Genomic DNA, 124,729 nt, shown 5'->3' with positions numbered 1-124,729 from the left:
AGTCGTGGTGCGACCTTCCGAACATTTGAAATTGAAATGTATAATACACGGTTTCGGGATTCGGGGTCCCGGAACAAAATTCTCCAGGAAATCACATAGAAAGTTCCTCGGGTCGGATAAAGCGGCCACGCAAAGTTTGAGCACCAACGGAAGACATTTGGGGTGCCGATGTGTCACAAACCAAAGATTCGTCGAAACTCGAATTATAGTGAAAAGCGTGTTAAAGCTCGTTATTTGAGGCCGAAATCGAACAGGTTGATTTCGAAATCGAACAGGTTGATTCCTGAAATGAGCTCGGACGCATGATTGAAAAACAGGAAGAAAAAGAAACAGGTTCCGGTACGACCTTCCGAACAGATGAAATTGAAGTGTATAAATAAATCTAAAAAAAAGGTTAAATAATACACAGTTTTCGGGATTCCGGGGTCCCTGGAACAAAATTCTCAGGAAATCACATAGAAAGTTCCTCGGGTCGAGATAAAGCGGCTAGGCAAAGTTTGAGCACCAACGGAAGACATTTGGGGGTGCTTAGGGGTGCCACAAACCAAGATTCGCCGAAACTCGGATTATCGTGAAAAATGTGTTAAAGCTCGTTATTTGAGGCTGAAATCGAACAGGTTGATTCTGAAATGAGCTCGGACACGTGATTGAAAAATAGGGAGAAAAATAAACAGGGTCCGTTACGACCTTCCGAAAGGTCGAAATTGAAGTGTATAATACACGATTTTTTGAATTTCGGGGTCTCGAACAAAATTCTCCGGAAATCACATAGAAAGGTCCTCGAGTCGGATAAAGCGGCCACGCAAAGTTTGAGCACCAACGGAAGACATTTGGGGGTGCCGATGTGTCACAAACCAGCATTCGTCGAAACTCGAATTATAGTGAAAAGCGTGTTAAAGCTCGTTATTTGAGGTCGAAATCGAACAGTTGATTCTGAAATCGAACAGGTTGATACCTTAAATAAGCTCGGACGCGTGATTGAAAAAAAGGGAGAAAAAGAAAAGGGTCAGTACAACCTTCCGAACTACTGAAATGAAGTGTATAATACACGGTTTTTCGGGATTCCAGGGCCCCGGAACAAAATTCTCTTTATATCACATAGAAAGTTCCTCGGGTCAGGTAAAGCGGTCACGCAAAGTTTGAGCACCAACGGAAGACATTTGGGGTGCCGGCGTGCCACAAACCAAAGATTCGTAGAAACTCGGATTATCGTGAAAAATGTGTTAAAACTCGTTATTTGAGGCTGAAATCGAACAGGTTGATTCCTGAAATTGAAGAGGTTGATTCTTGAAATGAGCTCGGACGCGTGATTGAAAAACGAGGAGAAAAAGAAATAGGGGTGATACGACTTTCCTAACTATTTGAAATTGAAGTGTATAATACACGGTTTTTCGGGATTCCGGTCCCGGAACAAAATTCTCCGGAAATCACATAGAAAGTTTCTCGGATCAGATAAAGCGGCCACGCAAAGTTTGAGCATCAACGGAAGACATTTGGGGTGCCGGTGTGCCACAAACCAAAGATTCGCCGAAACTCATATTATCGTGAAAAATGTGTTAAAACTCGTTATTTGAGGCTGAAATCGAACGGGTTGATTCCTGAAATGAGCTCGGACACGTGATTGAAAAACAGGGAGAAAAATAAACGTGGTCCGATACGACCTTCCGAACATTTGAAATTGAAGTGTATAATACACGATTTTTCGGGATTCCTGGGTCTCGGAACAAAATTCTCCGGAAATCACATAGAAAGTTTCTCGGGTCAGATAAAGCGGCCACGCAAAGTTTGAGCACCAACGGAAGACATTTGGGGGTGCCGATGTGTCACAAACCAAAGATTCGTCGAAACTCGAATTATAGTGAAAAGCGTGTTAAAGCTCGTTATTTGAGGTGAAATCGAACGGGTTGATTCCGAAATCGAACAGTTGATACCTTAAATAAGCTCGGACGCGTGATTGAAAAACAGGGAGAAAAAGAAACAGGTCCCTGACAACCTTCCGAACTATTTGAAATTGAAGTGTATAATACACGGTTTTTCGGGATTCAGGGGTCCGGGAACAAAATTCTCCGGAAATCACATAGAAAGTTCCTCGGGTCGGAGTAAAGCGGTCACGCAAAGTTTGAGCACCAACGGAAGACATTTGGGGTGCCGGCGTTCCACAAACCAAAGATTCGCCGAAACTCGGATTATCGTGAAAAATGTGTTAAAGCTCGTTATTTGAGGTGAAATCGAACAGGTTGATTCCTGAAATCGAACAGGTTGATTCCTGAAATGAGCTCGGACGCGTGATTGAAAAACAGGAGAAAAAGAAACAGGTCCAGTCACGACTTTCCGAACAATTTGAAATTGAAGTGTATAATACACGCTTTTCGGGGTCCCGTACAAAATTCTCAGGAAATCACATAAAAAGTTCCTCGGGACAGAGAAAGCGGCCACGCAAAGTTTGAGCACCAACGGAAGACATTTGGGGGTCTTGGGTGTGCCACAAACCAACATTCGCCGAAACTCGGATTATCGTGAAAAATGTGTTAAAGCTCGTTATTTGAGGTTGAAATCGAACAAGTTGATTCCTGAAATCGAACGGGTTGATTCGTGAAATGAGCTCGGACGCGTGATTGAAAAACAGGAAGAAAAAGAAACAGTGGTCCGGTACAACCTTCCGAACTACGAAATTGAAGTGTATAATACACGCTTTTTCGGGATTCCGGGGTCCCCGTACAAAATTCTCCAGGAAATCACATAAAAATTTCCTCGGGACAGAGAAAGCGGCCACGCAAAGTTTGAGCACCAACGGAAGACATTTGGGGGTGCCGTTGTGCCACAAACCAAAGATTCGCCGACACTCGGATTATCGTGAAAAATGTGTTAAAGCTCGTTATTTGAGGTGAAATCGAAACGAGGTTGATTCTGAAATGAGCTCGGACGCGTGATTGAAAAACAGGGAGAAAAAGAAACAGGGTCCGGTACGACCTTTCGAACGGCTGAAATTGAAATGTATAATACACGGTTTTTCGGGATTCCGGGGTCCCGGAACAAAATTCTCCGGAAATCACATAGAAAGTTCCTCAGTCGATAAAGCGGCCACGCAAAGTTTGAACACCAACGGAAGACATTCGGGGTGCGGTGTGCCACAAACCAAAGATTCGCCGAAACTCGGATTATAGTGAAAAGCGTGTTAAAGCTCGTTATTTGAGGCTGAAATCGAACAGGTTGATTCCTGAAATGAGCTCGGATGAGTGATTGAAAAAAAGGGAGAAAAAGAAATAGGGTCTGGTACGACCTTCCGAACGGCTGAAATTGAAGTGTATAAATAAATCTAAAAATAAAACTTTAAATAATACACGGTTTTTCGGGATTCCGGGGTCCCGGAACAAAATTCTCCGGAAATCACATAGAAAGTTCCTTGGTTCAGATAAAGCGGCCACGCAAAGTTTGAGCACCAACGGAAAACATTTGGGGGTGCCGGTGTGTCACAAACCAGCATTCGCCGAAACTCGGATTATCGTGAAAAATGTGTTAAAGTTCGTTATTTGAGGTTGAAATCGAACAGGTTGATTCTCGAAATCGAACAGGTTGATTCCTGAAATGAGCTCGGACACGTGATTGAAAAACAGGGGGAAAAAGAAACAGTGGTCCGACGACTTTCCGAATGGTGAAATTGAAGTGTATAATACACGGTTTTTCGGGATTTGGGGTCCCAGACAAAATTCTCCGGAAATCACATAGAACGTTCCTCGGGACAGATAAAGCGGCCACGCAAAGTTTGAGCACCAACGGAAGACATTTGGGGTGCCGGTGTGCCACAAACCGGCATTCGCCGAAACTCGGATTATCGTGAAAAATGTGTTAAAGCTCGTTATTTGAGGTGAAATCGAACAGGTTGATTCCTGAAATGAGCTCGGACACGTGATTGAAAAACAGGGAGAAAAATAAACAGGGTCCGGTATGTTCTTCCGAACGGCTGAAATTCAAGTGTATAATACACGATTTTTCGGGATTCCGGGGTCTCGGAACAAAATTCTCCGGAAATCACATAGAAAGTTCCTCGGGTCAGATAAAGCGGCCACGCAAAGTTTGAGCACCAACGGAAGACATTTGGGGGTGCCGGTGTGCCACAAACCAGCATTCGCCGAAACTCGGATTATCGTGAAAAATGTGTTAAAGCTCGTTATTTGAGGCTGAAATCGAACAGGTTGATTCCTGAAATGAGCTCGGACGCGTGATTGAAAAACAGGGAGAAAAAGAAACAGGGTCCGGTACGACCTTCCGAACGGCTGAAATTGAAATGTATAATACACGGTTTTTCGGGATTCCGGGGTCCCGGAACAAAATTCTCCGGAAATCACATAGAAAGTTCCTCGGGTCAGATAAAGCGGCCACGCAAAGTTTGAGCACCAACGGAAGACATTTGGGGGTGCCGATGTGTCACAAACCAGCATTCGTCGAAACTCGAATTATAGTGAAAACTGTGTTAAAGCTCGTTATTTGAGGCTGAAATCGAACAGGTTGATTTCGTAAATCGAACAGGTTGATTCCGAAATGAGCTCGGATGCGTAATTGAAAAAAGAGAGAAAAAGAAACAGGTCCTCATTACGACCTTCCGAACGATCGAAATTGAAGTGTATAAATAAATCAAAAAAAAAGGTTAAATAATACACAGTTTTTGAATTCGGGGTCCGGAACAAAATTCTCGGAAATCACATAGAAAGTTCCTCGGGTCAGATAAAGCGGCTAGGCAAAGTTTGAGCACCAACGGAAGACATTTGGGGGTGCCGGGTGCCACAAACCAAAGATTCGCCGAAACTCGGATTATCGTGAAAAATGTGTTAAAGCTCGTTATTTGAGGTGAAATCGAACAGGTTGATTCTGAAATCGAACAGGTTGATTCTTGAAATGAGCTCGGACGCGTGATTGAAAAACAGGAAGAAAAAGAAACAGGTCAGACGACCTTCCGAACTAAGTGAAATTGAAGTGTATAATACACGTTTTTCGGGATTTCGGGGTCCCGTACAAAATTCTCCGGAAATCACATAGAAAGTTACTCGGGCCAGATAAAGCGACCACGCAAAGTTTGAGCACCAACGGAAGACATTTGGGTGTGTTTGGTGTGCCACAAACCAAAGATTCGTTGAAACTCGGATTATCGTGAAAAATGTGTTAAAGCTCGTTATTTGAGGTGAAATCGAACAAAGTTGATTCCGAAATCGAATGTGTTGATTCTGAAATGAGTTGGGATGCGTGATTGAAAAACAGGAAGAAAAGAAACAGTGGTCCAGACGACCTTCCGAACTCTGAAATTGAAGTGTATAATACACGGTTTTTCGGGATTCGGGGTCCCGGAACAAAATTCTCCGGAAATCACATAGAAAGTTCCTCGGGTCGATAAAGCGGCCACGCAAAGTTTGAGCACCAGTGGAAGACATTTGGGGGTGCCGGCGTGCCACAAACCAAAGATTCGCGAAACTCGGATTATCGTGAAAAATGTGTTAAAGCTCGTTATTTGAGGTGAAATCGAACAGGTTGATTCCTGAAATCGAACAGGTTGATTCCTGAAATGAGCTCGGACGCGTGATTGAGAAACAGGGAGAAAAAAAACAGGGTCCGGTACGACTTTCCGAACAATTTTGAAATTGAAGTGTATAATACACGATTTTTCGGGATTCAGGGGTCTCGGAACAAAATTCTCCGGAAATCACATAGAAAGTTCTTGGTCGATAAAGCGGCCACACAAAGTTTGAGCACCAACGGAACACATTTGGGGGTGCCGGTGTGCCACAAACCAAAGATTCGCCGAAACTCGAATTATCGTGAAAAATGTGTTAAAGCTCGTTATTTGAGGTGAAATCGAACAGGTTGATTCTCGAAATCGAACAGGTTGATTCCTGAAATGAGCTTGGATGAGTGATTGAATAAAAGGGAGAAAAAGAAATAGGGTCCGATACGACCTTCCGAACTAGTGAAATTGAAGTGTATAAATAAATCTAAAAAAAGGTTAAATAATACACGCTTTTTTTCGGCATTCGGCGTCCGGAACAAAATTCTCCGGAAATTACATAGAAAGTTCTCGGGTCGATTAAGCGGCTACGCAAATTTTGAGCACCAACGGAAGACATTTGGGGGTGCCGGGGTGCCACAAACCAGTATTCGCCGAAACTCGGATTATCGTGAAAAATGTGTTAAAGCTCGTTATTTGAGGTGAAATCGAACAGGTTGATTCCTGAAATCGAACAGGTTGATTCCTGAAATGAGCTCGGACGCATGATTGAAAAACAGGAAGAAAAAGAAACAGTGGTCCGAGACGACCTTCCAAACTGAAATTGAAGTGTATAATACACGGTTTTTCGGGATTTCGTGGTCCCGGAACAAAATTCTCCGAAAATCACATAGAAAGTTACTCGGGTCAGATAAAGCGACCACGCAAAGTTTGAGCACCAACGGAAGACATTTGGGTGTCTTTGGTGTACCCCACAAACCAAAGATTCGCCGAAACTCGAATTATCGGGAAAAATGTGTTAAAGCTCGTTATTTGAGGCTGAAATAGAACAAGGTTGATTCTGAAATGAGCTTGGAAGCGTGATTGAAAAACAGGAGAAAAAGAAATAGGGTCCGGTACGACCTTCCGAACGGCTGAAATTGAAGTATTATAATACACGGTTTTTCGGGATTAGGGGTCCGGAACAAGATTCTACGGAAATCGCATAGAAAGTTCTCGGGTCGATAAAGTGGCCACGCAAAGTTTGAGCACCAACGGAAGACATTTGGGGGTGCTTGGGTGTGTGCCTACAAACCAAACATTCGCCGAAACTCGGATTATCGTGAAAAATGTGTTAAAGCCGTTATTTGAGGCTGAAATCGAACAGTTGATTCTGAAACCGAACAGGTTGATTCTGAAATGAGCTCGGACGTGTGATTGAAAAACGGGGAGAAAAAGAAACAGTGGTCCGCACGACTTTCCGAACTATTTGAAATTGAAGTGTATAATACACGGTTTTTCGGGATTAGGAGTCCCAGACAAAATTTTCCGTAAATCACATAGAAGGTTCCTCGGGTCGATAAAGCGGCCACACAAAGTTTGAGCACCAACGGAAGACATTTGGGGGTGCCTGTGTGCCACAAACCAACATTCGCCGAAACTCGGATTATCGTGAAAAATGTGTTAAAGCTCGATATTTGAGGTGAAATCGAGTGGTTGATTCTGAAATCGAACAACAGGTTGATTCTGAAATGAGCTCGGACGCGTGATTGAAAAACAGGGAGAAAAAGAAACAGTGGTCCCGGTACGACTTTCCGAACGGTTGAAATTGAAGTGTATAATACACGGTTTTTCGGGATTCTGGGGACTCGGAACAAAATTCTCCGGAAATCACATAAAAAGTTCCTCGGGTCAGATAAAGCGGCCACACAAAGTTTAAGCACCAACGGAAGACATTTTGGAGTGCCGGTGTGCCACAAACCAAGATTCGCCGAAACTTCGGATTATCGTGAAAATGTGTTAAAGCCGTTATTTGAGGTTGAAATCGAACAGTTGATTCTCGAAACCGAACAGGTTGATTCCGAAATGAGCTCGGACGTGTGATTGAAAAACATGGAGAAAAAGAAACAGGTCCCACGACTTTCCGAACAATTTGAAATTGAAGTGTATAATACACGGTTTTTCGGGATTAGGAGTCCCAGACAAAATTTTCAGAAATCACATAGAAGGTTCTCGGGTCGATAAAGCGGCCACAGAAAGTTTGAGCACCAACGGAAGACATTTGGGGGTGCCGGTGTGCCACAAACCAAACATTCTCGAAACTCGGATTATCGTGAAAAATGTGTTAAAGCTCGATATTTGAGCCGAAATCGAGTGGTTGATTCTGAAATCGAACAGGTTGATTCTGAAATGAGCTCGGACGCGTGATTGAAAAACAGGGAGAAAAAGAAACAGGGTCGGTCGATTTACCTTCCGAACGGTGAAATTGAAGTGTATAATACACGGTTTTTCGGGATTAGGAGTCCCGCAACAAAATTCTCCGTAAATCACATAGAAAGTTCCTCGGGTCAAATAAAGCGGCTACGCAAAGTTTGAGCACCAACGGAAGACATTTGGGGGTGTCGGGGTGCCACAAACCAGCATTCGCCGAAACTCGGATTATCGTGAAAAATGTGTTAAAGCTCGTTATTTGAGGTGAAATCGAACAAAGTTGATTCTGAAATGAGCTTGGAAGCGTGATTGAAAAACAGGAGAAAAAGAAATAGGTCATTTACGACCTTCCGAACTAGTGAAATTGAAGTGTTATAATACACGGTTTCGGATTCGGGGTCCTGGAACATAATTCTACGGAAATCGCATAGAAAGTTCCTCGGGTCAGATAAAGTGGCCACGCAAAGTTTGAGCACCAACGGAAGACATTTGGGGGTGCCGGTGTGCCACAAACTAGCATTCGCCGACACTCGGATTATCGTGAAAAATGTGTTAAAGCTCGTTATTTGAGGCTGAAATCGAACAGGTTGATTCGAAATCGAACAGGTTGATTCTGAAATGAGTTGGGACGCGTGATTGAAAAACAGGAAGAAAAGAAAGAGGGTCCGCATTTACGACCTTCCGAACTTTGAAATTGAAGTGTATAATACACGGTTTTTCGGGATTCGGGGTCCCGGAACAAAATTCTCCGGAAATCACATAGAAAGTTCCTCGGGTCGATAAAGCGGCCACGCAAAGTTTGAGCACCAACGGAAGACATTTGGGGTGCCTTGGCGTGCCAAACCAAAGATTCATTTGAAACTCGGATTATCGTGAAAAATGTGTTAAAGCTCGTTATTTGAGGTTGAAATCGAACAGGTTGATTCGTGAAATCGAACAGGTTGATTCCTGAAATGAGCTCAGACGCGTGATTGAAAAACAGGAGAAAAAAAACAGTGGTCCGTACGACTTTCCGAACATTTGAAATTGAAGTGTATAATACACGATTTTTCGGGATTCCGGGGACTCGGAACAAAATTCTCCGGAAATCACATAAAAAGATCCTCGGGTCAGATAAAGCGGCCACACAAAGTTTGAGCACCAACGGAAGACATTTGGGGGTGCCGGTGTGCCCACAAACCAAAGATTCGCCAAAACTCGGATTATCTTGAAAAATGTGTTAAAGCTCGTTATTTGAGGTCGAAATCGAACGTTTTGATTCCGAAACCGAACAGGTTGATTCTGAAATGAGCTCGGACGCGTGATTGAAAAACAGGGAGAAAAAGAAACAGGTCCAGTACGACCTTCCGAACGGCTGAAATTGAATGTATAATACACGGTTTTTCGGGATTAGGAGTCCGGTACAAAATTTTCGTAAATCACATAGAAGTTTCCTCGGGTCGAGATAAAGCGGCCACACAAAGTTTGAGCACCAACGGAAGACATTTGGGGGTGCCGGTGTGCCACAAATCAACATTCGCCGAAACTCGGATTATCGTGAAAAATGTGTTAAAGCTCGATATTTGAGGGAAATCGAGTAGGTTGATTCCGAAATCGAACAGGTTGATTCTGAAATGAGCTCGGACGCGTGATTGAAAAACAGGGAGAAAAAGAAACAGGTCCGGTACGACCTTCCGAACGGTTGAAATTTAAGTGTATAATACACGGTTTTTCGGGATTCCAGGGTTCCGGAACAAAATTTTTCGAAAATCACATAGAAAGTTCCTCGGGTCGATAAAGCGGCCACGCAAAGTTTGAGCACCAACGGAAGACATTTGGGGTGCGGTGTGCCACAAACCAAGATTCGCCGAAACTCGGATTATCGTGAAAAATGTGTTAAAGCTCGTTATTTTAGGTGAAATGGAACAGGTTGATTCTGAAATGAGCTCGGACGCGTGATTGAAAAATAGGGAGAAAAAGAAACAAGGTCCGGTACAACCTTCGAATCGCTAAAATTGAAGTGTATAATACACGGTTTTTCGGGATTAGGGGTCCGGAACAAAATTCTCCGGAAATCACATAGAAAGTTCTCGGGTCAGATAAAGCGGCCACGCAAAGTTTGAGCACCAACGGAAGACATTTGGGAGTGCCGGTGTGACACAAACGAGCATTCGCCGAAACTCGAATTATCTTGAAAAATGTGTTAAAACTCGTTATTTGAGGCTGAAATCGAACAGGTTGATTTCTGAAATCGAACAGTTGATTCTGAAATGAGCTCGGGCGCGTGATTGAAAACAGGAGAAAAAGAAACAAGGTCCGAGACGACCTTCCGAACGCCTGAAATTGATGTGAATAATTCCCTGCTTTTCGGGATTCCGGGTCCCGGAACAAAATTCTCCGGAAATCACATAGAAAGTTCCTCAGGTAAGATAAAGCGGCCACACAAATTTTGAGCACCAACGGAAGACATTTGGGGGTGGCGGAGTGCCACAAACCAGCATTCGCCGAAACTCGGATTATCTTGAAAAATGTGTTAAAACTCGTTATTTGAGGTTGAAATCGAACAGGTTGATTTTCAAATCGAACAGGTTGATTCGAAATGAGCTCGGACGCGTGATTGAAAGACAGGGAAAAAGAAACAGGTCCGTGACGACGTTCGAACAGGTGAAATTGAAGTGTATAATACCCGGTTTTTCGGGATTCGAGGTCCCGGAACAAAATTCTCGGAAATCACATAGAAAGTTCAGCGGGTTAGATAAAGCGGCCACGCAAAGTTTAAGCACCAACGGAAGACATTTGGATGTGCCGGTGTGCCACAAACAAGCATTCGCCGAAACTCGGATTATCGTGAAAAATGCGTTAAAGCTCGTTATTTGAGAAATTTGAAATCGAAAAGGTTGATTCCGAAATCGAACAGGTTAATTCTGAAATGAGCTCGGACGCGTGATTGAAAAACAGGGAGAAAAAGAAACAGTCCAGTACGACGTTCGACCATTTGAAATTAAAGTGTATATAATACACGGTTTTCGGGATTCCGGGTTTAGGAACAAAATTCTTCGGAAATCACATAGAAAGTTTCTCGGGTGAGATAAAGCGGCCACGCAAAGTTTGAGCACCAACGGAAGATATTTGGGGGTGCCGGTGTGCCACAAACCAAAATTCGCCGAAACTCGGATTATCGTGAAAAATGTGTTAAAGCTCGTTATTTTAGGTGAAATCGAACAAGGTTGATTCTGAAATCGAACTGGTTGATTCTGAAATGAGCTCGGACGCGTGATTGAAAAATAGGGAGAAAAAGAAACAGGGTTGTACGACCACGACCTTCCGAACAGTGAAATTGATGGGTATAATACACGGTTTTGAGGTGAAATCGAATTGGTTGATTCTGAAATCGAACAGGTTGATTCATGAAATGAGCTCGGACTCGTGATAACGGGAGAAAAAAAACAGGTCCGATACGACCTTCCGAACGGCTGAAATTGAAGTGTATATAACACACGGTTTTTCGGGATTCAGGGGTCCCTGAACAAAATTCTCCGGAAATCACATAGAAAGTTCCTCGGGTCAGATAAAGCGGCCACGCAAAGTTTGAGCACCAACGGAAGACATTTGGGGTATCGGTGTGCCACAAACCAAAGATTCGCCGAAACTCGGATTATCGTGAAAAATGAGTTAAAGCTCGTTATTTGAGGTTGAAATCGAATAGGTTGATTCCTGAAATCGAACATGTTGATTCGAAAAACCGTGTATTATACACTTCAATTTGAGCCGTTCGGGATATCGTACCGGACCCTGTTTCTTTTTCTCTCGGTTTCTCAATCACGCGTCCCAGGTCATTTCAGGAGTTGTCCTATTCGATTCAGCCTTAAATAACGAGCATTTAACGAGCATTAATCCATTTTTCAGGATTATCCGAGGTTCGACGAATGCTAGTTTATGGCATACCGGCACCCCCAAATGTCTTCCGCTGCTACTCAGATTTTGCGTGGCCGCTTTATCTGACGTGAGGAACTTTCAATGTGAATTCCGGAGAATTTTGTTCCGGGACCCTGGAATCCTGAAAAACCGTGTATTATACACTTCAATTTGAGCCGTTCGGGAGGTCGTACCGGACCCTGTTTCTTTTTCTCACGGTTTTTCAATCTTTCGTCCCAGGTCATTTCAGGAATTAGCCTATTCGATTCCGCCTTAAATAACGAGCATCAATCCATTTTTCACGATTATCCGAGGTTCGACGAATACAAGTTTATGGGATACCGGCACATCCAAATGTATTCCGTTGCTACTCAAATTTTGCGTGGCCGCTTTATCTGACCCGAGGAACTTTTCATGTGATTTCCGGGGAATTTTGTTCCGGGACCTTGGAGTCCCGAAAATCCGTGTATTATACACTTCAATTTGAGCGGTTCCGGAGGTCGTACCGGACCCTGTTTCTTTTTCTCCCGATTTTTCAATCACGCATCCCAGGTCATTTCAGGAGTTGGCCTATTCGATTCAGCCTTAAATAACGAGCATTAATCAATTTTTTCACGATTATCCGAGGTTCGAAGAATGCTGGTTTATGGCATACCGGCACTCCCAAATGCCATCCGTTGCTACTCAAATTTTGCGTAGCCGCTTATCTGACCCAAGGAACTATTTATGTGATTTCCGGAGAATTTTGTTCCGGGACCCTGGAATCCCGAAAAATCGTGTATTGTACACTTCAATTTGAGCCGTTCGGAAGGTCGTACCGGACCCTGTTTCTTTTTCTCCCGGTTTCTCAATCACGCGTCCGAGGTCATTTCAGGAGTTGGCCTATTCGATTCAGCCTCAAATAACGAGAATTAAACGGGCATTATTCTATTTTTCACGATTATCCGAGGTTCGACGAATGCTGGTTTATGGCATACTGGCACCCAAAAATGTTTTCCGATGCGACTTTTATTTTGCGTGGCCGCTTTATCTGACCCGAGGAACTTCTTATGTGATTTCGGGAGAATTTTGTTCTGGGACCCTGGAATCCCGAAAAACTGTGTATTATACACTTCTATTTGAGCCGTTCGGGAGGTCGTACCAGACCCTGTTTCTTTTTCTCCCGGTTTCTCAATCACGCGTCCGAGGTCATTTCAGGAGTTAACCTATTCGAGTCAGCCTTAAATAACGAGCTTTAAACGAGCATTAGTCCATTTTTCACGATTATCCGAGGTTCGACAAATGCTGGTTAATGGCTTATCGGCACCCCTAAATGTCTTCCGTTGCTACTCAAATTTTGCGTGGCCGCTTTATCTGACCTGAGGAACTTTCTATGTGATTTCCGGAGAATTTTGTTCCAAGGCCCTGGAATTCTGAAAAACCGTGTATTATACACTTCAATTTGAGCCGTTCGGGAGGTCGTAGCGGACCGTGTTTCTTTTTTCTCCCGGTTTTTCAATCACGCGTCCGAGATCAATTTAGAAGTTAACCTATTCGATTCAGCCTCATTTAACGAGCATTAAACGAGCATTAATCCATTTTTTACGATTATCCGAGGTTCGACGAATGCTGGTTTATGGCATACCGGCACCCCCAAATGTCTTCCGTTGCTAATAAAATTTTGCGTGGCCGCTTTATCTGACCCGAGAAAATTTATATGTGATTTCCGGATAATTTTGTTCCGGGATCCTGGAATCCCGAAAAACCGTGTATTACACTTCAATTTGAGCCGTTTGGGAGGTCGTACCGGAACCTATTTCTTTTTCTCCCGGTTTTTCAATCACGCGTCCGAGGTCATTTAAGGAGTTCACCTATTCGATTCAGCCTAAATAACGAGTATTAAACGAGCATTAATCCATCTTTTACGACTATACGAGGTTCGACGGATGCTGGTTTATAGCATATCGGCACCCCCAAATGTCTTCCGTTGCTACTCAAATTTTGCGTGGCCGCTTTATCTTACCCGAGGACCTTTTTATGTGATTTCCGGAGAATTTTGTTCCGGACCCCGGAATCCCGAAAAACCGTGTATTATACACTTCAATTTCAGCCGTTCGGGAGGTCGCATGGCCCGATTTCTTTTCTCCGGGTTTTCAATCACACATCCGAGGTCATTTCGTGAGTTAACCTATTTGATCCAGTCTCAAATAACGGGCACTAAACGAGCATTAATCCATCTTTCACGATTATCCAAGGTTCGACGAATGCTGGTTTATGGCATATCGGCACCCCCAAATGTCTTTCGTTGCTACTCAAATTTTGCGTGGCCACTTTATCTTACCCGAGGAACTTTCTATGTGAATTCCGGAAAAAACATTTCCGGGACCCTGGAATCCCGAAAAACCGTGTATAATACACTTCAATTTGAGCCGTTCGGGAGGTCGTAACGGACCCTATTTTTTTTTCTCCCGGTTTTTCAATCACGCGTCGGAGGTCATTTCATGAGTTAACCTATTCGATTGACCTCAAATAACGAGCATTAATCCATTTCTCACGATTATCCGAGGTTCGACGAATCTTTGGTTTATGGCATACCGGCACACCCTAAATGTCTTCCGTTGGTACTCAAATTTTGCGTGGCCGCTTTATATCGACCCGAGGAATTTTCTATGTTATTTTAGGAGAAATTTGTTCCGGGACCCGGAATCCCGAAAAACCGTGTATTATACACTTCAATTTGAGCCGTTCGGGAGGTCGTTAGGACCCTATTTCTTTTTCTCCGGTTTTTCAATCAAAGGCCCGAGGTCATTTCAGGAGTTAACCTATTCGATTGACCTCAAATAACGAGCATTAATCCATTTTTCACGATTATCCGAGGTTCGACGAATCTTTGGTTTTGTGACACATCGGCACCCCAAATGTCTTCCGTTGCACTCAAATTTTGCGTGGCCGCTTTATCTGACCCGATGAACTTTTTATGTTATTTTCGGAGATTTTTGTTCGGGACCATAGAATCCCGGAAAACCGTGTATTATACACTTCAATTTGAGCCGTTCGGGTGGTCTTACTGGACCCTGTTTCTTTTTCTCCCGATTTCTCAATCACGCGTCCGAGGTCATTTCAGGAGTTGGCCTATTCGATTCAGCCTTAAATAACGAGCATTAATCCATTTTTCACGATTATCCGAGGTTCGACGAATGCTAGTTTATCGCATACCGACACCTTCAAATGTCATCCGATTCTCCCTAAACTTTGTGTGGCCGCTTTATCTGACCCGAGTAATTTTATGTGTGATTTACGGAGATTTTCGTTCCGAGGTCATTTCAGGATTTAACTTATTCGATTTCAGCCTCAAATAACGAGTATTAGTCCATTTTTCACGATTATCCGAAGTTTGACGAATTCTGGTTTATCGCATACCGGCACCCGCAAATGTCCTCCGTTTCTCCTCAAATTTTGTCTAACCGCTTTATCTGACCCGAAAACTTTCTAAGAGATTTCCGGAGATTGTCGTTCCGAAACCCTGGAATCCCGAAAAACAGTGTATTATACACTTTAAATTGAGCTATTCGGGAAGTCGTACCAAATCTTATTTCTTTTTCTCTCGATTTTCTATCAGGTGTCCGAGTTCATTTCAGGATTTAACTATTCGATTCCAGCCTCAAAGAACGAGTATTAATCCATTTTTCCCGATTATCCGATGTATGACGAATGTTGGTTTATCGCATAGTGGCAGCCGCAAATGTCCTATGTTTCTCCTCAAATTTTGTGTGGCCGCTTTATCTTACCCGAGGAACTTTCTGTGTGATTTTTTTCCGAGACCCTGGAATCCCGAAAAACCGTCTATTATACACTTCAAATTGAGCCGTTCGGGAGGTCGTAGCGGACCCTGTTTCTTTGAGGCTGAAATCGAATAAATTAAATCCTGAAATGATCTCGGACACCTGGTAGAAAACCAGGAGAAAACGAAACATAGTCCGGTTGTACCTCCTGGACGGCTGAATTTGAAGTATTTTTCGGTATTCTATTCCAGGGCCTCAAAACGAAGTTCTTAACGAAAATCCGATTTTGTCGCGAGGCTGATTTACCGCATACTGACACCCTCAAATGTCCTTAGTGACCCCTCCAAATTTGTGTGGCCGTTTCATCTGATCCGAAGAACCGACCTTCTAATTTACGGAGATTTTGTTCCGGGACCCCGAAATCCCGAAAACCGTGTAATATACACTTCAATTTGAGCCTTTCCGGGGTCATACTGGGTCACGTTTGTTTTTATACCGGTTTTTTTTCCACGCGTCCGGGGTCAATTTAGGAGTTACCCTATTCGATTTTAGCCCCAAATAACAAGTATTAATCCATTTTCTACGAATATCCGATTTTGTCCGGAGGCTGATTTACCGCTTTCCGGCACCCTCATGTCCTTAGTTGTCCTACCAAATTTGTGTGGCGGATTTATCTGATCTGATGAACCGTCCCTGTGATTTACGAACATTTTTTTACCCTGGAATCTCGAAAACTCAAAAACTGTGTAATATATACTTCAATTTAAACCGTTCCGGGCTCATACTAGTCAGGTTTCTTTTTCTACTGGTTTTTTTTTGCCATGCGTCCGGGGTCGACTTCAGAGTTACCTTATTCGATTTTAACACCAAATAAAAAGGATTAATCAATTTTTAACGAAAATCCGATTTTGCCTCAAGGCTGATTTACCGCATACCGGCACCCTCAAATGTCCTTAGTGACCCCTCCAAATTTGTGTGGCCGCTTCATCTTATCCGAAGAACCGACCTTCTAATTTACGGACATTTTTGTTAGGGACCCAGAATCCAAAACCGTGTAATATACACTTCAATTTGAGCCTTTAGGGGTCATACCGGGTCACGTTTGTTTTTATACCGGTTTTTTTTTTGCCACGCGTCCGGGGTCAATTTAGGAGTTACCCTATTCGATTTTAGCCTCAACTAACAAGTATTAATCCATTTTCTACGAATATTCGATTTTGTCCGGAGGCTGATTTACCGCATACCGGCACCCTCATATGTCCTTAGTTGTCCTACCAAATTTGTGTGACAACTTTATCTGATCTGATGAACCGTCCCTGTGATTTACGAACATTTTTTCACCCTGGAATCTCGAAAACTCAAAAACCGTGTAATATATACTTCAATTTAAACCGTTCCGGGTTCATACTAGTCAGGTTTCTTTTTCTGGTTTTTTTTTTGCCACGCGTCCGGGGTCGACTTCAGAGTTACCTTATTCGATTTTAACACCAAATAAAAAGTATTAATCAAATTTTAACGAAAATCCGATTTTGTCTCAAGGCTGATTTACCGCATACCGGCACCCTCAAATGTCCTTAGTTGCTCCCCTAAATTTTTGTGACAGCTTTATTTGATCCAAAGAACCGTCTGTGTGATTTACGAACTTTTTCGTTATGGGATACTGGAATCCTGAAAAACGTGTATTATATACACTTCAAATTTCAGACTTTCAGGGGTAATATTGGGTTACATTTGTTTTATTAACGCGTGCGTGGTCGAACTTACCCTATTCGATTTCACTCCTTAATAACAAGTATTAATACATTTTCAACGAATGTTCGATTTGGGCTTAAGGCTGGTTTATCGCATAAAGTGATACATACACCCTTAAATGTCCTTTATCGCCTCTCAAAATTTGTGTAATCACTTTATTCCAACCACAATGACTCATAAACCCTCCGGATTGCATCTCTTTATTTAAAAAAAATATTGTTTGCATCTCTTAATTTGTGTGCCTAACAATTTTTCATTAATCCAACAACAACAACATCAGAGCCTTAATCCCAAAATGATTTGGAGTCGGCTGACACGAATCATTCTTTAGAACCATCCATAGGTGAACGTACACCTCAAAAAGCGAATAGGAAAGGAAAATGAAAAATAAAAGGGGGAGCGAAAATGTAATGGAAAGTCAAGGTAAACTTACAGGTTTTAAAATCGAATTTCAGATTTCTTTTATAAAAACTTAAAATTTAAATCGAGAGAAAAGATTAAAACGATTTTGAAAACCGAAATAGAGTTAAGGATTCGGAATGCCTTAAAGGTAAACCAAGTAAAATATATAAGAAAGTGATCGATAAAAATGTAATAAATGAAAGAAGAACAAATAATTTATTTTTTTAAATAAACAATTTTTCATTAACCCATTTAAAAAAAAATATACTATGTGCATCTCTTTAGTTTAAAATCACACAATTCCAAATTCCATTCTTTTTAGAGCATCCGTAAAGGAGAGAAAAAACCTCCCCTTTTACCTTCTCTTTTCTCGAATGAGCATCCCATTGTTACAGCAATCTCCCCATTATTTGGTGCTCCGTTGTTTTTAGGGCAGGTCCAAAAAAAGTAAGACAATAGTGTTACTTTTGATAAGGTTCCCAAATATTTGTGTGTGAATTAGGGAACCCCGTTGTTGCATAAATGTAGTTATGAAATGGAGAGGATAAATGGAAAAGTTAGTGGAAAATGAGGTGGACGAACAAGAGAAGGAAAGAGAAAATATAGGAAGCCTCACCTTTACTGATGCTCTTATGCCCACTAAGGAATGATAGAAAGCGAAAGCACTATTCCGTATCAGAGTGAGATATATCACCTGACATCAATGCAGCTCCATCCAGGTAGCTTTACAGAATTTAGCCCAGTAACTGTTGTCCTCAATTGTTGGACATCAGTCCATTGCTCTGCACTAGCTTGCATATTACTCAATACAATATGATATCCTACATTTTCAGGTTCCAACTCCAATAGTCGCTTTGCAGCAAACTCCCCTATTTTTCGGTCCATATACACTCTGCAAGCTGAAAGGAGAGCGCCCCATATTCTACTATCAGGGTAGGGCACCATTTTCACTATCACAGCAAGAGCATCCTTGAGCTTTCCTGAACGCCCCAAAAGATCGACAATGCAAGTATAATGGTTTAACTCTGGCTCCAATCCAAATTCCCATTTCATCGCGTACAAGAGATTGCATCCTTCATTTGTTAGGCCGCTATGGCTACAAGCAGATAGAATGCTCAAGAATGTGATGGGATTTGGGTCAATGCCCTCTTTCATCATCTGGTCAAAATGAGCCAATGCTTCATGACCAAGCCCGTAAGTTCCCAATCCCTCAATCATTGATGTCCATGATACAACATCTTTGGCAGCCATTATAGCAAAAGTGTGTCTAGCAGACGAAATGCTTCCACATTTAATATACATATTGAGGATAGAGGTCTCCAAGACTGAAATGTTTTCCGAAGCGTTAAACAACAAATTTCTGACGCAGTAACCGTGAACTTCTTTTCCCATGTGTAAAGCTCCGGTATCAGTGGAAACATCAAGAAGAGAAGTTATGATCTCAGCTGTCATTTCAACTCCAGAAGATCGTAGTTGCTTGAACAACTCAAGGGCTTTGTCATACTGTCCATTTTCGGAGAAAGCGGACATCAAAGTGACCCAAGTTATTGTGTTTCTGTTTCTAAAAGGAACTTCATTGAACAATCTAAAACAAGCATCCAAATCACTGCATTTGGAGTATAAATCCATTAAACATGTCAAAAAGATGTGGTCAAACAAACTAGTCTTTAAGGCAAAACAATGCAACTGTTGACCCTGAGACAAGTTTGGACACTTTGACAATGCAGATACTGTCAACGTTAAACTTTCCACACTTGGTCTCACTTCTGTAAGCATAGCATTGAAACTTTTGACCACCTGATTCATATTTCCGGCTGAAATGTAGAATGAAAGCAAAGTATTCCATGTTACAACATCAGTGCTGAACTCTGAGAAAAGAGTTTCAACGTCGAAATAACTACCCTTACAAGTATACATCCTCAAGAGTGAATTTCTTACAGACTTGTCTATCAGCAACCCTTTCTGCAGTACATACCCATGAAGTTGCCTCCCTAGAACCACATCTCCACAACTAGAACAGGCTTGTAAAATCGTGATCACGGTCACAAAATTGGGTTCTACTTCCCTTCTCATTTCATAAAATAAATCAAACGCTCGCATTGAGTCCCCTCCACCAACATATCCCGCAATCATCGAAGTCCAAGACACATGATCTCTAAGCGACATTTCATCAAACAGCTTCCGCGCTAAGCTAATATATCCACATTTCACATAAAATTCAATCATGGTGTTGCAAAAGAACACATCTAACCTAAAACCCATTTGAATTCCAACACAATGCATCATCTTCCCACATCTTAAATCACACCCAAACCTCAAATACAATTGGTTGATTATAGGAAGAGTATAACTATCATGTTGAACACCAAATTGTCTCATTTTCCTATAAATTAAAATACCCATATCAGAATTACCCAAATCAAGAGATGATTTCATCATCAAGTTCCAAAATTTAGCATTAGGTTCCTGCAAATAATTTAAAACAGACAGAAAACTGGAAAAATCGCCAAATTTAAGATACAAATTAACAAGTTGTGCAACAAATGAAGAGCATTGAAAGTGATATGAAACGATGAGTTGGGCATGTATTATTTTAAGGGATTGAATGTTTTTGCAAGAATTGAAGAGGGAAGAAGAAAGAGTGCAAACGGATGAAGAAATTAAGTGATTGGATTGAAGAAATGGTGATCTAAAGATGGATGGAAGATGAATAAACCGAGAGAAGGCATGAAGAGATGAGATAATGTTGGAAGTTACGGAGTAGTAAGGAATTGAAATTGGCGAGAGACTGCAATTGGTGTAATGGATGATAATGTTCGTAAGATGATCTGTTTGAGAGTGTTCCAAAAACAAGCCAGGTTTCAAAGAAGACAAATTTATAGGAATCAAACTACATTAATTGAATTTATTACTTAAGTGACGTAAAGTTGCATAGTTGAACTAATTGAGCTGAGTTGAACTTAATTATACGTAATTGGAAAGAATATGGTCAATGTAGACATGACAAGTGGTTGTGTACGAGTCAATTAAGCTCGAGTTGAGTTACGTCAAGTTTTAAAAAAATTGGTTCGGATTGGTTACAATTGGGTCATTCTATACTCGAGTTATATCCGTGTGTGTTATTATCATGTTATTTAGATATAATTGGCTAATATGCAGCATAAACATTAGAGTCGAGTTGGATAGGCACGAGTTAGTTCGGGTTCTAGGTTGAGTTGTTTTTGGGTATTCAAATTGGGTTGATTTTCCAGATTTAGCTATTGTAAAAGTTACAAGACCCATGAGATGGAGCCACATAATTGAAGGCTACAAAATTAGGTTACACAAACAAAAAGTTATATATACAAACCAACCCCCGTAAATGATAAACATATGGCCCCTACCTCCTTACTGATGGCTGTTAGAGGCAATGAACAAAAAAGGAAGAGGAAGAGACAGAGGACGAACATAAGCAGGGTAGACAGGCTGAGTTCTCTGCCCGACGACATTCTTATCGAAATTATCTCCCGCCTTCCTTTTCCATTAGCCATGGCCACCGGGTATTTATCAAAGCGATGGTGTGGTCTCTGGACTAACGTGACTTCTATCCATATAGACAGCAATAAATTCGACTGCTTTCGTGGCTTAGACACCACCACTTTTAACAATATCATAACCCGAATAGCCTCACCCTTAATCCACAGTTTGACTGTAAATTTTGGAGACCGGCAACACATGGGGAACGTACAATATCCAATGCCTAGTCTCGACTATTCTTGGCTTCGTCAAATTTGTGACCGGAATGTCCGTGAACTGAAGCTAACAAATACTAGCTATTACAGAAAGGTGACGCAGTATGATAGACGACAGCATGTTTCTTGGGTTCAATCTAGGTATGAAGTGCCCATTTTTACATTGCCAAGTTTTATTTGCGTAACACAGTCGTTGGTGTCGATGGAGCTAGACGCAAAGTTTAAGTTGCAGCTCCCTGATAATGAAGTCCCAATCAATCTTCCTAATCTAAAGAAGTTACACCTTTGTTCTCCCACTATGAGTTTTAAGTCTGTAGAAACAGTAATCAAGGCTTGTCCATCTCTCGAAGAATTGTCTTTCGAGTACAGCAGTTATTGCTCTAGTCCTTCTTTTAGACGTAGAAACATTATTAGAGATCCAAACATTATTAGACGTACAACGATGCGACCTCGTTACATTAAGTTGTCGCAGCAGCCTGATTATTACATTAAGCTTTCACATGAAAATTTACGACGCTTGTTTATTAAAAACATACCTTGCACCTACGGATTTGTGCTTTATGTCCCAAAGTTGGAATATTTGGGTATTCGTGTTCCAAAATTACTGACAGTTTGCTTTGAAGAGGAACCGATGGTGTCCTGTCAAGCAGAAATCAGCATTACTGATGCGGCTGCTCGTTATAGCTATGGCTATACAAAGGATGAAATGAGGTTAATGTCCAAATTTTATGGGGTATTTTGTAATGTTACTATCCATACACCCTATGCGTTTGTACTAGAGAAACCGTCAAGTATGTTTGGTAATGCCACTCGGCTGACACTATTAATGAATACATCCCACGACATCAATACTTTGTTGGAGATACTCAAGTTGTGTCCTGTATTAGACGTTCTCACCCTAAAAATCCGGGATCCATACGTTGGGGAGTGGGCCCCCAAAACGCGCAGCAAAGATAGCAGCAGCATCTTGCAACCAGTACTCAAGACGATAAAGATAGAAACCAAGTGGGACAATTATTGCAAAACCACCAAATATTTCATAGACTTGGTACAGTACTTGTTAAGCAATACCGTAGACTTGGAGCACTTCCATATTAAAACAGATTGGAGATATCATAAAATGGGGTGTATAAAACTTGCACAAAACCGAGAAAGGGAGCTATGCAAGCTACTCTACCAGTGTCCAGTGATTTCAGCAGGTTGTGAGGTCCAATTTGTAGGGCGATTATTCAACATGTCTTGGAAGGCCGGTCAAAATATTTGGAGTTCTCCGTCTTAAAATAGTGCCTTTTGCAGTTCTCCGTCAATTCATTGTTTCCAGTCAGTCAATAACTTTCACTTTCCTTCATAGAGAGACGCAGACGCTTTTTAATGCAAAACGCGTATGACTTTACAAATCATTTATCTACAAACAAAAATGACAGTGATCATATCTCAGTAAGCGACTATCACGGTGTCAAAAAATAAATGTATCTGAAGCCAATTCCATTGATGAAACTATTTACAATTTTACAAGACCACCATCAATGCACAAATGAAAAGAGATAACCCTCACCCAAGCAATCCACAGTTCCAAACAAAGGAGGAAAATAACTTCACTGTTGAAGAATATATATATATATATATACAAATCTAAATTTAAATACAAAGTTAATGAGTTCCATCACACATAAATTTGTGTTAAAGCTCTTTGGCATTAAATTTTATCAAGTCTTGATTGAACCCTCAGAAGTAATGCTGTCATTTCCATTGTCGATAGTACAAAGTTTACTAACAGTTGTTTGAGAAATAGCTTCTACTTCTCCAATGTGCTTTTCATCATCATCACATTCGGATTCTGAGCTGACATCCATGTCTTGTTCAAGGCATTCCAGTTGCACGGTCTCGGGACCTGGGGTGGGCATGCCACTGTAACTCCCTGGGTCGGTATTCTGACCTGAAACTGTAAACTCCTCCATCTTGACAATATTAAGCACTATGCCATTCCCAATTCTCTCTGTCTGCAACAAATCTCCTTCACTCACAGTAATGCTAGACCGGCTTCCTGTATCCCTCTGTTCACACAAATTCTTCTTCAAGTTCACTGAGTCCAGTTTCTGAACGAACTTTACAAATTCGTCAGCAGAAATGCTCCTCATGAGAGGCCCACCTGATCTCGTCCAACTGTGCAAATCCGAATTGTCAGACTCACTGTCACTGAAATCCTGCGTGTAATTTTTGCCAGTCCTACGATGCTGGCTAGAAGTTCCAGCTCTCGTGCTTGTACCACTATCTTGTTGGAAGGCAGATACGTCAGCGAGAACCTCATCTTCGAGAGATCCTGTTGAGTTCTCCCGAGCAATAGAAATCCATGAGGGAATCCTTCTAGAAGCATTGAATTTTCTTATAGTGGAGGACGGGTTTTGAGCTTTCTGAGCACTGCGTTTCAGTCGGCGCATGTGATTGAGATTTGTGACGCACTCATCTAAAGCAAGCTCAATGCCACAATTGGACTTTATGGCTGAAAGCTTCTCCCAAGTGCATCTTCTCCCCTGATTTGCCGCCTTTTGGAGCTCCGCATATGATGGATTCTGGATCATTTTTGAATACTGCCTCACCAATCAAACATGTATATCAGTTGCCAATTTTGTACCAAATCACAATCTCTATTAATTCTTATTTATATACTGAATAGTTAATTAGTTGACATGCTTCAGGCACTGAAATTATCCACTCAGATAAAAAACTAATACAAGATCTATGCTTCACGGTATGCACATGTCAACTGGCTTAGTTGTTAATGTCACTGAGCAAAGGTTTTCCGTATAAGAAAATCCATGAATCCAAATTTCATGCGAGACACCAAATAAAAGATGATGTACACAAAATTAGCAGAGAAATTCGGGAACCAAGCACAGTCACACTGAGCATGTTAAGAGGATTAAGATGAAAACATACCTGAGCAAGAGTGGCAGGCATGACAACAGTGACATCACCTTCCCAAGCCTGAGCAAATAATTTAGCAATTTCACCCAATGGAAAACCCAGTTCCAGTATCTGGTTGCATCTGTGTTTCACTTCCATCTCCGCCAGTTGAGCAAGCTACATGCATTCAGGTACGCGAGACCAGTCCGTTAAACATTATAAAGTACACGAGAAAAGGGAATTATATGAGCTGATCAAATGCAGATATAAAATTTGGGTTGTAGATTCAAAATATATTACCTTGGCAGCAAAGTTGCCTCCGTAAGATCTCACAAACTGCTTCAATCTCAGAAGCGGAGCAATATGTGGATTTGCTTGACTAACAATGAAATGGTTAACATTGAACAACTCCTTTAATTGTGCCATGGGCAGATCACTCTCCAAGCTACCATCTCTCCATCTACGGGCCGGGATTGTACCCTCTTCTGGTCCAAGATGAAAAGGTGGATGGTAAGGCACAAGTTCACCAAACCTGTTTTTAGCCATCAGCTCCTGGGCCTCAAACAGGCCCGGAAATGCACAAGACGCGGTCACTGCACTCCATATAACAACATGGGGGGAGGTGAGATAGTTAAGGCAACGGGGTGGTTCATGTTTTCGTGGAGAACACACGGTTATACCAAGAATCCTTCCGGTCATATCATAAGCCTCCTGAAAAGTCATATTACAAGTAAGGTCCCGAAGCATTACTTGCAACTGCCTAATCTCATGAACAGCACCATGTGTGGTAACTCTCTTGATTATTGCAAGCATTCCACCCATTTGATCGAAAAATTTCAAAGAATGCCATGTATGTTCAAAGAAGCTTTGAAGCTCAGGCCATGACCTGGTTGCGACAATGGCACACATGATGGATCCTACACTGGATCCAGCAATGATTCGAGGCAGAAGCCTATGTTCAACCAATGTCTTAATAACACCAACATGAAAAGTGCCAAGAGAAGCACCCCCACTCAAAAGCAAAGCCGTCCTACCAAAAGCATGCCTAATCTCATGCATAAAAGCGAGTTTCTCTTCTACAGTCAATTCTTGTGAATCCGAGTCACAAACCAATTTTAATTGAGTCGTAACTTCATGAATGTACTCCCTTATAAGTTTAGGCACTTGAAGCCTTCCTTTATGAAGCTCAGGGTTACACATATTACCGAGATTTCTTATAAGATCAGCTCTCATACAAAACATAATGTCTCTTAGCGAGCCTTCTTGGCGACGTTGCCATAGCTCTTGGAGCTTGTTCTTGACAAGCTCCTCATCATAGAACATGGATTCATTCATAATCGGACTTTCCTTCTCCAATTTGTTCGCGGCATAAGCCCATTTCTCGTAATTTGGTGATACTTTCATCATGTTTCGCCAAAGCTTCCTCCTATAAGCTACCTCAGCTCTCCTTTTGACATCGGTGTATCGATTCAATAGGAAACCAATTATAGTGACCATTGCCAATATCCCCTGAGGATGTCGAGGATCGAACCATGATAAAACCGGTCCAACATAGCCTTTAAACCACCTCATATACCCGATTAAAACACGAACCAATTGGTCCCTAAAATGTGCCATAGACTTGCAGAACAGTATTTTGAAAGCAATTGTTCGACCGATAATTGAAGTAGGTCCAATGAAGAATGACTCAATATTTGCATCATAATTAATATCATCCATGTCTAATTCAATTTGTATTATACACTAGAAAGATGATACGATAAAAAAAAAGTGAAGAAAGTGAGAAGGCAACCTGAAAGTAGACGAATAACCGAAGCTAAGAAAGAAATAAAAACATGGAACCAGAATTGATTAGAATGAAATTAGCTGAACTTTTTTTTTTTTTTTTTTGCAGGAAAACAATACAGTCTATACAGAGATTAATAAATTAAATGAAAGTTTGATAATATAATAATAAAATGTTGGAAGGATTTAGTAGGAAGATGGGGGCGTAGTCAAAGATAGTATGCGTGCATGAACAGGAAAGGTGAATGATTATGCAGAAAGAAGATAACGGACATGTTTATAGAAGCTGACGTTGAATACAGTCAGACTAATCAAAGATTTTTAGTTTGAGTGAATCAAAAGATCACAAATTCTCATTATAGACGGGCATCATCCGCCTATACGTATAGACGGATAACATTTTTCCTCACAAAATACCCATTTATCATAAAGTGGGAAGCATATGGGGGTGCCCCACCTTGTCCCCCCTACCCATTTTATTAGAGATCTTTATCCGTCTGTTCGCCCCACCCATCTATACCAAGACCTATTGAGGATCACAAATGGATAAGGAAGAATAATTAGAAATTAAAATGTAGATTTGTGTGTGTAATGATTAATTAACCAGAGTATTTATTTAGTTAACTTTGTTTGTTTCTCCTCCATAGATAAAAGTCAATGGGAGAGAGTGAAGAAATGGAGTACAGTACACTAGTTGATTATAGAGTAGTAATTTCCAAGATTGTTGGTTTTGTTTCATCTGGAAAATGCAGTAACAGTTGTTCCGTTATAAGAGCACATCCAGATAGATGGCGGAATAAACTAGTAAGTTGTTAGATTGGGCCCAAAGTATAATGACAAGTTATGTTAGGCCGGATAGTGTATAAACTACTATAAAGCAACTATTATTGTTGCCATGTTCCTTAAGGTTCCCGGATCCAATTCAAATAGCCATCACACTTTGGTTTGGATTAGATTCCACTAACTTTATTATGATCAAGATTGTCTTATACTATAAAAATCAGTTCATAATCCAAAAACCAAAACAATTACGGAATAACTTATAACTCCTTTTTGGTAATAACCAAAAGCCCAAAAAATTACGTAGTTAATAGACTTGTAAAAAAATAAAAATTTATTTTGGTAACCCAAAATTTTATGTTAATAACTTGTCTATTTAAATATGTTAATTTTTATCATAAAATGTCGTGTTGTTAAAATAAAATCCCTCTACTAAAAAAATAAGAAGACTTCAAAATTTTCCCGCCAAGGTGCAATATTCTATGATTGGTCCTAATATTATATTATATCATATTAATTCTATACCATAAATAGAAATACTACTACTAATTCCAATACGTAAAAACACGTATTTAGATTTTGTTACGCATGTGTAATTGCATTAATAATACACTATGATAGGAGAGAATATTTTGCACAATCTTTTTCATAATTTATTTTTGTCTTTTGAAATAAAAGTACTACAAGTTGATTATATCCTTTTCATAATTACTAGTCATCTCAATTGGTTGCCTCCATAAAATTGGGTGAATTGGAAAATCCCATGATTTGGAAATGGACTAAAACGGTGAGGCCCTCCATACGTGGTCCGAAAAGGGGCCAAAAATGGCTGCAAAACAATAATGAAAACAGCCACAATTGCAACCTTGCTCGAGACTGTTACAAATGACACAAAAATAAGATAAAAAAGAAGCCTAAAACTAGGTTAAGGATAGGATGGTCCCGAAAACCGTTTAGCTTGTCCTTGCCCTCGCGTTAGCATGATCAAACGAGAAAGAGAGGAAGAGGCACGACCAAGAACAAACCCGAGACAAAAGGACCCTGGAATAACAACGAAAATCAGGCAAATGAGGTGAATAAACAGTCAGACGGACTGTTTAAACACGGCTGAAACAGGCTATTTTTTTCGTATCTGAATTGCTCTCGGTTTGGACTATTTTATTGAGGTTTGTTTTGTATTTTATTGAATGCATAAAAGTGAAAGATAGAAGGATATGACTTAAACAAGATCCTGAAGCAAGTTTAAGCCTAGGAGTAGTTTCGTCCAAGATTACGAAGCAAGGACTCAACTCCGCTCCAAAGCACTAAGCAAATAGAGGTTTTCTTGCACTAAGCAAAGACGGAATAACTCAAGCACTAAGCAAAGAGCTATCAAGGGTTTATAAAACCTCACATATTCATTCTCCAAATCTGATTGTTACATTGATGGCTGCTTGGTTTATATAGAGACCAAGGCTTAATCTTCACCATTCATTCTAATCTAAGGGCCACAAGAAGGCCTTACAAAAGTACATAAAAAAAACAGCTCAAAGCCTTACAAGTCTGGAAACAAAGCTGAAATGATAAGGCATAAAGTAGATGACCTAATAAGACAATCATCCTTGTTTGCTTGCTCTTGCTTATTACAGAGTGGACTTTTTGGGGCTGTAAGGGGACCGTGTGGACTGAAAATAAGACCCAAATTATTGTCCAAAGAATCCATAGAGCTTTCCTGATCGAAAGGGGAAGAGTGAAAGCGACGTTGTACTTGCTCTTTAAAATCGCATCAATTGTGATAGCTTGGAAGTGTCCTTAAGCTATCTTTTGATATAATCAGTTTTGGGACACAGCTTCCTAGACAAAAGTGTTCAAGACTCTCCTAAATTATCATATTGACTGGTGGTTGCATGACTTAGGCTGTTTTGGTGGTGTTGGACCTCACATTTTGAGCTGGTCCAAAACCGGGTGGTGTTGTGCTTGTTGTTGTTGCATTTTTGTTCCAAAAACGGACAACCATGGTCGGATTTGTCCAAGAAAAATGGGAGATGTTTGGTTACCCCCAATCATGGGATTTTCTTATTCCCATAAATTGTCAGCTCCTCCATAATGGAGGAGTTTGATTACCTAGCCCGCCCCTAGGTAATTGGAAACTCTTTTGTCAATTCAACTTCCAGATGTCAACCAAACGAGTTTCGGGCAATTCACATGAATTGGTCAATTCACGCGTTTTGTAAAATCATGGAAAATTAATTCTCTTATGGCAATCAAAAGAGGTCAATAGTATGATAATATTATTTTTAATAATTAAGTAAGTTATATAATTAGGTTCAGGTTACACGTCAATCTAATATGATGTGAAACTATCAAATTTTTTCTTTTTTATACGGTTATACTTGATGGGGCATATTTCGCACCCTTGACCGAGTCAACATATTGAGCAAGGTCAAAGATATCCACTGCAAGTCAACGTATTAGACATCTTAGCCGAGCCGCGCACTGTCGGCTGTCACTGGGTCTCGGCCAAGCAATTAGCCACCGGGAGACATTACCGCGTACTCATATCCAAGACCCCTCGGCATAGAGTCAACTCGGCCAGCCGGCCTGCCATGAGTCCCTCGGCCGAGGGTAGAACAGTCTTTCCACCTGCTCTGCCACTTGGCCACTTGGCCACTTGGCCACTACGTGACAAAAGGTGAAAGTCTATAAATACTCCTCAACCCTCATTAAGGAAAGGATTCAAAAAATAAGCTAATAATCCACAATTAAACGGTATAAACTCCCTTGTCTCTCTACAATATACTTTGCCAAGTAACACACAACTTAATCCCTTTAAGTTTTCTGACTTGAGCGTCGGAGTGAGTTCGCTCGGTACCAAGCCGAGCCCTCAGTTTGTTCATTCTTTCAGGAGAGGCCGAAAGGAAGAGTCAAGCAAAGTCATCGTTCTACAAGCTTACGTGGTAACAAATCCTGCTCCGGAATTACACCCGGAACAATTTAATAATCCACAATTAATCTGGTATAAACTCCCTTGTCTCTCTACAATATACTTTGCCAAGTAACACACAACTTAATCCCTTTAAGTTTACTGACTTGAGCGTCGGAGTGAGTTCGCTCGGTACCAAGCCGAACCCTTAGTTTGTTCATTCTTTCAGGAGAGGACGAAAGGAAGAGTCAAGCAAAGTCATCGTTCTACAAGCTTACGTGGTAACAAATCCTGCTCCGGAATTACACCCGGAACAATACTGCTTAAGCATGTTATTAAGCTATAATATTTAAAGTCTTTATACATTATTGTCCAAAAACCGTGCATTTGCACGAGATTAACACTAGTTAAAATATAAATTAAGTGTTATCTTTGGGCTTCACTCCTTTTGGGCCAATCATATGCTATAAGACGATCATATAGTAGAGTTGTTGCCCTCACTTTAATTTTGTTTTCTCAAACAACAAAACCTGGTTTCTTGCTTCTCGAAGTGCTAGCCCACAATCTCCGGTTTGCTTCCAAATTAAAATCGAATATCACAATGTTCTTAAATGTTGTAGTTGAGACGACTTGCTCAATCTATTATTCGAGCTTATTTTTCATATTAAACGGCTTCTCTAGTCTATTGTGAATTTGTGATAGTATTTCTGTTGTTTACTTACCTAACAATCTTCTTTAACAGCAGTGAACTAAGCATATTTTTTTCACAAGAAAGTCCAAGTTGGCACCGTTCGTAAACTTCATCTCCCCGCTAAGTATCCATTATGCCAACATCTTTTGTTTACCCATTTTTCAGTACAACTTTAACGTCTGGCCTCCTCCCACCCAAATAACGGGGGTGTATTAGTATTGTTCCGGGTGTAATTTCCGGAGCGGTTATTAGTTACCACCCGTGGCTTGTAGAATAATGTCTTGAGTTGAACCCTTCTTGCTTCTATCGTCTCTCTCGGCCTCTCCTACAACAATGAACGGCGAGGGCTTGTTTGTGTGCCAAGCGTACTCACTCCGACGCTCAAGTCGGTAAACTTAGAGGATTAAGTTTGTGTTACTTGGCTAGATACGTATTGTAGAGAGATAAGGGAGATATTACGGATGAATAGTGTATTTAGGTTTTAGTTGTTGGATCCTTTCCTCAATGAAGGTTGAGGAGTATTTATAGGCTTTCACCTTTTGTCACGTAGTGGCCAAGTGGCCAAGTGGCTAGCAGGTGGAAAGACCGATCTACCCCTCGGCCGAGATACCTATGGCAGGCCGGCGGACCATCTTGACTCGACCGCCGAGGGGTCTTGGATATGAGTACGCGGGTATGTGTCCCTTTGGCGGTCGTCATGCCGAGACCGGTTGATGAGCCGATGGGATGCATCGGCTAGTCTGTCTAAGTCGTTGACTTTTTGTGGATATCTTTGACCTTGCTCAATGTGTTGACTTGGTCGGCGGTGCAGAATATGCCCCATCAATTTGCCCCAGCGTAGTCTATGCCGTGGTATGGGCTCCGATGTACGTTGAGCATATATTTTGCACAAGTATTTTTAGAAAATTTTTTCAGATCGGCTTCTTCTTCGCATCGGCGTGGCTCTTGTTAGGCCGCACCGTATCCCATATCCCCCTCCACATGGATGCGTAAAGGGCATCCGATGTGGAAAAGAACATGAGGCTGGCCGAGATCAATCCGAGAGTGCCGGTTGATTTTGATTGCCCCGGCCGGTGCTTCCTGGCTTGGTTGATCGGGTGGCGGCGGTGACCGATACCTAGGAATTTGTTTGAGGAAGATGAATAGTCGAAGAGATGTGAATGGGCGTGTTTGAAGACGCTTGGTCACTGTTGCATTGATTGACGTTTAACTGTTGCGACGATTGACATTCCGTGGTTGCATGCTCGACACGTGTCTCTTTCTCGATTGATTGGTTGTCGCTCCATGGGTGTGCTCGATTGGTCCTTCTTTATGGGCTTTTTCCTATAAATAGGGCAGTTTTTCCGTGATTTTGGTCACTAATTTCATTTTCTCAAATTTTCCTAAAATCTTCATCTTTCTTAAACTTTCAAGGGCTTCCTTTTCTTCCAATCTTCAGAGTTTTTGATCCGGCGGGCACTTTTTCCTTTTAAGGTAAACAAACGAATTTTTCTTTTTTCTTGCTAGTAATTTGTTTGTGAACATGTCTTCTGCGATCTTTGGACCTAGTGGGCCCTGTGTGTCGGAGGGTCATAGGTCTCCTTCTCTGAAGTTGATCCTCAAATTCGGAGGAATGGGAGGATGAAGATTCTTGTGGTGATTTTGGTGATGATTTCGGTGAGGAGGAGGAAATATCTCGTCCTAGTGAGGGGAGACGAGACGTCATGGATCACGGCTATGTCGTAAGATCGGTCTTTACCGTGTTTGGTCCCATAAGTTTGCCAGTTGTTCCGGCGAGAAACTTTTCGAGGGCCATTTTTTCTTTGGTAGGGGATATGAAATTGTTGTCCCCGGGAGGGTCGATCCGTCTGTTGCCCTCCACCGGGCCACACCGGCGTGTACATGCGGCATTTGGAGTACGGGCTCCGGTTTCCGTTGAACGAGTATGTTATGGCCATAATTAGGGCTATGAACGTTGCCGTTGCCCAACTGCACCCGTTGGCCATGAGAACCATAATCGGTTTAAATCGGCTTTGTCTCTTTAAGGGAGAGGCTCCGACGGTGAATTTATTCCGCCGACTTCATCATCTTAAACCATCGATCTCGGCCGCGTCGGATGGTATAGTGTGCAAACGGAGCGGGGTTATGTCTCGTCGAGAAACTCTCTTCTTGCAAGGACTGGCGGGGGTCGGTGGGTGTACGTTAAGGTCTTGGGACGACTATCCTCCGCGCCTGCTCCTTCCGCACCAGGTTAATTTGCGGTGTGAGACTAGGGCGGAGCATGACAGATGGGTCACCCGGAAACATCTGAAAATGGATGCCCGCAGGTCCATCCGAAGGAGGACGAGAGGTGGCGATGAGGCTCTTCGAGGTGGACAAGAGTGGGATGTCGAAAAGATGGATCCCCCTGACGCAGATCATTCTTCAGGATGAGCCGCTTTGCTATGTTGGCCTCATACCGGCCCTGGCGCGCAGGTGAGTGGGGTCGTGTGAGGCCCATCACCGCTCTCAATGTTCCTGTTTTCTCGGACCTCGATTTATTTCCTCTACTTGACTCTTGCTTCGTTTCTTTTGCAGACCACTTTGGACCGGACCCGAGGACCTTCTTCGGAGAATGGGGCTGCACAAAGATAAAACCGTTGCTAACTTGCATCCCAAGGCTCTAGCCCATGATCGCAGGACGTCGCCGAATGACCTTATGGAGCATGGTGAAGGCCTTGAGCAAGGAGGAGGCGCAGCAAGGGTTGTTAGCGGCGTAGTGCGTCGGACGCGGAAAACGGCGTCGACGGCGGTTCCCGCTCCCATCCCCTCCCCTAAGAAGGTGGAGATTGTTGACATTCCCGATGAGGGGGATTCTGACGCGGAGGGATCTCCCCTTATCCGTAAGAGGAGAGGGACAGTTTCTACCGCTGGCAAGGAAGTGCCTCCTCCGGCCAAGAAGGCCAAACACGGTACCTATCTAGCTTGTGGCTTAAATTTAGCCGTGCCATTAGGTGTTTTTGGTAAGTCAATGTTGACACTGATGTTTTAATTGAATTTGCGAGAGACCACCGCATGATGGTACATTTGCTCACGTCGGGCGGTGGCGGTGGGGTCCTCTGCGCGAGGTTGGTGACCAAGGCGCCGCCGTCAACCCTCTATCCCAGAAGGCTTTCGTCTCCCGGCCCGCGGGCTAGTGGTGGTGTGACCACCGCCCCTTCATCCCGAAGGCTTCCGTCTCCGAGCTTATAGAGGAGGGCACGAAGGCGATTAGGGAGGCGGCGAGGTGGAACGTGGCTACCGGTGCTCGTCTCATGGAGCAAGAGAAGGCCGTGGCTCGGGCTGTTCATGAGCGTAACGCCACTAAGCGGGTGGCCGCGTCGGCGAAGCTTGAGCTCCTCAATGAGCGAGAGGCTTAGGGAGAAGCGAGAAGGCGCTCTGGCCGAGAGAAAACTTAGGGAGGACGCTGAAAAGGAGGTCCACGAGAGGGCTAGGGCGAGTCTGCGGCGGCCGATGTTGCAAAGTCTGCCGAGGAAATGTGACCTTGTTCGGGCGTGTCGACCTCTATCTCCAGCAGAGGGATGAGCTCAGGGGCCTTTTTAAGGCTCAGGCGGAGGTGGTTCGGGGCAAAGAGGCCATCATTAAGCAAAAAGAGGTGGACATCGAGATGCTCCAAACCGTCATGCTCCCCAAACCGTGCGCCCGATTCGGGATTTGGCCGAAGATCTTTGCTAGGGAAGTTATCGGGAGCTCTTCCCTCGGATGGTTCCTTCCCGTGGGGGCGGGTTGAATCGCTTGATGACAAGCTCGAGGCTAAAGAGAATGCCGCGGTGGAGAAGGCCAAGGAAGCGGTGAAGGCGAAGATGGAGAGGGAGGCGGCCGCGGAGAAGGCGGCTCTGGCCGAGAGGGCTAGGGTGGCTAAGGAAGAAGCCGCAAGGATGAGGGCGGTGAGGATGCCGAGGCAAAGGCGGAGGTCGCTAAAACAATTTCTTTGGGTTGCTCTTTGAAGAAGATGCGGCTACCGATATCGATGGCGGCGGCGAAAGCTTAGGAGAGCAAGCCTACAAAGAGTCTGTTTGCTCCTCGCATACTTGCCATGTCTTTGCTTGATGAGAACAAGTTTACAAACGAGATCTGCTTCATTTGTTTGGGAGCCAATTACTCAGCCCTTCCTCCCCGCTATCTCTTTTTTTTTTTTTTTTTTGTACAACTTTTGTAGGCTACGTTTCGGCTTATCCCTGTGGGGACGGCCGTCGTCAGTATTCTTTTTACTTGTAACCTTGTGACATCTAATAATAATTCATTTCTTTCGCCTTCGGCCAGGCCGAGGTCTTTATCTCATCTTTGTCGAGTTGTCTTCTGTATTCCCAATTGAGCGCCCCTTTTATTTCCGCCTCGACTTAGCCGGGGCCGTTTTAGAGTGCGTATCTCAGTTGTGTTTCAACGCTTCCAAACACTTCGCTTGTTTTTGCGAGTGTAGTGTGCGATGGCCGTTACTGTCGCGGTATCCGCCTTACGAGGGAGATTGCCGCTTTTGTCGGAATGACCGTGGGAGTGACTGCGACGGAGTCTACCTCTTGGGGTGGCTGCCGTGGCGTCTACTACTTGGGGTGACTGCGACGGCGCTAATGTCTTGATGGAGACTGCCGTTCTTGTCGGTATGACGGTGTGAGCGGCGTCGGTATCTCGATAGCGTGTTACGTGGCGTCTACCACTTGGAGTGACTGCGACGGAGTCTACCTCTTGGGGTGACTGCCGTGGCGTCTACTACTTGGGGTGACTGCGACGGCGCTAATGTCTTCGCAACGACTGCCGCTCTTGTCGGTATGACAGTGTGAGCCGGCGTCGGTATCTTGATAGCGTGTTACGTGGCGTCTACCACTTGGGTAGCTGCGACGGAGTCTACCTCTTGGGGTGGCTGCCGTGGCGTCTACTACTTGGGGTGACTGCGACGGCGCTAATGTCTTCGCAACGACTGCCGCTCTTGTCGGTATGACAGTGTGAGCTGGCGTCGGTATCTTGATAGCGTGTTACGTGGCGTCTACCACTTGGAGTGACTGCGACGGAGTCTACCTCTTGGGGTCTGCTGCCGTGGCGTCTACTACTTGGGGTGCTGCGACGGGCGCTAATGTCTTCGCAACGATCGCCGCTCTTGTCGGTATGACAGTGTGAGCGGCGTCGGTATCTTGATAGATAAGCGATGTGAAAACTTTGCTTTGATGGAAGGCTTGGCTGGTTTTTCATTAGGTAAAAACATGCGTTGGGGTGTCCACAGCTATTTTGGGCACCTCAGCCTACATAAATTCCTACGAGATTGCCAATGCCCTAATGGCTCATCACAGTACCCCTCCCCGATCGGCCACTAGTTGCATCCATGAGGTCGCCTTCCTGCTTTGTAAGGACGGGCTTTTTCCTTTTCGGACTTCCTTGCCTCTTTGAGGGATTGCATGTTGCATCCTCGGGCAGCTATCTGGATGTTGATCACCTCGTCCTTCTCGTCTTTGGAGACGAGCTTCTGCGCTTCCCCCCGGTCCGAGACGTACAGCAGTGTTAGGGCCCGGATGGACATCACTGCGTCGGCCTCGCTCAGGGTGACTCGGCCTATGAGAACGTTGTAGGCGGACGAGCCGTCAATGACCACGAACTCAGCTAGGACGTTTTTAGCCGCGTTCTTTTCGCCGAACGTCACCGGAGCCCGATTGATCCCAGCGGCACCAGGCCGGCTCCAGAGAAGCTGTATAGGGGGTTGGTGCAGGGGCTCAAGTCCTTGATCTTCAGGCCGAGGCCGAGAAAGCACTCTCTAAACATGATGTTCGTGTATGCGCCTGTGTCAATCGGGCACCTCTTGACCAGGTGGTTGGATATGTCCAAATTGACTACAAGCGGGTCATTTTGTGAGGGGCGATGACCCCTTCGTAGTCCTTTCTTCCGATAGTCATGTCGGGGATGTTTGCGGGGGATCCCGAGTCGGGCACAAAGTTGATGGCCTGGTATAGCTCGTTTAGGTGTCGTTTGTGCCCATGAGTGGACCCTCCGTTCTCGTTGCCACCGATGACAACGTGAATCACTCCTATCCGCTCGAAGACGGACTTCTTGTCGAACCGTCGGCGTTAGTCTTTTGACCTTTTGCAACGTACTTGCCGAGGCTTCCCTTTCGGATCAGCTCCTCTATGGCATTCTTCGGATGGCGGCGATCGTTGGTTAAATGGCCGGTGTGGCCGTGGTACTCACGATCGGCTCGTGTCACCGTCACTTTTTGGCTTGGGGGTCTCTCCCACTTCTGGCCCTCGTTTTTGCTCAGGGCGAAGACCTCGGCGGGTGATACGACGAGAGGGGTCTTCTCACTATACCGCCTCCGATGGTACGTTCTCGAGTTCCATCCGCGCCCGCCGAGTCTGTTTCCGGTCGGACTGTCCGACCGTGATCTATTATTCTCACGGCGTCTTCCATCGGACCGCGAACCGTTGTCGTCGCGGCGTCCTTCGTCCCGATTGTCCCGCTGTGACTCTTCTTTTCGAGTGTTCGGCTTCACCGGGATCTACCCAGGTCTTGTGATAGTCTTCTACCTTGATGGCTTGGTCGGCCAACTTCCTGGCGGCGTTCAAGCCCTGGCCCCGCTCTTGATGAGCTCGTTTTTAAGGCTCCCCTTGGGAGGCCTTTCATCGCGAAGGCCGCCGGCTCGGGATTAATTTCTCGAATCTGCTGGACCTTTCCATCAAACCTCTTCACATAGCTCCGGAGAGACTCGCCCCCCCGTCCGATAGTCGGGAGGTCGGATGTCTCTACGGCTCTTCTCTTGTTACAAGAGTATTGGGCTAGGAAGGCATCCTTTAGATCGGCGTAATAGTACACCGAGCCGTCGGGAAGCCCTTTGTACCAACTCTGAGCCATCCCATGCAAAGTTGTTGGGAAAATTCGGCACTGGACCTCATCGGGCTGCTCCCATACCGACATGTAAGACTCGAAAGCCTCGGCGTGGTGGCCTACCGGATCACTATCTCCCTTGTATGACAGAGGTGGCAACTTGAGCTTATGCGGCATCGGGACTTCCAAGACGTAGGCGTTGAGGGGTCGCCTAACCACGTGTCGAACGACACGCGGCGACCGCTCCTTGCATCCCTAACCGGCTCCTCCCCTCGTAGCGGGAGGGGCTCCTTCTTCGACTTGGACTTCTTCTCCAACTCGCCGAGTCGGACTCCTCGGCTCCTTCGGGGTGAGCCTCGTTCGTGTGGCGGGGACGCGGTCCTCCCACGAGTGCGGGAAGGACTTAGGTCTACCGCGCCCACTTTGGGCTCCCGGCGTCTTGGGGGGCGGCTTCTCCTAGTGCTCCGTTCAAATTTCTTGGAGTCACGTTTAGGGTCCTAGTCTCCGGACGAGTTTCCGCCGCTCTTGTCGGCGTGACAAAGTGTGAGCGGGCGACATGCGATTAGGTCCGGGAGCATCTTCGACTTTGCTACGTCAACCACCTGTCCCATGATGGTGACTGGTTTGCGGGCACCGGTGTGTCGGGTATTATTGGCATCCGAATTCTGGTTGAATTACTCCGCCGGTGGAGGGTTGCTCGACTCCAGATTTGTGGACGACATCATCGTGGTAAAATTCGGTTTCGTCCGTCACGAATACCTCTTGTTGTTTCGACATTTTCTTAGCTTTTTGGGTGGGTTTTTGTTGATTTGTTGTTTTTTGTTTGGGAATGAATGTGACCGACTTCTAGTGTCTATTCCCCACGAGACGGCGCCAATTGTTCGGGTGTAATTTCCGGAGCGGTTATTAGTTACCACCCGTGGCTTGTAGAATAATGTCTTGAGTTGAACCCTTCTTGCTTCTATCGTCTCTCTCGGCCTCTCCTGCAACAATGAACGAAGGCGAGGGCTTGGGTGTGTGCCAAGCGTACTCACTCCGACGCTCAAGTCGGTAAACTTAGAGGATTAAGTTTGTGTTACTTGGCTAGATACGTATTGTAGAGAGATAAGGGAGATATTACGGATGAATAGTGTATTTAGGTTTTAGTTGTTGGATCCTTTCCTCAATGAAGGTTGAGGAGTATTTATAGGCTTTCACCTTTTGTCACGTAGTGGCCAAGTGGCTAGCAGGTGGAAAGACCGATCTACCCCTCGGCCGAGATACCTATGGCAGGCCGGCGGGCCGTGTTGACTCGCCGCCGAGGGGTCCCGGATATGAGTACGCGGGTATGTGTCCCTACCGGGCGGTCGTCATGCCGAGACCAGGTTAACAGCCGATGGGATGCATCGGCTAGTCATCTAAGTCGTTGACTTCTTTGTGGATATCTTTGACCTTGCTCAATGTGTTGACTTGGTCGCGGTGCGAATATGCCCCATCAAGTATAAAACTAGTCTTAAACTTGCAAGACTGTTTTTAAAATTGTAAAATTAAATTAGTTATTAGTAACTAGTGTAGATCCCCGTGCTACAACACGGTATTTTTTAGTTTTGTTTTATAAAGAAAAATTCTCATTAAATTAATTGCATAAATTAACTGTACCTTTAATGTTATAATGTACTAATATAATCTTAGTAAGAAGTAGAAACTAAAAGTTTATTACAATGAAAAGACACTTTAAGTTAAGTTATTTTTGTCTTAAACCATTTTTACTTTACTATAAAAATTAACTCTATAATGCTATATCATTGCATGAAACTAATTTATGACATTAAATTACAATTTAGTGATGTAAAAACATAAAATTTAATTAAAACGCGTATAAACCTTATAACAAAAACAAATAAAAACAGTATACCACGCACTTAAAAAGACGATTTACGAATAATTAGACTAATATTTTTTTTTAATTAAAAAAATACATAAAAATTGTTACGTCCTTTAAAATATACACCATATTGATGAAGGATAATATAAGAAACAGAGTTATGTAATTTTAGGGTGTAAGTGATGACAATAATCATAAGAAGAAGTTTGCGTAATTTTAGAGTGTAACTGATGAAAAATAATATCTATAAAAATGGAAATGATTGCATAATAAATTATGGATTTTAATGAATTAGTCATAAATATGAATTTTAATTTAAAGATTAGAGTTTAATTATAAGAATATATTAATTGAAAAGATAATAATGTAATGAAAAAAAATTAATTTGTTAACTTAATTAGCTAGATGCCTTTTGGAGGGAAAACTAAGAGAATTTTTATTCTCTTAGTAATAGGGGGATTGTGACGGAATAGAGGGGTATTTGACTCGGCCTGACCATCCCATTTTATCAAGGTCAAACACTCACACCCGTAAAGCATAATAATATTGATCAATCCGATATTCGGATACAAATATTGCATAAGAAAAGTACATGTACTTTGAGGGGAAACGGTAGGAGGATGGTAACTCCGTAAGTAGGAATAAGTCTGAAGAATGAGGATAAATGAAGTAAAGCGGTAATTGCATGCCAATTGGTCTTCCTCTTGATTTTGCTGACTATTTCCATTTGTGACGGATATTTTGTGAGATAAAATGGTAACAAAATGGGTTAGTGGAGAAAGGGGACCACATGAATAGTGTTGCGAAGAGAGAAAAAGTGGAGTATCGTTGTGAGGTAAAATGGTATCCGTCTTGACCATGACGGATATATCATATCTTCAATGAGAATAATAGTTGATGGTGATGATAGAGAGCACGCGAGAAAGTAGAGTCTATACAATAGTATTATCAAGGGAGGCCGGGGTCAACATTCAACAAAATTAGGCCATAATATAGTACGGATTAGATAATAGTGGGAGACTGGGAGTATAAAAATAGATAGGACCGACTTTATTGTATTGGCTTTTGATTTTCAAAGGAGGACACGACACCATGTCCATTCATTTTTCAGCAAGTAAAAGGTCTTCTCACTATACGTATGGGGCGCCACAGTTCTAACCACAACAACTAACTATGGAATATGGATATTCCCCTCATTCATTCTCCTTATTTTTATACTCGACCACTTTCAACATGCTATAATAGATTATACGGACTACTACGTAACCTTGTTGCTTAAATAACATTGATTTTATAAACTACCAATTCATTGAAAATATTATAGTAATGATAACCGGAATATAAGTTGTCATGTTTAATTTAACAAACCAGCAATATTTTTATTGTTATTTGTAAAAGTTATAATTAGAGAATACTACGATCGCATATTTGTTGTATTTGATCATAAAAACTGAATGTGAATATATATCAAACTATACGGAGTATATTGGAATAAAGATGATAATTCATTTAATTATCATTTTTCTTCATAGGGGAATATTTTTGTTCCAATTTTTAAAGATTGAGGTAGAAGATGGATGTTCCATAGTTTATGCCTCATCGTAGAATAACATATATATTATATTCATAAACCTGCTGGACTACTTGCGAAGTATCTTACCCCAAAGTATCGAAAGGATCTTCCTATTCCCGGGCTGAAGTCCAAAGTTACACAACCTTCCTATGTTTGGAAAGGTGTTTGTCGAGCTGTTGCTTCCTACGCGCCTGCTTTGGTGTGGAAAGTTGGTAACGACGCTTCTTTGACCTTTTCTCTAGTCCTTGGGTGCAGGGTCAACCACCGGTTTGGAGGCGGCCTCACCCTCCTTTAGTTCCAACTATTTCAGAGTTGGTACTTGATAATGGTTCCTGGAATCCGCGGATAATTTTTACTCTTTTTGCGCAATCTACCGCCAAAGATATTCTTGCTATGGAACCACCTGTTCTTGCTTCGGATGATTTCCTTTACTGGAAATATACTGAAGATGGAAGTTATAATGTCCGGTCTGGGTATGCGTATCTCTTATCTCAAGCTTCGCTTCCCGTACCTTTGCTCTGGTCTTTCCCTTGGAGGATTGTATGGCGGTTTCCATTTTCCAATAAATTTGCCCTCTTTATCTGGCGGCTTGCACATAATATCTTCCAACTATGACGAACCTTGCTCACCGTGGCTTTCAGCTTGATACTACCTGTGTATTTTGTCGGTATTACCCTGAAACTCCTGACCATTTATTCCGCTCTTGCGATGTTATTCAGCATGTCTGGCGCAGTTCTGTGCTTGGTATACAATCCATTGCCAACCCAGATGTCTCTTTCCTCCGCTGGCTGGCTGACCATATATCCTACCTTCATCAAATTTCTTCATCTGGGTCTAACTCCCTTCTTTATTTCTTCTGTGTCCCGCGCTCGATCTGGCTCACTCGTAACTCGATTGTGTTTGAGCAAACCAATGTTGATCCTGCACGGATTCTTCAGTTCGCCGACTCTATGCAAGGGTTCCATTTAAGCTTACCTACTTTACGAAACGATATTCCTCAACCACAGCAACGCCTCCAATGGCAGGTAACCATTGCCCGCTATCCTGCTCTTCTCTTTCTTACTACCTCTTCATCTGCAGAAACTCTTTCAAGAGCTGTTACACAGCTTCTTTCTCAGATTCCATCTCGGGACTCACTGAGCGTTTCTCTGTCCGTGCAACATCTGCTTTCACCGCTTATTCTCAAGCTCTACTCCAGCTTATGTTGCGGCCACGCTCGGACCCCTGTGCATCAATCACCTTCTGGGTGACCTCAAGAAAACTATCTTTAGTTCTGGCTTCTCAAGCGCCAGTCCCAATTGTTGCGCGAAATTCCTTACGTGAAATTCGCCTTTTACTTCGTTTACATCGTAATTGGTCAGTCAATCTCGCTACTGGCTAACCTTCTATGTTTTAAGTTGTACCGGTAACGCTACCTTCTTATTTATTACACCGGTTTACTATTGTCAGAAAAAAAAAAATTGTTATATATTCTAGATTTGTAGCATGTGTACGTGTGTGTGTTACAATTGTCCCCTCCCATCATTCTCCACGCTTATCATCCCAGCCTACTCCATTTCCTTCTCAAATTCTTGTTTACAATCGTTATTAATTAACCATTGGTCAACACGAAGTCGATGCCTACAATATCAACAATCAGTTCAGAGCATATATCCACCTATAGTAACCCAAAACCGTCTTTTTTCTTAAGTATTTATGTTAGAATTTACAATCGAAAATTTTAAAATTACAAGATTATTTAATTATGTACCGAAAAGTCAAAGACATGCTCCTACTAGTCTTTTACAAGATACCCTTTGAAATTATTTTGATCCACTCACATAGTTAATTGGACTCAAAACATGTTTCCAATTTGTACCCAAAATATACCTTTTTCCCTCCTATAAATACGTCTTAAGTAACGGTACATTAGTTAGGAAAGCCAAAGAGTTCATTTGATCATTTCCATTCCCATTATTATATCTCTATCAAAACATTTCTCCTTCAACAAATTAAGATCACAATAATTTGAATGGCAGGGCTACAATACAAATTCTTTCCAACTGATTTCTTCGTGCCAACTATTGATACAATTGTTGTTGATTCCTCCGTGAAATCTATGGCCTTGATTAAAATCAATCATCAAATCAACGACTCAGATCACTTGTCAAACAACAACAACAACAAACATATCATCAATCCTAACAAGCAACAACTTGTTAAACTGTCTCTGTCTTCTTCTATGGATTTAACGCCTCTTATTACGCCTATTTCAAAGAAATTGTAATCGATGCTCTTAAATCACAAGTCAGCGGATTTCAAATCATTTTGATATTAAGATTTTGTTTTGTTATCGAGATTGAAAGGAATTGAGAGCATGAAGATTTATGAAATTATGTATTTGTAACACATACAGTCGGCCTTTTTTTTGTTGGTCATGACTCATGGTGCATTATATATATTATAAACAACAAATAACACCATTATAGGGGTGATTATTATTCTATATAAAGCTACTTTCTTGACTATGATAATGATTATGTATAAGATCAGAGATTGTTTGGTAAGTTATTAATCTACTTGTAAGTGTTGCGATACATATGAAAGTTTTATTTGACGTTGGTTTTCCTTTATGATTGAGGACATACAAATACTTGTCTACAACTTGCTGTGCTTTAAATACTACGGAGTATGATCATTTACTATTGAAAATAATTCCTAAACCAAGCCTACAAATTGGATTACTGTTGATGAGATCCAAACCAACTTTGTGTCCAAACAGATGGCGAATGTTATCAATCACCCGAACATCTTCCGGGTAGGGAGCCCCATTGGGCGTAACATTTCGGGTCTGAACATTCCCGAGTTTCCTATTTCAATCCACTTTCGTATGCCTTGATGATAACTGAATACACGACTTACTTTATTCAATATTTCATCGGATCTTGAAACTTGTTTGATTTAGTTGGTTTTTTAAGTGTCGTTTTTTTTTTTTTTTTTTTTTTTTTTTTTTTTTTTTTTTTTGGCGGTTTGTAAATAAAGGTTTCTAACTATCCATAGCCTTACATGCAAGACGATGGGCTTCATAATTAAAACGCCTAGGGACATAACTAAAAGCTAAGCAATGAAAGTAAGAAAAACAATCAGAAATCTCCTCTAAAATAGTCTTTATAATAAGGTGATGTCTCTCCATTCCTGCAAGCTGCAAAATCAAAGATAAGCAATCTGATGAAATCTCCAAATGACGCAAACCCCTTTCACAAGCCCATCGAAGCGCTAAGAGCACACCAAGACCTTCAGCTTGCAAAGCAGATTCCGCCATAATGTTTAACATGACCGTAACAGAAGTACTACATCAATAATGACAATATATACGTAATACGTTACACCATTGGACAGCTTAGCCTTAGATGAGGATTAAGGGATACATAATAATTAAGAGAATGCGGCATTGCATACATGATGGATGGAGTAGATGAAGAAGATTAATTAAGGGCATTTAGGGCCGCCCCTCTTAGTCTTCCAATTATTATAGCAAGGGCAAAGTTGCTTGTTGCCGTAGGTACCGGGTGGAACGCATAAGCACGTAGCGCAACATTTGTTACAGAAGAACAAGCACGGCTTCTTGTATTGTGTATTTGAGCATCTCATTGTACACCGTTCTCCACACTCTGTTCCAATCCAATTATGCATCAACATTATTATTATTGTTAATTAAAACCCATTTTCATTTTGCAAATTAATTCTCTACTAACATTAAATTGTACCTTGTGGCTTCAGACTTCCAGGAGTATACCCATACTGACATTTCCCAACAACCTCCATGTTAGTGCCACAAATTATTATGTTTTTTTTTTTTTTTTTTTTTATCAGCAATTTTAAATCATTGTGCATATATCTTGGGAAGTTTATGCATGTAATTCTTTCATGCTTCCACATTTTGTTCTACCATAGAATGGTAAATTTAAATTCAATGATTAAATACAAGTAAAAATTTATATGCTCTCGAGTTGGATTAATAAGTAATAATGTATCGTGTATCAAAATTGTATCAACAGAAATCATACCGATGGGATATTGAAGGAGGGTTGTGGACTCGGGCTTGGAACTTGAACAATTTTGGGTTTCTTCATCAATAGAAAAAACCATTGTGAATAGTCAAATTAAAAACAATGTCCAATTCTAAATAAATACGGAGTATTATTGGTAGTGAGATTAAGAAGAATGCTTACATGATTCTCAACAATTGAAAAATGTAGGAGTATGCACATGAAGATAAGTAGGAGCTTGAAAGCCATGAATTTTGTATGTGAAAGTAAGTGTTAAATTATATAAGGTGATGAATGTGAGATGTTAGGCAGTTGAGAGTGGTTTTAGTTTGTTCATTGATAATACCGTTAGTTGGAAGGTATTTATAGACAGTTAGACAAGTTAGAAAGTAAGATGTAGTTAGCAACACATGTTGGTTGGTGCTCAAAGGACCACTTCAATATCACTTGTTTTACCTCCGTCCATTTGTTCCACGCTACTCATCTTTTTGCATAGAGGTGCCCATTCTAGCAGGTCGAGGTCGCCCCAACTTAGCCTTCCACCCGTCTTTTACCCTCGACATAACTTGTCCTAGCCCGAACCGCCCAAAAAAACGAATTCTGGCTGGTTTAAGGTCAAGTGAGCAGCCCAACACGTCACAAACTCGGCTCGTGACTACCTCTACCCTTGCAAGTCTATATTATTAGTCAGGAGCAAGTCCACCTTATCAAATGTTGCTAAATGTATGCAATGAATTATCGTTTGTGTCCACTCTACTACCTAGAGGTCCCATTCCTATAACATAGAGGGAACCGGGTAAAAAGTACTCGGTATTCATATTATTGGACATGTATGTCTATAAGTTGAGGTGTTCTTTATCCAGCGGAATTTTTGAAACGGGTCCAATCTCCACAAGTAGATATTGAGATCAACATGAAGATGAAATAGAAAAGAAAAACCTCAAGAATATATATATGATAGGCCGAAAATAATCCCGGCCTAAGATTGTCACATATAAGCTGATGAATGAATCAGACAGGAACAAGTAGAGGTGAGTCTAGCTTTGGTTAAATAATGGAGTAATGAGTTATACATACTTGACAACAAAAATCATCTGTGGAGTCTAGATATATGCAATTTCCGAATTGTAGTTTTGCAAGGATAATGTAGTGCATGTGACTATGTATGAAAACCAACAACAGTAGGCTTCCTTGGTAAATGACAGGAAACTTGTGTAAGATTCACATGTGCAAACCCCCGTTGTGTCCATTTCTGCATGCCCACTTAAGCCCCAACAGACAGTCAGACACACCTCCCTCTCAAAACAGAGACGACAATAACAATATTACCCCAGTGTTTTAAAACCTCCTCAATTTGAGATGAATCATGCTAATATAATATAATCGACTCCTAAACACTCTAAACTGCATCATCCATCTCTAACAATTTCTTCTCTGTCAATAAACAAAGCCGGTTTTATGATTACTTATTGTGCGTTGCGCCCATAATAACACCAATCTACCAACATGAAAAGCTTAAACATAAAAATGCACTCATTTATTCACGTGAACCGCTTGTTTTTTCTGTCATCAGTTGCTCTCAACAAAAAAAATGCTGCGGGAAATAGAATTATAGTTGGATAGCTGGATAATACATGTGAGACCAAAGCATTCAGATACCATAGAATCATCATCACAAATTGAATGGATACAATTTACAATGCGTTAATGATTTTACAAACCCAAACAACCATTTTGTAAATTTTCATGCATCTCTGTCTGGCTTTCTGTAAATATAATTGTGTTTCATTTGTTGACGGTTAGATAATTTTGTGTGTGAATTTTCGTGTATCAATGAATTGCCGATTGAAATCTTGTTTCTACAGGATTGGCAAACTCAATCCATTTCAATATATTTAACCGTCACGAATCGTGACTCACGATATAGAATAATCGGTAATATGATTTCCCAGGAAATGTGACATGTATGGAAAATGTTGGGACTTTAGTAGGTGCTAGCTAGAAACTGTAAACAGAAATTACAGTTCGTTCAAAACAAGGAAAAAGCGGAATTGAAGAGGATATAATATGTACTCGGTATATCGGTTTGTCTCGTGTAAGACCGTGCAAGTCCTCCATCAAAATGGTTTATGGCTTTATGCAAATCTGCAAAGATGAGTGCAACCTAACAATAAAAGTCACTCGGGAAACCTACCAAAAACAGAAGGAACAGTTGACGTACATTGATAGAGTTAGCAAGTACCGAAATTTAAAATAATAAATAAACATAATAAAAAGGGAAATAAAGCTATCATTATTGCCTGTTTTGATCAAAAGCAATAGCTCCTGCTTCAATCTTGTATCAGTAGTACCACTTAACATAGCCCAATAATAAACAAATAACCTTAAAAACATCTTAGCAGCGTACTACAAAGATCAAACTTTAAACCAAAATAACAAAAGTACCAAGTTCACTAGTAGAACAGAAAAAACTCAAGAAAACAGACTCAAACAAATGGCTTCAGATGCGTTACCCTCGAGGCAAAACTTTTCTTGTCACTCAATTTATTAATTAGCGGGCTCCGCGATTGAGACTGACCATACGAGCCGATGAATCCATTTGTCCCCGCTGCGACCTACCATAAGAACCGCCTCCCCTAGACTGATTACCCCGATCCCTTGTATACCCGCCAGACGAGAACTGTCCCGGAGTGAATGGCTTCCCCCCGTATCCTGACCGCCCACCTTGTCTGCCTTGGGAGTATGACTGATTGTCCTGCCACCTGTTGCCACCACCACCACCTGCTGCCACAGCGGCATAGTCGGGCCCATCCCGTCTCCTAAGAGGCAGCCCGTCTAATGAACCGCCACCTAGCTTGGCCTCCATGGCCCGCTCGTTATTCTCAGCAAGGACCGAGAGTTTCTCGGTCAACTGGAAAGCCAAAGCCTGAAGTCTCGAGTGCTCGACTTCATGGAAGATGATGCAACGCGTCGGCTGATCCCATGTGGCATGAAGCTCCTCATTCACCATCATCTTGCTCACAATACAGTGTGTCTGAGTCTCAGATAGGTCGAACATCTTAGAAAGCTGGTCTAAGCCCAGAGAAGTGTAAGATGCAGCATACTTGAATAGATAAGTTCTAAGGGCCTCCTCTTTAATCTTAGATTTCAGCATTTCTAGGACATCCTCGCGGTTTCTCAGAAGCTTCCACACGTCAAGGGATGTGATGACATCATAAGCTTTCTGGAAATCTCCAAGAGTGAGGGCTCGGGTAGCTGCCATGACGTGATCTCGCACATTCTCAGGTGGGCCAGTCAAAGTTTGCTTCTCACTAGTTTCAAGCAGTCTACGGAACGTCTTGCTGATGATTCTGCGCTTCACATCAAAGATGTTGGAGGCCATGTAGGGGACCTCAAGTAGCATTGCGCAGGTCAAATGAACTGCTTCCAACAACTCAAGGTTGATGTGCATATGATATGGCATTTGACGTCTTCTTTCAAGCCTTTCCTGATTAAAAGTTAACAGCAAAAAAATGAGTACATGGACACAACACACAAGTACACGACAAATGGCACAAAAAGAGAAGTAGATAAAAAGAGAATCAATGTGCTCATTAATATAGAAAAGGGAATCAATGTGGTCATTAATCCCCTCAAATATGGTTGAATAAGGCGATACTCGACCTTCTCACAGCCGACTAAAACTATTTTCTCAAATTAATCCTCATATATACAAATATGGTATTTTAAAGTGACTAGAAAGTAGGGAACATAATTTACAAAACCAACTTACCGATGATAAAGTAAGCAGTAAGACAATAAAACAAACTTACTGATGATAAAAGTAAGCAGGAAGAGTAGCTTGGCATCGGAAATTATCAAAATTAAACGGGCACCTATTTGTAATAAAGTCCCTCGTGAAATGAAGAAAAAGTTCATACGTTATATATTCACTGGTTACTTCCATCACTTTGCAGTTACCAGGTATATGAATCAATGCAATGATACTAGTCAGCAGGTGACACTAATGGTGCAAATTTGATTTAAGAATGCCCGATTAAATCTTTCTATGCACCACTATAAAAGATGAAACCAGCATGGACAACTTATATATTTGAATAATGATTATTTATTTGCTTTATAATTTTCTTTCCTGTTATTATAAGAATAATGGATCAAAGGATTATGAAGCAGACACTATCATAAAGTAAAATTGTTTGATTCCTCAAGTTATCATCACAGATACATTCATCAAGAACACAAAGTGGAGTTCAAAATATTTGCCAGAACATCAAGAACTCAGTACATCACTTCCAGCACATCCCAACATGTTAGAAGCATTAATCGAACTCAGTGTGTGTGCTTAGCAAGCACGGAACAAACATTAGGTGTATACCCAAAAGGAACCCAATAAGAAAGAAAGGACACAAGGCAAAACAAGGGAAGTAGTGAAAGCACTAAAAACAGCTGCAAAGGCCAAAAGGGGTTTTACCTGTTCAGGAGTCTTATCATGATAACGGCTTTGAGAAACTCCTTGAGCAAGTAACTCTCTGACTCTCCCAGCAGAATACAGCTCGGATAAGCAGCTATGTGCTTCAGATATTAAGCCAACCCTGAACGCACAAAGACCAAGCTGAGCCATAGCTCTATTGAACAAAATCTGGGTTGAGATATCCAGCTGTTGAACTGTATCCTGAAGGTGGCTCATCAGAAGCAAATCCCGGGCAATCGAGAATTCATCCGTAAGTGCATGGTTGTATATATCACAAAGCATAGCCCGGGCCTTGGTACGCTCATCTCCAGATTGGTAAATTAGAGAGACTAGGCTGTCCATCAAGGCCCTGCTGCTCTCTGGAAATGTTGGTTTGCGTGGGACAAGCTCAGGAATTGCCACAAAGGAAGGGGGCCCCTTAAAATCATCAGCACCTTCTTCATTACTCTCCTCTTCAGATTGCTCAGCTAATTTCCTCATTGCATCATAGACACCTTGCGGCTTATAATACACAAATTCAACTCGTTTCAGGGCTACTTTTGCAGCGGCTTTCAGATTTCCACTTCTCTCGGAATATTCCTGGACATTCTGGGCCAGTGCCAAAAACATAGGCTCATCCCTTAGCCTTTCAACATAGTCCCGTGTATGTGGATCAATACACTGTAAGCTCTTGAAGAACTCAGCATCTAGTCTCTCAAGGAAAGCTACCAAGTTTCCCCACACCCGAATTGTACCCTTATAGTCCTCGCCCTTTTGAGTTTCATTCTCCTCGGGCTCCACGGTATCATCAACCAGAATATTAGTATACTGAGATAGAATGTCAAGAATAACAAGCATGTTGTGCACACATTTCTTCCACACATTTATGGGCATGTGTCCACTGAGACTAGGGTTGATGTCAAACTGAGCAGACACAACACTAAAATAGATCTCAAGCTTCTGAGCAGGTGTCTTAGCAACCTTAGTCAAAAAGGTGAGCTGCTCCACAAGCTCAACTCTTCCAGTTCCCTTCCTACCACGCGCTGCAATGATTTCCTTAACCTTTTTGTTGACAATATCATAAGTAATCTCGCTAGGGTCTTTCATGAATTGCTTCTCCATAAGCTTATCTTTCCTTCCCAGCTGCTTTTGCCAATCATCACCCCCTACATCATTGTCATTCCCACGGCCATCATCAATTTCAGAGTCAGAACCCTGGATATCAGACTTAGTATCTGAAAGGTCATCATCGTCATTTTCTTCGTCGTCCTCATCCTCCTCCTCATCAGGGACAACTTCATCCTCAAGCTCAGGATTCTCCCTAAACTTATTAATCTGATCTTCAAACAGCTTGTTATTTTTCTTCAGATTCTGCTTCATCTTATTCAAGGCCTTGGCATTACTGGGACTCATCTTTTTCTTAGCCTCTTTGTTGGACAAAGTCTCAGCAAGAAAATCCTCCAACATAACCATAGCCTTGATATAGACAGGTGGGACCTTAGCGGTCTCGGCAACCCGCATGACCTTTTCAAGCTGTTTGTTAATTTTATCAAAGCACTCTTGGAGACTGACCCAGTCATTAATTTTCATAGCATTCTTCATCTGGTCGACAGTAGCAGACAACTCTAGAAAACGCTTGTCCTTGGTAGGAAGAATGACCCGCTTCTGGTCATCAGAGGCATCGCTGTCACTTTGATTCTCTCGTAAGTACTTCTTATTAAGAGGATCACCGCCTTTATCATTCGGAACTTCAATTTCATCCCCGGAAACATCATAATCACTGACTTCCGATTCATCAGTGTCACTACCACCCTATAGACAAACAAACCATGTGAATAATAAGACTATCATAACAAGTTGATTAGAAGTAATTGAGTATATTGATGCGAGTACGGACACGGCCCGAAAGGAGCTATTACACGGTCCTTTGCAAGCTGCTACACGGTCCATCATTACAAATATTTTTATCTTATTTATTAGCTAATAATATGTTTAATTTATTTACCTAAAATTTGGTTGTGTAGTCAATAAACTCATTAGTGTTAGACCTTTCATTTTTATTTGCTTTTATGGTTGTAATTAGTGAAGGATTGATGGCAACCCTTCACTAGACTAGGAGTTTTGGTTATGGCTGCCTATATAAGGCCATGAGTTTTCATAATAATAAGAATCATCCAGAAAAACAAAAAAGATTAAGAAAAGAAAAACACTTGTGTTTTTGTTATTTTTTGAGTATGTAGTTTACATGCCAAAAATCGTTAGAGTTTGACGCGATCAAGCTTTAACCCGAGTAATATTCAATAGGTCTTGAGTATTCTCACCCATTACTCGTGTTATAGGTCTAGCACCGAGTAAATATCCCATTGACTTGAATTCTACCCATGAATTCAAGGCAAATATCCCTTCATTTTATTTTTCTATTATCCGCTTCCGCAAATTCGTATCATATATTGAGTTAAAAGTAATGAAGGAAGAAACCTGATTCCCCCAAAAGCGCGACATGTTGAGCAAGATGTCGAGTTAGAAATCACTGCAAAGAATAAACCAGAAAAGTAATTAAAATCAAAAGTATGAGCAGCAAGAAATCCAATTCACTAGTTAAAAACCATTAAAAAAGAAGGTGAATGAGAGGAAACAATAGGAATGTTATCAAAAAAAAAAAAACCAAAACCCTAAAATCAAAAAACAAAGGGTGGTTTAATGACAAAACATGTATTATTGGTAATTAAATTGAATATTTTAAAGTGGGAATTGATGAATTTAATAGTTGGTTAAGAAGGAGTGCAGAGAATGAAGCGAAAAAAAAAAGTAAATAACGAAACCGGGCAGGGCAATACATGAAATAAGGAAATCAAAGTAGAGCAGATGATTGAATATTCAGAAACTAGGTTAAAAACCATACAACAGAATTGAACAAGAATAACAACGTATTGAAAATCAAATATTGAGAAATTGAAGACAAATCAATGAATGAATCAAAGATAAGAATGAAAGTATATAAATAAAGAAAGAGAGCGATGATGAAAATAAATACATACCTAAAGCAAGCGAGAAATAAAGAGAGAGATGATGGAGAGGCAAAGTGATTAGATTAGATTTAGGTATATGTATGTATACCGGGAAGAGGAGCTGCTGCTGCTGCTTGCTTTGTTGATGATGTAAATGTATGTATGTCTACGGAGGAGGAATAATATGTCAAGGGTTTTTGTGTTGCTTTGTTTTTGTTACGGACTAGGAAACTTGTTTGTGTTTTATGTTTTCGTTTTTTTGGAAATTTCTGATCCGTATCCACCTTCCTTATGGCCCATCACTTTTAACCTCCCATCTTAGCCCATCTCAATTTATAACTCACAAAGGAGTTCGGGGCGTTATCGGGTTGGGTCCGTCATTCAGATGCATTTATTGTCCCGGGTCAAGTTTAGATGGGGTCATTAACCAGTCGCCTAACTATCGGATTCATAATTGGGTTTAATGCTCATTTTCATAATTTCTGGTCAAGTCGGTTTAGGCTAGGTTCTGTCGAATTTAACTCCTCGAATTATTATCGGCTCAATTTTTTCGATTATTTACTTAACACGCCAAATTTAAGTCCACAAGCCTCGCAGATAGGCCTAGCTTGATTTCTTTTTCAAACGAAAATTTAGGGTATTGGGTATAACAATTAACAATGATCAAATTGGTAACAGTATAAATTCGTATAGCTAATATGATTAGAATGAATTCTTATTTCGTATAATTAGGGGGCGTTCGGTTAGAAAAAAGAAAAGGGAAAGGAAATTAGAAAGGGTAAGAGGGGAAAAGTAAGAGATTACCTAAAACTTAAATAGTTGTTTGGTTACATCAAGAAAATGAAGTGTGATAGGGTGTGGTTTGTTTTGGTGTGCGGGTGGTGGTTTAGGTAGGGTGGTTGTGGTGGTGGTGATGGTGGCGCTGGCATCGTGGTGGTTCTGGTGGCAATGGGGTGGTGGTGATGGTGGTTGTGGCGATGGTGTTGTTGTGGTGATAGTTTTGGTGGTAGTGGCGATGGCGTCTTGATGGTGACTATGTGGTGGGAGTCGCAAGTGTAATGGTAGGTAAATAAGGTGGTTGAAGGATAACAAGGATAATAAAATCTTATACCTTGGGGGTAGGGGTAATGAACTAGATGGATTGAAGGGTAAGGAAGGGAATTGCATTCTCTTTTCTCTTTATTTGCAAAGGAAATCAATAATTTTGTTTTCCTTTCCCTTCTTATAGCAATCGATAAATCATAAATGTCGTCAAAATCAAACACGTTCATTGAGGAATATCGTCAAACAGACTAGTGAAAAAGATAGCTTACGGTATGACAAAAATATACACTCTCGGCAATAAGATTAAAGACATGGTTATACTCTCTCAAGCAGTTTCTCAACATAAACTTTCTGCTCTCCGGGGCTTGAAGACCCTGACTTCATGATTGCGTTGCATACGAGTATCACCTTAGCTGGAGATTCAGCATTCACCTATAATTGAGAAAGAAAACTGCATCATTGGAAAAGAACTCTAAATCACTTATTAAAAGAAGCTGAAATGAGTATAAGAGGACCATTTTAGCCAGATAACTACATAGCTAGGAGGGAAAAGAGTCAAGAACAAGAAACCCAAGGCGGGGAATAGAAAGTTTCAAGAGTAGTACCCAAACACGGCCATTTAAGCCCACGGCAATTTCGAACGATAGCTTCTTTCCAAGACCCTCAAGAAGTGGACATGGTGGAGAACTCAGAAGCCTAATCACAGAAAAAGGATCATCAATAGACCTTTAATGGAAACAACTTAGCTCCACAAGGGGAGGGAAAAAAGTGAATTTTATTTCTTGAGCCCAATAGTGCTTTTACGTAACTGTAAGCCACTCTCAATTCTCAAACATTTAGAACAAACACATGAAACAGTCATGTATATCACGAAATGCCACTGATAGGAGTTCTTACATTCGTGAAAGGCCAGTTGAAGTTTCAAACATAAAACCGTCAGTCAGTGGTCCAAATTCTGCTGCTTTGCCGCTTGCTATTTCAATATTATAACAGAAAGGCATAAGAAAATGTGCGTCTTCAAGCTTATCTAGAAGCAAGCAGACATTTAATTCAGACTACGAACCATCTATGCACGATAACTCTGGGTTCATGCCAGCATTTGCTTTGACAACACGAGCATATAGTAGAGTCCCAAACTGCAAAGGAACAAAAAAATGCTAAAGAAGAGAAGATTATAGGCTACTTTGTCCTCAATTAAGAAAGAAGAAGAGAAGAAAGGTGAAAAGGTTATCTCTTAAAACATCCTTATGCAGGAAGATTGATTCTCAATCATCCCACTTTAATTCAACAATCTTGAATACAACATTTACTCCAATATCTCAATGGCTCCCGCATGTGGAGGGATAGGAGTTATAACTTATAAGCTGCCTAGATAAAGGCAGTTTTCAGATGACCATAATCAAAATTGCATAAACTGACTGCTATTTCACAGCATAAGAAACATTGTCGGTTTAGTAAGTCATTTTGCTTTATTCCATCATATTCCACGGTCACAGAAAGGTGTTCATTGGCTCAGTTAGAAATGATATCTCATGATAATCTACAATACTACATTACTACTCTATTATTACTAAAGTTTTTACTTCTCCATTTCTTCCCCTTTGATCCTGTTCGAGTTGGAGGCTGAGGATGAACTAAGCGAAGTAAAACTCTACAGCAGTTATAGAGAAAAATAGAGATAATGAGGTGGATAAATCTAAAAATGATTTTCCGATACTTGTACACAATGATTGCAGATTAACTATTGCCTTACATTTGAGAAATAAAAATCTCATACCTAACGTGCCTTTTTTTTTTTACTACTCTACCTGTAAATCAGGTGTTCTGGACCCACTTTTTTGTGTGAAGAATATTGAATTATGGGTCACTGGGATTTGAAGGTGGGCACTATGACAAATAAAACAAATTTTAGGGAACTAAGCATCACAAAAAGAAGAAGTGATTTAGATTAAAAAAAAATTCATATTTTGTTTTGAAAGAGATATTAAGATGGGGGGTAAGAATATAGGAAATGAAGAGGAAGAACAAGGTAAACGATGGTGGTGGTTAGGATTTGGGGATAAGACTTGGGACTTGGACACCAAGATAATGACTATGAAAAAAATACAGTAGTTCTTCTTCACATTTACATCACTTGCCTCCGTCTATGTTCAACATCTATAAGAAGTACATGTTGGATTAAGAATCAAAATCAATCATGCATCTCCATCAAATTTTGAGCAGGTTAAAACCCTTTTTAAGTTTAAAATGGATCGAAATCTGGAGACTGGAGACACCTGACATCGGTAGTTTGAGAACAATCATGGGTTCGAAGACAAACAATCATGGGTTCAAAGACAAGCCTTCACGAACTACAGAAACAAGAACAAACTAGGCAAATAAATGAAAAGAAAATAGATGGTGCAAAACCATCATCATGGACATGCTTGGAACAAATTCATCAAAGACACGAACGAAACAGAAGTCAACTTAAATCACAAAAGTAAGAAGGACAAAGCTTAATGCAGTAGTCATGCAGCTCTTCAGAATGCATACCTCAAACTTTGGAATATTTTTCCTGATAACACCTTCAAAAGCCAAAACAGGCAAAAATGCCAGTGTAGGTCCTTTAATGTCCACAAGAAAGTTCTGCTTGCAAAGAAAAATAAAGACTGTACTTAAGTTTTATGTTAAGAAGTTTATATGAGATGATACTTGATAGGACGGGGAAGGAAAAATAAAGAAATGAGGTGTTCGTTTTTGATAGATATAGATGCTTACATCTGCTCTACAGTCCAAAACGATGCCAAGGACATGATCCTCCACACAAGGAACATACTGCACAAGAAATCGCATAAATAAGTTTATGCATCCATGCCTACGACACATCAATGTTAAATAAAATGTTATCAAACTTGCTTATACTAGCAAAACAATTCGACATTCACCTTTCACAGTTCATATACAAAACCTACTAACTGGAACTGAAATTGATGGTATAAATGGAGTATCTCATTTGTCTCTCCAACTTGAAAAGTGATAACTTAACACACATCTTCACTTATTTTGATAGACCCATATGACAATTTGGAACTGAAAGGGTTAGCCAAAAATGATTCAAGGGAATAACATCAGAAATACAAAAACCACGGATACGAATCACCAAGGGTCAACAATAACAGCTTTAAAAAGATCTTTTGCTCAAAACAAAAAAGGCTCACATTAGACCTAGCGAAGTATATTGCATAGTTCTGGGTTAAAAAAAAAACATATCTTACTCTTTTATGAGATCCTTCAACCCAATATTTGTTTGGCTTCTCGAATCTCAATTTGCCAGCTTTAATGACAGAAATCGCATCACCATCCTGACATCATCCAAATCTCAGTCAAATTATCAACAAAAAGTAGGTATGTTTCTTATCACTTCCCTGTGTAGAAGAAATGAGCCGTACAAATAAATCCGTTCACAGAAACGAGTTTTAAACTTTTCAGTCACAGTTTTTCTGTAATGCTAAATCTTAGCATTTTAAAGACCAATGCTAAACGGCAGAGGTATAAAAAGCTGCTAACTTCCCGCAATGATCGAACTTAGCATTGTGTATAACAAAGGTGGAGACTCACAACTCAACATATCAGACTCACACTTGCATAATCACATGGCCATGAAGAACAATTAGTGCTACCTGAATGGAAGTTTTTAGGTTTAAAGAGGCAACATTGTTTTCGACATGTACAAAGTAATTAGACAACAAAGACATGGACAGTAAACAATATCATGACAGCACCACCAGACCAACCACAATTAATTCGCCTTTTACACGAAGTTACAATCTTTCACCTCTAAAACCACCCAAATTCACACCAGTGTAGTTGAATGGATATAAATCACACAGCAATGTTAATAAAAAAAAAGAAAGAAAAAAAAAAAAAAAAAGCAAGACAGTAGAAAAGGCCAAGTTTGAAAATAACCTGACGAAGGCCGGTACCGAGTTTAATAGTTTGGGTGGTTAATGTAGAGAGGTCCAAAACGACGTCGCCTGGAACCTAATAATGATTTAAAAAAGATAGAGATAGAATCAGGAAATCAAAAAAAAAGGAAGGAAGTGAAAAAGAAAACTGGAAAAAAAGAAAAGGGAAAACATACAACAGATTGATTAATGAAGGTTTTGAGTGCAGTAGAAGGATCTTGTTCCATTTCCCCTCGTTTAATTTAGCACTCCAGTCAGTGTGTTTACTAAAGCAACAGATTGATTCAAGAAACCACTATTAAGGAGAAATAGAGAGATGTTGGAGAGGCACTATGGATCTTCACAGTTCACCCTGCTATGTTGTTGTTCATGTACGGAGTAAAGCACTAAAGGGTTTATTTCTTGGATTTGGTTGGGTCATTACCGAGTCGGTTAGTTATCGGATACTTCTATAATAGGATCCGCTCAATTTCATAATTTGTCCAGTTTGGCTCACAGGTTTCGCCTAGTTTAATTCCTCAAATCATTATCGCATCGATTTCCTCCATTATTTTACCAATTTTAATTGAATACGGCCATACGGGTCATTATCCAAGAAAGTTGTAAGGTTAATTACTTATACAAACATCTTTTATAATAGATAAAAATAAATGAATTGTTAATTTAATACCACGGATTCTCTAGTCTAATTTAGCTAAACTGGTTAATAACACTATTGATTTCTTTTTTTTTTAGATGTCCTTTGGCTGACATAAGATTGCTAATGATACTTATGAATCAATGACGGGAAATTTACAGACTCTCTTGTTAAAGACCTTTATCACCTTGACTTTTGCCAATGTCCGGTTAAAGATACTTGTGTTTCTCGTTTTGAATATCTATATCTATTTACCAAAACTTTATGGCTGTTCCGGTTGTTGATAGTTTAGGAGTATCTCCCTAGTCTCTAGTCTAATTTAGCTACACTGGGTTCATAAGTAGGGATATTAGGGAAGTTGAACATTTGTTAGCTCCGATTCAATAGGTTAGTGGCTCTGCAGGAGTAAAGAGTGGCCCAACCACAGCCACATTATCCACATTACCGGGAATTGAAGAAAAAAGTCATCTAACCACCTTGAGCTACTGATATTTTTTTGACAACAAATTATCTCCAGCATGTGAAAAAAAATATCAGGTCACAACGTATATCGAAAAAATGCAGGCAGCGTTAACTCCTAACATCCTGCTCGCTCTTCACTCGCTCAGTGGCATTAGGTCTCCGGAAGAAAGGAGATAGAATTCAGTCTTTCCTGATCTTAACTTTTAAAATTTTGCCTCTGGAAATTTAAAATGTTTGACAATGTAAAACTTGTACAGAACAGATACTAACTAAGCTTAGGAGTCTAATAATAAACAACCAGGAAACATAATAAATACCCATGACAGAAACATCCTTCCTCAGTGGATAACTGTATCCAAAACTAGTCTCAATAAGGAGCAAGTTATAACAGAGAACCATCCTAAGAGTAGATAAAAAGGCGCAGTACAAGAACAAACTAGTTCATTCTCCTGATGAGCTCGTTAATGAAGTTTTCCCTGTTTCCAGCATCACCGCCTTCCACAAAGTGGTTCCTCTTCTTCTTAAGACCGCCATTTGGTGCCGACAGCTGGAATGGCCAAAGGAAGTTATTGGCTTCCTTGAAGTGAGGGCCTACTGTTATTATCTCATGAATTAGATCTTCCGCGCAGATTATGCCATGCTTTCCCAGCACCTTCACGCAGACACAACACATCAATTCAGTATGACCACATAAGCTTAAATCAACTTCGGATACATCTTATTTTAAAATAAAAACAGCTACATCTTGGTCCAACCTATCAAACGTAATGATTTTGCTCAAAAGGACAGCACAAGATTAGACAGAAAAGAACAGAAACACATTTTAATATATTGAGAACCATCAATGACAACTAGTTCATGCCAACACATACCAAATGTTTAACAAGAAACAAAACTTCAGTTTTAGAGTAAAATACCCAATGATTTCAACATTTTCAGCCACAACAACAAACGTTTCCAAGGTAGCTTTCAATAGTGTTCAATTGAAGTATGGTTTAATTGAACTACACCATATCTGTCTTCAACCCCATTACAGGCATTACCCCAACCTCTGCTATCTTTCAGGCACAAAAGAAGAACCAACACCAATAGCCTCATCCACAAGATCAAGTGGAAAAAGAATTTCTTGGAATGAGAATGAAGGTGACACAAAAGTACTTTTGAGTATGCAAAATGCATACAAGGATCTCAGTTTCAGCTTTTGGCATATTCAGAATATGTTTCAGGTTATAGAAAGATACTACCTAAGACATAGTATTAGAATGGAATCAGAATAGAAAAAATCAAGCATTTGTGATCTGTATTATATCTTGCCCACTGAGTTTGCTAAAAATCAAGCGATTTCCAATTTTCGTGACTTTGCTGACTATTGTACGATAGCAAGGGGCAGGAGAAGAAGGCAACTGTTCACAACACCTTACATTTCCTATTTTAGTAGCCTAGTAGGCATGTTAAATTCCACGAATAGGTCTTGTGACACATTAAAAGCGATAAAAGGGTCTATGTCGTCTATCCCATATGACCAAATGAGGGTATATCCGAAACCAGCTAAGATTGATTAAGGTAGCTCATTGGTTTATAAAGCAATCAGCTAGATGTGATAAACTCACACTACCCTACAGTTAAACAGGCTGAATAGTTTAAATTTGAGGAACGGTATTCACATTCGACTGTAGTTAGTAAATAAATTTTCCTCGTGTATTCTCCTCCTTACCACCCTCTTCAACCACTTTGAGAATTTGGGTTCTCTCCCTTTTTAAGCAATTCTCGACCCAGTTGATCCGTTTCCGTTTCCAGTCCAGACCCGGATACATGTTGGATCCATATTCCATATGAATATTAATAGGATCCAGATGTGAAACAACCACCCATAACTCTTACTCCTATAAGTTTTGATCATCAAAACAGAGTTTACTGCGCACTAATGAGTTCAAGTTTGAATGTTATGTATTGTTGTTAGTGGATAAGTTTTGATCAGTTGAAATTCTTGATATTTTTTTCTGAATTCTTAGCTAATTTGATGTTGGTTTGATTGAAAGTTTGGAAGAATAGGAATCACAGAGTCAACGAGAGAATAGCAACACGATACAACTGGTATTGCAGTACCGATGTAAATGAACACACATTTACCCCCAGCCTAAAAAGATTCTTAGTAGTGGATATTTTCATTTCCAGAGAAATTTAATGTTCTCTTCTCTGCCCTCCATTCACCATTACTTGCAACTTATGTTAGTCACAGCATACAGAAATTTCCTTTCCACCTTTGATACACCTATCAACCTTAGCAACAAAACAGCTATAGTTAAATAAATAATACGTCAGGTCAAAGGAATCCAGCATTTTACTACACACACACATGGACTATCTTTAGTAATCTTAGATACTATATAAGTTAGGTCAAAGGAATCCTGCATTTTACTACACACACATATGGACTATCTTTAGTAATCTTAGATACATCATATAGTTAGAATGAAATCTCAAACCACCGAAAAAGGCTGCAAGCAAAGGATTACCTTGTCAATTATTGAATTGTCAGTCAAAGGAATCCTCTGCTTGTCAACTTTCCCATAACCCCTTTTGTAGATCAGTTCCTTGACACTCTTCAAATTAGGATACCTGCATTGGAGAAAAGTGTTTTCAGAAGTGTAAACAATTACAGAAAGATTTACATGAAGAGGCCAAGCGAAATGAAGAATGTACCCGTAGGTAACATAGGGCTCCACCCTGTGCAGCATGTTTAGAGTGGCTTTGTTGACCTTGAGAAAAACACCATTGAAGATCTGTATTGGCAAGAAATAATTACACCAAAATACAATAATATTGACAAAAACAGTTAACAGAAACAACAATGAATTGGCTTGCTCAACAAGCTTTAACAGTTAGGCATCAAGTCATCACCTGCCTCAAACGTAGGAGCTGCAATATCTTCCTTGTGTTAGGGTGCATAGCATTGATACTGCACACAACATGACAAACATCATCAACAACCAAAACTGAGTGCTGGCAGCAATAAAAACTTAACAAACAGGTTGAAAACGCACCCTCTGATACGAATGATGAACAAAAGCTTAGCCTCGGGCTCGACATAGAAGCCTCCCTTCAACTTAGCTTCCCTCCTAAGGCTAATAGCCAACTTCTCCTGAAAACCCAGAAAATTAGAATGAAGAAGCGAAGATGATAATGAATTGATGATGATCGTGAAATAAGTAAGAAAAGCAAGAATAGCATAAAAACCTCTTCTTGGTACTCCTTGTCATATTGCTGAGCTCTCTTGTAAATCTCCTTCCTGTTCTTACGACTCTTCTCCTTCTGAGCCTCAACATTTTGTTTATTGGCTAATGCCCATTCCGCTTCCCTTTTCTGCTTCTTCAATACAGACTCGGGAATAATCACTGCCTTTGTAGCTTCCTCGCCCATTTCTGACCAATACAAAAAAAAATAGTATATTAGAGTTGAAATATTTCCATTGCTCAACATACCAACTCTATATCAAGTCCAGCAGCCAAAAGCACAAGGCAGTTAGCAGGGGATACCGCTCCCAAAAGCAACGAAAAAATAAGGATTACTGATGTTTGAATTATTTCAAAGGTAGTCAGCAGCGTCCATATATAAATAAGCAGTAGCAAAAGATGAACATAAAGCCGAAACAGAACAAATACAAGTACTTGTTGCTTTCATTACTAACAGCAGTTTGTTTGCTTGTTTACATCAAAGCAGCTCGATTTCCACCTACGGACCATGGCAAAGCCTTTTTATTTAAAGTCACGCCTTTAAGACAAGCAAAGACAACAATAGTCGAAGTACATTACAAAACAAACAAGACAACACAATTTTTTGATCCAAGGATTAGTTATTTGCATAGAGAAAAAACCTTCAAGCATGCAACCTATCTGAAGTTCTGAACTTTCGCGTGTTATTTTTTTCACATTTCAGTTTTAAACTATCCAATTTTAATCATAATGGAAAAATATTGAGCTAAAGAACAAAACCTAGCTTGAGCACAAAACAAGAAAATGAACGAACTTAAAATAAAACTAGACGGATTGAAGAAGTATGGCAGATTAAATAGAATGTAATAGAGTGCAAATAAGCAAATCAAACTAAACGATTGGGTAATGAAACTAAAACAATTCAAATAGACCGACTCCAAACATTCCACCACTCTATTTCATAACAAGTTCCCAAATCCCAAATCAAAACTAGTCGCAGTTCTCAATTATACAAACCCAATGCCTTTACAATTGAAGAGTTGGAGGTTTTGGGTTCTTCAGAAGAAGCCAAGTAAGGAGTGAGTACATGATACAGCAAAATCAACATTCATCCAATGTAGCCGAATGTCTGGCTAGCTACGCGGAGGTAAATATACACATTGAATTGGGTTTTACAAGACCCATGAAACCCTATTACCCAAAATGTTATTCCGCAATACGAAATATTGCAATCGATGATCATTGAATAGGAAACACATCACTCAAGATCACAACTTAAATACAACTCATAAACCATTATTTCATACACTGAAATACTGCAAAAGATGAACTTCAAAAAAACAAAATTACTGCAAAAGATGAAAACTTTAATCAATTTAACAGTCCACTTATTAACAAAATTACTCCATAAGAAAAAAAGGCTCACTCGAAAATAAATAAAAGCAGAAGTAAAAAAAATAGAAATGAAACAAAAATGGGAGCGGAAGAAAAAAAAAAAAAAAGCAGACCTGAAGCAATTAGGGAAGAAGTAGTCTGTAACAGAGGAGGTTTAGTGATTAGGGTGTGAGAGGAAGAGAGAAGCACAAATGTTGAGCTGTTATATTGATGGGTTATATGTATATGTACGGGGTTGTAGCCCAATCAGCTGTACCTCAACATGGCCCATCCTATCTAATGAGATGGCCCAAACTCGATAATCACCAAAATATGTTGGCTAGGTGGACTTGGTCGAGTTCAGGTCATGACTACGTTCCCGTCGGGTTTGGTTTGTCGGGTTAGTCGTCTCAATTCTTAGTTCAAATTCGGGACGTTGCCGGGTCAAATCAGTTTGGGTCAGGATTTGTGTAATTTAGCTCCTCAATTTTTTTTCCTGATTATTCGATCAATTCAAGTTGAATACAAGTCTTTATTAGGGAAATAATGTTAAAACACTTATATAAACATATGTTGTTTAATATTTGCTAATGATTACTTATGAAACAATTAGTTAATAATGACTAACAATATATTTTGTTAAACATTTTTCTTTAGTTTTTCCAAATTATCTTCTGGCCTTTTATCGCTTTGATTTTTGGCAAGTCAGGGTTATTTTTCGGACAGGGTCAAATTTTAGGTCAGTTTTGGGTTATATTTGGAGTTTGGCCAAGTCGTGTCGAAAAAGGTGTCAGGTTATCTCGGGTTATGAGTCATCTTAGGTCAGACTGACTTCGATTCTGAGTCGACTTTAATAAGTTTCACTTGAGTTACAACTTATGAGTCACCATTGGGACGAGTCGGGTTTTGTAATATTTTCGGGCTCTATCGGTCAGGTTTGCTTGGATTACTCTGGTTAGGCTGAATGGATTTGTCGCTCTATTCTATATGATCAAGTTATTATACATAAAATTACTCAATTAACAAGATGAACTAAATTAGAGTATTGCTTTGATAACTTGGATTGTTATATTGATAACTTACATGTTTAAATCTTAGTAAATAAATTAAAATAGAGTAATTAGAAGCCAAATAAAATTTAAACTTGTCAAAAACAATAAAGAAATACTCCTTTCGTCCGGTCATTTATCGGCATATTCCATTTTTGGGTGTTTCAATCAATTGTTTATCATCGACTCCGTAATAGATGGTTTCCTTTTTTTTCTTGGTTTTTGTGTCAAAACTAAAGGCAAATAAATGATCGGGACAGAAAAAATAGTGAAATTGTGGGCAATAGGTAAAAGGTGGTATAAAACATATTCTATTGAAAAGAATAAAGAAGTTTTCTGTGTTGGGGAAAGAAAAAACTAACATTAAAATAACGTTTCTCCAGATGAACTACTCTATGGTTTGCTATTGTCTAAACAACGCGTCTGACCCTCATCGGTTATCATTACTTGATTGATCAAAATAACCAACCAATGTAGATCTTTCATCTTTTAACACAACAAAGCTACATAAGACTAAAATCTGAAGAGGAAAACAAGGGAAGAAAGTAGAAAACTAGATACTTTAGTAATTTGATTTGATTATTTGAAGGTGTCTAATCAATCAACCAACAAACCATGTGTTGTAAACATAATCAAGTGGAAGGATTAGCATTGGGTGGGTCCGCCTACCTCTATCAACTACATTCACAATTATACAATTTATACTTGACCGCTATGCTTCATCCACATCGCCTTATTACAAATCGCAGCCGTCCATTCCAACACATATCATACTATTCTCTGTCCCTTGTAGCCTATTCCATTTGTTAACCTTTTAATTTACTGGAGATATAACACCGTCGTATAACCTACAATTATACAATAAATACGATATGTTATCAAGAGTGGAGACAAAGTGACCAGGATGATAATGTAACGGGGCAATTCGTGAGCTCGGCTTGGGCTTGAACTATTAACGAGTCAAGCTGAGTTAATGTTGGCTTGGCTCAAAACCTCGTAATCAGCTCGAACTTGTATAACTAAATAAAATCATGATTTTATCTTATAAAAATACTTTATCAATATTATATCTATGTATCCCCAAACCAAATGTTGTCATTGATTTGTCTAGTATTTTTATATATAACTTTTGAATAAGTATGAAAAGAAAAAAAAAAAAAGAATCAAGAAAAATCAATATAAATAAGCTAGGGTTGAGCTTGAACTCGACTAGAATTCTAAGGCTTGATAATAAGCTCAATTTATTTAAGGTGGGTGAGCTTAACATAAGCTCAAGCTCGAGTTTACCTTGGTAAATACAAACGGAGGAAGGTGATCTCGTGCTCAAGTTAGGCTCGTTGTCACCCTAGGAAAGGAATGACAATTATTACTCCGTAGTTATTACTCGTATGTTTAAAGACGGTTTATATTTGAATGGGGGGGGCCAACACTAGAAAAACACGTTAAACAGGAAGAGGGTATAATAATTAAAGATAAGTTACATACGGCAAAAGTCAGTGTCAACCCCACATGGGAAATGGAGCCCACAGAAGGTCAAAAGAAGGCACTCTTGTGTCCAAAGTCTACCCTTTTACACGCCATCCAAACACGACCCTTGTACAGTTTCCGGTTCACCTGCCCAAATAAACAATCCACTCGACCGGATATCCGGTTCAACATTATCTTACTCTTCTGTATATAAATTCAAGTAGGTCTCCCTTCATTTTCTTGCTTTTCGGTCTTCTTCTTAACTCTATTAATATCACTTCCTTCCCTTCCCTCCAGATATTTTTATTATTTTCAATCAATCAATCAGGTATGCTATCTTACTTTTTATCAACTTGCTATTCACTTGATATCTCTTTTTGTTTTATTATTATTATTTTGATCTTAATTTTCTACTTTGATCTGTCTGTTTACTGTTTTCCTCATCAAATTTAGGCATCTTCATGTTAACTAACTTGATATACTTCCCTTGTTATGGTGATTCATGTTTCATCTTTTGTATTCATTTTGATCAACTCTACTATTCTGGAATTCATATCACAAATGTTTTTCTATTTTTGTGTTTCCATGATTCTTTCTTCAATTGCTGTTGCTTAAGACCAGCCGTCTTTTTAGTTATAATAGATGATTAAAAAGATATAATCTTTGGGTGAGGGTTTTGATTATACAAGCTTTGATCAACTAATCTTAACTATATACTTGTCCATGTTATGTGTTTGATCATGAATTTCATGATTTTTGGAGTGGTGATTCAAAGATATAAGTTTTGACTTAGACTTCTACTCTTGAAAGCTTTGATCAACTAATCTTAACTTTTTTTTTTTTTTTTTTTTTTTTTTTTTTTTTTTTTTTTTTTATTGAGGTTTGAGTAACAATATGCTTGATGAACTAATTTGGATGCTAAATTAGCTTGTTTTATGAGCGTTGGGTTCAACTTGACAAAGTTGTTAGCTTTAGTCAATCCTAAACTCAACTATATCCTTGATTGGGGTCAAGTAATGAAAAACGTAATCCTTGTCTTGGAGAGCAATAGGTTTATGTCGCATCTACCTTCGCAATTCTCCAACGATAAGTCGCTAAGTGGGATTATGATGATCTAAAAGTGTTGTCATAGTCATGTCAATAATTGAGCAATATCTTGTTTCAGTGTGCTATGTGATGCTTGGGAGTTGGCTTTCATTAAAAAGTTAATGTGATTATCCATATGATTCTGGCTAAAACCATTAGTATGCGTAATGATTCTTCGGATGTGAAATTCATCATCTTGAAACTAATTTAAACTCTAAAGATTGTTTTCATGAGCATTTATCAGTAACTTCTTCTGTAATCTGTACTGCATAGATCAATTTAATTGTCCTAATTGGAGTTTTATGTTTATTACTTGAAGTTGATCTTCTTTATATCTTGTGATTGCTTTGAATCGTGATTTTAATTGTATTTCCTCTTGAAATAAGCAGCAGCTTAATTAAGAAAGCAGTTCGACATTCCAAGTTGAGACAAAACAGCAACAATGGCCTTAGTGTCTGGTGTAAGATCAACCTTGAATCCCAATGCTCCTGTCTACATCCCTGCTGCTTTCCGACAAGTGGAGGAATTTTCACCCGAATGGTATGACTTGATCAATTCTTCAATGTGGTTCCGTGACTACTGGCTGACCCAACATCAGGAAACTGAGACGTTGTATGGAAGCAACCAAAACAACTTTGTGGGTAATGATGTTGTTGACTTGCTACCTGATGAGATTGACCTTGGTGTTGATGAAGACTTGCTCACCATGGAATCCCAGTTTGAGGAATTTCTCAAATTTTCAGGCTCACAGTTGCAGGAAAGCAAGCTTTTGCCAAAAGAAGGTAATTATACATTTATATCTGATGTATTATGAAAGTAGAATAACATACTCGTACGAAGTAAGATGGTATTCTATTCCTAAATTACGATTATCTAAACTAAGATACCTGATTAGATGAAATGTCTTATAAACTAATCGCAATTATATCTGTATCTAAATATTTGTCACCTCATCTAATCACGCTATATTTTTCCTCCATTCCATCTATATGGTTTCCATTTGATGTTGAAATCTATTTTTATCCCTGTGTTAACTATTTTACATATAAAGATACTCCGTAAAACATTACCCTTGCCGTTATGTAACTTAATTAGGAATAAAAGATACGAAGTATAAAGTTTACTTCTTTTATTTTTACCAGACGTAGATATAGAAACCACTACATTTGGGGAAGGACTTGAAACGAAAACAAGGATTATATAATGGGATACTATCGCTAATTTGTCCTGGACTATAATGATCAATCATACATTGTAATAGCCTTTGATGTATTCACAGTTGGGTAATCAAATGTCTTTGTACTTGTTTCGTTCTTTGATGATATTGTTTCTTCAATTGTTTACAGTCATTGCAACAACAGGTTCAAAGACCGGGTTTGAGCGCCAGGAGAAGCCAGTTTACAAGTAGATGGTTTCTATAAGCCGGAGACGTAGGCTGGGTCGAGCATTGGCCCTTTTTTTCTTTTGTGTAACTTCTGTACAGAGCCAGGTTGCAGCTCTTGTATGTATGAGTTCTTGTTAATGCTGTTTTGTTTCAGTAAATCAAGAAACTTTCCAAGCAAGTGTAGACATTAGAGAATGAGGAACTTGTAATAGTACCTTTTAAACCTGAAAAATGTTAAAAGAGACCACTTTTTCACCAGTGTGCCATTTCCTATTTTGATCCCTACAGCCTGTTCTTTCATCGGAGTTGATTTACCAATTTACAAGATACATCATAACACTCGCGTGTTGGCTGTTACAAATTTTATTTTGACTACAGTCGATCTTATTGAAATACTTCCATGTAGGTACTATTAGGTTGACATATTTTGACGAATTATCAATGATTCAACTAGTTACAGTGTCCATACCACTGGGAAGAGCATTTGTAGGGCTCGCAACACTGAATCCCGTCTGCAGCAGGGCCGCATCTGTTCCCTAGTGGAACACACCCGACGGGGACTCTGTTATTGGTATCAGAGATGACAGCTTCGGATGGAGGGTGGGGACGCACAGCCGAGGTAGGTTGCGCCATGGTGGCTACTAGTACAAGAGCAGCTATGAGTGTTGCAACATGAACCTTGGTGTTAGAACCCATGTTTCTCAAGCACCCACCTTATAGTTTGATATTTGTACGTGTGTGTGTAGTTTGTGAGATATAATTTCAAGTGAAACCAACCTTGAATTTATACAGAATATCTGATGGGAATATACAAGTCAATATTGGACAGCAAGGTATGCCATATATATTTCACGGTGAACTTTGGCAACATATGGCTTGCTTTTTGGTTTATACAGAATATCTGATGAATCAACATTGAACGTGTCCTGGTTTCAACATGCAACTGATGCAACTATGCACGCGGCAATGGTTGTTGGCTGTGTTGCTAAAACAACAGAAAGGAACACTCTCACTACTTAGCCAATTACATATCTCCGGCACTTGCAAGTTATATATCAACAATCTAACTCCGATGAAGCTAAATCTGCCCTAAAGCCACCACTTTTGGCTGGGAAAATCTGCCAAATTTGGCATAATGCCATCAGTAATGGCACTCTTGTCTTTGCCAGCTTTTAGATAAAACCTTAAAGTTGTTCCACGTCGTTTAGAGAGATGTCATTGCCGGATAGTAATAAGAGAATAATCTTCAGTTAAAATCAAAGCGTGTTTTCTATCATCTCTCTCAGATCATATGTGCTTCCTGAATTTTTGCATCAACTATTCAGTAATCATCTGTCATGATTGCATTTATTGAGATTCAGCAGTGAACGATTATCCGGGAGCAGTAATTCAGTTTCATTCAAGTTCCATTGAGTTGCTTATGTAAACACATGAAAACAATAGAACCATTCATAACACACAACTGTAACAATATTAAACAACCTACGCCAACATAATATAATAATAATAATAAATCTGTTACATTACTTTTTCATCCACAACAACATGAAAACATGGGCTTTATGTCTTGAGTTAGTAGCTTCAACAGTCGTGCTTCTCCCTTACATGATCCACAAACCTTTTAAGGAACGTCTGTGGGATAATGAAGTGAAAGTCATGCTTGCGAAGACTGAAAAGGCCAATAAGGTGACCATCCCTTAACCTAAATAAAGGACATCCAGCACAACCAGGGTCTCTACCAAATCCGGTCACTTGGACTAGGGGGAGTCTTGGATGCATGTGACGGAATTGAACATCATTGTTACCTAGGATAGAAGCAACCGTTCTAAAATGATGAGTCGAGTTAAAGGACTGGCGTTGGCGGCCTAAAGCTACGGGTACAGGTGGTTCTATGACGGTTCTTTCTAAGATGCCAGGGTAAAGAGCATCTCGAGGAAAGGGATAATTAGAATATCCGGATACTCCAGAATAAAGAAAACCGTTACTATGAACAAAAGCATAAACGGTGTCAGCAGCGTCAACAGTAGCAGAATCCCCAAGAGACAGAAAATCCAAGTGTTCATCCGGGAAAATAGATACTTGCAATAAAGCTAAATCAAATTGGGGAAACTTGTCAATCAAGGTGACAATTCTAGAATCCAAACTAGTATCAGACGATGGTCTAGCTTTAATAATGCAATCAGCTTGATTTAAAGAAGGGATAGTAACAACAGAAGCCACAGTCAAGATCAAACCAGAAGGATCAACACATAAACCACCACCGAATACAGTAGCATTTTCCTCATCTAGTGGATTTGCAGGACGCGTTTCAATATACCAAACCTTGTTCATAAGTGATTCATCCATTGTTGTACTGTAAATCAGTAAAAAATTAATCAAGAATACTACTCCGTACAAAGTATGCAACAAAAATCCAAGATTAATTGGGATGATTAGAGAAGACAGTAAACAAAAGGGAAAGCTGTAGACATGAAAAATAAATAGAGGAAAGTGAAGCAATGATTTTACTTACAATAGTAGAAATAAGAGCTGCGACTGCGACTGCGACTGCGACTGGGAGGCTGTCAAATTGAAGAGACGGAGTTAGAAAGGATGAAAGGAGAAGTTGAAGTTGAAACTAAGTCAAGTGGATTAGGTTTTTTTATTCGAGTGCACAACATCAACATACGGGCGGGCATACGGCTCCTAATTTCCATCAGGCCCAAATACTTATATTCAACTTCTTACAAGTTACAATTAAGACCGACTTAATAACAAGAATGGTTACTCATATACGGAGTATTGTGTACTCTAACTAGTTTAAACCCGTGCAAAGTTACACGGACATATATAAATAATAACCTTAAAATGGTAAGATTGACAACATATTCTCATGAGATATTTAACTATAAACTCATTGTTACCAAAATTAGTGAGAATATATTATTAATCTTACCATATTAAGGTTATTAATATGTGCTCTTAGGGCACATCTTAGAAAAACCCTAAATAATATATATAAATAATTATACAAATTTTATGATCACAAAGATATTGTATAAATAGATGGTATAACATTATCATGTACAAATAATATTATATTATTACATGAGAAAGTTAAGCTTAGGCCTGACAAAATCAACCCAAACCGAAAAGACTGATACGAGACTCTAACTTCACTCGAACTACAACACCCGATTGAGACCTGAAACCCGAATCAACCTGAATCGGGCCGAAAATGACATGAGCTTTCTTGTCCCGTAACATACCCGGCCTGAAAAGAACCGATCTGAAACCACCCAATCAGAAAGTAACCCGATAAAACATAACTTTAATTAGCCTAAAAGACTTCAAATGCCTTTTTTCTCTCTTAATCATGGACCCGGAAATGACCCGACCAAAAATAACCCGACCCGCTTGACCTGAAACAGACCCAACCAACATACCCGCAATCCGACCCGAGCTGAACTAACCTGAAAACATGTCAAACTCGAAATGACTCGACCCGAACCCGGTCCGACTGACCCGTTTGCTTGGTCTAGTACTTAACCTTTTATAAGTGCTGCGAAGCTTCTATAAATTTAGTTCAGAAAAGTTAAGCTCTTATAAGTTGAGTTTTAAAAAGTTAAGCAAACTTAAACTCCAAAATAGCAATGTCAACTGGTGTGTTACTATCGGTAGCACCAATATTGCTACCTCATCTTCTGGTGTAGCGTGATACTTACTGATCGCCAACGGAAAATTTCCCTAATCTAGTAATTTTAATGCATTTCGCATGACTGGTTATGTAGAATCTTCTGATTGGTGTCGGTGTGCAGGTAAGTGTTTAGGATGAGGTTCTAAAAACAGATAAACTTGTTGGTTTTGATGATGCTGATTACGACAATGATTGCACTTTGTCGGAATAACCAAAAGAGGTGTATAGAAACAAAATGGTTGAGATTGTTTCGAGGAGTATGATGGTGATGATGTATGAGAAGTTGGTTTTCTTAAGGCGCGTGTGAGAAGGAGAGGGCAGCAAAGCAGAAGCAGCATGTGTTTGGAGGAGTATGCTGGTGTTGATGGTAGTTCTGGACGGAATTAAACTCGGGTTTCATTTCGAGCTCGCTTGGTTAAGTGCAGGTGGTGTGCGAGCCATGTCAGTTGCTAATTGGAGGTATTACCATGGTGATGTAGAGGGAGTAATGAAATTATGGTGGTTATTGAGAAGATGAGAGGGAAGCATGAAGAAGAGAATAGATGTAGGGGCAAATCGTCATTTTATTATTTGTTTCACCTGAAAATGGCATTGAGTGCAAATTATAACCCAAGCTATTAATTTGGGTGTAAAGTTCCTCGGGTCAGATAAAGCGGCCACGCAAAATTTGAGCACCAACGGAAGATATTTGGGGGTGCCTATGTGCCACAAACCAGCATTCGCCGAAACTCGGATTATCATGAAAAATGTGTTAAAACTCGTTATTTGAGGCTGAAATCGAACAGATTAATTCCTCAAATGAGCTCGGACGCGTGATTGAAAAACAGGGAGAAAAAGAAACAGGGTTCGGCACGATCTTCCGAACGGCTGAAATTGAAGTGTATATACACGGTTTTCGGGATTCTGGGGTCCCGGAATAAAATTCTCCGAAAATCACATAGAAAGTTCATCGGGTCAGATAAAGCGGCCACGCAAAATTTGAGCACCAACGGAAGACATTTGGGGGTGCCGGTGTGCCACAAACCAGCATTCGCCGAAACTCGGATTATCGTGAAAAATGTGTTAAAGCTCATTATTTGAGGCTGAAATCGAACAGGTTAATTCCTGAAATGAGCTCGGACGCGTGAGTGAAAAACAGGGAAAAAGAAAGTGGTCCGCACGACCTTCCGAACGGTGAAATTGTAGTATATAATACACGGTTTTGAATTTCGGGGTCCCGGAACAAAATTATCCGGAAATCACATAGAAAGTTCCTCGGGTCAGATAAAACGGCTACGCAAAATTTGAGCATCATTGGAAGATATTTGGGGGTGCCGGTGTGCCCAAACCAGTATTCGCCCAAACTCGGATTATCGTGAAAAATGTTTTAAAGCTCGTTATTTGAGGCTGAAATCAAACAGGTTAATTCCTGAAATGAGCTCGGACGCGTGATTGAAAAACAGGGAGAAAAAAAAACTGGGTCCGGCACAACCTTCCGAACGGCCGAAATTGAAGTGTATATACACGGTTTTTCGGGATTCCGGGGTCCCGGAACAAAATTTTCCGGAAATCACATATAAAGTTCCTCGGGTCAGATAAAGCGGCCACGCAAAATTTGAGCACCAACGGAGGACATTTGGGGGTGCCGGTGTGCCACAAACCAGCATTCGCCGAGATATTTGGGGGTGCCGGTGTGCCACAAACCAACATTCGCCGATACTCGGATTATAGTGAAAAATGTGTTAAAGCTCGTTATTTGAGGCTGAAATCGAACAGGTTAATCCCTGAAATGAACTCGGACGCGTGATTGAAAAACAGGGAGAAAATGAAACAGGGCCCGATACGAACTTCCGAACTACCGAAATTGAAGTGTATAATACACGGTTTTCGGGATTCGGGGTCCGGAACCAAATTCTCCGGAAATCACATAGAAAGTTCCTCGGGTCAAATAAAGCGACTACGCAAAATTTGAGCACCAACGAAAGACATTTGGGGGTGCCGAGGTGCCACAAACCAGCATTCGCCGAAACACGGATTATCGTGAAAAATGTGTTAAATCTCGTTATTTCAGGCTGAAATCGAACAGGTTAATTCCTGAAATGAGCTCGGACGCGTGATTGAAAAACAGGGAGTAAAAGAAACAGGGTCCGGCACGACCTTCCGAACGGACGAAATTGAAGTGTATATACACGTTTTTCGGGATTCGGGGTCCGGAACAAAATTCTCCGGAAATCACATAGAAAGTTCCTCAGTCGGATAAAGCGGCCACGCAAAGTTTGAGCACCAACGGAAGACATTTGGGGTGTGCCGGTGTGCCACAAACCAAAGATTCGCCGAAACTCGGATCATCATGAAAAATGTGTTAAAGTTCGTTATTTGAGGCTGAAATCGATCGGGTTAATTCTGAAATGAGCTCGGACGTGTGATTGAAAAACGGGGAGAAAAAGAAACGAGTCCCGATACGACCTTCCAAACTAATTTGAAATTGAAGTGTATAATACACTTTTTCGGGATTCGGGGCCCCGGAACAAAATTCTCGGAAATCACATAGAAAGTTCCTCGGGTCGATAAAGCGGCCACGCAAAATTTGAGCACCAACGGAAAATATTTGGGGGTGCCGGTGTGCCACAAACTAGCATTCGCCGAAACTCGGATTATCATGAAAAATGTGTTAAAGCTATTTAATTGAGGATGAAATTGAACAAGTTAATTCCTGAAATGAGCTCGGACGCGTGATTGAAAACAGGTAGAAAAAAAAAACGGTGGTCCGGCACGACCTTTCGAACGGTGAAATTGAAGTGTATATACACGGTTTTTCGGGATTACGGGGTCCCGGAACAAAATTCTCCGAAAATCACATAGAAAGTTCCTCGGGTCAGATAAAGCGGCCACGCAAAATTTGAGCACCAACGGAAGACATTTGGGGGTGCCGGTGTGCCACAAACCAAAGCATTCACCGAGATTTTGGGGGTGCCGTGTGCCACAAACCAAAGATTCGCGAAACTCGGATTATCGTGAAAAATGTGTTAAAGCTCGTTATTTGAGGTGAAATCGAACAGGTTAATTCCTGAAATGAGCTCGGACGCGTGATTGAAAAACAGGGAGAAAAAGAAACAGGGTCCTGCACGACCTTCCGAACTTTGAAATTGAAGTGTATAATACGTTTTTGTTTTTCAGGGACTCGGGGTCCCGGAACAAAATTCTCCGGAAATCACATAGAAATTTTCTCGGGTCAGATAAAGCGGCCATGCAAAATTTGAGCACCAACGGAAGACATTTGGGGGTGCCGGTGTGCCCAAACCAAAGATTCGCCGAAACTCGGATTATCGTGAAAAATGTGTTAAAGCTCGTTATTTGAGGCTGAAATCGAACAGGTTAATTCTGAAATGAGCTCGGACGCGTGATTGAAAAACAGGCAGAAAAAAAACAGGTCCGGTACTACCTTCCGAACGGCAATTTGAAATTGAAGTGTATAATACACGTTTTTCGGGATTCGGGGTCCGGAACAAAATTCTCTGGAAATCACATAGAAAGTTCCTTGGGTCAGATAAAGCGGTCATGCAAAATTTGAGCACCAACGGAAGAAATTTGGGGTCGGTTTGCCACAAACCAACATTCGCCGAATATCCCATTATCGTGAAAAATGTGTTAAAGCTCGTTATTTGAGGCTGAAATCGAACAGGTTAATTCTGAAATGAGCTCGGACGCGTGATTGAAAAATAGGGAGAAAAAAAAACAGGGTCCGTCGACCTTCCGAATCTGCAAATTGAAGTGTATATACACGGTTTTTCGGGATTACGGGGTCCCGAAACAAAATTCTCCGAAAATCACATAGAAAGTTCCTCGGGTCAGATAAATCGGCTACGCAAAATTTGAGCACCAACGGAAGATATTTAGGAGTGCCGGTGTGCCACAAACTAGCATTCGCCGAAACTCGGATTATCGTGAAAAATGTGTTAAAGCTCGTTATTTGAGGCTAATATCGAACAGGTTAAATCCTGAAATGAGCTTGTACGCGTGAGTGAAAAACAGGGAGAAAAAGAAACAGAGTCCGACACGACCTTCCGAACGGCTGAAATTGTAGTGTATAATACACGATTTTTCGAAATTCCGGGGTCCCGGAAAAAAATTCTCCGGAATCACATAGAAAGTTCCTCGGGTCAGATAAAACGGCCACGCAAAATTTGAGCACCAACAGAAGATATCTGGGGGTGCCGATGTGCCACAAACCAGCATTCGCCGAAACTCGGATTATCGTGAAAAATGTGTTAAAACTCGTTATTTGAGGCTGAAATCGAACAGGTTAATTCCTGAAATGAGCTCGGACGTGTGATTGAAAAACAGGGTGAAAAAAAAACAGGGTCCGGTACGACCTTCCGAACGGCTGAAATTGAAGTGTATATACACGGTTTTTCGGGATTACGGGGTCTCGGAACAAAATTTTCCGAAAATCACATAGAAAGTTTCTCGGGTCAGATAAAGCGGCCACGCAAAATTTGAGCACCAACGGAAAACATTTGGGGGTGCCGGTTTGCCACAAACCAGCATTCGCCGAAACTCGGATTATCGGGAAAAATGTGTTAAAACTCGTTATTAGAGGTTGAAATAGAAAAGGTTAATTCCTAAAATAAGCTCGGACGCGTGATTGAAAAATAGGGAGAAAAAGAAACAGGGTCCGGCACGACCTTCCGAACAAATTTGAAATTGAAGTGTATAATACACGGTTTTTCGGGAAAACGGGGTCCCGGAACAAAATTCTCCGGAAATCACATAGAAAGTTTTTCGGGTCAGATAGAGCGGCCACGCAAAATTTGAGCACCAACGGAAGACATTTGTGGGTGCCGTTGTGCCACAAACCAGCATTCGCCGAGATATTTGGGGGTCTTGGGGTGTGCCAAACCAAAGATCGCCGAAACTCGGATTATCGTGAAAAATTTGTTAAAGCTCGTTATTTGAGGCTGAAATCGAACAAGTTAATTCTTGAAATGAGCTCGGACGCGTGATTGAAAAACAGGGAGAAAAAGAAACAGGTCAGGTACGACCTTCCGAACATTTGAAATTGAAATGTAATATACACGGTTTTTCGGGATTCGGGGCCCGGAACAAAATTCTCCGGAAATCACATAGAAAGTTCCTCGGGTCGGATAAAGCGGCCACGCAAAATTTGAGCACCAACGGAAGACATTTGGGGGTGCCGGTGTGCCACAAACCAAAGCATTCGTCGAGATATTTTGAGTGCGGTGTGCTACAAACAAGCATTCATCGAGATATTTGGGGTGCTTAGGTATGCCACAAACCAAAGCATTCGCCGAAACTCGGATTATCGTGAAAAATGTGTTATAGCTCGTTATTTGAGGCCGAAATCGAACAAGTTAATTCCTGAAATGAGCTCGGACGCCTGTATGAAAAACAGGGAGAAAAAGAAACAGGGTCCGGTACGACCTTCCGAATGGCTGAAATTGAAGTGTATAATACACTGTTTTTCGGGACTTCGGGGTCCCGGAAAAAAATTCTCCGGAAATCACATAGAAAGTTTCTTGGGTCGGAAAAAGCGGCCATGCAAAATTTGAGCACCAATGGAAGACATTTGGGGGTCTTAGGTGTGCCACAAACCAAAGATTCGCCGAAATTCGGATTATCGTGAAAAATGTGTTAAAGCTCGTTATTTGAGGTTGAATTGAACAGGTTTATTCCTGAAATGAGCTCGGACGCGTGATAGAAAAAAAGGGAGAAAAAGAAACAGGGTCCGGCACGACCTTCCGAGCGATTTGAAATTGAAGTGCATAATACACGGTTTTCAGATTAGGGGTCCGGAACAAAATTCTCGGAAATCACATAGAAAGTTTCTTGGGTCGATAAAGCGGCCATGCAAAATTTGAGCACCAATGGAAGACATTTGGGGGTTCCGGTGTGCCACACAAACCAAAGATTCGCCGAAACTCGGATTATCGTGAAAAATGTGTTAAAGCTCGTTATTTGAGGTGAAATCGAAAGTTAATTCTGAAATGAGCTCGGACGCGTGATTGAAAAACAGGGAGAAAAAGAAACAGTGGTCCAGACGACCTTCCGAACAGTGAAATTGAAGTGTATAATACACTATTTTTCGGGATTCGGGGTCCCAGAACAAAATTCTCCGGAAATCACATAGAAAGTTCCTCGGGTAAGATAAAGCGGCCATGCAAAATTTGAGCACCAACGGAAGACATTTGGGGTTGCCGGTGTGCACAAACCAAAGATTCGCGAAATTCGGATTATCGTGAAAAATGGGTTAAAGCTCGTTATTTGAGGCTGAAATCGAACAGGTTAATTCTGAAATGAGCTCGGACGCGTGATTGAAAAACAGGGAGAAAAAAAAAGGTCCGCACGACCTTCCGAACGGCCGAAATTGAAGTAATATAATACACGGTTTTTCGGGATTAGGGGTCCCGGAACAAAATTCTCCGGAAATCACATAGAAAGTTCCTCGGGTCAGATAAAGCGGTCATGCAAAATTAGAGCACCAACGGAAGAAATTTTGGGGTGCCGGTTTGCCACAAACCAAAGATTCGCCGAAACTCGCTTTATCAAGAAAAATGTGTTAAAGTTCGTTATTTGAGGTTGAAATCGAACAGGTTAATTCCTGAAATGAGCTCGGACGCGTGATTGAAAAACAGGAGAAAAAGAAACAGTGGTCCGGCACTACCTTCCGAACGGTGAAATTGAAGTGTATAATACACGGTTTTTCGGGATTCGGGGTCCCGGAACAAAATTCTCCGGAAATCACATAGAAAGTTCCTCGGGTCGGATAGAGCGGCCACGCAAAGTTTGAGCACCAACGGAAGACATTTGGGGGTGCCGCTGTACCATAAACCAGCATTCGCCGAGATATTTGGGGGTGCCACTGTGCCACAAACCAAAGATCGCGAAACTCGGATTATCGTGAAAGATGTTTTAAAGCTCGTTATTTGAGGCTGAAATCGAACAAGTTAATTTCTGAAATGAGCTCGGACGCGTGATTGAAAAACATGTAGAAAAAGAAACAGGGTCCGGTACGACCTTCCGAACATTTGAAATTGAAATGTAATATACACGGTTTTTCGAGAGTCGGGGCCCCGGAACAAAATTCTCGGAAACCACATAGAAAGTTCCTCGGGTCGGATAAAGCGGCCACGCAAAATTTGAGCACCAACGGAAGACATTTGGGGGTGCCGGTGTGCCACAAACCAGCATTCGCCGAGATATTTGGAGTGCGGTGTGCCACAAACAAGCATTCATCGAGATATTTGGGGGTGCCGGTATGCCACAAACCAAAGATTCGCCGAAACTCGGATTATCGTGAAAAATGTGTTATAGCTCGTTATTTGAGGCCGAAATCGAACAGATTAATTCTTGAAATGAGCTCGGACGCGTGATTGAAAAACAGGGAGAAAAAGAAACGGTGGTCCGCATTGACGACCTTCCGAACTGAAATTGAAGTGTATAATACACGGTTTTTCGAGATTTCGGGGTCTCGGAACAGAGTCGCCGGAAATCACATAGAAAGTTCCTCGGGTCAGATAAAGCGGCCACGCAAAATTTGAGTACCAACGGAAGACATTTGAGGGTGCTTGTGTACCCACAAACCAAAGATTCGAAACTCGGATTATCGTGAAAAATGTGTTAAAGCTCGTTATTTGAGGTGAAATCGAACAGGTTAATTCCTGAAATGAACTCGGACGCGTGATTGAAAAACAGGGAGAAAATGAAACAGGGCCCGATACGAACTTCCGAACGGCTGAAATTGAAGTGTATAATACACGGTTTTTCGGGATTCCGGGGTCCCGGAACCAAATTCTCCGGAAATCACATAGAAAGTTCCTCGGGTCAAATAAAGCGACTACGCAAAATTTGAGCACCAACGAAAGACATTTGGGGGTGCCGAGGTGCCACAAACCAAAGATTCGCCGAAACACGGATTATCGTGAAAAATGTGTTAAATCTCGTTATTTCAGGCTGAAATCGAACAGGTTAATTCCTGAAATGAGCTCGGACGCGTGATTGAAAAACAGGAGTAAAAGAAACAGTGGTCCAGCACGACCTTCCGAACGGCCGAAATTGAAGTGTATATACACGTTTTTCGGGATCAGGGTCCCGGAACAAAATTCTCGAAATCACATAGAAAGTTCCTCAGTCGAGATAAAGCGGCCACGCAAAGTTTGAGCACCAACGGAAGACATTTGGGGGTGCCGGTGTGCCACAAACCAAAGATTCGCGAAACTCGGATCATCATGAAAAATGTGTTAAAGTTCGTTATTTGAGGCTGAAATCGATCAGGTTAATTCTGAAATGAGCTCGGACGTGTGATTGAAAAACGAGGAGAAAAAGAAACAGAGTCAGACGACCTTCCAAACGGTGAAATTGAAGTGTATAATACACTTTTTTTCGGGATTAGGGCCCCGGAACAAAATTCTCCGGAAATCACATAGAAAGTTCCTCAGGTCAGATAAAGCGGCCACGCAAAATTTGAGCACCAACGGAAAATATTTGGGGGTGCCGGTGTGCCACAAACTAGCATTCGCCGAAACTCGGATTATCATGAAAAATGTGTTAAAGCTATTTAATTGAGGATGAAATTGAACAAGTTAATTCCTGAAATGAGCTCGGACGCGTGATTGAAAACAGGTAGAAAAAAAAACAGGGTCCGGCACGACCTTTCGAACGGCTGAAATTGAAGTGTATATACACGGTTTTTCGGGATTACGGGGTCCCGGAACAAAATTCTCCGAAAATCACATAGAAAGTTCCTCGGGTCAGATAAAGCGGCCACGCAAAATTTGAGCACCAACGGAAGACATTTGGGGGTGCCGGTGTGCCACAAACCAGCATTCACCGAGATTTTTGGGGGTGCCCGTGTGCCACAAACCAGCATTCGCCGAAACTCGGATTATCGTGAAAAATGTGTTAAAGCTCGTTATTTGAGGCTGAAATCGAACAGGTTAATTCCTGAAATGAGCTCGGACGCGTGATTGAAAAACAGGAGAAAAAGAAACAGGTCCCGATTTACGACCTTCCGAACAGTGAAATTGAAGTGTATAATACACTTTTTTTCGGGACTCGGGGTCCCGGAACAAAATTCTCCGGAAATCACATAGAAAGTTTCTCGGGTCGGATAAAGCGGCCATGCAAAGTTTGAGCACCAACGGAAGACATTTGGGGGGTGCCGGTGTGCCCAAACCAAAGATTCGCCGAAACTCGGATTATCGTGAAAAATGTGTTAAAGCTCGTTATTTGAGGCTGAAATCGAACAGGTTAATTCTGAAATGAGCTCGGACGCGTGATTGAAAAACAGGGAGAAAAAGAAACAGTGTCCGGTACTACCTTCCGAACATTTGAAATTGAAGTGTATAATACACTTTTTCGGGATTAGGGGTCCGGAACAAAATTCTCTGGAAATCACATAGAAAGTTCCTTGGGTCAGATAAAGCGGTCATGCAAAATTTGAGCACCAACGGAAGAAATTTGGGGGTGCCGGTTTGCCACAAACCAACATTCGCCGAATATCCCATTATCGTGAAAAATGTGTTAAAGCTCGTTATTTGAGGCTGAAATCGAACAGGTTAATTCCTGAAATGAGCTCGGACGCGTGATTGAAAAATAGGTAGAAAAAAAAACAGGGTCCGGTACGACCTTCCGAACTGCTGAAATTGAAGTGTATATACACGGTTTTTCGGGATTACGGGGTCCCGAAACAAAATTCTCCGAAAATCACATAGAAAGTTCCTCGGGTCAGATAAATCGGCTACGCAAAATTTGAGCACCAACGGAAGATATTTAGGAGTGCCGGTGTGCCACAAACTAGCATTCGCCGAAACTCGGATTATCGTGAAAAATGTGTTAAAGCTCGTTATTTGAGGCTAATATCGAACAGGTTAAATCCTGAAATGAGCTTGTACGCGTGAGTGAAAAACAGGGAGAAAAAGAAACAGAGTCCGACACGACCTTCCGAACGTCTGAAATTGTAGTGTATAATACACGATTTTTGAAATTCGGGGTCCCGGAAAAAATTCTCCGGAATCACATAGAAAGTTCCTCGGGTCAGATAAAACGGCCACGCAAAATTTGAGCACCAACGAGAAGATATCCTGGGGGTGCCGATGTGCCACAAACCAAAGATTCGCCGAAACTCGGATTATCGTGAAAAATGTGTTAAAACTCGTTATTTGAGGCTGAAATCGAACAGGTTAATTCTTGAAATGAGCTCGGACGTGTGATTGAAAAACAGGGTGAAAAAAAAAACAGGTCCAGTACGACCTTCCGAACGGCCGAAATTGAAGTGTATATACACGGTTTTTCGGGATTACGGGGTCTCGGAACAAAATTTTCCGAAAATCACATAGAAAGTTTCTCGGGTCAGATAAAGCGGCCACGCAAAATTTGAGCACCAACGGAAAACATTTGGGGGTGCCGGTTTGCCACAAACCAAAGATTCGAAACTCGGATTATCGGGAAAAATGTGTTAAAACTCGTTATTAGAGGTTGAAATAGAAAAGGTTAATTCCTAAAATAAGCTCGGACGCGTGATTGAAAAATAGGGAGAAAAAGAAACAGGGTCCGGCACGACCTTCCGAACGGCTGAAATTGAAGTGTATAATACACGGTTTTTCGGGAAAACGGGGTCCCGGAACAAAATTCTCCGGAAATCACATAGAAAGTTTTTCGGGTCAGATAGAGCGGCCACGCAAAATTTGAGCACCAACGGAAGACATTTGTGGGTGCCGTTGTGCCACAAACCAAAGATTCGCCGAGATATTTGGGGGTGCTTAGGTGTGCCACAAACCAAAGATACGCGAAACTCGGATTATCGTGAAAAATTTGTTAAAGCTCGTTATTTGAGGCTGAAATCGAACAAGTTAATTCTTGAAATGAGCTCGGACGCGTGATTGAAAAACAGGGAGAAAAAGAAACAGTGGTCCTGACGACCTTCCGAACGGTGAAATTGAAATGTAATATACACGGTTTTTCGGGATTAGGGGCCCCGGAACAAAATTCTCCGGAAATCACATAGAAAGTTCCTCGGGTCAAATAAAGCGGCCACGCAAAATTTGAGCACCAACGGAAGACATTTGGGTGTGCCGGTGTGCCACAAACCAAGATTCGTCGAGATATTTTTTGAGTGCGGTGTGCTACAAACAAGCATTCATCGAGATATTTGGGGGTGCCGGTATGCCACAAACCAAAGATTCGCCGAAACTCGGATTATCGTGAAAAATGTGTTATAGCTCGTTATTTGAGGCCGAAATCGAACAAGTTAATTCCTGAAATGAGCTCGGGCCTTTGTATGAAAAACGGGGAGAAAAAGAAACAGTGCAGTACGACCTTCCGAATGGTGAAATTGAAGTGTATAATACACTGTTTTTCGGGACTCGGGGTCCCGGAAAAAATTCTCCGGAAATCACATAGAAAGTTTCTTGGGTCAGATAAAGCGGCCATGCAAAATTTGAGCACCAATGGAAGACATTTGGGGGTGCGGTGTGTACAAACCAAAGATTCGCGAAATTCGGATTATCGTGAAAAATGTGTTAAAGATCGTTATTTGAGGTTGAATTGAACAGGTTTATTCCTGAAATGAGCTCGGACGCGTGATAGAAAAAAAGGGAGAAAAAGAAACAGGGTCCGGCACGACCTTCCGAACGGCTGAAATTGAAGTGCATAATACACGGTTTTTCAGATTAGGGGTCCCGGAACAAAATTCTCGGAAATCACATAGAAAGTTCCTCGGGTCGGATAAAGCGGCCATGCAAAATTTGAGCACCAATGGAAGACATTTGGGGGTTCCGGTGTGCCACAAACCAAGATTCGCCGAAACTCGGATTATCGTGAAAAATGTGTTAAAGCTCGTTATTTGAGGTGAAATCGAACAGGTTAATTCCTGAAATGAGCTCGGACGCGTGATTGAAAAACAGGAGAAAAGAAACAGTGGTCCCATACGACCTTCCGAACATTTGAAATTGAAGTGTATAATACACTATTTTTCGGGATTAGGGGTCCCAGAACAAAATTCTCCGGAAATCACATAGAAAGTTCCTCGGGTAAGATAAAGCGGCCATGCAAAATTTGAGCACCAACGGAAGACATTTGGGGGTGCCGGTGTGCCACAAACCAAAGATTCGCCGAAATTCGGATTATCGTGAAAAATGGGTTAAAGCTCGTTATTTGAGGTGAAATCGAACAAGGTTAATTCTGAAATGAGCTCGGACGCGTGATTGAAAAACAGGGAGAAAAAGAAACAGGTCCGCTACGACCTTCCGAACGGTGAAATTGAAGTAATATAATACACGGTTTTTCGGGATTCCGGGTCCGGAACAAAATTCTCCGGAAATCACATAGAAAGTTCCTCGGGTCAGATAAAGCGGTCATGCAAAATTAGAGCACCAACGGAAGAAATTTTGGGGTGCCGGTTTGCCACAAACCAAAGATTCGCCGAAACTCGCTTTATCAAGAAAAATGTGTTAAAGTTCGTTATTTGAGGTTGAAATCGAACAGGTTAATTCCTGAAATGAGCTCGGACGCGTGATTGAAAAACAGGGAGAAAAAGAAACAGGGTCCGGCACTACCTTCCGAACGGCTGAAATTGAAGTGTATAATACACGGTTTTTCGGGATTCCGGGGTTCCGGAACAAAATTCTCCGGAAATCACATAGAAAGTTCTTCGGGTCGATAGAGCGGTCACGCAAAATTTGAGCACCAACGGAAGACATTTGGGGGTGCCATTTGTACCATAAACCAAAGATTCGCCGAGATATTTGGGGGTGCGCATTTGTGCCACAAACCAAAGATACGCCGAAACTCGGATTATCGTGAAAGATGTTTTAAAGCTCGTTATTTGAGGCTGAAATCGAACAAGTTAATTCCTGAAATGAGCTCGGACGCGTGATTGAAAAACATGTAGAAAAAGAAACAGGGTCCGGTACGACCTTCCGAACGGCTGAAATTGAAATGTAATATACACGGTTTTCGAGAGTCGGGGCCCGGAACAAAATTCTCCAGGAAACCACATAGAAAGTTCCTCGGGTCGATAAAGCGGCCACGCAAAATTTGAGCACCAACGGAAGACATTTGGGGGTGCCGGTGTGCCACAAACCAGCATTCGCCGAGATATTTCGGGGTGCCGGTGTGCCACAAACAAGCATTCATCGAGATATTTGGGGGTGCCGGTATGCCACAAACCAGCATTCGCCGAAACTCGGATTATCGTGAAAAATGTGTTATAGCTCGTTATTTGAGGCCGAAATCGAACAGATTAATTCTTGAAATGAGCTCGGACGCGTGATTGAAAAACGGGGAGAAAAAGAAAGTGGTCCGTACGACCTTCCGAACTATTTGAAATTGAAGTGTATAATACACGGTTTCGAGATTTCGGGGTCTCGGAACAGACCGGAAATCACATAGAAAGTTCCTCGGGTCGATAAAGCGGCCACGCAAAATTTGAGTAGCAACGGAAGACATTTGGGGGTGCCGGTGTGCCACAAACCAAAATTCGCCGAAACTCGGATTATCGTGAAAAATGTGTTAAAGCTCGTTATTTGAGGCTGAAATCGAACAGGTTAATTCCTGAAATGAGCTCGGACGCGTGATTGAAAAACAGGGAGAAAATGAAACACGGTCAGGCACGACCTTCTGAACGGCTGAAATTGAAGTGTATATACACGGTTTTTCGGGATTAGGGGTCCGGAACAAAATTTTCCGGAAATTACATAGAAAGTTCCTCAGGTCAGATAAAGCGGCCACGCAAAATTTGAGCACCAACGGAAAATATTTGGGGGTGCCGGTGTGCCACAAACTAGCATTCGCCGAAACTCGGATTATCATGAAAAATGTGTTAAAGCTATTTAATTGAGGATGAAATTGAACAAGTTAATTCCTGAAATGAGCTCGGACGCGTGATTGAAAACAGGTAGAAAAAAAAGTGGTCCGGCACGACCTTTCGAACGGCTGAAATTGAAGTGTATATACACGGTTTTTCGGGATTACGGGGTCCCGGAACAAAATTCTCCGAAAATCACATAGAAAGTTCCTCGGGTCAGATAAAGCGGCCACGCAAAATTTGAGCACCAACGGAAGACATTTGGGGGTGCCGGTGTGCCACAAACCAGCATTCACCGAGATTTTGGGGGTGCCGTGTGCCACAAACCAAAGATTCGCCGAAACTCGGATTATCGTGAAAAATGTGTTAAAGCTCGTTATTTGAGGTGAAATCGAACAGGTTAATTCCCGAAATGAGCTCGGACGCGTGATTGAAAAACAGGAAGAAAAAGAAACAGGTGGTCCCAGACGACCTTCCGAACTATTTGAAATTGAAGTGTATAATACACGTTTTTTCAGGGACTCGGGGTCCGGAACAAAATTCTCCGGAAATCACATAGAAAGTTTCTCGGGTCAGATAAAGCGGCCATGCAAAATTTGAGCACCAACGGAAGACATTTGGGGTGCCGGTGTGCCCAAACCAAAGATTCGCCGAAACTCGGATTATCGTGAAAAATGTGTTAAAGCTCGTTATTTGAGGCTAAAATCGAACAAAGTTAATTCTGAAATGAGCTCGGACGCGTGATTAAAAAACAGGAGAAAAAGAAACAGTGGTCCGGTACTACCTTCCGAACGGTGAAATTGAAGTGTATAATACACGTTTTTCGGGATTAGGGGTCCGGAACAAAATTCTCTGGAAATCACATAGAAAGTTCCTTGGGTCAGATAAAGCGGTCATGCAAAATTTGAGCACCAACGGAAGAAATTTGGGGGTGCCGGTTTGCCACAAACCAACATTCGCCGAATATCCCATTATCGTGAAAAATGTGTTAAAGCTCGTTATTTGAGGCTGAAATCGAACAGTTAATTCTGAAATGAGCTCGGACGCGTGATTGAAAAATAGGTAGAAAAAAAAATGGGTCCGCACGACCTTCCGAATCTGAAATTGAAGTGTATATACACGGTTTTTCGGGATTACGGGGTCTTGAAACAAAATTCTCCGAAAATCACATAGAAAGTTCCTCGGGTCAGATAAAGCGGCTACGCAAAATTTGAGCACCAACGGAAGATATTTAGGAGTGCCGGTGTGCCACAAACTAGCATTCGCCGAAACTCGGATTATCGTGAAAAATGTGTTAAAGCTCGTTATTTGAGGCTAATATCGAACAGGTTAAATCCTGAAATGAGCTTGTACGCGTGAGTGAAAAACAGGGAGAAAAAGAAACAGAGTCCGACACGACCTTCCGAACTATTTGAAATTGTAGTGTATAATACACGATTTTTCGAAATTCGGGTCCCGGAAAAAATTCTCCGGAATCACATAGAAAGTTCCTCGGGTCAGATAAAACGGCCACGCAAAATTTGAGCACCAAAGAAGATATCCGGGGGTGCCGATGTGCCACAAACCAAAGATTCGCCGAAACTCGGATTATCGTGGAAAATGTGTTAAAACTCGTTATTTGAGGCTGAAATCGAACAGGTTAATTCCTGAAATGAGCTCGGACGTGTGATTGAAAAACAGGGTGAAAAAAAAAGTGGTCCGGTACGACCTTCCGAACGGCCGAAATTGAAGTGTATATAAATACACGGTTTTTCGGGATTACGGGGTCTCGGAACAAAATTTTCCGAAAATCACATAGAAAGTTTCTCGGGTCAGATAAAGCGGCCACGCAAAATTTGAGCACCAACGGAAAACATTTGGGGGTGCCGGTTTGCCACAAACCAGCATTCGCCGAAACTCGGATTATCGGGAAAAATGTGTTAAAACTCGTTATTAGAGGTTGAAATAGAAAAGGTTAATTCCTAAAATAAGCTCGGACGCGTGATTGAAAAATAGGGAGAAAAAGAAACAGGGTCCGGCACGACCTTCCGAACGGCTGAAATTGAAGTGTATAATACACGGTTTTTCGGGAAAACGGGGTCCCGGAACAAAATTCTCCGGAAATCACATAGAAAGTTTTTCGGGTCAGATAGAGCGGCCACGCAAAATTTGAGCACCAACGGAAGACATTTGTGGGTGCCGTTGTGCCACAAACCAGCATTCGCCGAGATATTTGGGGGTGCCGGTGTGCCACAAACCAGCATACGCCGAAACTCGGATTATCGTGAAAAATTTGTTAAAGCTCGTTATTTGAGGCTGAAATCGAACAAGTTAATTCCTGAAATGAGCTCGGACGCCTGATTGAAAAAGAGGGAGAAAAAGAAACAGGGTCCGGTACGACCTTCCGAACGGCTGAAATTGAAATGTAATATACACGGTTTTTCGGGATTCCGGGGCCCCGGAACAAAATTCTCCGGAAATCACATAGAAAGTTCCTCGGGTCAGATAAAGCGGCCACGCAAAATTTGAGCACCAACGGAAGACATTTGGGTGTGCCGGTGTGCCACAAACCAGCATTCGTCGAGATATTTCGGAGTGCCGGTGTGCTAGAAACAAGCATTCATCGAGATATTTGGGGGTGCCGGTATGCCACAAACCAGCATTCGCCGAAACTCGGATTATCGTGAAAAATGTGTTATAGCTCGTTATTTGAGGCCGAAATCGAACAAGTTAATTCCTGAAATGAGCTCGACGCCTTTGTATGAAAAACGGGGAGAAAAAGAAACAGTGGTCCGCACGACCTTCCGAATGGTCGAAATTGAAGTGTATAATACACTGTTTTTCGGGACTCCGGGGTCCCGGAAAAAATTCTCCGGAAATCACATAGAAAGTTTCTTGGGTCAGATAAAGCGGCCATGCAAAATTTGAGCACCAATGGAAGACATTTGGGGGTGCCGGTGTGCCACAAACCAGCATTCGCCGAAATTCGGATTATCGTGAAAAATGTGTTAAAGCTCGTTATTTGAGGTTGAATTGAACAGGTTTATTTCTGAAATGAGCTCGGACGCGTGATAGAAAAAAAGGGAGAAAAAGAAACAGTGGTCCAAGCACGACCTTCCGAACGGCGAAATTGAAGTGCATAATACACGGTTTTCAGATTCGGGTCCGGAACAAAATTCTCCGGAAATCACATAGAAAGTTTCTTGGGTCAGATAAAGCGGCCATGCAAAATTTGAGCACCAATGGAAGACATTTGGGGGTTCCGGTGTGCCACAAACCAGCATTCGCCGAAACTCGGATTATCGTGAAAAATGTGTTAAAGCTCGTTATTTGAGGCTGAAATCGAACAGGTTAATTCCTGAAATGAGCTCGGACGCGTGATTGAAAAACAGGGAGAAAAAGAAACAGGGTCCGGTACGACCTTCCGAACGGCTGAAATTGAAGTGTATAATACACTATTTTTCGGGATTCCGGGGTCCCAGAACAAAATTCTCCGGAAATCACATAGAAAGTTCCTCGGGTAAGATAAAGCGGCCATGCAAAATTTGAGCACCAACGGAAGACATTTGGGGGTGCCGGTGTGCCACAAACCAGCATTCGCCGAAATTCGGATTATCGTGAAAAATGGGTTAAAGCTCGTTATTTGAGGCTGAAATCGAACAGGTTAATTCCTGAAATGAGCTCGGACGCGTGATTGAAAAACATGGAGAAAAAGAAACAGGGTCCGGCACGACCTTCCGAACGGCTGAAATTGAAGTAATATAATACACGGTTTTTCGGGATTCCGGGGTCCCGGAACAAAATTCTCCGGAAATCACATAGAAAGTTCCTCGGGTCAGATAAAGCGGTCATGCAAAATTAGAGCACCAACGGAAGAAATTTTGGGGTGCCGGTTTGCCACAAACCAGCATTCGCCGAAACTCGCTTTATCAAGAAAAATGTGTTAAAGTTCGTTATTTGAGGTTGAAATCGAACAGGTTAATTCCTGAAATGAGCTCGGACGCGTGATTGAAAAACAGGGAGAAAAAGAAACAGGGTCCGGCACGACCTTCCGAACGGCTGAAATTGAAGTGTATAATACACGGTTTTTCGGGATTCCGGGGTCCCGGAACAAAATTCTCCGGAAATCACATAGAAAGTTCTTCGGGTCAGATAGAGCGGTCACGCAAAATTTGAGCACCAACGGAAGACATTTGGGGGTGCCGCTGTACCATAAACCAGCATTCGCCGAGATATTTGGGGGTGCCACTGTGCCACAAACCAGCATACGCCGAAACTCGGATTATCGTGAAAAATGTTTTAAAGCTCGTTATTTGAGGCTGAAATCGAACAAGTTAATTCCTGAAATGAGCTCGGACGCGTGATTGAAAAACATGTAGAAAAAGAAACAGGGTCCGGTACGACCTTCCGAACGGCTGAAATTGAAATGTAATATACACGGTTTTTCGAGATTCCGGGGCCCCGGAACAAAATTCTCCGGAAACCACATAGAAAGTTCCTCGGGTCAGATAAAGCGGCCACGCAAAATTTGAGCACCAACGGAAGACATTTGGGGGTGCCGGTGTGCCACAAACCAGCATTCGCCGAGATATTTCGGGGTGCCGGTGTGCCACAAACAAGCATTCATCGAGATATTTGGGGGTGCCGGTATGCCACAAACCAGCATTCGCCGAAACTCGGATTATCGTGAAAAATGTGTTATAGCTCGTTATTTGAGGCCGAAATCGAACAGATTAATTCTTGAAATGAGCTCGGACGCGTGATTGAAAAACAGGGAGAAAAAGAAACAGGGTCCGGTACGACCTTCCGAACGGCTGAAATTGAAGTGTATAATACACGGTTTTCGAGATTTCGGGGTCTCGAAGCAGAGTCGCCGGAAATCACATAGAAAGTTCCTCGGGTCGATAAAGCGGCCACGCAAAATTTGAGTAGCAACGGAAGACATTTGGGGGTGCCGGTGTGCCACAAACCAAAATTCGCCGAAACTCGGATTATCGTGAAAAATGTGTTAAAGCTCGTTATTTGAGGCTGAAATCGAACAGGTTAATTCCTGAAATGAGCTCGGACGCGTGATTGAAAAACAGGAGAAAATGAAACACGGTCGGCACGACCTTACGAACGGTGAAATTGAAGTGTATATACACGGTTTTTCGGGATTCCGGGGTCCCGGAACAAAATTTTCCGGAAATTAAATAGAAAGTTCCTCAGGTCAGATAAAGCGGCCACGCAAAATTTGAGCACCAACAGAAGACATTTGGGGGTGCCGGTGTGCCACAAACCAACATTCGCCGCAATATTTGGGGGTGCTTAGGTGTGCCACAAACGAGCATTCGCCGAAACTCGGATTATCGTGAACAAAATGTTAAAGATCGTTATTTGAGGCTAAAATCGAACAGGTTAATTCCTGAAGTGAGCTCGGACGCGTTATTGAAAAACAGGGAGAAAAAGAAACAGTGGTCCAGACGACCTTCCGAACTAGCTCAAATTGAAGTGTATAATACACTATTTTTCGGGATTCCGGGGTCCCAGAACAAAATTCTCCGGAAATCACATAGAAAGTTCCTCGGGTAAGATAAAGCGGCCATGCAAAATTTGAGCACCAACGGAAGACATTTGGGGGTGCCGGTGTGCCACAAACCAAAGATTCGCCAAATTCGGATTATCGTGAAAAATGGGTTAAAGCTCGTTATTTGAGGTGAAATCGAACAGGTTAATTCTGAAATGAGCTCGGACGCGTGATTGAAAAACAGGGAGAAAAAGAAACAGTGGTCCGGCACGACCTTCCGAACGGCCGAAATTGAAGTAATATAATACACGGTTTTCGGGATTAGGGGTCCCGGAACAAAATTCTCCGGAAATCACATAGAAAGTTCCTCGGGTCGATAAAGCGGTCATGCAAAATTAGAGCACCAACGGAAGAAATTTTGGGGTGCCGGTTTGCCACAAACCAGCATTCGCCGAAACTCGCTTTATCAAGAAAAATGTGTTAAAGTTCGTTATTTGAGGTTGAAATCGAACAGGTTAATTCCTGAAATGAGCTCGGACGCGTGATTGAAAAACAGGGAGAAAAAGAAACAGGGTCCGGCACTACCTTCCGAACGGCTGAAATTGAAGTGTATAATACACGGTTTTTCGGGATTCCGGGGTCCCGGAACAAAATTCTCCGGAAATCACATAGAAAGTTCTTTCGGGTCGATAGAGCGGTCACGCAAAATTTGAGCACCAACGGAAGACATTTGGGGGTGCCGCTGTACCATAAACCAAAGATTCGCCGAGATATTTGGGGGTGCCACTGTGCCCCAAACCAAAGATACGCCGAAACTCGGATTATCGTGAAAAATGTTTTAAAGCTCGTTATTTGAGGTGAAATCGAACAAGTTAATTCTGAAATGAGCTCGGACGCGTGATTGAAAAACATGTAGAAAAAGAAACAGGGTCCGTACGACCTTCCCGAACGGCTGAAATTGAAATGTAATATACACGGTTTTTCGAGATTCCGGGGCCCCGGAACAAAATTCTCCGGAAACCACATAGAAAGTTCCTCGGGTCGGATAAAGCGGCCACGCAAAATTTGAGCACCAACGGAAGACATTTGGGGGTGCCGGTGTGCCACAAACCAAAGCATTCGCCGAGATATTTTGGTGCGGTGTGCCACAAACAAGCATTCATCGAGATATTTGGGGGTGCCAGATGCCACAAACCAAAGATTCGCCGAAACTCGGATTATCGTGAAAAATGTGTTATAGCTCGTTATTTGAGGCCGAAATCGAACAGATTAATTCTTGAAATGAGCTCGGACGCGTGATTGAAAAACAGGGAGAAAAAGAAACAGGGTCCGGTACGACCTTCCGAACGGCTGAAATTGAAGTGTATAATACACGGTTTTTCGAGATTTCGGGGTCTCGGAACAGAATTCGCCGGAAATCACATAGAAAGTTCCTCGGGTCAGATAAAGCGGCCACGCAAAATTTGAGTACCAACGGAAGACATTTGAGGGTGCCGGTGTGCCACAAACCAGCATTCGCCGAAACTCGGATTATCGTGAAAAATGTGTTAAAGCTCGTTATTTGAGGCTGAAATCGAACAGGTTAATTCCTGAAATGAGCTCGGACGCGTGATTGAAAAACAGGGAGAAAATGAAACACGGTCAGGCACGACCTTCTGAACGGCTGAAATTGAAGTGTATATACACGGTTTTTCGGGATTCCGGGGTCCCGGAACAAAATTTTCCGGAAATTAAATAGAAAGTTCCTCAGGTCAGATAAAGCGGCCACGCAAAATTTGAGCACCAACAGAAGACATTTGGGGGTGCCGGTGTGCCACAAACCAACATTCGCCGCAATATTTGGGGGTGCCGGTGTGCCACAAACGAGCATTCGCCGAAACTCGGATTATCGTGAACAAAATGTTAAAGATCGTTATTTGAGGCTAAAATCGAACAGGTTAATTCCTGAAGTGAGCTCGGACGCGTTATTGAAAAACAGGGAGAAAAAGAAACAGGGTCCGGTACGACCTTCCGAACGGCTCAAATTGAAGTGTATAATAGACGGTTTTTCGGGATTCCGGGGTCCCGGAATAAAATTATCCGGAAATCACATAGAAAGTTCTCAGTCAGATAAAGCAGCCACGAAAAATTTGAGCACCAACGGAAGACATTTGGAGGTGCCGGTGTGCTACAAACCAGCATTCGCCGAAATTCGGATTATCGTGAAAAATGTGTTAAAGCTCGTTATTTGAGGCTGAAATCGAACAAGTTAATTCCTGAAATGAGCTCGGACGCGTTATTGAAAAACATGGAGAAAAAGAAACAGGGTCTGGCACGACCTTCCGAACGGCTGAAATTGAAGTGTATAATACACGGTTTTTCGGGATTCCGGGGTCCCGGAACAAAATTCTCCGGAAATCACATAGAAAGTTCCTCGGGTCAGATAAAGCGGTCATGCAAAATTAGAGCACCAACGGAAGAAATTTGGGGGTGCCGGTTTGCCTTAAACCAAAGATTCGCCGAATATCGCATTATCGTGAAAAATGTGTTAAAGCTCGTTATTTGAGGCTGAAATCGAACAGTTAATTCTCGAAATGAGCTCGGACGCGTGATTGAAATTAGGGAGAAAAAAAAGTGGTCCAAGCACGACCTTCCGAACGGCTGAAATTGAAGTGTATAATACACTTTTTTTCGGGATTCCGGGGTCCCGGAACAAAATTCTCCGGAAATCACATAGAAAGTTTCTTGGGTCGATAAAGCGGCCATGCAAAATTTGAGCACCAATGGAAGACATTTGGGGGTTCCGGTGTGCCACAAACCAAAGATTCGCCGAAACTCGGATTATCTTGAAAAATGTGTTAAAGCTCGTTATTTGAGGTGAAATCGAACAAAGTTAATTCTGAAATGTGCTCGGACGCGTGATTGAAAAACAGGGAGAAAAAGAAACAGTGGTCCCAGACGACCTTCCGAACATTTGAAATTGAAGTGTATAATACACTATTTTTCGGGATTCCGGGGTCCCGAACAAAATTCTCCGGAAATCACATAGAAAGTTCCTCGGGTAAGATAAAGCGGCCATGCAAAATTTGAGCACCAACGGAAGACATTTGGGGGTGCCGGCGTGCCACAAACCAAAGATTCGCCGAAACTCGGATTATCGTGAAAAATGTGTTAAAGCTCGTTATTTGAGGTGAAATCGAACATGTTGATTCCTGAAATGAGCTCGGACGCGTGATTGAAAAACATGGAGAAAAAGAAACAGTGGTCCGCACGACCTTCCGAACGGCTGAAATTGAAGTAATATAATACACGGTTTTTCGGGATTCCGGGGTCCCGGAACAAAATTCTCCGGAAATCACATAGAAAGTTCCTCGGGTCAGATAAAGCGGTCATGCAAAATTAGAGCACCAAAGGAAGAAATTTTGGGGTGCCGGTTTGCCACAAACCAGCATTCGCCGAAACTCGCTTTATCGTGAAAAATGTGTTAAAGTTCGTTATTTGAGGTTGAAATCGAACAGGTTAATTCTTGAAATGAGCTCGGACGCGTGATTGAAAAACAGGGAGAAAAAGAAATAGGGTCCGGCACGACCTTCCGAACGGCTGAAATTGAAGTGTATAATACACGGTTTTTCGGGATTCGGGGTCCCGGAACAAAATTCTCCGGAAATCACATAGAAAGTTCTTCGGGTCGATAGAGCGGTCACGCAAAATTTGAGCACCAACGGAAGACATTTGGGGGTGCCGCTGTACCATAAACCAAAGATTCGCCGAGATATTTGGGGGTGTCATTTTGTGCCACAAACCAAAGATACGCCGAAACTCGGATTATCGTGAAATATGATTTAAAGCTTGTTATTTGAGGCTGAAATCGAACAAGTTAATTCCTGAAATGAGCTCGGACGCGTGATTGAAAAACATGTAGAAAAAGAAACAGGGTCCGATACGACCTTCCGAACGGCTGAAATTGAAATGTAATATACACGGTTTTTCGAGATTCCGGGGCCCCGGAACAAAATTCTCCGGAAACCACATAGAAAGTTCCTCGGGTCAGATAAAGCGGCCACGCAAAATTTGAGCACCAACGGAAGACATTTGGGGGTGCCGGTGTGCCACAAACCAGCATTCGCCGAGATATTTCGGGGTGCCGGTGTGCCACAAACAAGCATTCATCGAGATATTTGGGGTGCCTTAGGTATGCCACAAACCAAAGATTCGCCGAAACTCGGATTATCGTGAAAATGTGTTATAGCTCGTTATTTGAGGCCGAAATCGAAACAGATTAATTCTGAAATGAGCTCGGACGCGTGATTGAAAAACAGGCAGAAAAAGAAACAGTGGTCCAGACGACCTTCCGAACGGTGAAATTGAAGTGTATAATACACGGTTTTTCGAGATTCCGGGGTCTCGGAACAAAATTCGCCGGAAATCACATAGAAAGTTCCTCGGGTCAGATAAAGCGGCCACGCAAAATTTGAGTACCAACGGAAGACATTTGAGGGTGCCGGTGTGCCTACAAACCAAAGATTCGCCAAAACTCTGATTATCGTGAAAAATGTGTTAAAGCTCGTTATTTGAGGCTGAAATCGAACAGGTTAATTCTGAAATGAGCTCGGACGCGTGATTGAAAAACAGGGAGAAAATGAAACACGGTCAGGCACGACCTTCTGAACGGCTGAAATTGAAGTGTATATACACGGTTTTTCGGGATTCCGGGGTCCCGGAACAAAATTTTCCGGAAATTACATAGAAAGTTCCTCAGGTCAGATAAAGCGGCCACGCAAAATTTGAGCACCAACAGAAGACATTTGGGGGTGCCGGTGTGCCACAAACCAACATTCGCCGCAATATTTGGGGGTGCCGGTGTGCCACAAACGAGCATTCACCGAAACTCGGATTATCGTGAACAAAATGTTAAAGCTCGTTATTTGAGGCTAAAATCGAACAGGTTAATTCCTGAAGTGAGCTAGGACGCGTTATTGCAAAACAGGGAGAAAAAGAAACAGGGTCCGGTACGACCTTCCGAACGGCTCAAATTGAAGTGTATAATACACGGTTTTTCGGGATTAGGGGTCCGGAATAAAATTATCCGGAAATCACATAGAAAGTTCTCGGGTCAGATAAAGCAGCCACGAAAAATTTGAGCACCAACGGAAGACATTTGGAGGTGCCGGTGTGCTACAAACCAAAGATTCACGAAATTCGGATTATCGTGAAAAATGTGTTAAAGCTCGTTATTTGAGGTGAAATCGAACAGGTTAATTCCTGAAATGAGCTCGGACGCGTTATTGAAAAACATGGAGAAAAAGAAACAGGTCCGCACGACCTTCCGAACGGTGAAATTGAAGTGTATAATACACGGTTTTTCGGGATTCCGGGGTCCCGGAACAAAATTCTCCGGAAATCACATAGAAAGTTCCTCGGGTCAGATAAAGCGGTCATGCAAAATTAGAGCACCAACGGAAGAAATTTGGGGGTGCCGGTTTGCCACAAACCAAAGATTCGCCGAATATCGCATTATCGTGAAAATGTGTTAAAGCTCGTTATTTGAGGTCAAATCGAACAGTTAATTCTCGAAATGAGCTCGGACGCGTGATTGAAAATAGGGAGAAAAAGAAACAGGTCCAAGCACGACCTTCCGAACGGTGAAATTGAAGTGTATAATACATGTTTTTCGGGACTCGGGTCCCGAACAAAATTCTCCGGAAATCACATAGAAAGTTTCTTGGGTCGATAAAGCGGCCATGCAAAATTTGAGCACCAATGGAAGACATTTGGGGGTTCCGGTGTGCCACAAACCAAGATTCGCCGAAACTCGGATTATCGTGAAAAATGTGTTAAAGCTCGTTATTTGAGGTGAAATCGAACAGGTTAATTCCTGAAATGAGCTCGGACGCGTGATTGAAAAACAGGAGAAAAAGAAACAGTGGTCGGCACGACCTTCCGAACGGTGAAATTGAAGTGTATAATACACTATTTTTCGGGATTCCGGGGTCCAGGAACAAAATTCTCCGGAAATCACAAAGAAAGTTCCTCGGGTAAGATAAAGCGGCCATGCAAAATTTGAGCACCAACGGAAGACATTTGGGGGTGCGGTGTGCACAAACCAAAGATTCGCGAAATTCGGATTATCGTGAAAATGGGTTAAAGCTCGTTATTTGAGACCGAAATCGAACATGTTAATTCTGAAATGAGCTCGGACGCGTGATTGAAAAACAGGGAGAAAAAGAAACAGTGGTCCGGCACGACCTTCCGAACGGGTGAAATTGAAGTAATATAATACACGGTTTTTCGGGATTAGGGGTCCGGAACAAAATTCTCCGGAAATCACATAGAAAGTTCCTCGGGTCAGATAAAGCGGTCATGCAAAATTAGAGCACCAACGGAAGAAATTTTGGGGTGCCGGTTTGCCACAAACCAAAGATTCGCCGAAACTCGCTTTATCGTGAAAAATGTGTTAAAGTTCGTTATTTGAGGTTGAAATCGAACAGGTTAATTCTTGAAATGAGCTCGGACGCGTGATTGAAAAACAGGGAGAAAAAGAAATAGGGTCCGCTACGACCTTCCGAACGGCTGAAATTGAAGTGTATAATACACGGTTTTTCGGGATTCCGTGGTCCGGAACAAAATTCTCCGGAAATCACATAGAAAGTTCTTCGGGTCGATAGAGCGGTCACGCAAAATTTGAGCACCAACGGAAGACATTTGGGGGTGCCGCTGTACCATAAACCAAAGATTCGCCGAGATATTTGGGGGTGTGCCATTGTGCCACAAACCAAAGATACGCCGAAACTCGGATTATCGTGAAATATGTTTTAAAGCTCGTTATTTGAGGCTGAAATCGAACAAGTTAATTTCTGAAATGAGCTCGGACGCGTGATTGAAAAACATGTAGAAAAAGAAACAGTGGTCCAGACGACCTTCCGAACGGCTGAAATTGAAATGTAATATACACGGTTTTTCGAGATTCGGGCCGGAACAAAATTCTCCGGAAAACACATAGAAAGTTCCTCGGGTCAGATAAAGCGGCCACGCAAAATTTGAGCACCAACGGAAGACATTTGGGGGTGCGGTGTTCCACAAACCAAAGATTCGCCGAGATATTTCGGGGTGCGGTGTGCCACAAACAAGCATTCATCGAGATATTTGGGGTGCCAGATGCCACAAACCAAAGATTCGCCGAAACTCTGATTATCGTGAAAAATGTGTTATAGCTCGTTATTTGAGGCCGAAATCGAACAGATTAATTCTTGAAATGAGCTCGGACGCGTGATTGAAAAACAGGGAGAAAAAGAAACAGTGGTCCCACGACCTTCCGAACAATTTGAAATTGAAGTGTATAATACACGGTTTTTCGAGATTCCGGGGTCTCGGAACAAAATTTGCCGGAAATCACATAGAAAGTTCCTCGGGGTCGATAAAGCGCCACGCAAAATTTGAGTACCAACGGAAGACATTTGAGGGTGCCGGTTTGCCACAAACCAAAGATTCGCCGAAACTCGGATTATCGTGAAAATGTGTTAAAGCTCGTTATTTGAGGTTGAAATCGAACAGTTAATTCTGAAATGAGCTCGGACGCGTGATTGAAAAACAGGCAGAAAATGAAACACGGTCAGGCACGACCTTCGAACGGGCTGAAATTGAAGTGTATATACACGGTTTTTCGGGATTCGAGGGTCCCGGAACAAAATTTTCCGGAAATCACATAGAAAGTTCCTCGGTCGATAAAGCGCCACGCAAAATTTGAGCACCAACAAGAAGACATTTGGGGGTGCGGTGTGCCACAAACCAACATTCGCCGCAATATTTGGGGGTGCCGGTGTGCCACAAACGAGCATTCGCCGAAACTCGGATTATCGTGAACAAAATGTTAAAGCTCGTTATTTGAGGCTAAAATCGAACAGGTTAATTCCTGAAGTGAGCTCGGACGCGTTATTGAAAAAAAACAGGAGAAAAAGAAACAGGTCCCACGACCTTCCGAACTACGAAATTGAAGTGTATAATAGACGGTTTTTCGGGATTAGGGGTCCCGGAATAAAATTATCCGGAAATCACATAGAAAGTTCTCGGGTCAGATAAAGCAGCCACGAAAAATTTGAGCACCAACGGAAGACATTTGGAGGTGCCGGTGTGCTACAAACCAAAGATTCGCCGAAATTTGATTATCGTGAAAAATGTGTTAAAGCTCGTTATTTGAGGTGAAATCGAACAGGTTAATTCCTGAAATGAGCTCGGACGCGTTATTGAAAAACATGGAGAAAAAGAAACAGGTCCGCACGACCTTCCGAACGGCTGAAATTGAAGTGTATAATACACGGTTTTCGGGATTCGGGTTCCCGGAACAAAATTCTCCGGAAATCACATAGAAAGTTCCTCGGGTCGAGATAAAGCGGTCATGCAAAATTAGAGCACCAACGGAAGAAATTTGGGGGTGCCGGTTTGCCTACAAACCAAGATTCGCCGAATATCGCATTATCGTGAAAAATGTGTTAAAGCTCGTTATTTGAGGCTGAAATCGAACAGGTTAATTCCTGAAATGAGCTCGGACGCGTGATTGAAAATAGGGAGAAAAAGAAACAGGGTCCGGCACGACCTTCCGAACGGCTGAAATTGAAGTGTATAATACACTGTTTTTCGGGACTCCGGGGTCCCGGAACAAAATTCTCCGGAAATCACATAGAAAGTTTCTTGGGTCAGATAAAGCGGCCATGCAAAATTTGAGCACCAATGGAAGACATTTGGGGGTTCCGGTGTGCCACAAACCAGCATTCGCCGAAACTCGGATTATCGTGAAAAATGTGTTAAAGCTCGTTATTTGAGGTCGAAATCGAAACAGTTAATTCTGAAATGAGCTCGGGCGCGTGATTGAAAAAAGAGAGAAAAAGAAACAGTGTCAGTACGACCTTCCGAACGGCCGAAATTGAAGTGTATAATACACGGTTTTGGATTAGGGGTCTCGGAACAAAAATAGCCGGAAATCACATAGAAAGTTCCTCGGGTCAGATAAAGCGGCCATGCAAAATTTGAGCACCAACGAAAGACATTTGGGGGTGCAGGTGTGCCACAAACCAAGATTCGCCGAAACTCGGATTATCGTGAAAAATGTGTTAAAGCTCATTATTTGAGGTGAAATCGAACAAGTTAATTCTGAAATGAGCTCGACGCGTGATTGAAAAAAGAGAGAAAAAAGTGGTCCGGTACGACCATCCGAACGGCTGAAATTGAAGTGTATAATACACGGTTTTTCGGGATTCCGGGGTCCCGGAACAAAATTCTCCGGAAATCACATAGAAAGTTCCTCGGGTCAGATAAAGCGGCCACGCAAAATTTGAGCACCAACGGAAGACATTTGAGGGTGCCGGTGTGCCACAAACCAAAGATTCGCCGAAACTCTGATTATCATGAAAAATGTGTTAAAGCTCGTTATTTGAGGTTGAAATCGAACAGTTAATTCTGAAATAAGCTCGGACGCGTGATTGAAAAACTGGGAGAAAATGAAACATGGTCAGCACGACGTTCGAACGGCCGAAATTGAAGTGTATATACACGGTTTTCGGGATTTGAGTCCGGAACAAAATTTTCCTAGGAAATTTCAAAGAAAGTTCCTCGGGTCCGATAAAGCGGCCACGCAAAATTTGAGCACCAACGGAAGACATTTGGAGGTGCAGGTGTGCCACAAACCAACATTCGCCGAAAAATTTGGGGATGCCGGTGTGCCACAAACCAAAGATTCGCCGAAACTCGGATTATCGTGAAAAAGTGGTAAAACTCGTTATTTGAGGCTAAAATCAAACAGGTTAATTCCTGAAATGAGCTCGGACGCGTGATTGAAAAAAAAGGAGAAAAAGAAAAGTGGTCCTGCAGACGACCTTCCGAACTACTGAAATTGAAGTGTATAATACACGGTTTCGGGATTCCGGGGTCCCGGAACAAAATTATCCGGAAATCACATAGAAAGTTCTCGGGTTAGATAAAGCAGCCACGCAAAATTTGAGCACCAACGCAAGACATTTGGGGGTGCCGGTGTGCTACAAACCAAAGATTCGCCGAAATTCGGATTATCGTGAAAAATGTGTTAAAGCTCGTTATTTGAGGTGAAATCGAACAGGTTAATTCCTGAAATGAGCTCGGACGCGTGATTGAAAATAGGGAGAAAAAGAAACAGGGTCCGGCACGACCTTCCGAACTATTTGAAATTGAAGTGTATAATACACTGTTTTTCGGGACTCGGGGTCCCGGAACAAAATTCTCCGGAAATCACATAGAAAGTTTCTTGGGTCGATAAAGCGGCCATGCAAAATTTGAGCACCAATGGAAGACATTTGGGGGTTCCGGTGTGCCACAAACCAAAGATTCGCCGAAACTCCTCGGATTATCGTGAAAAATGTGTTAAAGCTCGTTATTTGAGGTGAAATCGAACAGTTAATTCTCGAAATGAGCTCGGGCGCGTGATTGAAAAACAGAGAGAAAAAGAAACAGGGTCTGGTACGACCTTCCGAACGGCTGAAATTGAAGTGTATAATACACGGTTTTTCGGGATTCCGTGGTCCCGGAACAAAATTCTCCGGAAATCACATAGAAAGTTCTTCAGTCGATAGAGCGGTCACGCAAAATTTGAGCACCAACGGAAGACATTTGGGGGTGCCATTGTACCATAAACCAAAGATTCGCCGAGATATTTGGGGGTGCCATTGTGCCACAAACCAAAGACACGCCGAAACTCGGATTATCGTGAAAAATGTTTTAAAGCTCGTTATTTGAGGTGAAATCGAACAAGTTAATTTCGAAATGAGCTCGGACGCGTGATTGAAAAACATGTAGAAAAAGAAACAGTGGTCCGCACGACCTTCCGAACGGCCTGAAATTGAAATGTAATATACACGGTTTTTCGGGATTCCGGGGCCCCGGAACAAAATTCTCCGGAAATCACATAGAAAGTTTTCGGGTCAGATAAAGCGGCCACGCAAAATTTGAGCACCAACGGAAGATATTTGGGGTGCTTAGGTGTGCCACAAACCAAAGATTCGTCGAGATATTTTGGGGTGCGGTGTGCCACAAACAAGCATTCATCGAGATATTTGGGGGTGCCGGTATGTCACAAACCAAAGATTCGCCGAAACTCGGATTATCGTGAAAAATGTGTTATAGCTCGTTATTTGAGGCCGAAATCGAATGCATTAATTCTGAAATGAGGTCGGACGCGTGATTGAAAAACAGGGAGAAAAAGAAACAGTGGTCGAGACGACCTTCCGAACGGTGAAATTGAAGTGTATAATACACGGTTTTTCGGGATTCCGGGTCTCGGAAAAAAATTCACGAAATCACATAGAAAGTTCCTCGGGTCAAATAAAGCGGCCACGCAAAATTTGAGTACCAACGGAAGACATTTGAGGGACTTAGTGCCTAGCCCACCTTAGTCTTATTAGTAGTTTTAACAGACTGTATCTTTTGGTCATATTTTTGGAGGCTTTGTTTTTATTCCAGTTGTAATATCACTTCAAACATTTTAATAAAGTACTGTGTTTCTTTCCTTTGTATCTACTACCTCGGGTTTCCGAGATGGTAACACCGTCATTTATCTGAGGAGTCCTAGTTCAGGCCCTTAAATAAATGGGGGTGTTCTGAGAAAAGTTCCTCGGGTCGATAAAGCGGTCATGCTAAATTAGAGCACCAACGGAAGAAATTTGGGGGTGCCGGTTTGCCTACAAACCAAAGATTCGCCGAATATCGCATTATCGTGAAAAATTTGTTAAAGCTCGTTATTTGAAGTCAAATCGAACAGGTTAATTCTGAAATGAGCTCGACGCGTGATTGAAAAACAGGAGAAAAAGAAACGGGGTCCAGACGACCTTCCGAACGGTTGAAATTGAGTGTATAATACACGGTTTTTCGGGATTCCGAGGTCCCGGAACAAAATTCTCCGGAAATCACATAGAAAGTTCCTCGGGTCGGATAAAGCGGCCACGCAAAATTTGCTCACCAACGGAAGACTTTGAGGGTGCCAGTGTGCCACAAACCAAAGATTTGCGAAACTCGGATTATCGTGAGAAATGTGTTAAAGCTCGTTATATGAGGCTGAAATCGAATAGGTTAATTCCTGAAATGAGCTCGAACGCGTGATTGAAAAACAGGGAGAAAAAGAAACAGTGGTCCGGTGACGACCTTCCGAACGATCGAAATTCAATTGTATAATACACGGTTTTTCGGGATTAGGGTCCCGGAACAAAATTCTCCGGAAATCACATAGGAAGTTCATCGGTTCAGATAAAGCGGCCACGCAAAATTTGAGCACCAACGGAAGACATTTTGGGTGCTTAGGGGTGCCGCAAACCAAAGATTTGCGAAACTCGGATTATCGTGAAAATGTGTTAAAGCTCGTTATTTGAGGTTGAAATCGAACATGTTAATTCCTGAAATGAACTCGGACGCGTGATTGAAAAACATGGAGAAAAAGAAATGTGGTCCGCACGACCTTCCGAACGGCTGAAATTGAAGTGTATAATACACGGTTTTTCGGGATTTAGGGGTCCCGGAACAAAATTCTCCGGAAATCACATAGAAAGTTCCTCGGGTCAGATAAAGCGGTCATGCAAAATTAGAGCACCAACGGAAGAAATTTGGGGGTGCCGGTTTGCCTACAAACCAAAGATTCGCCGAATATCGCATTATCGTGAAAAATGTGTTAAAGCTCGTTATTTGAAGCTGAAATCGAACAGGTTAATTCCTGAAATGAGCTCGGACGCGTGATTGAAAAACAGGAGAAAAAGAAACAGGTCGAGACGACCTTCCGAACGGTGAAATTTCAAAGTGTATAATACACGGTTTTTCGGGATTCCGAGGTCCCGAAACAAAATTCTCTGGAAATCACATAGAAAGTTCCTCGGGTCAGATAAAGCGGCCACGCAAAATTTGAGCACCAACGGAAGACATTTGAGGGTGCGGTGTGCCACAAACCAACATTTGCGAAACTCGGATTATCGTGAGAAATGTGTTAAAGCTCGTTATTTGAGGCTGAACTCGAACAGGTTAATTCCTGAAATGAGCTCGGACGCGTGATTGAAAAACAGGGAGAAAAAGAAACAGGGTCCGGTACGACCTTCCGAACGACTGAAATTCAATTGTATAATACACGGTTTTTCGGGATTCCGGGGTCCCGGAACAAAATTCTAAGGAAATCACATAGGAAGTTCATCGGGTCAGATAAAGCAGCCACGCAAAATTTGAGCACCAACGGAAGACATTTCGGGGTGCCGGTGAGACACAAACCAGCATTCGCCGAAACTCGGATTATCGTGAAAAAAGTTTTAAACCTCGTTATTTGAGGCTGAAATTGAACAGGTTACTTCTTGAAATGAGCTCGGACGCGTGATTGAAAAACAGGGAGAAAAAGAAACAGGGTCCGGTACGACCTTCCGAACGGCTGAAATTTAAGTGTATAATACACGGTTTTTCGGGATTCCGGGGTCCCGGAACAAAATTCTCCGGAAATCACATAGAAATTTTTTCAGGTCGAATAAAGCGGCCACGCAAAATTTGAACTCTAACGGAAGACATTTAGGGGTGCCGGTGTGCCACAAACCAATATTCGCCGCGATATTTGGGGTACCGGTGTGCCACAAACCAGCATTCGCAGAAACTCGGATTATCGTGAAAATAGTGTTAAAGCTCGTTATTTGAGGCTGAAATCGAACATGTTAATTCCTGAAATGAACTCGGACGCGTGATTGAAAAACATGGAGAAAAAGAAACAGGGTCCGGCACGACCTTCCGAACGGCTGAAATTGAAGTGTATAATACACGGTTTTTCGGGATTCCGGGGTCCCGGAACAAAATTCTCCGGAAATCACATAGAAAGTTCCTCGGGTCAGATAAAGCGGTCATGCAAAATTAGAGCACCAACGGAAGAAATTTGGGGGTGCCGGTTTGCCACAAACCAGCATTCGCCGAATATCGCATTATCGTGAAAAATGTGTTAAAGCTCGTTATTTGAAGCTGAAATCGAACAGGTTAATTCCTGAAATGAGCTCAGACGCGTGATTGAAAAACAGGGAGAAAAAGAAACAGGGTCCGGTACGACCTTCCGAACGGCTGAAATTTCAGTGTATAATACACGGTTTTTCGGGATTCCGAGGTCCCGGAACAAAATTCTCCGGAAATCACATAGAAAGTTCCTCGGGTCAGATAAAGCGGCCACGCAAAATTTGAGCACCAACGGAAGACATTTGAGGGTGCCGGTGTGCCACAAACCAACATTTGCGAAACTCGGATTATCGTGAGAAATGTGTTAAAGCTCGTTATTTGAGGCTGAACTCGAACAGTTAATTCTGAAATGATCTCGGACGCGTGATTGAAAATCGGGAGAAAAAGAAACAGTGGTCCGCACGACCTTCCGAACGATCGAAATTCAATTGTATAATACACGGTTTTTCGGGATTCGGGGTCCCGAACAAAATTCTCCGGAAATCACATAGGAAGTTCATCGGGTCAGATAAAGCAGCCACGCAAAATTTGAGCACCAACGGAAGACATTTGGGTGCGGTGTGCCACAAACCAAAGATTCGCCGAAACTCGGATTATCGTGAAAAAGTTTTAAACCTCGTTATTTGAGGCTGAAATTGAACAGGTTACTTCTTGAAATGAGCTCGGACGCGTGATTGAAAAACAGGGAGAAAAAGAAACAGGTCCGTGACGACCTTCCGAACGGCTGAAATTTGGTGTATAATACACGGTTTTTCGGGATTTCGGGGTCCCGGAACAAAATTCTCCGGAAATCACATAGAAATTTTCTCAGGTCGGATAAAGCGGCCACGCAAAATTTGAACTCTAACGGAAGACATTTGGGGGTGGCGGTGTGCCACAAACCAATATTCGCCGCGATATTTGGGGTACCGGTGTGCCACAAACCAGCATTCGCAGAAACTCGGATTATCGTGAAAATAGTGTTAAAGCTCGTTATTTGAGGCTGAAATTGAACAGGTTACTTCTTGAAATGAGCTCGGACGCGTGATTGAAAAACAGGGAGAAAAAGAAACAGTGGTCCGACACGACCTTCCGAACTACTGAAATTCAATTGTATAATACACGGTTTTCGGGATTCGGGGTCCCGAACAAAATTCTCGGAAATCACATGGGAAGTTCATCGGGCCAGATAAAGCGGCCATGCAAAATTTGAGCACCAACGGAAGACATTTCGGGGTGCCGGTGTGCCACAAACCAGCATTTGCGAAACTCGGATTATCGTGAAAAATGTGTTAAAGCTCGTTATTTGAGGCTGAAATCGAACAGGTTAATTCCTGAAATATACTCGGACGCGTGATTGAAAAACATGGAGAAAAAGAAACAGGGTCCGGCACGACCTTCCGAACGGCTGAAATTGAAGTGTATAATACACGGTTTTTCGGGATTCCGGGGTCCCGGAACAAATTTCTCCGGAAATCACATAGAAAGTTCCTCGGGTCAGATAAAGCGGTCATGCAAAATTAGAGCACCAACGGAAGAAATTTGGGGGTGCCGGTTTGCCACAAACCAGCATTCGCCGAATATCGCATTATCGTGAAAAATGTGTTAAAGCTCGTTATTTGAACCTGAAATCGAACAAGTTAATTTCGAAATGAGCTCGACGCGTGATTGAAAAACAGGAGATAAAGAAACAGGTCCGACGACCTTCCGAACGGCTGAAATTTGGTGTATAATACACGGTTTTTCGGGATTCCGAGGTCCCGGAACAAAATTCTCCGGAAATCACATAGAAAGTTCCTCGGGTCCGATAAAGCGGCCACGCAAAATTTGAGCACCAACGGAAGACATTTGAGGGTGCGGTGTGCTACAAACCAAAGATTTGCGAAACTCGGATTATCGTGAGAAATGTGTTAAATCTCGTTATTTGAGGCTGAAATCGAACAAGTTAATTCCTGCAATGAGTTCGGACGCGTGATTGAAAAACAGGGAGAAAAAGAAATAGGGTCCGGTACGACCTTCCGAACGGTTGAAATTGAAGTGTATAATACACGGGTTTCGGGATTCGGGGTCCGGACCATAATTCTCGTGAAATCGAATAGAAAGTTCCTCGAATTAGATAAAGCGGCCACGCAAAATTTGAGCACCAACGGAAGACATTTGGGGGTGCCGGTGTGCCACAAACCCGCATTCGCCGAAACTCGGATTATCGTGAAAATGTGTTAAAGCTCGTTATTTGAGGTGAAATCGAAGCAGTTAATTTCTAAAATGAGCTCGGACGCGTGATTGAAAAACAGGGAGAAACAGAAACGGGGTTGTACGACCTTCCGAACGTCGAAATTGAAGTGTATAAATACACGGATTTTTGGATTCCGGTCCCGGAACAAAATTCTCCGGAAATCACATAGAAAGTTCCTCGGGTCGAATAAAGCGGCCACGCAAAATTTGAGCACCAACGGAAGACATTTGGGGGTGCCGGTGTGCCACAAACCAGCATTCACCGAAACTCGGATTATCGTGAAAAATGTGTTAAAGCTCGTTATTTGACTCTGAAATCGAACAGGTTAATTTTCGAAATGAGCTCGACGCGTGATTGAAAAACAGGAGAAAAAGAAACAGGTCCGGTACGACCTTCCGAACGGGTGAAATTGAAGTGTGTAATACACGGTTTTTCGGGATTCCGGGTTTAGAACAAAATTCTCGGAAATAACATAGAAAGTTCCTCGAGTCAAATAAAGCGGCCACGCAAAATTTGAGCACCAACGGAAGACATTTGGGGGTGCCGGTGTGCCCAAAACCAAAGATTCGCCGAAACTCGGATTATCGTGAAAAATGTATAAAAGCTCCTTATTTGAGGTGAAATCGAATGTGTTTTTTCTCGAAATGAGCTCGGACGCGTGATTGAATAACGTGGTCGATGCGATCTTGAGCATTTGAAATTGAAGTGTATAATACACGGTTATTCGGGATTAGGGTTTTGAACAAAATTCTCCCGGAAATCACATAGAAAGTTGCTCGGGTCGAGATAAAGCGGCCACGCAAAATTTGAGCACCAACGGAATAAATTTGGGGGCGCCGGTGTGCCACAAACCAAAGATTCGCCGAAACACGGATTATCGTGAAAAATGTGTTAAAACTCGTTATTTGAGTCTGAAATCGAAAAGGTTAATTCCTGAAATGAGCTCGGACGCGTGATTGAAAATTAGGGAGAAAAAGAAACAGGTCCGACGACCTTCCGAACGGCTGAAATTTAAGTGTATAATACACGGTTTTTCGGGATTCCGGTGTCCCGGAACAAAATTCTCGGAATTCACATAGAAATTTTCTCGGTCGGATAAAGCGGCCACGCAAAATTTGAACTCTAACGGAAGACATTTGGGGTGCGGTGTGCCACAAACCAATATTCGCCGCGATATTTGGGGTGGTGTGCTACAAACCAAAGATTCGTAAACTCGGATTATCGTGAAAATAGTGTTAAAGCTCGTTATTTGAGGCTGAAATCGAACATGTTAATTCTGAAATGAGCTCGGACGCGTGATTGAAAAACAGGGAGAAAAAGAAAGTGGTCCAGCACGACCTTCCGAACGGTGAAATTGAAGTGTATAATACACGGTTTTTCGGGATTCCGGGTCCGGAACAAAATTCTCCGGAAATCACATAGAAAGTTCCTCGGGTCAGATAAAGCGGTCATGCAAAATTAGAGCACCAACGGAAGAAATTTGGGGGTGCCGGTTTGCCACAAACCAGCATTCGCCGAATATCGCATTATCGTGAAAAATGTGTTAAAGCTCGTTATTTGAACCTGAAATCGAACAAGTTAATTCCTGAAATGAGCTCAGACGCGTGATTGAAAAACAGGAGAAAAAATGGTCCGACGACCTTCCGAACGGCTGAAATTTGAGTGTATAATACACGGTTTTTCGGGATTCCGAGGTCCCGGAACAAAATTCTCCGGAAATCACATAGAAAGTTCCTCGGGTCAGATAAAGCGGCCACGCAAAATTTGAGCACCAACGGAAGACATTTGAGGGTGCCGGTGTGCCACAAACCAACATTTGCGAAACTCGGATTATCGTGAGAAATGTGTTAAAGCTCGTTATTTGAGGCTGAACTCGAACAGGTTAATTCCTGAAATGATCTCGGACGCGTGATTGAAAATCAGGGAGAAAAAGAAACAGGGTCCGGTACGACCTTCCGAACGACTGAAATTCAATTGTATAATACACGGTTTTTCGGGATTCCGGGGTCCCGGAACAAAATTCTCCGGAAATCACATAGGAAGTTCATCGGGTCAGATAAAGCAGCCACGCAAAATTTGAGCACCAACGGAAGACATTTCGGGGTGCCGGTGTGCCACAAACCAGCATTCGCCGAAACTCGGATTATCGTGAAAAAAGTTTTAAACCTCGTTATTTGACGCTGAAATTGAACAGGTTACTTCTTGAAATGAGCTCGGACGCGTGATTGAAAAACAGGGAGAAAAAGAAACGGGGTCCGTACGACCTTCCGAACGGCTGAAATTGAAGTGTATAATACACGGTTTTTCGGGATTCGGGGTCCCGGAACAAAATTCTCCGGAAATCACATAGAAATTTTCTCGGAGTCGGATAAAGCGGCCACGCAAAATTTGAACTCTAACGGAAGACATTTGGGGGTGGCGGTGTGCCACAAACCAATATTCGCCGCGATATTTGAAATACCGGTGTGCCACAAACCAAAGATTTCGTAAACTTCGGATTATCGTGAAAATAGTGTTAAAGCTCGTTATTTGAGGCTGAAATTGAACAGGTTACTTCTTGAAATGAGCTCGGACGCGTGATTGAAAAACAGGGAGAAAAAGAAACAGGGTCCGACACGACCTTCCGAACGGCTGAAATTCAATTGTATAATACACGGTTTTTCGGGATTCCGGGGTCCCGGAAAAAAATTCTCCAGAAATCACATGGGAAGTTCATCGGGCCAGATAAAGCGGCCATGCAAAATTTGAGCACCAACGGAAGACATTTTGAAGTGCGGTGTGCCACAAACCAAAGATTTGCGAAACTCGGATTATCGTGAAAAATGTGTTAAAGCTCGTTATTTGAGGCTGAAATCGAACAGTTAATTCTGAAATATACTCGGACGCGTGATTGAAAAACATGGAGAAAAAGAACAGTGGTCCGGCACGACCTTCCGAACGGTGAAATTGAAGTGTATAATACACGGTTTTTCGGGATTCCGGGTCCCGGAACAAATTTCTCCGGAAATCACATAGAAAGTTCCTCGGGTCGATAAAGCGGTCATGCAAAATTAGAGCACCAACGGAAGAAATTTGGGGGTGCCGGTTTGCCACAAACCAAAGATTCGCCGAATATCGCATTATCGTGAAAAATGTGTTAAAGCTCGTTATTTGAACTCGAAATCGAACAAGTTAATTCTGAAATGAGCTCGGACGCGTGATTGAAAAACGAGGAGAAAAAAAACAGTGGTCCGACGACCTTCCGAACGGCTGAAATTTCAAAGTGTATAATACACGGTTTTTCGGGATTCCGAGGTCCCGGAACAAAATTCTCCGGAAATCACAAAGAAAGTTCCTCGGGTCTGATAAAGCGGCCACGCAAAATTTGAGCACCAACGGAAGACATTTGAGGGTGCCGGTGTGCTACAAACCAGCATTTGCGAAACTCGGATTATCGTGAGAAATGTGTTAAATCTCGTTATTTGAGGCTGAAATCGAACAAGTTAATTCCTGCAATGAGTTCGGACGCGTGATTGAAAAACAGGGAGAAAAAGAAATAGGGTCCGGTACGACCTTCCGAACGGCTGAAATTGAAGTGTATAATACACGGGTTTTCGGGATTAGGGGTCCCGGACCATAATTCTCGTGAAATCGAATAGAAAGTTCCTCGAATTAGATAAAGCGGCCACGCAAAATTTGAGCACCAACGGAAGACATTTGGGGTGCCGGTGTGCCACAAACCCGCATTCGCCGAAACTCGGATTATCGTGAAAATGTGTTAAAGCTCGTTATTTGAGGCTGAAATCGAACAGGTTAATTTCTAAAATGAGCTCGGACGCGTGATTGAAAAACAGGGAGAAACAGAAACAGGGTTCGGGACGACCTTCCGAACGTCTCGAAATTGAAGTGTATAAATACACGGATTTTGGATTCGGGGTCCCGGAACAAAATTCTCCGGAAATCACATAGAAAGTTCCTCGGGTCGAATAAAGCGGCCACGCAAAATTTGAGCACCAACGGAAGACATTTGGGGTGCCGGTGTGCCACAAACCAGCATTCACCGAAACTCGGATTATCGTGAAAAATGTGTTAAAGCTCGTTATTTGACTCTGAAATCGAACAGGTTAATTTCGAAATGAGCTCGACGCGTGATTGAAAAACAGGAGAAAAAGAAACAGTGGTCCGCACGACCTTCCGAACGGCAGTGAAATTGAAGTGTGTAATACACGGTTTTGGGATTCGGGTTTCCGGAACAAAATTCTCCGGAAATAAAATAGAAAGTTCCTCGAGTCAAATAAAGCGGCCACGCAAAATTTGAGCACCAACGGAAGACATTTGGGGGTGCGGTGTGCCAAACCAAAGATTCGCCGAAACTCGGATTATCGTGAAAAATGTGTTAAAGCTCCTTATTTGAGGTTGAAATCGAACAGGTTAATTCCTGAAATGAGCTCGGACGCGTGATTGAATAACGGGGTCCCAGTACGATCTTGAGCAATTTGAAATTGAAGTGTATAATACACGGTTATTCGGGATTAGGGGTTTGAACAAAATTCTCCGGAAATCACATAGAAAGTTGCTCGGGTCGGATAAAGCGGCCACGCAAAATTTGAGCACCAACGGAATAAATTTGGGGGCGCCGGTGTGCCACAAACCAGCATTCGCCGAAACTCGGATTATCGTGAAAAATGTGTTAAAACTCGTTATTTGAGTCTGAAATCGAAAAGGTTAATTCCTGAAATGAGCTCTGACGCGTGATTGAAAATTAGGGAGAAAAAGAAACAGGGGTCCGACGACCTTCCGAACGCCTGAAATTGAAGTGTGTAATACACGGGTTTTCGGGATTCGGGGTTCGGAACAAAATTCTCGGAAATAACATAGAAAGTACCTCGAGTCAAATAAAGCGGCCACGCAAAATTTGAGCACCAACGGAAGACATTTGGGTGTGCGGGTGTGCCACAAACCAAAGATTCGCGAAACTCGGATTATCGTTAAAAATGTGTTAAAGCTCGTTATTTGATCTTTGAAATCGAACAGGTTAATTCCTGAAATGAGCTCGGACGCGTGATTGAAAAACAAGGTCCGGTACGATCTTCCGAACAGCTGAAATTGAAGTGTATAATACACGATTATTCGGGATTCCGGGGTCTCGGAACTAAATTCTCCGGAAATCACGTAGAAAGTTGCTCGGGTCAGATAAAGCGGCCACGCAAACTTTGAGCACCAACGGAAGAAATTTGGGGGCGCCAGTGTGCCACAAACCAGCATTCGCCGAAACTCGGATTATCGTGAAAAATGTGTTAAAACTCGTTATTTGAGGCTGAAATCGAACAGGTTAATTCCTGAAATGAGCTCGGACGCGTGATTGAAAAACAGGGAGATAAAGGAACAGGGTCCGGTACGACCTTCCGAATGGCTAAAATTGAAGTGTATAAATACACGGTTTTTCGGGATTCCGGGATCCCGGAACAAATTCTCCGGAAATCACATAGAAAGTTCCTCGGGTGAGATAAAGCGGCCACGCAAAGTTTGAGCACCAACGGAAGACATTTGTGTGTGCCGGTGTGCCAAAAACCAGGATTCGCCGAAACTCGGATTATCGTGAAAAATGTGTTAAAGCTCGTTATTTGAAGTGAAATCGAACAAAGTTAATTCTGAAATGAGCTCGGACGCGTGATTGAAAAACAGGGATAAAAATAAATAGGGTCCGCACGACCTTCCGAACTACTGAAATTGAAGTGTATAATACACGGTTTTTCGGGATTCCGGGTCCCGGACCATAATTCTCGGAAATCGAATAGAAAGTTCCTCGAATTAGATAAAGCGGCCACGCAAAATTTGAGCACCAACGGAAGACATTTGGGGGTGCCGGTGTGCCACAAACCCGCATTCGCCGAAACTCGGATTATCGTGAAAATGTGTTAAAGCTCGTTATTTGAGGCTGAAATCGAACAGTTAATTTCTAAAATGAGCTCGGACGCGTGATTGAAAAACAGGGAGAAACAGAAACAGGTTTGCACGACCTTCCGAACGTCCGAAATTGAAGTGTATAATACACGGTTTTTCGGGATCCGGGGTCCCGGAACAAAATTCTCCGGAAATCACATAGAAAGTTCCTCGGGTCAGATAAAGCGGCCACGCAAAATTTGAGCACCAACGGAAGACATTTGGGGGTGCCGGTGTGCCACAAACCAGCATTCACCGAAACTCGGATTATCGTGAAAAATGTGTTAAAGCTCGTTATTTGACTCTGAAATCGAACAGGTTAATTTCTGAAATGAGCTCTGACGCGTGATTGAAAAACAGGGAGAAAAAGAAACAGGGTCCGGTACGACCTTCCGAACGGCCGAAATTGAAGTGTGTAATACACGTTTTTGGGATTAGGGTTTCCGGAACAAAATTCTCCGGAAATAACATAGAAAGTTCCTCGAGTCAAATAAAGCGGCCACGCAAAATTTGAGCACCAACAGAAGACATTTGGGGGTGCCGGTGTGCCACAAACCAGCATTCGCCGAAACTCGGATTATCGTGAAAAATGTGTTAAAGCTCCTTATTTGAGGTGAAATCGAACAGGTTAATTCACGAAATGAGCTCGGACGCGTGATTGAATAATGGTCCGACGATCTTTAAAGCTGAAATTGAAGTGTATAATACACGGTTATTCGGGATTAGGGGTTTGAACAAAATTCTCCGGAAATCACATACAAAGTTGCTCGGGTCAGATAAAGCGGCCACGCAAAATTTGAGCACCAACGGAATAAATTTGGGGGCGCCGGTGTGCCACAAACCAAAGATTCGCCGAAACTCGGATTATCGTGAAAATGTGTTAAAACTCGTTATTTGAGTCCGAAATCGAAAAGGTTAATTCTGAAATGAGCTCGACGCGTGATTGAAAATTAGGGAGAAAAAGAAACAGGGTCCCACGACCTTCCGAACGCCTGAAATTGAAGTGTGTAATACACGGGTTTTCGGGATTAGGGGTTCGGAACAAAATTCTCCGGAAATAACATAGAAAGTACCTCGAGTCAAATAAAGCGGCCACGCAAAATTTGAGTACCAACGGAAGACATTTGGGGGTGCGGGTGTGCCACAAACCAAAGATTCGCGAAACTCGGATTATCGTTAAAAATGTGTTAAAGCTCGTTATTTGATGCTGAAATCGAACAGTTAATTTCGAAATGAGCTCGGACGCGTGATTGAAAAACAAGGTCCGAGACGATCTTCCGAAAAATTGAAATTGAAGTGTATAATACACGATTATTCGGGATTAGGGGTCTCGGAACTAAATTCTCCGGAAATCACGTAGAAAGTTGCTCTGGTCAGATAAAGCGGCCACGCAAACTTTGAGCACCAACGGAAGAAATTTGGGGGCGCCAGTGTGCCACAAACCAAGATTCGCCGAAACTCGGATTATCGTGAAAAATGTGTTAAAACTCGTTATTTGAGGTGGAAATCGAACAGGTTAATTCTGAAATGAGCTCGGACGCGTGATTGAAAAACAGGGAGATAAAGGAACAGGGTCCGCACGACCTTCCGAATGGCTAAAATTGAAGTGTATAAATACACGGTTTTTCGGATTCGGGATCCCGGAACAAATTCTCCGGAAATCACATAGAAAGTTCCTCGGGTGAGATAAAGCGGCCACGCAAAGTTTGAGCACCAACGGAAGACATTTGTGGGTGCCGGTGTGCAAAAACCAGGATTCGCGAAACTCGGATTATCGTGAAAAATGTGTTAAAGCTCGTTATTTGAAGCTGAAATCGAACAGGTTAATTCCTGAAATGAGCTCGGACGCGTGATTGAAAAACAAGGATAAAAATAAATAGGGTCCTAAGCACGACCTTCCGAACGGCTGAAATTGAAGTGTATAATACACGGGTTTTCGGGATTCCGGGGTCCCGGACCATAATTCTCAGGAAATCGAATAGAAAGTTCCTCGAATTAGATAAAGCGGCCACGCAAAATTTGAGCACCAACGGAAGACATTTGGGGGTGCCGGTGTGCCACAAACCCGTATTCGCCGAAACTCGGATTATCGTGAAAATGTGTTAAAGCTCGTTATTTGAGGCTGAAATCGAACATGTTAATTTCTAAAATGAGCTCGGACGCGTGATTGAAAAACAGGGAGAAAGAAACAGGGTTTGCACGACCTTCCGAACGTCCGAAATTGAAGTGTATAATACACGGATTTTTGGATTCCGGGTCCCGGAACAAAATTCTCCGGAAATCACATAGAAAGTTCCTCGGGTCGAATAAAGCGGCCACGCAAAGTTTGAGCACCAACGGAAGACATTTGGGGGTGCGGTGTGCCACAAACCAAAGATTCACCGAAACTCGGATTATCGTGAAAAATGTGTTAAAGTCGTATATTTGACTCGAAATCGAACAGGTTAATTTCTGAAATGAGCTCGACGCGTGATTGAAAAACAGGAGAAAAAGAAACAGGGTCCGCACGACCTTCCGAACGGTGAAATTGAAGTGTGTAATACACGGTTTTTCGGGATTAGGGTTTAGGAACAAAATTCTCCGGAAATAACATAGAAAGTTCCTCGAGTCAAATAAAGCGGCCACGCAAAATTTGAGCACCAACGGAAGACATTTGGGGGTGCCGGTGTGCCACAAACCAATATTCGCCGCGATATTTGGGGTGCGGTGTACCCAAACCAAAGATTATGTAAACTTCGGATTATCGTGAAAATAGTGTTAAAGCTCGTTATTTGAGGCTGAAATCGAACATGTTAATTCTGAAATGAGCTCGGACGCGTGATTGAAAAACAGGGAGAAAAAGAAACAGGTCCACACGACCTTCCGAACTATTTGAAATTGAAGTGTATAATACACGGTTTTTCGGGATTCCGGGTCCCGGAACAAATTTCTCCGGAAATCACATAGAAAGTTCCTCGGGTCAGATAAAGCGGTCATGCAAAATTAGAGCACCAACGGAAGAAATTTGGGGGTGCGGTTTGCTACAAACCAAAGATTCGCCGAATATCGCATTATCGTGAAAAATGTGTTAAAGCTCGTTATTTGAACCTGAAATCGAACAAGTTAATTCCTGAAATGAGCTCAGACGCGTGATTGAAAAACAGGGAGAAAAAGAAACAGGTCCGCTACGACCTTCCGAACGGTGAAATTTGAGTGTATATATACACGGTTTTTGGGATTCCGAGGTCCGGAACAAAATTCTCCGGAAATCACATAGAAAGTTCCTCGGGTCCGATAAAGCGGCCACGCAAAATTTGAGCACCAACGGAAGACATTTGAGGGTGTGCGGTGTGCTACAAACCAAAGATTTGCGAAACTCGGATTATCGTGAGAAATGTGTTAAATCTCGTTATTTGAGGCTGAAATCGAACAAGTTAATTCCTGCAATGAGTTCGGACGCGTGATTGAAAAACAGGGAGAAAAAGAAATAGGGTCCTGCGACCTTACCTTCCGAACGGTGAAATTGAAGTGTATAATACACGGGTTTCGGGATCTCGGGGTCCCGGACCATAATTCTCAGAAATCGAATAGAAAGTTCCTCGAATTAGATAAAGCGGCCACGCAAAATTTGAGCACCAACGGAAGACATTTGGGGGTGCCGGTGTGCCACAAACCCGCATTCGCCGAAACTCGGATTATAGTGAAAATGTGTTAAAGCTCGTTATTTGAGGCTGAAATCGAACAGGTTAATTTCTAAAATGAGCTCGGACGCGTGATTGAAAAACAGGGAGAAACGAAACAGGGTTGATGACGACCTTCCGAACGTCACGAAATTGAAGTGTATAATACACGGATTTTCGGGATTCCGGGTCCCGGAACAAAATTCTCGGAAATCACATAGAAAGTTCCTCGGGTCAGATAAAGCGGCCACGCAAAATTTGAGCACCAACGGAAGACATTTGGGGGTGCCGGTGTGCCACAAACCAGCATTCACCGAAACTCGGATTATCGTGAAAAATGTGTTAAAGCTCGTTATTTGACTCGAAATCGAACAAGGTTAATTTCGAAATGAGCTCGACGCGTGATTGAAAAACAGGGAGAAAAAGAAACAGGTCCGATTACGACCTTCCGAACGGCCGAAATTGAAGTGTGTAATACACGGTTTTTTGGGATTAAGGGTTTAGGAACAAAATTCTCCGGAAATAACATAGAAAGTTCCTCGAGTCAAATAAAGCGGCCACGCAAAATTTGAGCACCAACGGAAGACATTTGGGGTGCCGGTGTGCCACAAACCAAGATTCGCCGAAACTCGGATTATCGTGAAAAATGTGTTAAAGCTCCTTATTTGAGGCTGAAATCGAACAAGGTTAATTCTGAAATGAGCTCGGACGCGTGATTGAATAACGGTCAGACGATCTTGAAATTGAAATTGAAGTGTATAATACACGGTTATTCGGGATTCGGGTTTTGAACAAAATTCTCCGAAATCACATAGAAAGTTGCTCGGGTCAGATAAAGCGGCCACGCAAAATTTGAGCACCAACGGAATAAATTTGGGGGCGCCGGTGTGCCACAAACCAAAGATTCGCCGAAACTTCGGATTATCGTGAAAAATGTGTTAAAACTCGTTATTTGAGTCTGAAATCGAAAAGGTTAATTCCTGAAATGAGCTCGGACGCGTGATTGAAAATTAGGGAGAAAAAGAAACAGGGTCCGGTTCGACCTTCCGAACGCCTGAAATTGAAGTGTGTAATACACGGGTTTTCGGGATTAGGGGTTCCGGAACAAAATTCTCCGGAAATAACATAGAAAGTACCTCGAGTCAAATAAAGCGGCCACGCAAAATTTGAGCACCAACGGAAGACATTTGGGGGTGCTTGTGTACAAACCAAAGATTCGCCGAAACTCGGATTATCGTTAAAAATGTGTTAAAGCTCGTTATTTGATGCTGAAATCGAACAGGTTAATTCCTGAAATGAGCTCGGACGCGTGATTGAAAAACAAGGTCCGGTACGATCTTCCGAACAGCTGAAATTGAAGTGTATAATACACGATTATTCGGGATTCGGGTCTCGGAACTAAATTCTCCGGAAATCACGTAGAAAGTTGCTCGGGTCAGATAAAGCGGCCACGCAAACTTTGAGCACCAACGGAAGAAATTTGGGGCGCCGAGTGTGCCACAAACCAAAGATTCGCCGAAACTCGGATTATCGTGAAAAATGTGTTAAAACTCGTTATTTGAGGCTGAAATCGAACAGTTAATTCTGAAATGAGCTCGGACGCGTGATTGAAAAACAGGGAGATAAAGGAACAGGTCAGACGACCTTCCGAATGGCTAAAATTGAAGTGTATAAATACACGGTTTTTCGGGATTAGGGATCCCGGAACAAATTCTCCGGAAATCACATAGAAAGTTCCTCGGGTGAGATAAAGCGGCAACGCAAAGTTTGAGTACCAACGGAAGACATTTGTGGGTGCCGGTGTGCCAAAAACCAGGATTCGCCGAAACTCGGATTATCGTGAAAAATGTGTTAAAGCTCGTTATTTGAAGTGAAATCGAACAGTTAATTCTGAAATGAGCTCGGACGCGTGATTGAAAAACAGGGATAAAAATAAATAGGGTCCTAAGACGACCTTCCGAACAGTACGAAATTGAAGTGTATAATACACGGGTTTTTGGATTAGGGGTCCCGACCATAATTCTCGGAAATCGAATAGAAAGTTCCTCGAATTAGATAAAGCGGCCACGCAAAATTTGAGCACCAACGGAAGACATTTGGGGTGCGTGTGTACAAACCCGCATTCGCCGAAACTCGGATTATCGTGAAAATGTGTTAAAGCTCGTTATTTGAGGCTGAAATCGAACAGGTTAATTTCTAAAATGAGCTCGGACGCGTGATTGAAAAACAGGGAGAAAAGAAACAGGTTTGCACGACCTTCCGAACGTCCGAAATTGAAGTGTATAATACACGGATTTTTGGGATTAGGGGTCCCGGAACAAAATTCTCCGGAAATCACATAGAAAGTTCCTCGGGTCGAATAAAGCGGCCACGCAAAATTTGAGCACCAACGGAAGACATTTGGGGGTGCCGGTGTGCCACAAACCAGCATTCACCGAAACTCGGATTATCGTGAAAAATGTGTTAAAGCTCGTTATTTGACTCTGAAATCGAACAGGTTAATTTTTGAAATGAGCTCGACGCGTGATTGAAAAACAGGAGAAAAAGAAACAGGTCCGCACGACCTTCCGAACGGTGAAATTGAAGTGTGTAATACACGGTTTTTCGGGATTTCGGGGTCTCGGAACAAAATTCTCCGGAAATAACATAGAAAGTTCCTCGAGTCAAATAAAGCGGCCACGCAAAATTTGAGCACCAACGGAAGACATTTGGGGGTGCGGTGTGCCACAAACCAAGATTCGCCGAAACTCGGATTATCGTGAAAAATGTGTTAAAGCTCCTTATTTGAGGTGAAATCGAACAGTTAATTCTGAAATGAGCTCGGACGCGTGATTGAATAACGTGGTCCGGTGACGATCTTGTAAGCAAATTTGAAATTGAAGTGTATAATACACGGTTATTCGGGATTCGGGGTTTGAACAAAATTCTCCGGAAATCACATAGAAAGTTGCTCGGGTCGGATAAAGCGGCCACGCAAAATTTGAGCACCAACGGAATAAATTTGGGGGCGCCGGTGTGCCACAAACCAAAGATTCGCCGAAACTCGGATTATCGTGAAAATGTGTTAAAACTCGTTATTTGAGTCCGAAATCGAAAAGGTTAATTCTGAAATGAGCTCGGACGCGTGATTGAAAAACAGGGAGATAAAGGAACAGGTCCGCACGACCTTCCGAATGGCTAAAATTGAAGTGTATAAATACACGGTTTTTCGGGATTCCAGGGTTCCGGAACAAATTCTCCGGAAATCACATAGAAAGTTCCTCGGGTGAGATAAAGCGGCAACGCAAAGTTTGAGTACCAACGGAAGACATTTGTGGGTGCCGGTGTGCCAAAAACCAGGATTCGCCGAAACTCGGATTATCGTGAAAAATGTGTTAAAGCTCGTTATTTGAAGCTGAAATCGAACAGGTTAATTCCTGAAATGAGCTCGGACGCGTGATTGAAAAACAGGATAAAAATAAATAGGGTCCAGACGACCTTCCGAACGGTGAAATTGAAGTGTATAATACACGGGTTTTGGATTCCGGTCCCGGACCATAATTCTCAGAAATCGAATAGAAAGTTCCTCGAATTAGATAAAGCGGCCACGCAAAATTTGAGCACCAACGGAAGACATTTGGGGTGCCGGTGTGCCACAAACCCGCATTCGCCGAAACTCGGATTATCGTGAAAATGTGTTAAAGCTCGTTATTTGAGGCTGAAATCGAACAGGTTAATTTCTAAAATGAGCTCAGACGCGTGATTGAAAAACAGGAGAAAAGAAAATGGGTTGATACGACCTTCCGAACGTCTGAAATTGAAGTGTATAATACACGGATTTTCGGGATTCCGGGGTCCCGGAACAAAATTCTCCGGAAATCACATAGAAAGTTCCTCGGGTCAGATAAAGCGGCCACGCAAAATTTGAGCACCAACGGAAGACATTTGGGGGTGCGTGTGCCACAAACCAAAGATTCACCGAAACTCGGATTATCGTGAAAAATGTGTTAAAGCTCGTTATTTGACTCTGAAATCGAACAGGTTAATTTCTGAAATGAGCTCTGACGCGTGATTGAAAAACAGGGAGAAAAAGAAACAGGGTCCGGTACGACCTTCCGAACGGCTGAAATTGAAGTGTGTAATACACGGTTTTTCGGGATTCCGGGTTTCCGGAACAAAATTCTCCGGAAATAACATAGAAAGTTCCTCGAGTCAAATAAAGCGGCCACGCAAAATTTGAGCACCAACGGAAGACATTTGGGGGTGCCGGTGTGCCACAAACCAATATTCGCCGCGATATTTGGGGTACCGGTGTGCCACAAACCAGCATTCGCAGAAACTCGGATTATCGTGAAAATAGTGTTAAAGCTCGTTATTTGAGGCTGAAATCGAACATGTTAATTCCTGAAATGAACTCGGACGCGTGATTGAAAAACATGGAGAAAAAGAAACAGTGGTCCCAGACGACCTTCCGAACGGTGAAATTGAAGTGTATAATACACGGTTTTTCGGGATTCCGGGTCCCGGAACAAATTTCTCCGGAAATCACATAGAAAGTTCTCGGGTCGATAAAGCGGTCATGCAAAATTAGAGCACCAACGGAAGAAATTTGGGGTGCGGTTTGCCACAAACCAAAGATTCGCCGAATATCGCATTATCGTGAAAAATGTGTTAAAGCTCGTTATTTGAACCTGAAATCGAACAAGTTAATTCCTGAAATGAGCTCAGACGCGTGATTGAAAAACAGGGAGAAAAAGAAACAGGGTCCGGTACGACCTTCCGAACGGCTGAAATTTCAGTGTATAATACACGGTTTTTCGGGATTCCGAGGTCCCGGAACAAAATTCTCCGGAAATCACATAGAAAGTTCCTCGGGTCTGATAAAGCGGCCACGCAAAATTTGAGCACCAACGGAAGACATTTGAGGGTGCCGGTGTGCTACAAACCAGCATTTGCGAAACTCGGATTATCGTGAGAAATGTGTTAAATCTCGTTATTTGAGGCTGAAATCGAACAAGTTAATTCCTGCAATGAGTTCGGACGCGTGATTGAAAAACAGGGAGAAAAAGAAATAGGGTCCGGTACGACCTTCCGAACGGCTGAAATTGAAGTGTATAATACACGGGTTTTCGGGATTCTGGGGTCCCGGACCATAATTCTCAGGAAATCGAATAGAAAGTTCCTCGAATTAGATAAAGCGGCCACGCAAAATTTGAGCACCAACGGAAGACATTTGGGGGTGCCGGTGTGCCACAAACCCGCATTCGCCGAAACTCGGATTATAGTGAAAATGTGTTAAAGCTCGTTATTTGAGGCTGAAATCGAACAGGTTAATTTCTAAAATGAGCTCGGACGCGTGATTGAAAAACAGGGAGAAACAGAAACAGGGTTCGGTACGACCTTCCGAACGTCTGAAATTGAAGTGTATAATACACGGATTTTCTGGATTCCGGGGTCCCGGAACAAAATTCTCCGGAAATCACATAGAAAGTTCCTCGGGTCGGATAAAGCGGCCACGCAAAATTTGAGCACCAACGGAAGACATTTGGGGTGCCGGTGTGCCACAAACCAACATTCACCGAAACTCGGATTATCGTGAAAAATGTGTTAAAGCTCGTTATTTGACTCGAAATCGAAAGGTTAATTTCTGAAATGAGCTCGACGCGTGATTGAAAAAACAGGAGAAAAAGAAACAGGTCCCACGACCTTCCGAACGGTGAAATTGAAGTGTGTAATACACGGTTTTCGGGATTCGGGTTTCCGGAACAAAATTCTCCGGAAATAACATAGAAAGTTCCTCGAGTCAAATAAAGCGGCCACGCAAAATTTGAGCACCAACTGAAGACATTTGGGGGTGCAGGTGTGCCACAAACCAAAGATTCGCGAAACTCGGATTATCGTGAAAAATGTGTTAAAGCTCGTTATTTGAGGTGAAATCGAACAGGTTAATTCTCGAAATGAGCTCGGACGCGTGATTGAATAATGTGGTCCCAGACGATCTTAAAAATTTGAAATTGAAGTGTATAATACACGGTTATTCGGGATTCCGGGGTTTCGGAACAAAATTCTCCGGAAATCACATAGAAAGTTGCTCGGGTCGGATAAAGCGGCCACGCAAAATTTGAGCACCAACGGAATAAATTTGGGGCGCCGGTGTGCACAAACCAAAGATTCGCCGAAACTCCGATTATCGTGAAAAATGTGTTAAAACTCGTTATTTGAGTCTGAAATCGAAAAGGTTAATTCCTGAAATGAGCTCGGACGCGTGATTGAAAATTAGGGAGAAAAAGAAACAGGTCCGGTTCGACCTTCCGAACGCCTGAAATTGAAGTGTGTAATACACGGTTTTCGGGATTCGGGGTTCCGGAACAAAATTCTCCGGAAATAACATAGAAAGTACCTCGAGTCAAATAAAGCGGCCACGCAAAATTTGAGCACCAACGGAAGACATTTGGGGGTGCCGGTGTGCCACAAACCAAAATTCGCCGAAACTCGGATTATCGTGAAAAATGTGTTAAAGCTCGTTATTTGATGCTGAAATCGAACAAAGTTAATTCTCGAAATGAGCTCGGACGCGTGATTGAAAAACAAGGTCCGTGACGATCTTCCGAAGAATTTGAAATTGAAGTGTATAATACACGATTATTCGGGATTCAGGGTCTCGGAACTAAATTCTCCGGAAATCACGTAGAAAGTTGCTCGGGTCAGATAAAGCGGCCACGCAAACTTTGAGCACCAACGGAAGAAATTTGGGGGCGCCAGTGTGCCACAAACCAAGATTCGCCGAAACTCGGATTATCGTGAAAAATGTGTTAAAACTCGTTATTTGAGGTGGAAATCGAACAGGTTAATTCTCGAAATGAGCTCGGACGCGTGATTGAAAAACAGGAGATAAAGGAACAGGTCCAGACGACCTTCCGAATGGCTAAAATTGAAGTGTATAAATACACGGTTTTTCGGGATTCGGGATCCGGAACAAATTCTCCGGAAATCACATAGAAAGTTCCTCGGGTGAGATAAAGCGGCAACGCAAAGTTTGAGTACCAACGGAAGACATTTGTGGGTGCCGGTGTGCCAAAAACCAGGATTCGCCGAAACTCGGATTATCGTGAAAAATGTGTTAAAGCTCGTTATTTGAAGCTGAAATCGAACAGGTTAATTCCTGAAATGAGCTCGGACGCGTGATTGAAAAACAGGGATAAAAATAAATAGGGTCCGGTACGACCTTCCGAACGGCTGAAATTGAAGTGTATAATACACGGGTTTTCGGGATTCCGGGGTCCCCGACCATAATTCTCAGGAAATCGAATAGAAAGTTCCTCGAATTAGATAAAGCGGCCACGCAAAATTTGAGCACCAACGGAAGACATTTGGGGGTGCCGGTGTGCCACAAACCCGCATTCGCCGAAACTCGGATTATCGTGAAAATGTGTTAAAGCTCGTTATTTGAGGTTGAAATCGAACAGTTAATTTCTAAAATGAGCTCGGACGCGTGATTGAAAAACAGGGAGAAAAGAAACAGGTTTGATACGACCTTCCGAACGTCCGAAATTGAAGTGTATAATACACGGATTTTTGGATTCCGGGTCCCGAACAAAATTCTCCGGAAATCACATAGAAAGTTCCTCGGGTCGATAAAGCGGCCACGCAAAATTTGAGCACCAACGGAAGACATTTGGGGGTGCCGGTGTGCCACAAACCAACATTCACCGAAACTCGGATTATCGTGAAAAATGTGTTAAAGCTCGTTATTTGACTCGAAATCGAACAGTTAATTTCTGAAATGAGCTCGACGCGTGATTGAAAAACAGGAGAAAAAGAAACAGGTCCGCACGACCTTCCGAACGGTGAAATTGAAGTGTGTAATACACGGTTTTTCGGGATTAGGGTTTTAGGAACAAAATTCTCGGAAATAACATAGAAAGTTCCTCGAGTCAAATAAAGCGGCCACGCAAAATTTGAGCACCAACGGAAGACATTTGGGGGTGCCGGTGTGCCACAAACCAGCATTCGCCGAAACTCGGATTATCGTGAAAAATGTGTTAAAGCTCCTTATTTGAGGCTGAAATCGAACAGGTTAATTCCTGAAATGAGCTCGGACGCGTGATTGAATAACAGGGTCCG

The 124,729-nt window shown here is 42.0% G+C and overlaps 9 protein-coding genes across 12 annotated transcripts; 2 read left to right on the top strand and 7 right to left on the bottom strand.

The window, feature by feature from the left end:
* Positions 1-18,402: 18,402 nt before the first annotated feature.
* Positions 18,403-20,091, bottom strand: LOC141626963 (pentatricopeptide repeat-containing protein At1g11290, chloroplastic-like). The gene has a single exon (XM_074440516.1). It carries the CDS (start codon positions 20,089-20,091, stop codon positions 18,403-18,405), a length of 1,689 nt encoding a protein of 562 aa, XP_074296617.1.
* Positions 20,092-21,105: 1,014 nt separating this feature from the next.
* LOC141626952 (F-box/FBD/LRR-repeat protein At5g22660-like) lies at positions 21,106-22,722 on the top strand. The gene has a single exon (XM_074440510.1). The coding sequence runs from the start codon at positions 21,106-21,108 to the stop codon at positions 22,720-22,722; it is 1,617 nt and encodes a 538-aa protein (XP_074296611.1).
* A 191-nt stretch (positions 22,723-22,913) lies between these two features.
* LOC141641985 (triacylglycerol lipase SDP1-like) lies at positions 22,914-26,441 on the bottom strand. Its single transcript, XM_074450639.1, has 3 exons — positions 24,648-26,441; positions 24,381-24,524; positions 22,914-24,031 (listed from the first exon to the last, which is right to left on the bottom strand). Exons 1-3 carry the CDS (start codon positions 26,064-26,066, stop codon positions 23,150-23,152), a joined length of 2,445 nt encoding a protein of 814 aa, XP_074306740.1. The 5' UTR covers positions 26,067-26,441; the 3' UTR covers positions 22,914-23,149.
* Positions 26,442-43,645: 17,204 nt separating this feature from the next.
* On the bottom strand, positions 43,646-45,139 carry LOC141641984 (gibberellin-regulated protein 6). 2 transcript variants are annotated; one of them, XM_074450638.1, is made up of 5 exons: positions 44,976-45,139; positions 44,811-44,870; positions 44,511-44,544; positions 44,203-44,414; positions 43,646-43,945 (listed from the first exon to the last, which is right to left on the bottom strand). In XM_074450638.1, the coding sequence occupies exons 1-4, from the start codon at positions 45,039-45,041 to the stop codon at positions 44,233-44,235; spliced, it is 342 nt and encodes a 113-aa protein (XP_074306739.1). In that variant the 5' UTR covers positions 45,042-45,139; the 3' UTR covers positions 43,646-43,945; positions 44,203-44,232. The 2 variants fall into 2 exon arrangements, with proteins under 2 accessions (XP_074306739.1, XP_074306738.1); XM_074450637.1 differs by having other exon boundaries at positions 43,646-44,414; positions 44,976-45,138.
* Positions 45,140-47,064: 1,925 nt separating this feature from the next.
* Positions 47,065-52,551, bottom strand: LOC141641983 (eukaryotic translation initiation factor 3 subunit C-like). The gene is made up of 4 exons (XM_074450636.1): positions 52,281-52,551; positions 51,721-51,772; positions 49,264-51,054; positions 47,065-48,279 (listed from the first exon to the last, which is right to left on the bottom strand). Exons 2-4 carry the CDS (start codon positions 51,742-51,744, stop codon positions 47,344-47,346), a joined length of 2,751 nt encoding a protein of 916 aa, XP_074306737.1. The 5' UTR covers positions 51,745-51,772; positions 52,281-52,551; the 3' UTR covers positions 47,065-47,343.
* Positions 52,552-53,496: 945 nt separating this feature from the next.
* On the bottom strand, positions 53,497-57,747 carry LOC141641982 (uncharacterized). The gene is made up of 9 exons (XM_074450635.1): positions 57,418-57,747; positions 57,243-57,317; positions 56,552-56,638; positions 56,055-56,111; positions 55,830-55,922; positions 54,358-54,430; positions 54,192-54,267; positions 53,900-53,990; positions 53,497-53,726 (listed from the first exon to the last, which is right to left on the bottom strand). The coding sequence occupies exons 1-9, from the start codon at positions 57,466-57,468 to the stop codon at positions 53,610-53,612; spliced, it is 720 nt and encodes a 239-aa protein (XP_074306736.1). The 5' UTR covers positions 57,469-57,747; the 3' UTR covers positions 53,497-53,609.
* A 767-nt stretch (positions 57,748-58,514) lies between these two features.
* Positions 58,515-63,150, bottom strand: LOC141641981 (large ribosomal subunit protein uL30y-like). Its single transcript, XM_074450634.1, has 7 exons — positions 63,061-63,150; positions 61,578-61,762; positions 61,385-61,482; positions 61,242-61,299; positions 61,044-61,123; positions 60,857-60,959; positions 58,515-58,992 (listed from the first exon to the last, which is right to left on the bottom strand). Exons 2-7 carry the CDS (start codon positions 61,758-61,760, stop codon positions 58,777-58,779), a joined length of 738 nt encoding a protein of 245 aa, XP_074306735.1. The 5' UTR covers positions 61,761-61,762; positions 63,061-63,150; the 3' UTR covers positions 58,515-58,776.
* Positions 63,151-65,573: 2,423 nt separating this feature from the next.
* On the top strand, positions 65,574-68,170 carry LOC141641979 (protein EARLY RESPONSIVE TO DEHYDRATION 15-like). 3 transcript variants are annotated; one of them, XM_074450630.1, is made up of 3 exons: positions 65,574-65,770; positions 66,918-67,310; positions 67,875-68,170. In XM_074450630.1, the coding sequence occupies exons 2-3, from the start codon at positions 66,971-66,973 to the stop codon at positions 67,934-67,936; spliced, it is 402 nt and encodes a 133-aa protein (XP_074306731.1). In that variant the 5' UTR covers positions 65,574-65,770; positions 66,918-66,970; the 3' UTR covers positions 67,937-68,170. The 3 variants fall into 3 exon arrangements, with proteins under 3 accessions (XP_074306731.1, XP_074306732.1, XP_074306733.1); XM_074450631.1 differs by having other exon boundaries at positions 65,683-65,770; positions 66,921-67,310; XM_074450632.1 differs by having other exon boundaries at positions 65,716-65,770; positions 66,938-67,310.
* A 1,135-nt stretch (positions 68,171-69,305) lies between these two features.
* On the bottom strand, positions 69,306-70,487 carry LOC141641980 (uncharacterized). The gene is made up of 2 exons (XM_074450633.1): positions 70,425-70,487; positions 69,306-70,265 (listed from the first exon to the last, which is right to left on the bottom strand). The coding sequence occupies exon 2, from the start codon at positions 70,256-70,258 to the stop codon at positions 69,494-69,496; it is 765 nt and encodes a 254-aa protein (XP_074306734.1). The 5' UTR covers positions 70,259-70,265; positions 70,425-70,487; the 3' UTR covers positions 69,306-69,493.
* Between the last annotated feature and the right edge of the window lie 54,242 nt (positions 70,488-124,729).

This window comes from Silene latifolia, chromosome 2, assembly GCF_048544455.1.
Source record: "Silene latifolia isolate original U9 population chromosome 2, ASM4854445v1, whole genome shotgun sequence".
In the NCBI taxonomy this organism is placed as follows: Eukaryota; Viridiplantae; Streptophyta; class Magnoliopsida; order Caryophyllales; family Caryophyllaceae; genus Silene; species Silene latifolia.
This window is presented reverse-complemented; position numbering and strand designations above follow the sequence as displayed.

Bases quoted from the DNA above. Each gene is read 5' to 3' on its own strand.
- LOC141626963 (XM_074440516.1), bottom strand. From the start codon at position 20,091: ATGAGACAATTTGGTGTTCAACATGATAGTTATACTCTTCCTATAATC.
- LOC141626952 (XM_074440510.1), top strand. From the start codon at position 21,106: ATGGCTGTTAGAGGCAATGAACAAAAAAGGAAGAGGAAGAGACAGAGG.
- LOC141641985 (XM_074450639.1), bottom strand. From the start codon at position 26,066: ATGGATGATATTAATTATGATGCAAATATTGAGTCATTCTTCATTGGA. The intron at 24,525-24,647 runs GTAATATATTTT...GAATGCATGTAG, and splicing joins GAGGCAACTTTGCTGCCAAG to CTTGCTCAACTGGCGGAGAT. The intron at 24,032-24,380 runs GTATGTTTTCAT...TTGGTGAGGCAG, and splicing joins TGCCTGCCACTCTTGCTCAG to TATTCAAAAATGATCCAGAA.
- LOC141641984 (XM_074450638.1), bottom strand. From the start codon at position 45,041: ATGGCTTTCAAGCTCCTACTTATCTTCATGTGCATACTCCTACATTTT. The intron at 44,871-44,975 runs GTAAGCATTCTT...CTATTGATGAAG, and splicing joins TTTCAATTGTTGAGAATCAT to AAACCCAAAATTGTTCAAGT. The intron at 44,545-44,810 runs GTATGATTTCTG...GGGAAATGTCAG, and splicing joins CCTCCTTCAATATCCCATCG to TATGGGTATACTCCTGGAAG.
- LOC141641983 (XM_074450636.1), bottom strand. From the start codon at position 51,744: ATGTCGCGCTTTTGGGGGAATCAG. The intron at 51,055-51,720 runs GTTTCTTCCTTC...GTTTGTCTATAG, and splicing joins CGCGCTTTTGGGGGAATCAG to GGTGGTAGTGACACTGATGA. The intron at 48,280-49,263 runs GTAAAACCCCTT...ACTTTTAATCAG, and splicing joins ATGATAAGACTCCTGAACAG to GAAAGGCTTGAAAGAAGACG.
- LOC141641982 (XM_074450635.1), bottom strand. From the start codon at position 57,468: ATGGAACAAGATCCTTCTACTGCACTCAAAACCTTCATTAATCAATCT. The intron at 57,318-57,417 runs GTATGTTTTCCC...AATCATTATTAG, and splicing joins CCTTCATTAATCAATCTGTT to GTTCCAGGCGACGTCGTTTT. The intron at 54,268-54,357 runs GTTCGTAGTCTG...ATATTGAAATAG, and splicing joins AGAGTTATCGTGCATAGATG to CAAGCGGCAAAGCAGCAGAA.
- LOC141641981 (XM_074450634.1), bottom strand. From the start codon at position 61,760: ATGGGCGAGGAAGCTACAAAGGCAGTGATTATTCCCGAGTCTGTATTG. The intron at 61,483-61,577 runs GTTTTTATGCTA...CTGGGTTTTCAG, and splicing joins ACAAGGAGTACCAAGAAGAG to GAGAAGTTGGCTATTAGCCT. The intron at 60,960-61,043 runs GTACATTCTTCA...TCTCCAATGCAG, and splicing joins GAGCCCTATGTTACCTACGG to GTATCCTAATTTGAAGAGTG.
- LOC141641979 (XM_074450630.1), top strand. From the start codon at position 66,971: ATGGCCTTAGTGTCTGGTGTAAGATCAACCTTGAATCCCAATGCTCCT. The intron at 67,311-67,874 runs GTAATTATACAT...AATTGTTTACAG, and splicing joins CAAGCTTTTGCCAAAAGAAG to TCATTGCAACAACAGGTTCA.
- LOC141641980 (XM_074450633.1), bottom strand. From the start codon at position 70,258: ATGGATGAATCACTTATGAACAAGGTTTGGTATATTGAAACGCGTCCT.